The sequence below is a fragment of the Tursiops truncatus genome, chromosome 17, assembly GCF_011762595.2.
Source record: "Tursiops truncatus isolate mTurTru1 chromosome 17, mTurTru1.mat.Y, whole genome shotgun sequence".
Lineage (NCBI taxonomy): Eukaryota > Metazoa > Chordata > Mammalia > Artiodactyla > Delphinidae > Tursiops > Tursiops truncatus.
The window spans coordinates 44064326-44208504 of NC_047050.1; the positions used below are offsets into that span (position 1 = coordinate 44064326).

Genomic DNA, 144179 nt, shown 5'->3' on the forward strand with positions numbered 1-144179 from the left:
CAGGTTCATGATCAAGGTGTCGGCAGGGTTGGTTCCTTCCGAGGGCCATGTTCTCCTCCAGCTTCTGGTGGCTTGCTGGCCATCTTCTGCATTCCTCTCACTTCATCGTCACATGGCATTCTCCCTATGTATGTCTGTGTCCAAATTCCCTCTTTTTATGAAGACCCCAGTCATATTGGATTGGGGCCCACCCTATGTCAGTATAACTTCATTCTAACTTAACTTCTGCGAGGACTGTTTCCAAATACAGTCACGTTCTGAGGTACAGGGGGTTCAACGTATGAATTTCTGGTGGTGGGAGGGACAAAACCTAACCCATAAAAAAAGCGTTCCGTGAACTCACATGCTTTCCGTTTCCCATGTGAAGTGTCACCTTAGATTTCCTAAGTTTGCATCTTGTTTTGTCTCTTGGTTTAAGACCATACACTGCAGTGAATTCATTTGAAAAAATCTCATTAGTCCAGACAAACCTGGGGATCTGTCTCTTTTACTGAGATAGCAATCTGCAGCCCGAGATCTGCTTTGGCAACTCCCAGAAGTCTTTGGTGGGGCTTCTAATCTGCTTCTGTGGACACACCTGTGACAGCTGTGCTGGAGGTATGAGTCACATTCTGCCTTCAGAAGGATCCCAAAGAAAGATATTAGCTGGCTGAAAACACCTGGGAAACGCAGCCACCTGGGGGATGAGGAGCCTTCCAGCTTTGGAAGCACAAAATATTTATGCCAGACAATGGGATGTGAAAGAATATGGGGAAAGCCTGATGTCATTGGAGTCCAGGGAGAGGTGTTTAGTTAATTATTTATTCATACATTCTTTCAGCATGTTCTTAGTAAGCACCCAACGTGAGCCAGGCACTGAGACACTTAAAATCTAGTGGGGAAGGGCTTCCCTAGTGGCACAGTTGTTAAGAATCCACCTGCTAATGCAGGGGACGTGGGTTCGAGCCCTGGTCTGGGAAGATCCCACATGCCGCAGAGCAATTAAGCCCGTGCGCCGCAACTACTGAGCCTGCGCTCTAGAGCCCACGAGCCACAACTACTGAAGCCCAAATGCCTAGAGCCTGTGCTCTGCAACAGGAGAAGCCACCGCAATGAGAAGCCCGCGCACCACAACAAAGAGCAGCCCTCGCTCGCTGCAACTAGAGAAAGCCCGCGGGCAGCAACAAGGATCCAATGCAGCCCAAAATAATAAATAAAATTTTAAAATAAAATATAGTGGGGAAGAACAGTAAACACACAAATAATTTCTGGTTGTGATAAATGGTATGAAGGAAAGCGTGTGTAATAATAAGGATATCAACTTTTAAAGGTGGTCAAGGCGCCCTCTCTGATGAGGTAACAATTAAACTGAGACCTGAAGGATTCAGGCCAGGGTGCTCTAGGTGGCAGGAACAGCTTGTGCAAAGGCCCTGAGCTGGTGATGAACTCGGTGTGTTTAAGGAACCCAGAAGAAGCAGATGTGCAGTGGTGGAGGCGAGAGATGAGGCTGGAGAGCAGGATGTGGGTCAGATCACACAGGGCTCTGTGGGCCGGGATGGGGAGGCCAGATTTCACACAGATACTATGCAAAGCCACTGAGGAGTTCTAAGCAAGAGAGTGACCCGATTTGATTGTTTGTTTAAAAAAAAAAAATCATTCTCTTTGCCCATCAGATTGGCAAAGAATAAAGTTTGAAAACATGGTGTTGGCAAAGGTGTGGGAAACAGACAGGCTCTCACAGGGCTGGAGGAGTTATAAATTGGTATAAACCCTAAGAGGAGTGATTTGGCAATATTTATCAGAATCAAAAACGCACAATTTTTACCCAGGGGCTTTATTTCCATGAATTTATTCTACACATGTATATTTCAAAATCGATGTATGCTAGGTTATTCATTGCAGCATTGTGTATGATTGTAAAAGACTGGAAGAGTCTGCATATCAGTAAGTGACTACATCCAATGATCTCGACAAATAAGGGCTTGGATGAGTAAACGTTGGTCATCCACACACTACACTGTTGGGCAGCGGCGGGCGTGTCCTGACATGGCTCAGCCTCCAAGGTGTATATGCAACCAATGATTAAAAGCAAGTTTCAGGGCCGTGTGTATAGTGTACACACATGTTATCTGTGCAAGAGAAGGATGTGTGTCTGTGAGTTTGGGTCCTCCAGGAAGCAGACACCAGAATGGAATTAGAAGCGCAGAAGATTTGTTGGGGGAAACAATGTTTAGAGGATAAAGGGGAAACAGAGCAAGAGTGAGGTGGGAAGAGCTTTCAGATCCCAGTGTCGGTCTGACGCAAGTGAAAAAATAAGGGGAAGGAAGGAGATGTAGCTCTGAGGAGTCACAGCCACAGAGCAAAGACCAAGTTACAGGAGGCTTGTGTCAGGCGGGAGCGCTGCCGGCTCCATCACTGACTGGGCCTGAGCACTGTGGGGCACCCCCAGGGGCAGCATCCCGAGGCTGTGGACTAACGACACCCTCACAGTCGTACTCCCTGGAAGATAGCTTTGAGCCGTACACCTCCATGGCTGCCACGGATGTTTATGCTTGGAATATTCAAGAAAGAGGGTAAGAAACCGTGCAACACAGGTTACCGCTGGGGAGAAGAAACTGAGGCCCAGGGCATAGGGGTCGGAGGCAGATTTTCCCTACACAGTCTTTCGCATCATTTGAATTTTCTCTCTTTTTTTTTTAACTTTTAATTCAGTGTCATGTAGTGTATTGACAATGTCATGCAACCACCGCCTCTATCTAGTTCCAGAATGTTTCATCACCCGGAAGGGAAACCCTTTACCTGTTCATCAGTTGCTCCCTCTTCCTCCTTCCCCCTCTATCCTCACTGCTCCCCCCCCCCCCCCAGCCCCTGACAACCACCAGTCTGCTTCCCATCTCTGCAGATTTACCTATTCTGGATATCTCATGTAAATGGAATCACACAATACAGGACCCTTGATGTCTGGCTTCTTTCATTTAGTAAAATGTCTTTGAGGTCCGTTGTACCACGTGTCACTGCTTGACTCCTTTCTACAGCTGAATAATATTCCGTCATATGTATATGCCACAATTTTGTTTATCCAGCACCTGTTGATGGCCACGGGTTGTTTCCACCTTTTGGCTATTGTGATTAGTGTTGCTATAAACATGCATGTACATGTATTTGCTTGAGTTGAATTTTTAGTTCTTTTAGGTACATACCTAGGAGTAGAATTGCTGGGTCTTATGATAATTTCATGGTTCACTTTTTGAGGAAATGCTGAATCATTTTCACAGTGGCTGCACCATTTTACATCCCCATTAACAGCGCACAAGTGGTCCAATTTTTCTACGTCCTCGCCAACACTTGTTATTTTCCTTTTTTTTTTTTTATAGTACCCTCCTACCGGGTGGGAGGTGGTATCTCATTGTCATTTTGATTTGTATTTCCCTAATGTTTAGTGACAATGAGTATGTTTTCATGTGCTTATTGATCATTTGTTTATCCTCTTTGGAGAAATGTTGATTCAAGTTCTTTGCCCAGTTTTTAAAAAGGTTGTTTGTCTTTTTGTTGTTAGATGTCTTTATACAATTTGGATACTATATCCATATCACCATTTGAATTTTGATCCATATAAATACGGAGACCTCTCGAAAGAGACATAAAATTAAAACTGTAAAGAAAGAAAACGATCTTTGGTTGGTATATGGGTGACAGGTGAGCATGGGGGTGAGTGGAAGCAGCGGGAACAGTTCAGAAGCTGCCTTGGTGCTGGGCTAGAAATGCTGGTTCGGATGATGGCAGGGCGCAGAGATGGGGAGAGGTGGGCAAATGTGAGATAAGAGAGCTGGACCGGATATAGGGGTGTGAAGACAGAAACGAGGAATGAGGGACCCCTAACCAGGTTTCTTGCTCGAATTCCTGGACGGGAGTGCTATTTACCTGGAGGAGAGGCAGCCTTGGGATAGGGTGTAGGATCTAGCTTTGGACAACGTCAAGCCTGCAGTGCCCAAGAGTCATCTGAATTGAGATGTTGCACAGGAGACACGACTGTGAGTCTGGAGTTTAGACTTCCTGCTCCATCCTTTACCCCTGAAATACTGCCAGCATTTGTAAAGACGACTGGCCATTTTCAGATGACAAGAAGAGGCGAGAGCATTCCCAGGAGGGGAGGAGTGGGTGCCAAGGCGTGACAGATAGTACTGGATGGAGATGCCACAGAGGGTTTAAGCCTAAGAACGGCATGACGTGGTTTGCTTTGTAGAGAGTTCTCTCTGGTGGTAACAGTAAAGACGGATCAGAGAGAGCCAGCTAGGAAGTTCTTGCTGGAATGAAGGAGCCGAACGCACTTGGGGTCAACGGGGATGGAGAAGAGGGTACTGCCCGAATGTGGATGGGACATGGGGTGGGGAGGGGTGGACGGGCCTAGAATTGCTCTCCACTTTCTGGCTCGACAGATTGCATGGGGCGGTGGGGAGGCAAGGGGGGCCTTCCCTAAAAACAAGGAGGGCGGCAAATCCTTAATTGACTTCAGCTTGACTCTGTCCCCAGGCCCAGAGTGGTAAGAAAGCTTCCTCGCAGCCTGTCTCTCACCATGTCCCACAGCAGCCCTGAGCGAGGAAAGGTGGGGCTCTTATTCTATCACCACCAACTTGGACTCTTTCTCTTCTTGGCTCCCACATCAGCTCCGTCACCGATGCCTCAAAATCCTGCCTTCAAACTACCTTGCTTCTGTCCTCACCTTTCCATTCTTACCAGGGCCTAAAATGGTGGGAGATGGCCAGGGCCTCTCGGGGCTTCTGGGGGCCTGTCGCTGGCTTACAGGAGACATCTTGCTGAAACAGAGGCTGCTGTGCCTGAGACAACCTCCTCCAAAATGCACGGCAAGTCGATAGCCACGGGGAGGAGTGTGATGACAGGCCCTCTGCTCCCGCTCACAGATAACGCTGGCTAAATCCGAGGGCAGAATCCAGTGGAGATTCTTGTGAAGTTCTGGAACTGGGGAAGACCTCTGATGGGCGGCTGACCACTGTTCATGCAGCTGCCACCCCGAGAGCGCCTGGCGACGGCACACAGGCTGCCTCAGGCTGCAAGGCCTCGGCTCTGGAGGGCCCGCCTCGCCCCGCGGGTCACAGAGCCCAGCTGTGCCTCAGCGCCTCATTCTGCAGTTAGGGACGGAGGGGACCAACACCAAGCTGGCCAGGTGCCTCGTGTCAGGTGTCCAGCTAGGAGAAGGGACGCGCACGGAGTGTGTGTGTGTGCTGGGTGTGTGTGTGCTGTGTGTGTGTGTGTGAGTGTGGTGTGCGTGTGTGTGTGGTGTGCGTGTGGGTGTGTGTGGTGGGTGTGTGTATGTTGTGTGTGTGTGGTGTGTGTGTGTATGGTGTGTGTGTGTGTGGTGTGTGTGTGGGGGTGTGTGTGTGGTGTGTGAAGTGTGTGTGGTCTGTGTGGTGTGTGTGTGTGGTGTGTGCGGTGTGTGTGGGGTGTGTGTCTGTGTGTTGTATGTGTGTATGTGAGTGTGTATGTGTGAGTGGATCAGAACAGGATGGCAGGAAGGCTCCTGCCAAGGTCTCTGGATGGCAGGAAAGGTGCCGAGCAGAGGACGTCAAGGGAAGGGGGAGGCGGTCTTGGGCTTTTCTGGCTCAGATGTACTGCTTCTCCTCTGAACTGGTCACGTTTGGAAGCTGGACCGGTGGCCTGAACTGTTTCTGAGAGCTTCCGAGAATCCCAGCGTGGTGGTCCGGAAGGTGACGGGGAGAAGGGAGTAGGTTTGCCTTCTCACCTGCCTGACTCATGATTGTAACTTGTCAGCACGCTGACAGGCTTTTTGTTTTTCAAATGAAGCTTTTGTTGGATGTTTGAGTGAAGAGCACGACACACTCACAGGATCAAAACCCTACCGTGGGGGAGAGAATCAGCCTTAATTGTATCTTCCTGAAAACCAGAGATTATAATTTCAAGCACAACAGCTAAATAGACTTCTCTTTTTAGACTGATCGAATGCATTTTATGTGCGTGTGTGTGTCTGCGTGTGTGTCTGCGTGTGTGTGAGGTAGGGCAGGGATCTACTTCTGCTTTGCCCTCTGGGGCGGGGTGTGCTCCTGGGTAGGGAGGAGCTGAGCAGTGTGGTCTCAGGATCTTCCACCCTCCGCTGGTGCCAGTCTCCATATTCACCTCTGACCCCCGCCCCCCGGAGTGTCCAGCACTGTGCAGGGCACATCCTGGGCCCTCAGGAGATGCTGGTGAAGGGGTAGCTCAGAAAAGGGCTGGATGAGTGAGGAATGTGTCCATATCTGGGGCCACAGCAAGTTTTGGGGGCAGCTGTGTGACTCTGGCCTGTCACCACTGAGCTTTCTGACCACTGGGCTATATCCACCAGGGTCACCTACAAGACCTGTTGACCTTAGACTCCGCGGGCTTGAAGCTCACGTCCTTGGACCTCACTAAGTGCAGCCAGGGTCATTCCCCTCGCTTCTTTGAGATTGAGCCCCTGCCTCTCTGACACCCTCTCAACTTCCTCGACTACAATTCTTGGTGATTTCAGCATCCACAGAGTTGGGGGGTCTTTTTGGCTGCACTGCACCAGGGAAGTCCCCCCCTTGGCTCTTTTAATAGAGCTTCTGGAACTTTGATGAGAGTTCTTAAAGAGCTAAAAAATTGGATTTTTTCTTCGAAGCAAAATAAAAATTCAGCAAAGATCATATTTCTTCATTTGGTCCTAACAAACTCCTTTTTAGGGCCGCATCACATGGCTTGCGGGATCTTAGTTCACCAATCAGGGATCAAACCCATGCCCCCTGCAGTGGAAGCACGGAGTCTTAACCACCGGACCGCCAGGGAAGTAACAGTGTTGGTTCTGTTAACATCCTGTCCTTTTGTTCCTTCCTCGCTCTCCTGCACGAATGCTAGAACTTCCCATTATTAAGAACTGCCTGGAAAGCCTCTGTCGCCTCTTCTTCAACCATGTGCTACCTTCTCAGCCCTGCTCATTACTTCCAGAACCCCAATTCCCACCACGCCTCAACCGATCAGGACGTCAAATCACCGATCCTACCACTTTTGATGGGTCCCTCGCTGCCCTCATCTTCTCTATTTCCTCCTTATCCAGCTGAAATTCCACTGCCACTCATGATAAAAGCTCCCGTGTACACATAATAGCATCCACAATCCCTCACACACATCGACTCCCCTACCCTTCTCTTGCTTTGTGGTCCTCACAAAACTGCAGCCCTGGTGGAATTCAACCTTTCGTCAACTCCGCCCCTGTCCCACCTCCCACCTCAGCTGTCCATCCTCACAGTTGGACACGGACGAGGAGACAGATGATAAGCAGGCGGATCGGTGTTATTTTAAATCTAAGTGAGCCCTCAGTGCTTCCTGAACCCAACCGTGTTCCCTGGTCCCTCCATTCTCCCCCGCTCCTGGATGACGGCTTTTCACTTCTGTCCTCCAAGCTCCAACGTCTCCATCCTCACTCCCAGGAGGTGACACTGCTTCTGATTTCACTCAGGAAATAGTGAAATTGGAAGAGAATTTTAGGAGGCTCCTGTAATCATATCTTTATTCATTTACTAGAGCTGCCATAGCAAAATATCACAGACTGGGTGGCTTAACAGACATGTATTTGCTCACACTTCTGGAGTCCAAGATCAGGGCGTCGGCGGGGTTGGTTTCTCCTGGGGCCTCCCTCCTTGTCTTGCAGGTGGCCGCCTTCTCCCTGCATCCTCACACGGCCTTTCCTCTGTGTGCGCCCATCCTGGGAGTCCCTTCCTCTTCTTAGAAGGACACCAGTCCTGTTGCGCTCGGGCCACTCATATGAGGCAGAGCCACGCCTCCGCAGCAGCTCCAGCTCCGCCCAGGAAGCCTGAGCCCCTCAGTGAAGGCTTCAGGGGCAGAGCAAACCCCCTCACCCCCTGCACTAGTGCTTTATTTTACTTTTAAACAGCTCTGATTTTTCAGTCACTTCCTAAATGCCAGCAAAACACAAAGAAACAATGAGATTCCAGGAAGGTCCAATTTTTTTGATCAAACGTTTCCTTCGTGTCTGGTGATGGAAGTCCTGTGGTTGCCCCTTCTACCCTCGGATGCCTCCGAGACAGGCCTGGGAGGTGGCCAGTGTGTTCTCCCTGTCTCTCCACTATGCTTCAGCCTTCCTGCCTGTCAGATGCCCATGGCTTCCGTTCCGCGGTCCTGTCCAGGAAGGCCACACCCGGCCCAAAGGGGAGAAGAGCGCTGGGGCAACACAAAAGTTTATTGATAACCACATTAGGTACGAAAGTCCGACTGAGCCCAGTGACTCAGCGCTCTTAAATTGGGGAGGGCAGTGAGTTTGGAGAGGAAAACAGTGTCCTTGGATTCTTTTACATTTTTCTAAATTTCTCCTACTTTTCCACTTCATTCTGGTGTTTGGAGAGAGAGAGTTAGGGAGAGATGATTTTATTTCATAAAGATTTTATCTCCCATAATCTTAATGATGGAGGGAGTCTCAGTGTTTGTTTATTTGTTTCTGAGACCGATAAACTTGCCCTGCTCCTGACTCAAGTCACCTTGAGGCCCCCGCCCAGAAGACTAATGATCAATTAAAATGTGGAGAAGCTGCCCAAGCGACTGGCATGTGTGAAAATCAAGGGGACATCAGTTGGAAAAGGTCATTTTCTCTTGGGCCTGAGGCTGTTTCTCTTCCTTCAGGCAGCCTCAGAGAATCAATCAATTCTGCTTTTCTGAAGAGAAACAGATTCCAGATTTTTCTTATTAACTCATTCCTCATTACAATGAAGGCGTTTCTCTTCACCCAGAAAATCTTCCCAGCTGCAGCCTCAGTGTCAATATAAATTTGTTCTATACAGTTTTGTCTCCCAGGGTTAGCCTTTCTTGGTTAAATTTTTATTATTTTTCCTTTGTTTTTTCCTACTTTTATTATCATGCTTCTTTTTATTTCTTTTTTTTTTTTTTGTGATACGCAGGCCTCTCATTGTTGTGGCCTCTCCCGTTGCGGAGCACAGGCCCCGGATGCGCAGGCTCAGCGGCCATGGCTCACGGGCCCAGCCGCTCCGCGGCATGCGGGATCCTCCCCGACCGGGGCACGAACCCGTGTCCCCTGCATCGGCAGGCGGACTCTCAACAACTGTGCCACCAGGGAATCCCTATCATGATTCTTTCCTCTTCTTCTTCTCCTCCTCCTCACCCTTCTTCTTCTTCTTCTTCTCATTATTATTACTATTATTATTCCCTCTTTTGTCCCCCTCTCTTTTCTAATCTCTGATTTCATAGTCATAGCTCCAAATGCATGGTGGATATTAAATAAACGTTTCCTATTAATAAACGTTATGTCACTTGATCTGCAGTGACAGCTCATATTTACTGAGCCTTTACCATATGCGAGCTCTGATGCAAGCTCCTACAATGCATTATCCTGCCGAACTCTGAGAGTTACCTCTCTGTAGGAGAGCTGGGACTTAGGATGAGGCAAGCAGGACACCTAGGGCACAAGCTTTAAGGGGGTGCTCACTCTCAGAGTCCCACAAGTGCAGCATCAACACCTGAGAATCTCTCAGTGCTCCCAGCCCTGGTCATTACTATAATCTCCATCTTCATTTTAACATCTAAGGAAATGAGGCTCACAGAGGGTAGGTCAACTGCCCAACACAACAGAGCTAAAGAATGAACAGAATTTGAACACAGGTCTAGCTAGCTCCAGAGCCCAAGCTCTTAAGAATTGTAATGAATACGTACCCAGGACACCATCCTTAAATAGGAAGAGGAAGCCAAGCATCTTCAGACATTTGAGAAAAGCTTCTAACACAATCACCAGAGATCTAACTAAGCAAAGAGACAAAGAAATGCAGAAAGTCCTAAAGCTGACATAATGCAGGAAGCAGAAGAAAACGTCAGCCAAACTGAAGTTTATATCCTTGAAGAATTAGGAGACTTTGCTTCCATGACATAAGAACAGGATAAAAAAGAAACATTCAGAGAATAAGAAAACACTTGTAGAAAGTAAGAAGTTCAGAGAATCCCCTGGTAGTCTAGTGGTTAGGACTTTACACGTCTGAGGGCGTGAGGGTGCAGGTTCAATCATCCCTGGTTGGGGAACTAAGATCCTGCAAGCCATGCAATGCAGCCAAAAACAAAAAAAAAAAAAAAAAAGAAAAAAAAAGAAGAGATTAAGAAGCTCATAAGAGAAATGAATCTCTCAATAGAAGAGTTGAACAGTAAGGTTGAAGAAGTCTCCCAGGAAATAGAATAAGGCAAAAAGATGATGAACAGGAGAGAAAAGATAAAAGAGAATCAATCCAAGAAGTCCAATAACAAACTTACAGGAGTTCCAGGAAGAAAGGAGAGCAAAAAAATGGAGAGGAGGAAATTACTGAAGAACTGATGGAAGAAAATTTGGACCAAGTGCTGGGAACATTAAATAAAAAATAGATAAGTTATTGTAAAATTTGAGAACACCAAGAATAAAGAGATTATCATAAAAACTTCTAGAGGAAAATAGAAAAGATCAGAAATTCAGATTTCTCACTGCCACCATTGGAAACGAGAAGAGAGTGGAGCAGTACTTTCAAAATTCTGAAGGAGAACAACTTCCAAATGGCCAGTTGAATGTGAGGATAAACCGAATACGTTTTTCAGACAGGCAAAATCTCAACAGATTAACTTTCTCAGCAAACTACTAAAGGATGTGCTTCAGCGAAACAAGAGAATAAACCAACAAAAGGTGACCCAGGAAATATCTAGTCTAACACAGGAGAGAGGTGAAGGGAAGTCCCAGGGCAACATGGTACAGTAGGTCTAGAGAGTTCTCCATTCAGAGTGGAGCTGCGGGATGGTGGGCACTGGACCTCTGCATTCATGCCGTAACAGGGATAAATGATCTGAGTTTACACTTCATGTGTTTGTCCATGTTGAGAAGAGTCTAACGAGAAGTTGGAGGAATTAGTGAGAGGCACTTAAAAATCCGAGCAAATGTAACATGGTGATTAACTCCAGGAAAAGCAAAACACTGTACGTGAGGGGAAATGTAATTATAGCAAACTCTGAATCTTAGCTGTGAGCAATATTTAACAATATTTACCGGGACACAGCAACATAAATTCTGAGTGTTCATTAATCCAAAAGAGGTGAAATACCATACCGAAGAATGTGCTCATGTGTATAAAATGCAAAAAATGAATTTTCCTCTGCCATAGTAGGAAGTTAATACATGTCTATAATGGGAAAAAATTGAGAAATATATTATTTTAAACTATGGAGGAAAATACCAGAAAAATGTCTAAACGAGTTGAAAGTGCGCTTACCCAGAGCTCCCTCACCCTCTCCCTCACTCAGAGCTCCCTCACACCCTCCCTTAAAAAAAAGAAAAGAAAAAGAAAGAGTGGAAAGTGCTTTCCTCTGAAAAGTAGGACTCACAGGGAATCCCTGCTTTTTATTATAAGCATTGTAGTACCTTTCGATATTTAAATAAGGTATATTTGTTACCCTGAAAAAATTAATAGTAAAAGGTAATTTCATTACCAGCTATTTACTTGCCTTTCTTTTTCCTTCTAAAACTAGAAGCTAGAGTGGGAAAATGTCACTTCTCTGGGCCTTTTTGCCCTTTGAACAGAATACACTGTCTTGGTCCTTCCTCTTCTGTGTTATTACAGAACAGAGCAGCAGTTTTAATCACTCCAAACAGCACATAATCCTCAACCCGATATTTGACTTTGAAATTAATTTTGCCATTATATTTGACTACACTTAGGTCATAAAGTACATTGCGAAAAGCCAGTTCATGAACCATTTAAAAGCTGGCTACCTTTCCCACCTGCCTCCCCTCCAGGGTAAAGGTTACTGTTTCTCTGAGGGAAGGTATCAATGAGGGCTAATTTTGCCCTCATTCATGTTCCCACACCTTGCCTAGAACTGGCCGTCGAATTCAGAGGTTCAAACCCTCCAATGGCCTTTGGGTCAGTAACTCAGTAACGTTTATGAAGCATCCCAGGAAGCTCAACACCATCTTAGCCCTCTGTGGGGAGAGAAAATACCAGAACCAGTCCCTGACTTGAAGGAACTTAAAATGCAGTTGAGAGAGAGGGCCATGTACGAAAAACCATCACGAGCAAAGCAGAATTAAGAGAGCACCAGTGCGATGCAAGAAGATGTGAGGCTTGCATCCTGAGTAGGGGAGACCAGAGAAGGTGGGAGTGGCCAGATCGGGCTCCAGGGAGGAGGTGGGACTCCGCCTGTGTGCTCAGAGTCACGTCCTGCTTCCAAACTATCCTCCTGGACCCCTTGACCTGGCCCTTCTCCCTCCTCAAAGTTAATCACGCGTTCCTCCGGGCTGACGCTGTGTTTTGTATGCGCTCTGGTGCTGCAGCCACCATGGGGCACGACCGTTGGTGACTGTGTGCGTTTATCCCACGAAACCATGAGGCTACCAGCTCCTGGGCTGTGTATTCTGGCCGCCCCAGTGCCCAACTCAGCCCAGGACCTCGAAGATGTGAGCCGAATGAGTGAGTATTGTTTCATGCGAGGAGGAAAGTGACGACTGGCAGTGGGTCTCCCCGGGCCCCACGGGCCCCCGTTTCCCACCCTGATAGGTTTGCATCTGCCTGTGGAAAAGCTGGCAGGAGAGCCAGTCAGAAAGGCAGACAGGACAGGGAACGGGAGTTCTCCCGCATCATCTGGCGGGAGGGCTGAGCTCTGGCTGTGTTTGGTACGTGGAGGACTCCCACAGAATCCACACACCACCCTCCCAGGCCCTGGGGCTTCCTCCTTTCCACTCCATGTAGCCCCCAGGAGACTGAACTGTCCCCTCCTGATTTCTCAAGAACACAGAGCGAACCAGAGTTACTCAGGTGGCCTTGTGGGGAGAGCAGGTGGCCGACGTCCATCAACCTCCCCAGATCTGCAGACCTGGGGCCACCTGAGCCCATGTTGTGAGTCACATATGACAGCGAGAAGGGACAAAAGTGAGTGGGGCAGGTGGGGCCTGGGACTCCCCACCACCCTGGAGCTGCCGCCAAGCAGAGCCACTCTCTGCCCACGGGCTTGGCAAAGCCGGCGCCAGTCTCGCCTTACACGCCTGTGTGTCCTCTGTCGCGTTATTTAACTTCAGCCTCTTTGCTTGTCAAAGGCCCTGATACCACCTCCCTCATGGGGCGTCCACAGGCCAGGCTGAGATCAAGCAGGAACCCGGCCCGCACGGGGCCTGGTACCCTCACCGCCCTCGATGGTTCAAGGCTCTCAGCTTGCTGGGACTGCTTCCCACCCCCTCACTGTAGAACCAGCTCTTGCCTGTGGGAGATGCAGAGCACAGCGGCGGCCCGAAAAATGATGGGAGTGCTAACCATGACTTGCATTTTCTATAATTCTGGTTTTCTCTTGACCCAATTAAAAAAAAAAGGAGGCTTTTTGCTCCTTTTCCTCTTGGGCCCAGGGGTTGTGCTAGTTAGCCTGGCTGTGGGCAGATTGTGTCAGTCAGAGGGCGCGTGGGAGGGACCCTCGGAGCAGTCTCCAGGGGCAGTGCTAAACCAAGGTCAGGGCGAGCAAGTCAGCCTCCCTGGCCTCTGCTCAGCAGCCCTGTGGGGCAGGGGGCTGGGGCAGGAGGGGCGGGGAGCACACTCGAGTGGACAGTTCCTTGCCCCCCATGCAGCTTCCAGGGCCCTTCCTGACCAACCCTGGCCAGGGAACAACCTGAGACGCTTTTGGAAAGTATTCATGCCCAACTCCCACCCCCTTCCCATTGGTCTAGGATGGGACCTCATCATGTCATCCAGCGGTCCCCAACCTCTTTCGGCACCAGGGACCGGTTTCATGGAAGACAGTTTTTCCACGGGCCGGGGAAGGGCGGGGTTGGGGGGGGATGGTTTGGGGTTGATTCAAGCGCATTACATTTATTGTGCACTTTATTTCTCTTATTATTATATCAGCTCCACCTCAGATCATCAGGCATTAGATCCCAGAGGTTGGAGACCCCTGACGCCATCGGTATTGTTAAAAAGCTCCCCTACTGATAACAAAGTGCAGCGGAGGTTGAGACACTCCCGGCCTCCTGTGACTTGGCTGCTGAGTTAACCCTTTCTTTCTTTTTCTTTTTTTTTTTCTGCGGCACGTGGGCCACAGGCTCCGGACACACAGGATCAGCGGCCATGGCTCACGGGCCCAGCCGCTCCGCGGCTTGTGGGATCTTCCCGGACCGGGGCACGAACCCGCGTCCCCTGCATCGGCAGACGGACTCTCAACTACCGCGCCACCAGGGAAGCCCGTTAACCCTTTCTTGTAAAGTCATCCTTGGAGCTCGTGCTCAGGAGTCAGGTCGCCTCAGTTTGCATCCTGGCTTTGCCACTGCTGGCTGCGTGCGACCTTGGGCAGGTCAGCCAGCAGTCCTGAACTTCGGTTTCTTCATCTCTGCAGTGGAGAAGATAACAACAGTCCTTTCTCACAGTGTGTAGTGAGCATTAATGAGATCCAGCCTATAAAGTGGTTAGCACAAGAATTGACATGTCATTACTGTTAATTACTATTAATACTAATTATTATCATCACTTGGAGAAAATGCTCTTATTTTCTACCTAATCTTGCAAGTGCAGAAAGCCTTTGGATTATTCCAGGCACTCATCTAATGGATTCTGCAAATTACCATGTGGACGGGGACACCCTAGGCCATTTCTTTTCTCCCTACTCTACTTGTAAGTCCCAGGGAAATCTTCCCAGACTGTTAGTCTCCAATGGCAACAGAAATATACTTCTGTAATACATAAGTGTTTCCAAAGCATTTTTTCAGGCATCATTTCATAAACACTAGCCCGTGCCCTGTGAACATTTCACAGCTCCTTCCCACCTTGAGTGACAGACTGAGCCAGGTCTCTGGGCACAGCAGGCATGCACAAGCCACAAAGGTGGGCAGCTGGGGCGCCAGCTCTGGCCTTGAGAAACCTAATCTCAGACATGTGTGCGCATGCTGCCTAGTCGCTCTTGCTGACGCCTAGCAGTGCAGCAATTGGGCTTAAAAAAAGCAACTCTCGTTTCCTCTTTGGGGAAGGGTGCTGCGCCCCGGCTGCCGCCTGCCCTTCCCCCAGCCCCAGCAGGCGATAACGGGGACAGGGGTGCACGGAGGACCAGGTGCAGGCTCACAGGAGCAGGGAAACCATGGAGTCACTGAGCGGTTGGGGAAGCCCAGACCTCACCCCTCTTCTTCTACTGCTTCTCCTCTTCCCAGGGGCCGTGTCCCGTGACGTCTCTACCAGGTGAGCAGACCCTGCGGCTCCCTGCTGGGACTGCTCCAGGCGAGGTCAGAGTTCACTTCCGGAGGAAGGAAGGGGTCCCTCGAAGAACTGAAACGAGGCCATGTGGACGGCATGAGTGAGCTGAAGGGGCCAGGGAGCTGAGTGGGGTGCCCGTGGGAGCTTTCAGGCTGGGCTCAAGGACTGTCTCTACCCTCAGACAATGGGAGGCCACTGAGGGCGCTGGCAGTGGGGTACCATGACCAGAGTTATATTGTGTGCTGGCTTCAGTTCTACTCATAACCCCTTTATTCTTTCCAAGAAAAGCTCCACCAAACACAGCAAGCAACGTAGGCCAGCACTACTTACCCTGTGGCAGGCCATGTGCTGAGTACTCTACCTGAGTCAGCTGCCTCCTCTATGGGGTCCCACCCCATGTCCAGAGGATGCCAGGGCCCTTTTTGTCCCTGGCCCATTCCAGATCTCTTTCTGCAATGCAGTGAAGGGTTATTTTTTATTTTAATTATAATTTTTTTATTGAAGCATAGTTGATTTACAAAATTTCAGGTATATAGCAGTGATTCAGTTACACACACACACACACACACACACATATATCCTTTTTTTTTTTAATGTTATTTTCTTCTTGACCTCTGGAAGCAAGTGGGTTTATTTTCATTTTTAATTTTATTTATTTATTTATTTTTGGCTGCACTGGGTCTTTGTTGCTGCTTTTCTCTAGTTGCGGCGAGCTGGGGCTACTCTTCTTGAGGTGCGGTGGCTTCTCTGGTTGTGGAGCATGGGCTCTAGGCACATGGGCTTCACTAGTTGTGGCTCGCGGGCTCTAGAGCGCAGGTTCAGTAGTTGTGGCGCATGGGCTTAGTTGCTCCGCGGCATGTGGGATCTTCCCGGACCAGGGCTTGAACCCGTGTCCCCTGCGTTGGCAGGCGGATTCTTAACCACTGCGCCACCAGGGAAGTCCCACACACACATATTATTTTTCAGATTCTTTTCCATTGAATATAGTTCCCTGTGCTCCATAGTAGGTCCTTGTGGTGTGAGGGGTTCTTTTTAGCTCCCAAGGTGATGTCACATCTTACGTCTGAGAATATCAAGTGTTCTCAGAACCAGAAGGACACCCAACATTCACCTGGTATGCACTCTCACTAGCTCCTTGAACTCACCCCTCTAGAAGCCACTTCTGGGAGTCAGGATGGCAACAGAAAACATCCCTCTGGGTTGTGTGCTTAGATGTGGTGGCCACAGAGGTTTCCTAATCCTTCCCACCCCAAGTGAGCTACCCCCCAAATGGCAGACCTCCCTCCCCTTGTGGGGCCTGTGGCTGCCTGGACAGCTGACCTCAAGGGCGAGGGTGTCTACAAACAGGGGGCCTAGAGGGCCTGAGCCAGAGATGTACAAACTCGTTAATTAGTCAAATCACCGAGTTCATTCATTCATAAAGTCCAGAAGCACCTACTTCTGAGCACAGGTAGGAATGAGGAAAGGGCTGGTGAACGGTGTTCCCTAGCTACCACCATTGGTTGAGAAACTAGTAAACACCTGGCACTTGATAGACATGGTCCTTGTCCTACTGACAACCTATTTCACAGATGAGGAAACTGAGGCCCAGAGGGGTTATCAAATCTTGGTCACATGCCTCTTAAGTGGCTGAGCTAGGGTTTGAACCTGGAGCTGCACAGCTCAGTGACAACATCGTCCCTTCCATAGGTGCAGAGTGGCCTGGGCCTCTCTGGTGAGCAGGACCCTGAAAAGAGGCATCGTTTCTATTGTTCATACCAGTCTGGTCTTACAGTCCAGCAGCTCAGCTCCAACTGGTTTTAGCCAGTTTAGCCAGCAGCCGATTGCTGAGCCAGCACTGGGGGGTGATGTAATGGGCGCTCAGAAGCATTCCCTTTTCTGTTTACACCCAAGTACAAACTGCACTAAGAACCTCCAAGTCCTAACGAGGCAAGTAAGACAAGCCTTGCTAGTGCCAAGTTACAGGCTATCCTGGGCCGTAAATTGTATGCAGTCATAAAAATCACTTAAATGATTTTTGACTTTCAAAACAGGATCCTGAAATGGATCCTGTAAAGTAGTGAGCTGCATGTCATTTGAGAGTATCCAGTAGATGCTGGATGTTGCCAGAGCTGTGGTAGAGGTGCTTCCTGGACATACTGGACATCCAGGTAGGGCAGACTAGATGGCATCTATAGTCTAAACAAAACTAATGTAGGAAACAGTGTGTGTGCCGCTGGGCACTTGTGTGTGCGTGTGCATGCATGCATGTGTGTTTTGGGTTGGGGGAAGGAAGGGGGAGCTGGGTATCCAGGAGGGCCTCCGGATGTCCCTCCCTATTATTTAACTGTTAATTTGTTATCTATTGGAGGTCTTACGCTAAAAACTGAAAAATCACTGCTAGAGGGGAATGGTGAGTTAATGAGGAATTTTGAGCAGAAAAGTGAGGCAGTAAGATTTGCATTTTAGAAATATCACTCTGCTTGCAAGGTGGAGAATGGGACTGGAGGGAAGCAAGAGTGGCATTTTGGAGGTAAAATTAGAGAGACCTGGTGGTTCTTGCAAGACGCGAGATAGAAAAGGAGGCATCTTGCACAATTGGTTGGTTCGGGTCTGGAAGGATGGTGGTGGGGCCGCTGAGGCGGAGCACACAAGCCAGAGCAGTTTCTAAGGAAGATGGATGAGCTGAGTACTGGGCATGTGGGTGTGACCACTCTGTGGGACATTCCAAGGATAGGTGGTAAGTTGGCAACTGTGTTTTCAAGTCCTCAATGGAGAGCTCAGGGCTTTAGGTATCAGCTTGGATTTTCAGTATTGAAATACCTTTATAAAGTTAATGAATGGATGAAGTAACCAGGGGGAAAGTATAGCTAGAAAAGGGAAAAGGGTGCAAGAATAAGGCCTGAGAAACCCTTAACGTTAAGGGGGTGGCAGAGAAACTAGAACCAACCAAAGAAATAACAAAGTGGTTGTGCGTTAGTGGGCAATGGGGTTTAAGTCTGAAGCTCAAGGAAAGCACTAGGTTCAGATGTGTGAGTCATCGGCATCTAGGATGTCAGTGAAATGATGGGAGATGATGGGAGTGAGAAGAACTGTGAGCCTTGGAACACCAACTTGTTGTTGACGGGGAGGGGGAAGAGGAGAAGGCCTGGAAAAAGATGATAAAGGAGGGCTTCCCTGGTGGCGCAGTGGTTGAGAGTCCGCCTGCCAATTCAGGGGGCGTGGGTTCGTGCCCCGGTCCAGGAAGATCCTGCATGCTGTGGGGCGGCTGGGCCCGTGAGCCATGGCCGCTGAGCCTGCGCATCTGGAGCCTGTGCTCCGCAATGGGAGAGGCCACAGCAGTGAGAGGCCCGCGTACCGCAAAAAAAAAAAAAAAAAAAAAAGAAGATGATAAAGGATCATCCAGAGAACAGGGACAGAGTAGAGTCTTAGAAGCTGGATCAGTCAGGATACTGCTGGCTACAAGTAATAGAATAGCTGACTAAAATTGACTTAGGTAATAAGAACATTAGTTCTCTCACAAGAGGTCCAGAAGTAGGCAATTCCAGGGTTGGTTCAGTGGCTCAATAAGTCAGGCTTCTCCTTGGCTTTTCCTCATGTTTGCAAGATGGCTGCAGCTGCTTCAACATCAATTTTCTTTTTTCTTTTAACCAATAATGTGGCTTTTTCTTTGTGTCCCTCCTTCCCCTTTCTCAGAAAGTAAATCTTTCCTAGAAGCTCTCGCAGGTAGACTCTCCCTCAGATGCCATTACCTAGCCCCAGCTGCAAGGAAGATGGTCACTTGAATAACTAGTATTTCAGTCACCGTAGAAACAGATCTAACTACAGGAAGAAGGCGGGAGAAAGGCTGGCAATCAGGAGGGCGACTAACAGGGCTTTCCTCCGGAGCCAGAATAGGTTCCAGAAGTAGAGAGTGGTAAATATTCCACTAGAGCAGTGTGACTCAGTGCCATGAACACAAATGATTTTACAATACAGGGTAGAGTGAGTGTTAACTAAAGCAGTAGATTGGGAAAGGAGTAGACACTGAATTACAAGTGAATAGAGGAGTGAATTCAATTATTTTGGATATCCTGGGATAAGAAAATAGAATAAATAAGGTAAACCAGTGGTTCTCAGCATGGGGAGATTTTTGTCCTCCAGGGAACATCTGGCAAGGTCTGGTGACATTTTTCGTTGTCACAACTGGGGTTGTCAACAACGATCACGACTCGGGGTGGGGAGGTGTGCATCGTAACTCTCACTACTGGCTTCTAGTGTCCTTTACCATCTTTCCAAACTGAAAGGAATGCATCTCTAGTGGGTAGATGCCAGAGACGCTGCTAAACACCCTACAGCTCTGTAATGGACTGAATGTTTGTGTTCCCCAGAAATTCATATGTTAAAGCCCTAACCCCAAATGTGACAGTATTCTGGTGGCAGGGGGGATGGGGCTTTGGGAAGTTGTTAGTGTTAGATGATGTTATGAGGGTGGGGCTCTGGTCTGACGAGATTAGTGCCCTTATAAGAAAAGTCGTCAGAGAGCTTGCTGCTCCTCTCTCCTCACACTCAGAGGAAAGGCCAGGCGAGGGCATGAAGAAGAGGTGGCTGTCTGCATGCCAGGAGCAGAATCCTCACTAGAAACTCAACTGCCAGACTTTGACCTTGGTCTTGCAGCCTCCAGAACTGTGAGAAATAAATTTCTGTCTAAACAACCCAGTCCATAGTATTTTGTGATGGCAGCCCAAGAAAATTGAGGTAAACACACAGGATGGCCCCCACGATAAAGAATTATCTGGCCCCAAATGGCAATAGTGCTGAGGTCGACAAACCCTGGTGTGAACTATCCTTTTAAGAATTCAGGTCAAATGGGGAAGTGGCATGAAAATGCCGTGGCAAAGAAGAAGGGAGAGACAACGGCATGTTGCTGGGCTGGGGGCGCCAGTGCAGAGGAGAGGCCAGAAATTCTGAAGAGAAGGTTGATCACTGATGCAGAAGGAGCCTGGAGGGCCAGGAGGGAGAGAGGTCAAAAGGGAGAGGAGGGGGCCTCCTGCAGCCTTAAGACTGAAGAGGAGAAAACAAAAAGGGGTGGAGGCAGGTGTGCTTCCGGGCTTGGGGCTGGCCTAAAGGCTCTTCCTGCTCAGGACCATGATTGCCAGGAGCCACAGGAGGCAAGGAGTGTGGGAGGGGATGACGGGGTGGGGGGTGGGGGAGGGCCCTTCTGGAAGTGTTGCTGAGGGGAACGAAGGGAGGCCAGGCCAGGCGTGGGAAAAGCCTTGTGGAGCAGGGGAGGGCCTGCCTGAGGCCAGGCTCTGTGGTGGCCACAGTCCTCAGCATATGACTCTCCAAGCTGCCAGCACCCAGGGCCAGCCCGGGGAAGGTGCAGTGAGGGACTCACGGGCGGGGCAGAGGCTGAGTGCACAAAATGAAAAGGATCTCGGAAAGGGATGGGAAAATGGTTCCGGGGATCAGCCCTGTGGCCTAGGCCCCAGGCAAGTCATTTAAACTCTCAAGACCTCAGTTTCCTCACCTGTAAAATGGGGTTAATGGTGCCATTTTTCTCTGTTGCTTCATGGGGTGGTTGTGAGGTTCAAGAGAGTTTAGGAGAGAGGCTCTGTCAACTAGGACTCCTTCCCTGAACGCTAGTTATTATCACTAGTCCTTGGTGGAGTGGATGGTGACCAGGACTTTCATGGTCATCTTTGCTAAGTATCTCGTACCTTCCCTCTACTCCTGGGTGTACAGAACTGAGGATTCCTGTCCTGGTGTGACAGATGGACAAACAGAATTATCCCAGGACACACAGCGAGCCCTCAGACCTTCCCTCTGTCTCTGGTGTCAGGTCATGGCCGCATAAGGAACGCCCCTGCTGCCCCCCACGCCCACCCCCACCCCAGCGCCCAGGCCTCTCTTCATCCCGTGTCTCCGGTGTGTCGTGCACAACCCTTTGATGAGCACTTGGATGGGAGAGGGTATCGTCATTGCCACCTGCTGCATCGTTTAATTAGAGTTTAATGAGAGCCATGGGGAACCACGGAATGGGGAGAGAGAGAAAAGTTAGAACAAAGGGATAGGAAGTGAGAAGCAGCTGGAGACCCAAGATGGCCAAGAGTTGGAAGCAGACAAACATAGGATACAGGGAAGGGCGGGGGTTCCAGGGGCTGCGTCCTCCTGGTTTCGCCGCGTGCGCTCTTGCCCTTTCAGACTGGATGGAGTCCAGGTGACAGGAAGCTGGGGCCAGGCCGGGACAGAGGTGGGAGGAGGGAGGGCTGGGGACAGTCAGAAAGACCCTGGGCGGCAGGACGGCAGGGCTGGATAGAGGGGTGGGGGTGGGGGTCCCTGGGACACCAGAAATAGGGTCGCCAGATCGGTAACCCATTTCAGACGGAACAGCGGGCTAGTCATCGTCACTGACTCATGTTTTGGCTATAATTTGTGTGATAACAGCAATAACGTCTTCCATTTGCAGAGCACCTACTCAGTGCCAGACACACTACCAACAGTAGCTTGTTTAACCATTAGCCACGAGGTCGCTCTCAGTATCCCCGAGGACAGATGAGGACACTGGGCCCCCAGAGGCCACGTGACGCCCCAGGCCACACGGCAGTACGAGGCATAGCCGCTCGGACCCAGCTCGGAGGCTTCAGAGCCCGAGTCCCAGCCGCTGCTCCACCACAGATCACGGCGGCAGCAGCGATCTCCGCAGAAAGCCCCAGCTCCCCGTTCCTCCCTCCTCGCACACTGGGATGACTTCTTCCCAGGCCATAGGCCTCACCTAGCCATCCCCGCGGCCACGGCACACGGCCAGTCACTGCCATCACTCCAATTCCTGAGGGGCTTTGCGGACTCGAGCTCAAAGGGACGCATTTCAAGAGCAGGTTCACAGGCCCTGAAACTTAAAAGAGGAAATAAGTTTGAACAGGGGGTTTTCGTGTCTGTCTCTCTACAAGCCATCAACTGACCGCTTCATCCATCCATCCAGCCATCATTTATTCGTCAAGAGTCGCTATAGAATAACGGTCAACAGCATGGACTCGGGAGTCCGTTCAGCCATGCCTGGTTGAATCCTCACTCCCCATTCCTGACCTTCATGGACCTCATCTGTCTGTGTGTCAGTTTCTCTACCTGAGAAATGGGAATAGCACCTCCTCGGGTAGAGGCGAGGGTTAGTGGGTTAACTCAGAACAGTGCTTGGCCCTGGTGAATGCTAACCTGGGCCAGGAGATACCAAGTCCAGTGGGACGCAGATCCTGCCCTTGACACGCTCACAGCCCGGGGAGGGCATCAGTGCGGATCTGTCCACCCCACCTGCTGGCCAGCAAAGGGCAGGATACGGCCAGATGCCCTAGGGCCTCTCCTCAGCCTCTCCAAGGGCCTTTCATCCAGAGGCAGGTGCTGCAGCCTTGGGCAGGGGCCCGGAGGGGCAGAAGGCTGCTTTTGAGCTGGGCCCACACCAGCCTTGCCGCTGGGAATTGGCTCCAACCTCCAGGTGTGCGGGCCTGTTTGAGGCCGTGCCCCAGTGTGCTCTGTGCTTACTTCCTTCTTCCCTGAGTGCAGACTGGGGAGGGAGGAGAGGCTTTTAGAATGCCAGGGCTGGCTCTAACAAGAGTCCATCTCCCTAGGGCGGCTGGTTGATGAAGAAAGAGTCCCAGTGCTCAGAATGCTGACCCCAGACACCTTACAGCAGAAGGTAGAGCCCAATAAGGGAAGTCACAGCCAAAAGTAGGGCACTGGCCTGGGCTTTGTCACCTGCTAAAGACATCCACTGCCCCCAGTGCTTTGTGATCCGGATCCTGGCGGCTTCTCCAACAAGTCGGCAGCCTCTGATCTCTTGCTTTTGCTGGAGCTCAGGCAGAACAAGGCTGGAGTCTCATTTGTCTGTCTGAGATGGAGGCTTTCAGAGCCAGGCAGCTTGGAGAAATGAGGTGACAAAAAAGAAGCCGGCCAGCAATTAGGTAATGCCAGCCTGCCTGCCGGGCAGCCCCGCACGGAGCCTGCCCCCAGAGTCCACCAGGAGCCCAGGCGAGAGCGGACACGTGGATTCCGGGGCTGGAGGCATACAGCCATGCATTAGAAGAATGGCCAGGACGTGTGAGGGCCGGAGGGGCCCTGGGAAGTGGCCAGTGGCCTAGCATCTCTGAGCCCCACCTGTGTAATGGGGTGGAGAATGCTTCTCTCACTGGGAGGCAGGGCCCAACCTAATCCTCCTGTGATCACAGGTGCCGGGACAGGTGGTCTGTAACTACAGGTTCCTTCCTTCTCTAGTGGGACTTCAGGACAGAGCTTCACGCAGAGGAACCAGAGCTGGGCGAGCAGTCCCTGGGCACGGAGCTTGGTTGTAAGGACGCTCTAGGGCACCCCTGCAGCTGGCCCTGGGTGGGAGCTGAGGCGCTGTGCTCTGAGCCACACAGGGCCCCGTTTGCAGGCTGCCAGGCCCTCCAGAGATGGCAAAGGCTTCTCCCACACAACTGCCTCTTCTTCACCTTGGTTCCCTCTCAGCTTCTCCATCGTGGACAAACAAAATTCTTTGCTTATTCATTTCTCTGAGTTTTCTCCCAGGCTAGTCCTTCTTTAAAAAAAAAATCTTTACCCAAAGCCTCGTTCTTCCTTTCTGCAAAATTCACTGCAACACTTCCCCTTTGGGTGAGCCTTGGAAGCCAAACAAGGCCCAGGATCTCTTCTCTAAATATCTGAATCTTTCTCTCTTTAACCAGGTACTTATTTTGGTGTTTGTTTTTTTTTTTTTTTTAAGTATATGTGGGCCTGCGTTTCTATGTGGGGAGAGGGAAAAGTCCAGAAGTTCTTCGCTCCTGGCTTCACTATTTACTAGCTGTGTGACTGTAGGCAAGTCACTTAACCTATCTGAACCTCAATTCCCTCATCAAATAATAGTTTCTACAAGTGTTTCCCTCACATATTGTCTCATCAGCTCTTCAGAATAGCCTCATAACAAAGGAATTATAAGAAAGTCCTACTTGACAAATGAAGAAACAAAGGCTTTGAGAAGTTAAGTTCCCTTAACTGTGTCTCTGGGACACAAAGCTAGTGACAGAACCTTGACTCTGAACTTCCCATTCTTTCTATGGGATCGGAGAAGATAAGGATCTCTTTCTGGTTTACTTCTCAAAGTTGTCACGGAAGTCAAAGGACACCGTCCATTCGTTCATCTAATAGACATTTGCTGGGTGCCATGGCGTGCCAGCCTTGGTCTCATGGAGTGAAGGGCTCCATAAGCGGTAAGGAGCTGGGCAGATGCCAGCGAGGATGGGGCACCACCCCCCCAGGGGAGCCTGCCGAGCCGTCTCGCAGAGGAGCCCACCCCTAGCGTGGCGCCTGGCACAGGGCTCCCCTTAGCCCTTGACGAACAATTCCCTTCCCTCTCCAGCCCAGGCTGTCTCGCACCTCAGCCTCACAACACCCTGTTTGGGAGGTCCCACGAGCCCCACTTCACAGATGCAGGCAATGTGGATCCCAGGGGTGGTGGAGCTCAGGCCTGGCTGCATGTGGAATCTACAGAAGCCAATGCCCAGGCCGAATTCCAGGCAATGAAATGAGGAACTCAGGGCTGGGGCCCGGGGGTCCGTGTTTTTTCCAAAGCTGTGGAGCCATTCCAAGTGCAGCGAGGAAGAGACCGATGGTCTCGGTGGTTGGGTGCCTGCAGTGGGTGCTGATGGACCGGGAGCTGATTAGTTTCTGTTTATTTACATCTCCTCCAGAGGAAGTGAAACCCAGGTCAGTTCTCCCTCTTAATGGCAGCACTGCCCCGGAGGCTGGAGGGACCTTGGAAATGGGCAGGGAAAGGCTTGGAGAGGCGACGGGCGTTGGAAACTGGCAGGTGCATCTCCATGCTTGGCCTAAGTCTGGGCCTGGAGAATTAAACGAAGGGCAACAGTCTGCTCTGGGCACATGCAGCCTCCCAGCTTGCTGGGTGCAGCTGCTTCCTTCATAGGCTGGGAGCAGTTGTCACCCTCTGTCCTTGGAGGGAGGTTTGAGAAGCAAGGCTGCCAGGAGGCGGCCAGAGCAACAGCTTCCCTGGGTGTCCGGGGGCCAGGAGCAGTGTTACTCTGGGATGGAGCTGGCTCGGTGCCCGGAGCATGGTAGGCACTCAGTCAGTCCCTGCCTTGAAATGGTATCCTTTGTGCGTTTCTTCCCTTTTCACTGCACCCCGTGTGCCAGCTCTTTGTGCAAGACTTCTCCCCATGTCTGTTAGAGGCATCCTTGCTGCCTCAGGAAGTTCAGGGTTTTTATTTGAGAAGCATCTTAGTGAGCTTGGGCTGCCGTAACAAAATACCACAGACCACCGTGCAGCTTAAACAACAGGAATCTATTTTCTTGCAGTTCTGCAGGCTTGAAGCTCAAGACCAAGGTGCCAGCAGGGCTCGTGTCTGTTGAGAGTCTTTCCTGGCTTGCAGAGGGTGCTTTCTCACTGTGTCCTCACATGGCAGAGAGAGAGAGTAAGTAAGCTCTCTGGTCTCTTCTTATAAGGACGCTAATTCATGACAGGGGGACCTTATAACCTCATCTAAACCTGACTACCTTTCAAAGGCCCCATCTCCATACCATCATGTTGAGGGGACACAGTTCAGTCCATAGCATTCCATCTCTGTCGCCCCCCAGATTCATGCCCTTCTCACATGCAAAATATATTCATTCCATCCTAAATCCCAACAGTCTTAACTCTAACCAACATCAGCTCCAAAGTCCAAAGTGTCATCTCAGTATCATCTAAATCAGATATTGGCGAGACCTGAGATACAAGTGATCCTGAGGCAAATTCCTCTCCAGCTGCAAACCTGTGAAACTAGTTTCATGCATCCGGAATACGATGGTGGGACAGGCATAGGATAGGCATTCTCATTCCAAAAGGGAGAAACAGGAAAGAAGGAAGGGGTGATGGGTCCCGAGCAAGTGCAAAACCTAGCAAAGCAAATTCCATTAGATCTTAAGGCTCAAGAGTAATCCCCTTTGGTTCAACGCTCTGCCTTTCCAGACTCCCTGGGACAGTGGTTCTGCCTCTGCAGCTCTGTCAAGTGGAAGTAGGGGTCTTTCTCAAGGCTTTCTGGCCTGTTAAACCCCAGGTGGTGGCCTGATAATCTCCGAATTGCCTTCAAGGTCTTTCTTCCCTTTCCTTGAATAACAGTGTAAGTTTGTAACCAAAAAGCTCTGTGGTCTGGTTTTGTGGAACCCAAGAAGTCTGACCATCTACTCTCCTGTCTCGCTTTCTTGGTCCCCTTTAGTTCAAACCAGCAGCATCTCTGCTAGTATAATCCCATCTCCTGACTCCTCCTGCCACTAAGGATGGAGATGAGGACACCTTGGTACCCAGCCTCCCTGAGCTTCGGTTTCCTCATTTGTAAAGTGGGGATTACACAAACTAACACTTGCAAATCTCTTCTTACGATATCTGACGGTAGTAAGTGTAAAATAAATATTTACAACTACATTTTTCAGATGAAGAAACTGAGGCACAAAGAGGTAAGAACTTGCCCAAGGTCACCGGCCAGTAAGCGGAAAAGCTGAGATTTAAGCCAAGGCCATCTGTCTTCAGAGTTATGAGACCTCACTTCAAACAAATTGTCGAAAATATAATATGCACTCATGTTTTTCATTAGGAGCAGTTAACAGGATAATATGACATTGGCCAAGCAAGGGGACAAATTTGCTCTTAAACCTAATTTCCAGTGAATTTCTTCTCTATCCTCTTTTGATAGACTGGCATCCTTTAAAGTAGAGATTATATAAAAATCCATTCGAGTTGACATTAGTCATAACAGACTGTTCTGGGGGCTCAAGCTCGTTAGTGCTGGATAGGCTTAAGCTACAGTGCATACAACCCAGATCCACATACCATGCTGGAATGGCATTCTGAGAAAATCAGGTAGTGTGGAAATGCCATCTGATGCTGCTTGTTTCAGGATGTACTCAATACCACCAAAGTAGAAAGCCTTTAGAAGCGTCCTAAGGATGGCTGCGATTCAAGTTTGGCCTGTGCTCATAAATTAAACACAGGCATGGGGACCTGGTGACCCTGGCTTGGTTCCCGCTTCCTTTTTTTTTTTTTTTGGAAAGGTCATGGAAACTGCTCCATCTCCAGTCGACACTATTGGCTCCCACTTCTGCCAGCTTCTAGTTGTGCCCCCTTGCAAACTCAACTTACGATCATTCAGCAGCGCTCATTTGTGGTTAATACATCTATGTTCAGGGGAATGTCCTCAAAATCAGTGACACCCAAAGGGAGGTCTGCCAAGCATCTGCCGAGAAAACATCAGGGCCCTTGTTAAAATGCAGATACCAGGGCTTTACCCGGTTCTGTTGAATTTCATGCTCTAGGAACAAGGCGAGGGAATGTGCATTTCTGACAAATCCTCCAGGTAACCCCAAGCCCGCCCTCTCAGCCTGGCATACCTCAGGCAGGTGTGGGGACATGGGGCAGCTCTAGAGGAACCTTCCTGGACCATGTCACTGCAAGTCCGTCGCGGAGCTTTGCCTCAAGCCTCAAAATCATGATCCCTTTGGAGGTGGCATGGGGGTGGCGGACGGACGGTGGTTCCTGCTCAGGGCTGTGCGAGTGCTGGGGTGACCTCAGTTATGGGTTACGAGTAGTGAGCTTTGTAGAACAGAAGCCACCGCTCCCTGGCTTTTGTCTCTTTGGCTTCCTCAAGAGACACGCCAGGTTCAGGAAAGGGACGCACTCTTCCGCCTGGGGCCATGTGGCCACGCACCCAGCAGTCGGCCGTGACTCAGCTCCTGCAGCTCGCGCCCAGGCCTGGGGCGGGGCCGGACGATCAACAAAGAAGCGTCCCAACGCACCCTCCCGGGGCCGCCCTCACCTGCCCTGCCGGCCGGCCCCGCCCCTCCCGGAGGCGGCCCTGGGGATGGTTGATGCGGGGCAGACGGGGCCCGGGGCGGAGGTGCGGCTCTAGGGCCGCCCCCGCCCTCTGAGTCACCCCTCCCCGCCCGAGCCGAGCCCGGCGCCTCCCCGCCCCCCTCCCTCTGCGCCTGCGCGCTGCGCTAGTTCGCCCGGCGGGGCTCCTGGCGCCGGCGGGACCCGAAGACTCACCCGCGCTTCCCTCTCGGCACCCGGACCAACGGGGTTCCTTCCTGAGAACAAGCCTGCTACCCCGCGTCCCTCCGCAGCCGGTGTCTGTCCAACCGCGCGCACCAGCGGGCAGGAAACCCCGACGGTCACTGTCCTGTCACTGGGTCTTCCGCGGCCTCCCTGTCGCTGTTCCCACCCCCCTTGCCATGCCTGGAAAAGCATGGCAAGTCGCTAGTGGCACCGACACTCCACAGCCGTCAGCTTTCCCCTTTCTCCTGCCAGCGGTTCTCAAAGGTTGCTGCCCACTGAATCACCTGGGGAGCTTTTAAAAAACTGACCAATTAAATCAGAACCACGGTGAAGTAAGTCAGAAAGAGAAAATCAAATATCGTATATTAACGCATGGATGTGGAACCTAGAAAAACGGTACAGATGAACCGGTTTGCGGGGCAGAAATAGAGACACAGATGTAGAGAACAAACGTATGGACACCAAGGGGGGAAAGTGGGGCTGGTGGTGATGAATTGGGAGATTGGGATTGACATATACCCTAATATGTATAAAATGGATAACTAATAAGAACCTGCTGTATAAAAAAAATAAAATTCAAAAAAAAGAAAACGCATACACACAAAATCAGAACCACGGTTGTTGGACTCGGGCATCAGCGTTTTGCTAAGCTCCTCAGGTGATTCCAGGGTTCAGCCTGGGCTGCGAACCACGGACAAGTGGTGGGCTTCCCAAAATTTCATAGGCATTGAAATCACCTGGAATCTTGTTAAAATGCAGATTCCCTCTCAGTAGGTCTGGGGAGGGGCCTGAGAGACTGCATTTATAATAAGCTCGCAGGTGATGCTGAGTCCGCTGGTCTGAGGGCCACATCTGGAGCTGCATGACATTAAATGCTCCTCATTCCTTTACCTTTTCTCTTGTGTAGTGACAGAGGAGATATGGGCTTTGGAGCAGACGAACGGGGGTTTGAATCCCACCTCTGCCACTTCCTAGCTTGGTGAAACTGGACTCTGGTTCTTGTGCGTAAAATGGGGGCTTGATACTTTACCTTGCAGGTTTCTGGTGAGGATGATGTGAGATGATGTATGGAAGGCACCTGGCATTCAGTGAGTGTTCAGTGAAGACCAGCTGTATTAGGGTGGCTTAGCTCTCCAGTGGCCCTCATGGCTAATTCAGCCAAGGAATAACAGAAGCAGAGAAGGAGTCTTCCAGGTTCCCTCTTCCCTGCTCTCCTCCCTTCTAGGAGGACTGGGTTGGACGCCAAAACACACCACTGCAGGGGGCAGGGGGCAGAAAGGAAGGGGGTAGGGGCCGGGTTGTGGGAGCTGGAGGGATGCGAGGTGGCAAGGAGGGTCCGCATGAGAGCCTTGAGGAGGGTAGTGGGACCATTCATGCTGGTGGTGGACTCCACCCTTGATCTGGCTCTCCTGAGACTTTGGCCAGAATGTGTCTCATTTGATGGCCCAGTGAAGGGGTTGGAAGTCAGAGCCTCTGCGTTAAAGCTCACTGCCTTGCTTGAGGCCAGTGGTGGGGATGACGACGTGCAGTGAGACTGTGCACGTAGTGAGATATATGAATGCTCCGTTAGGATCTGCCCGAATGCAAGGCACATTTAGGATCTTCTTAATGCCCAAGATTGTAAGACTGCACTTTCTTTTAAGCCATAGGTTCCAATGTTCCTCCAATGGGTAGCTCAGTGGGCAGGATTTTTAAAACAAGCTTTCTTCTATACAGAGCCCATAGGCTCTGATAGCAAGGGACCTGCAGCTGAGCCGTGGAGCTCTGGTGCTCGGGCTGCCCCCTCTGGGCTCCTGCAGTCTGCTCTGAACACCGCTGGCCCCGTGTTCCTGCACTGTTGTATAATCATTGTTTTGTGTCCTTCTCCTCCCCTGGACAGTCAGCTTTGTGAAGGCAAGGACTGTGTCCTAGTCTACCTTGAGTTCCCATCACCCAGCAAAATGCCTGACACCTAATGGGTGCTTACTAGGCACTCACTGTCAACACAAGAATAACTGAGCGGCAGGTACTCACGTCTTTGTTTCATCTTGGGCCTCAGCTTTTTCATGCGTAAAATGGGGTTCGAGCTAAATTTGATCTCTTAGGCTCCCCCTGGCTCTAACGGTTGAGGAGTTTGCATTGTTCTTCACGGGGTTGTAATCCACTTTATTTTTCCTTCCCAGGTACACATTCCTACGCTTGACCTTGACTTTGTGTTTGATCCTTCCTCAGCCCATTTGTATGACGGGCTTTACAAACGCCCTGCTAGTTAAGGCCTGAAATGCCTTTCTTTTCTCACCAGCTTCTTCATGCCTAGGCCATCTATCTGGTTTTTGTTAGAGGCACATTGGGCTGATCATTTTAGGCGAATGGAGCTAGTTTTCTCTTCCATGCTCACCTTGACAGCTTCTGCAACATCCTTGGGCACATCTCTTCTGGGTCCCCGGTGGAGCCAACACCCCCTGTCCTCTTTCCTTTGCCCAGGGTTTGCTCTTGCCAGAGAGAATGTGCAGACTGCCCAGACCAAGGGAGGTGCCGTCTCCTCCTCCTAGCGTGTGATGCAGGCACTGGGCCCAACTGGTCACACAGCCCCCCAAAATGTCATCACCCACAGGAATAAATGTGTGACAGCCCCAACTCCTCTAAAATACCTCTCACAGTTACCTGTTAGGGGTTAAAGAGTCCAAATAGAATAGTTTCAGGGGGGTAGGGGTGGTCTTTTCCTTTCCAGGAAAGCTGCCACAGTAGGATTTTCTGTAATATTGGCCTAACCCTTGGATATCTGCCACTAACAAGTCACCATGTGTGGTGCTGTCTGTAAAGATGGCCACGCACTGGCTGCCCCTGTTGGAACACGTGCTGCTCCTCTCATCAAAAGGTATGGTCGGGGGCTTCCCTGGTGGCGCAGTGGTTGAGCGTCCGCCTGCCGATGCAGGGGACGCGGGTTCGTGCCCCGGTCCGGGAGGATCCCGCGTGCCGCGAAGCGGCTGGGCCCACGGGCCATGGGCGCTGGGCCTGCGCATCCGGAGCCTGTGCTCCGCGGCGGGAGGGGCCGCAGCAGTGAGGGGCCCGCGTACACCAAAAAAAAAAAAAAAAAAAAAAAAAAGGTATGGTCTGTTCCTCTCTCTCCCCCCCTTTTTTTAAATTTGTTTAAGTTTTAATTTTGAAATAAATTCAGATGTACAAAAGAGGCAAAAATATTACAAAGAATTTCCATATATCCTTTATCCAGTTTCTTCAAAGTTTATACAACCAATTATCAACACTTGGAAATTAAATTAATACAATACTAATGTTCCCCTCCCCTTGAATCAGGGGCCTTAAGACTGGCTTGGACCAATAGAAGGAGACAGAGGGGGCGCTGTTCCAGTACTGGGCTGAGGTCGTTTGTTTTCTTGCCATCCTGAGCCACAATGTCAAGTCCAGGCTGTCCTGCTGGTCAGAAAGCCAGCTGCCAACCTCGAGGCCCCAACTGTGTGAGAGAGGCCCTACTCCCACCAGCCTGGCCGACACCACATGGAACAGTCCCGAGACAGCACTGCTGAGCTCTGCCCAGAGTCCTGGCCCACAGAATCAGGAGCAAGAAAATGCTTTTGTGGGTTAAGCCACTACGTTTTAGGCTGGTTTGTTACACAGCAATAGGTAGCTGAAGCACCATACTCTCTGGATTCTAATTTCTTCCTTTGAAAAATGATGGATCTGTCTTCCATCTTTGAAGACAAGCTAATGCTGCCATGACTGGTGTCAGAGCCTCTCACCATAAATAAGCCTTCTGATATCTGGGCCCCATTCAAGGGTTTGAAATCAAGAAAAATACCTTTGAATCCTAGAGACTACCGTACTAATGCAACTGAAATTCATCAAGGAAAACAAAAGAACACACCATCTCAAAGCATTGATCTTGGACTGGGAGTCCCTGGCTTTGAATTCCAGTTCTGCCGCTTCCTAGCCATCTGATCTTGGACAAATTTCTTTCTCCAAGTCTCAGTCTTCTCATCTGTGAAGTGGGGATAATGATATTACCTACATATAGGATCATAGTGAGGATTAAATAAAATAATGTCCATACATTGCTTAGCGTGGTACCTGGCTATTGAAAGTATTCAATAAACGTTAGCTGTTCTCTTTATTGGCTCAGATAATATTTTTTGCTTTTACACCTATCTATAGAGGGACTACACGTTAACCAAAACACGATAACCTTGCCCCAGCCAAGAAGAAAATGAATTATACATTAACAGGGGCACTCATGACATTGGTGTATACTAGCTCTGCAGGTTCAGAGAAAACGTGTTAAGATTTCTTCTGTGTAAAGAAATACAGACTGTATGGGGGGGGCAGAGAGAAGATGCTGGATAGTGATTTGCTTTTGTTTCTAGGAAGATATTGCTCACTGAGTTTATGATTAGAGAGGAAGGTTGGATGGAAAGGATTTAAAAAATTAATTCGTGGCTTTGTCGAAATAAAGCACAAGAAAGCGGCGCGTTGGTTAGCACATTTTTAGAGAAAAAGAACAGTGGAACAAGAGAAATTAAAACCTAACCTTCTACCATCTGCCACAGCTGATTCTGTAGCTCTAACAAGAATCTCATTAGCATCTTCTAAGAGGCTGGTTGTGTCACCAGCACAACAGTGATGGGGAGAGGGACGCCCACACCCACACAGCACACACTCTCACACAACCTGAGCCTGCTCTGGTAGCGAGGTGGCCAGACGGCACTTGGTCCTCTCTCCCAATTCCCTCCTTTGCACACAGGAATTCCATAAGCCTGCGAAAGCTCCGGTTCAGCAAGGAGAGAGTTACCCTTTAAAAAAGATCTGCTCCAGGCAGCAAGCACAGGGAGGAGGAGTGATTGGCCTAGCGAAGACAAGAATAACACCGCACACCCACATTTGCTTCTCGTTCTGGGCCTCCTGGGTCTCCAATCGCCTGGCTACATTTTCAAGTGCTGCATTTTCTGGAGCTGTTTCAACCTGGGCCTGCCCGATTTGAGGTGCCGGGAAAATGTCCTCCCCTCCCCAGCTCCTCAAGTCACCTTCCCATCTCACTTCCCAAAAGAAGGCAAGACAATAGAAGCCTGTTCTTGAAGGGCTTTCACCTACTTAGCTGCTGTGAAAAGAATTTAGAGCTTTGAGATGAAAAATGTCACAGGAGGAAAGGAGGCCAAGTCCAGGAGATGATTCCCAAGGAAGTTTTAAGGAATTTGAGGGGGGCGGGGCTTTTCAGCATCTTTCTAATTCTTTTCTGGAGAAGTGTGTGTGTCTGGAGCCGGGGTGTATATATACGTACATATACATCCCTACACATACACACACACACGCACACACACACACACACACACACACACACACACACGCATATGAATAAAGCAAATATCACCTAGTGATTTACTCTCTTTGTGAAGATTGGAATCTATGAGATTCCAGAAATCCACTAAAACTTTCAGGAACTCCTGATTCAACCAGACCCTTTTACTGGGGCCAGAATTAGAGAAACTCAAGACCAAAGGGTCACTTTGATCCATTCCAGTGTGATTTCAATTCAGAGTCACTTGACTCCTTTGCCCCAGTCTCCTTGTCTAGAGACGTCCCAGGTCCCCAAGCAAAGCACTGCCCAATTTAGTGTCCCCTTGTCTCCAAACATTCTGACCTCATGAGCTTGGGGCTCCTTTCTTTTAGGGGGTCCCCAAGGATTTCAGAGCCCACGTGGGCAGATTGGTCCATCTATATGGAGGGTGATGAAATAAAAATAGACTACATAAGCTCTGGTGGTCAGTCATGAAAATGCCGTGAGCTCTTGGGCTGGAACTCTTAACCTGCTAGGTTCATCATTCATGAAACTGAATGATAACACTGAATTGCTTTCAGGAGAATCTCAGCTAAGGCTGTGAAAATTTGCACTACTTAAGTCAAACTTACCATGAACCAGTTAATCCTGTAAGGCTGTGAGGGACCCCAACCCCGACTAGCCTGAGCAAACAGAGGGGATGTATTGACATCTGTGACTGAGCAGAGCAGGAGGGGAGGGCTCAGGCAGAACAAAGCCACCAGAGCTCTCGTATTTACCTACTGAGCTCTCTCCTTTGGCTTTATTCTCCCCATGGCTGATGGGTAAAGGGAGGTATGGATACTAACAGTTCCTTTCTTATGGCATCACAGATTAGCAACCCCCGTGGAAAGAAAGGGTCTTCTCCCAATATCTGTAAAAGCGAAGGGAAATTTCTGATTGGTGCAGCTCAGATCATGCATCCACTCTTTGGGCAAACACTAAGGACACGGGCATGGGTCTGTGAATGGCACGGGGTGGGGATAGGGGCAGTGACTCCAAAGAACGGAGGGGATGCCATTACCAAAACAGGGGACGAGGGACCCTGTGTGCCCCATGTTCATATGTTACCTTCAACAATTACTAGACCTTTCCCTTTTCTTGCCTTCAGATTCAGTTTTCATAGCCTAGGAGCTAACTGAAGGGATTCTGCGTCATGGTCTGATGTGTGTTTTCCAACACTATCAACCAATTCTCCAGTTCTCAGCGGACACTGACTGGTGTCCTACAATTCACCTCAACTCTGGAGATCGCATCAGATCGCACAGGTTAAGGGCTCAGTCCCACAAGACCAGCCCCCACTTCAGACGCCAATTATAAATGCAGGTTGTCACCTGTGCTCCTGACCAAATGGCTGTAAGTCAGAGGTTCCCACAACCCCGTCCTTGGATTTGAGTAATTTGGGAGAGCAGCTCACAGAACTCAGAGAAACATTTACTAATGCTTCAAAGTTTATTATAAAGGATACAGATAAACAGCCAGATGAAGAGGTATATAGGGTGAGGTCTGGAAGGGTCTGGAGCACAGGGGCTTCTGACCCCATGGAAGTGGGGTGCGCCATCCTCCCAGCACTTGGATGTATCCACCAACCCAGAAGCTCATCAAAAATATTGTTCAGGAGTTTTTATAGAGCCTGATCTGCAGCCACCACCTCCACTTCTCCCCAGAGGTCAGTGGGTGGGGCTGAATTCCAGCCTTCTAACCTCTTGGTCTTTCTGGTGGCCAGCCCCATCCTGAGGCTACATAGGGTCCCACTCTAAGTCCCCTCATCTGCATGAACTCTGTTGTACTCCAAAGGGGCTCCTTATGATAACAAAAGACACTGCTGTGGCTCAGGAAATTCCAAGGGTTTTAAGATCTTTGTACCAGGAACTGGGGACAAGGACCAAATATATGTCTTATGATACCATGCACGGTTAAACAGTAAATGCCCACAAGAGCAGAATAGAAGGCATTAGGCAGGGCTCCTGTGTACGCTTCCGGGGTTAAAGCCATCCCGGGCTGGCTTTGCTCCTAGTCTGGCCCTCTGCCTGCAGTCCTGTTCTTACCCAGTTACTGACCTGATCCCAAAGTGCCAAGTCCACCTACCAGAGGGGGACATTTGGGGTTCCTCCACACCCTGGGACTGGTTATCGGAACAAGTGTCAAAGAGCTCCTTCCTGAGACAGACTTAGCCTCTTCGGAGCCAGGGTGACTCACAGCTAACACCACAGTACGCCAAGCACTGTTCCAAGCGCTTTAATTATATTCATCTGGTTCATACACACACTGCCCTATGCAGGGTGTTTAACTGTTGTAGTCCCTACTTTATCGTGGAGGAAATTGAGGCACCAGGGAGCTAAGTCACTCACCTGAGGTCATGTGGCATCTAAGCGGCAGAGCTGAGAAGTCTTAAGGCATTCATGTGAAGCGGGAAGGAGGCAGACCCTGAAGTAAGACTGACTGTCCTACCGTGTGACCTCGGGCAATTTGCTCGGCTCAGCTTCTCTGAGCCTCACTCTCGTCATCTGTACAACGGCACATGGAAATTCTCAGTCTATTCCAAGACTCCTTCTAGGTCATCCCATCCAGTCTGGGAGCTTTAAAAGTCGTCTACCTGCCGGGGATTCTCAAGGTCAGATCTTCGGGCTGGCTCTCTCCCTAGAACTCCTGCCTCTTGAACATTCGCACTTGAAGGTTCCTTTGCATCTCAAACATAGCAAAATGGAACGTGCTTTTCCTCACCCAATTCCTTCCTCGCCCCCGTCCTCCTGACCTCAGGGCATGGTACCCTCCACCCACCCAGCTGCTAAGGCTAAGGCCCTGGAATCTGAATTGCATTCTTCATGCTGCTCACCCCGTAACCAATCTTCCACTAAGTCCTATTGGCTCAAGCTCCAGCATATCTCCTGAATGCTGGTCATGTTCACTGTTTCCACGGCCACAACTGTAGTCCCAACCCAGAGACTCCAGCCCAGATCACTACCTGGCCTTCTAATGAGTCTCCCTTACTGCATCCTTGCTCCATCCCCGTAAATCAGATCATTTTCACATCTCTGCTTAAACCCCTTCTGTGTTTTCCCACTGCTCCAGGATAAAATCCAAGCTCCTTTCTATGGTCTACACACGATCCTACTTAACCTGCCTCTGGTTCCTCCTCCAAATCCTCCCACCTGCTCTTTCTTTCTTGTTCTGTGACAGCAGGCTGGTCGTCTCTTTTGTCCCCTGCTGGATCCCCAGAATCTAGAATAGCAGAAGCTCAGTCTATATTTCCCTGTTGAATGGATGAATGAATGACTGTGTGTCGGCCTCACAGACCCCGTCTCTCCCCAAACCCACCACGCTTTTTCCTGCCCCAGGGCAGCTGCACTTGCTGTCCCTTTGCTTCTCACACTCTTCCCCATGCCCTGCGTGGCCATGTCCTCCCCAGCTTTCACATGGTGACTCAGATTCAGCTTCTCAAAGACACCTCCCGGGGAACTTCCCTGGTGGCGCAGTGGTTAAGAATCCGCCTACCAATGCAGGGGACACGTGTTCGAGCCCTGGTCCGGGAAGATCCCACATGCCGTGGAGCAACTAAGCCCGTGCACCACAACTACTGAGCCCAGGTGCCACAACTACCGGAGCCCACGCACCTAGAGCCCGTGCTCCGCAACAAGAGAAGCCACTGCCATGAGAAGCCCGCGTGCAGCAATGAAGAGTAGCCCCAGCTCGCCGCAACTAGAGAAAGCCCACGTGCAGCAACGAAGACCCAATGCAGCCAAAAATAAATAAATTAATTAATTAAAAAAATAAAAACATCCTAATTAAACTCACACGCTGTACACTTGAATTCTGTGTTACCTCCCTCCTTAATTTCTGGGCCTGAATATAAACCTGGAATGTTGCAGGGTTTGTTGCTGTATTTTTTCCTCCTTCTGAATTGTCCTTTTTTTCCTCTCTAGTTTTCATGTATTGCTTCGATAATCCTGGTGGCCAAATTCCATCTTGGCTCCTTAACTTGTTCACCAAGGTGAGATCCCAGGAGGCAGGAGGGGAAGTAAAAAAAATTTTTTTAAATAAAATAAATAAATAAATTCACATGCTGCTAAAAAGAAAAGACACCTCCCAGGAGCTCTGCGCAAAGCAACACCCTCCTCCACAGAGCTCTATCCCATTACACACTCTATTCTACATAGCCTGTGTCAGCATCTGAAATGATCTTCTCTGTTTATTTAGCTTTTATTGCCTGTCCCACCCACGAGAATGTGTCTCAACGACAGGGACCTTGTCTGTCTATTCACTGCTCTATCCCAGCACCTAGATCAGTGCTTAGCACGTAGTAGGTGCTCAACTGCAAACTGACTGATGAACACTTAAGGTTGTTGTGATGATTAAACATATATTAAAACAACCATGTTGAAAAACTGGCCATTTCTAATAAAGCTAAGGATACACTTACAGGGATCAGTGCTTCGACCGCGCAGTATATACACCAGAGAAATGAGCACATACATCCAGAAAATGCCTTGTACAAGAATGTTCACAGCAGCCTGATTCACAATAGTGAGAACTGGAAGTAACCTGAATGTCCATCAATAAGGGAACTGACAAATTGTGGTCACACAAGGGAATAAGAAGGGCTTAACATCCTTCATCTAGGATGAATCTCCTAGACGAAGCGCTGACCAAAAGAAGCCACACACAAAAAGGACACACTGTGTGATTCTATTTATATGAAATTCAAGAATAGAGGAAACTATTCCTGGCTGTGCCTGGTGACCCGTTTCCAGCACCGCTCACGGGCCAGAGTGACGCAGGCAGCTTTTTTTGGGAGGAGGAAGTGAGACAAACTCAGTAAGAAGGGGGAAGGATTTGCATTCAAGAAGGTGGAGGGTCATTGCGGATCCTGTGGGTGGAAAGAATGCTGACAGTAATTTTGGAAAGCTATGTGCAAGGCCGCCCTGGCCAACAAAGGTTTGTGGAACAGCTGGAAAAACACAGAACTTTCAAAGAACACCAAAGAGGATGCTGCGGCTTCACGCAGGAATCAGATCTCAAAATGTAAAGCACACGATGAGGGTGACCTCGGCAGTGACCGTTGCTGCGGCAGGTGGCTTCCTGCTCGGCGTGGGGGAGGGACGAGGGGGGCTGACAAAGGTTGGGTTGGGTGGCGGTAGATCCTTTTCCTGGCCCTTGTCTCCGGGGCTGCACGAGAGAAGGTATTCCTCCATCTAGTGGTGGAGCAAAGCCCCTTTGGGGGCCCTTTTCACTTCAACTGAAACTATGCAAAGTGTGAGCAAAACAGGAAGAGGCCTGCAAGGCATCTACTTAACAACCGAGAGATGGAGACTTCCTTTGTAATAAACCCCCCAGAGGCAGCACACACAATGACAAGGGCCCTCTGTCCATCCCTCCCCCAGCATCCACCTTGCAGCCGTTTCCCCCCATCATTCATCTGTCATGTTGCCGCAATGGCTTCGGCGGGTTGGGAAACTCTGAGATCAAAATTAGCTTCTCAGTGTGTCACCAGAAACTTGTGAAACCTAAAGTAAGCTGAATTCAGAAAACATGCCGTGACAGAGCCCCAGAAATAAACCCCAGAGAATGAGATCCTTGGGGGTGCAGATACGCAGGGGAGCAGCTCTTTGATTATGCTGCTTCTTCTGTTAATTACACACAGGTATTTACTGTGGTTTGCCTCCTCAAACACACTTTGCTCCAGCTGGCTTAAAAATTCTTTACTTTCTGGAAGGTTGGGAATGTGTTTTATTGTTCTTGATAGTGTCCAGTTTAAAAAAGGGAATCTGGTGAGTGCTATTCACCACATGTGGCTGAGCATACGCTAGGATTTTAATACCATGTGTAATTCCAATCATCTTTTGGTTAAAAAAAAAAAAAATGCATTCCTAAAAGAGCTCCTCCAACCTGAAGATAAGCAAGTAAAGGAGATGAGAGGGACTTCCCTGGTGGCACAGGGGTTAAGAATCTGCCTGCCAATGCAGAGGACACGGGTTCGAGCCCTGGTCCGGGAAGCTCCCACATGCCACGGAGCAACGAAGCCTGTGTGCCGCAACTACTGAGCCTGCGCTCTAGAGCCCGCGAGCCACAACTACTGAGCCCACGTGCCAGAACTACTGAAGCCCGCGCACCTAGAGCCCGTGCTCCTCAACAAGAGAAGCCACCGCAATGAGAAGCCCGTGCACCGCAAATGAAGAGTGGCCCCCACTCACCACAACTAGAGAAAGCCCGCGTGCAGCAACAAAGACCCAACGCAGCTAAAAATCATAAATACATAAATAAATTTATAAAAAAAGAAAAAGAAAAGGAGATGAAAGTTCAAAATTTCAAGGAAATGGAAACTTGGGTTTCAGTTTGAATTGAAATACTGTGTAGTCAGTAGCAAGAGGGACAGTATTGTTAGAAAATGATCCCAGAGTGAAATCAAAAGGGAAACTTACGAGATCAGTCATCTGTGGGTGTGACAAGGAATCAGTGAATAAGCGGCTCCAGGGAATGAAGAACTGCAAATCCATTCAGGCAGCCGGGAGACAGACCAAGGGACAGACCGGGCATCGTCCCAGCCAAGCAATAATCTCCTCGCTTGCAGTGGTTTAAAGACTTCGAGACAAGACCCCATCAAGCCTAAATCTTATTGGTTACGAAAAAATGGCTGAAGCAAATCACGCTGACCATAAATTACACCAAGAAAAAAAAAGAAAAAAGATGAAGTGTAACTAGTCTTATTTAATTAGATGATGTGTACAGACTTTTCCTGCTCAGTCCTTTTAGATCTTTGAGGCACTTGCTCTGTCTCCAGGCCAAGTGTTTCTGGTAAGTTGTCAATCAAGATTCCTGACCACAGGGGTGGGTTTGTACCCCAGCCCTTAGCAACAGTGATCGGAATAAAAAGGATAAGCAGACCCAAGCAGGACAGATCCATTGCTATGTGGATGCGGGGAGAAAGAACTTTGTTATTTAAAATTTTTTTTTTTCTGTTGAGATTGTTATGGGAGGACAGACATGGAAGCCATGGAATGGATTTCTATAGAATGAAACAAACAGAGAACAGCAAAGACCAGAGGCCGATGAACTGAGATCTAGGCAGGAGTTCTCAGCTGGGGCTGCACGTTGGACTTGCCTGGGGAGCCTTAAAGACTGGAATTTTTATTTGATTGGTCAGGGACGCAGCCTGGGCCTCGGGACTCTGAAAAGCCCTGTGGATGATTCTTACAGGCGGTCAAGGATAGGAACTCTTTGTCTAGAAGGACCGCATCCGATCCCCAAGGCCTTGATCCCGGCAGCTCTTTCCGATCTCGTAACCCACCTCGGTGCCCTCAGCCGCCAGTGACGTTCCTTGTCTTGCTTAATTTAGTTTGAATGGCATTTCTGTTATTTGCGGTCAAAAGAAATCTAACCAAAAAGCTGAAAGAGACTCTGTAATGCTAGCTACCACCGATTCAGCACGAGTGATGGGCTAGGCACTGTTCCAAGTGCTTTCCTTATACTAACTCATTTAGCTTAATCATTACAACATCCCTGGATGATGTTGTTGTGGGAACTTTTATTGTTCCCATTTTACAGATGAGGAAATGAGATGTCGAAAGATGAAGGGACTTGCCAATATTTACACAGCTTGTAAAAGCAAAGCTGGAACGGGAACCTAGACACTTCCTTAACCACCCCCTCTCAAGGTAGAACCAAGAAAGGCCATTTCTCTGCAGGAAGCTCCAGAAGGGGGTCTCCAGTGAGAACATGAGTGCTTTTATCAGGAAGAAACTTTTGTCTGTAAAACAGAAAACCCCAACCCCAGCGGCTTGTGCAATTATTTAACCCATCGACAGGAAAGGAAGGGGGGCAGTTCTGGGGTTGGCTCATTCAGTGGCTCATTTTAAGTCAGCGGGTACCCCACTTCTTCCCACCGTTCTCCTCTGCCTGCGCCCCGCACTGGCCTCTTCCTTGGGCTGGCTCTCTGGATGACAGCGAGATGAGAGCGGTCCCCAGGCCTCATATCGTCATAGAACAACCACAGGCAGAGAAAGGTACCATTTACGTACCTTGTGTTTCTTATTATCGGGTAGAAACACCTTGAGCCAAAGGCCGTCAGTAGCATTCCCCTGGTGTTTCATCACAGGACGGGGTATGGGAGCACCGGGGTTCACCTGGATCTGTCCTTCTCAACTGGGACATTGGACAAATGTGGAGAAGGGCGTTGTTTATTGTTTCAATGATTCAAGGCTATTCGTGACCTTGAATTAGTAGCTAGAGATGTAAAGACAGGAGATGGTTAACGACCCACAATGCATGGAACATCCATTCTTGTGACCTTCATGAATTTTGAACATTCACGAAGGTAAAGAAACTGTTCAAAATATTGGAGTTAAACCTAACTCTTTTTATCTGTAAAACCAACGCATTTTTTAAATGCACTGTATTTTCCAGGCAAGCAATTACTGCACACATCAAGGGAACACTGAGCTTTGTTTTGTTTAGAACTTTTCCAAGAGTTTGTTCCCCATTTTGGAAAATCACATTAGCAATGTCAGCACCACTCATGGAGTCTGCCTCTCCACTACAACAGACCTGTATGGGCCTGCACTGCTAGCTGCCACATTCACAGGGATTCTGGGTATCCAGCACCTACAACATTGTTATTCATTTCTTCTAGGGTAGTCCTGCTGAGCATTTGCACAGTTGACAGACTCGCTCTTTTACTGTAAATTATTTTCCTTTTAATTCTACTTTGTGCTTTAGTCAGTTCAGGCAGTTGGCTTATCAACAAGAGAAATTTATTTCTCACAATTCTAGAGGCCGGAAATCCAAGGTCAGGGTGCCAGAATGATCAGATTCTTACGAGGGTGGATGGCCATTTTCTCTTTGTATCTTCGCTTGGTGTAGAGGGAAAGAGAGCTCCCTGGCAGTCTCTGTTATAAGGACACTAATCCTATCCATGAGGGCTCCACCCTTAGGACCTAAGCAACTCCCAAAGGCTTCCACCTCCTAACACTTTGGAGGTTAGAATTTCAACATACGAATTTTGGGGGGATACAAACATTCAGTCAATAACACTTTGTAATATGATTATTGAATTTTTAAAAAAGATGTGTACATATTACATTATCTATAAAATCCATTTCAGTGTAATAAAGGTGAAGTTATAAAAATACTCGTTATAAAAAGAGGGTGCTGGCTCCAACAGGATGAGAGCCACTGTTTGCGTGCTTGAGACAGGCATCCCTGTCATCAAAGTGGCCAGGATGGAGCTCAGCAAGTACCTCTTACAGGCGTGATACTATTTTCTTTATGCTTTTCTGTACACAAATGGGCTTATGTTACTTTTAAAATTAGGGAAAATGTTATTAAAGTAAGTTATTAGAAAGAGTTTTTGAATAAATGTCCATGAAGGAAATCAAAATGTAAAAAGGAAATACCAGCTAATTAAAACATCTGCAAGAACAGTAGACTTTGGACCCTGAGGAGGCCTTAGGAGCTGTGGTTAGAAAATCAACAGCAGATGGTTCTAGGGGAGTTGATTCTGAGCTGTTATTGTCAAAGAAATCTTAGGAGAAGAACCTTTGCTGTTAGTTAGGCTGGTAAGGTTTCACTCATTCACTTTCTACAAAGAAAAGCCCAAATAAACCATTTGAAGATATCAAGGCAGAACTGCTGTAACCATGCAGACGTATGGCTTGATTTCATATGCTTTGGGGTCAAATGTAGCTAGCTGGTGCTTCCATCACGACAATGTCCCCCACCTTAAACCAAGGAATTAACTTTCTTTGTGCTCCCAAAGGGCAGACTGTTGGTTGTAATTTTCCATATGGAGCCGGGGTGGGGGGGCAGAAATGTAGGGCCCTCTGCTCAAACCACGAAGAGTATCAACTGTCAGGACAGAAACAGTGCTCCAGAAATTTGATCGTTCAGTCTTACATATTAAGAAACTATCACTAATTTGAGGGGCGAGGGTAAGGGTAAACTTGACCCCATTTAAGATTGATCAAAATCTGGTTCTATTCTCCAGTATTTGGGTTCCCAGTAAAAGTCTACTCTGATTTGCCAATCCCTCATGTCTACAGGTATAATAAAAGAGAAGTCACAGATTAGTTTTGATTAATTTCCATCATGAGGGTCAGGTCTTGGTTTTCAGGGAGAGACTAGGGGAGGAATGACATGGGTGGCGAACATCCACAGATTGCACAGACACCCAATTTAACCAGCAATTCCAAAGCCTCCTCCACTGAATTTTTTTTTTTTCATTAGAGGTGCCAAGTAGCAAGGCTCAGCCCACCTTTTAGGGCTGGATCTAACAACATGTTAACTCATCAGAAGGCAGGCAGGTGGGTGCAAGAGGAACAATGAGAAGTTGGGGGTTGCTGGCCTTTCTGAAATTGCAGATTGGCCACTCTTGCCTACTCTGTTGGTTTCACTGAGCAGAAACACCACATCAGCACTGTTGGTTTACATTGGGGGCTGCCAGGCAGAATTTTTAGAAAGACCAGTTCACTCTTTGGTCACCACTAAAAAGCAGCTCACAGATAGAGGACGCCCCTGCGTAAAACGGGTTTGCAGTGACTGTAGGCAGAAAGATGTGGTGGGGCAGAAGCTGAGCTCCTGGAGCAGAGGCCCTTCTCATTTGCCTCAAGTTCCAGTTTGAGCTTCTGATATGACTCAGACTCAACCCAACTTGCAACTGCCACCTATTTAGACTTCCTCACACCCAGCCCTTCCCGAAGGCCTTCATATGGCCTCCCATCTGCCTGCCATCAAGGCTGCGCCTGACCTAACCCAAGTCAGACCTCACTTCTCACTACTCTCTAAACCACACACGTCAACATCTGCCCAGGTTTACCCACTGGTTTTGGCATTTATCTGACTTCCCACCATCTTGCCTTTCCTCTGGTCATTCCTTAAACTCCCTTCTCTTGCTGAAAATGTAGCTATCTTTTCAAGGTCCAGCTCTTCCATGAAAGCTTCCCTGTTTCCCCAAACTCAAAGTGATCATTCTCTCCTATGACAGCGCTTTGTCTGTCTTTCATGATTCTTACCGCATTATGCTTTTCATTATATCACAGTAGCTTATGTACCCTATGACTTTAATGTTCTCCAAAATGTGGGTCAGGAACCACCAGTGAGTTTTGAAACCACTTCAGTGAGTCATGACTTGAATTTTAGAGAATGAAATAGAGTCAAACAGAAGATTTTAGAGTGCATCACATGTAAACATATTTCTCACTTTGGTTTATGGTCAAAAAGCTTGAAAATCACTGCCTTACTTAGTAATGTTTTCAGCTTCTAGGTACAGAAAGCCTCCATCCAAACAGTTTAAATAACAAAGGATTTATTATTTTCTATAATGAGAAGTCTGGAGGTAGGGGCAGCTCTAGGTTAGTTAATCAGTAACTTATCAACATCAAGGACGCAGATTTTTGTCATCTCTGTAATCTTTCCAGCTACCTATCCTCATGTTTGCAAGATGGCTGCAGGGGTTCCTTGTATCACAACAACATCCAACGGCAGAAAAAAAGGAGCTTATTCTTCGGATCTCTTTTTATCAGAAATTTTTTTTTCCCAGAACTCCCCCAAGCCCCCAGTAGATCTCCTTCCATTTCTCTTCAAAATAAATTGAAATAAAATGAATGATACGCTTAGCCAAGTGTGGCAAGGAAAACCAAAATTAGCTTACATGAGGATAAGAGCACCTTCCCTGAGTATTTGTCTGATCAGAAATATGGGGAAGACTAATGAATCTGAGGTAGGCAAGCAAAAGTATTTGCCAGCCCCGCACAAGGTACCTCGGACAGGGGTAGGACTAGGGTCCCTTTCTCTTCATATTCTCTGCAAGGCTTACCATGTAGTAAGTCTAGATAGTCACCTCATTTTCCAGTGATAAATTAAATCAATCACTTTGCCTCAAAGTATAAATATTCATGGGCTACATAGATCAAATATCTAATTTGAGATACTGGAGGCATTCTGCAGACATGATTTGCCAATATATAACTCACCAGAGGCTAGGATTTTTTGTCTTAATTTTTCTATTGAAATTTTAAGCATGAGGGCTAGACTAGCAGCGTTGTACATTGTAATACCATTTAAATAATAAAACACAAATTTGTCACCGTGCAGATGGCAACTGAAAATTCCACAGATGGAATTGTGGCTCTCCAGAGGAGACAGTAAACTTGTGACGGTGGGTGTAGAGAGACGGCTGTATTGGGGTGGAGAGACATTACATCATCCCAGATATGGGTTTTCTTTGGGAACCTGGCAGGATTACTGCTGAATCACTCAGCTAGGCAAATTATTGGCATGTTAGTTGTACGAAGGTCCCTGTAATTAAGCCCTTGTTCCACCACTCTCCTTGGCATCTTTCTGCTTATGTTGCCATTTAAGGCCAGACTTGAAAATAAGAATACATAAAATAATCCTATCTGCAAGAGTCAGTGGCTTAAAGTATGGAGTCAGTGCTATTTCTCCTCTCTTGCATGCACACGTATGTGTGTACGCAAATACACACATCAGAGAAACCACAGGTTCAGAGGACTTTGAACTGCAGAAAGGCTTTTGTCTCTGAGATGGTTAGAATCTTTCTCTTTGTTCCTGTTATAAATGCAAGATCTTCCCATCTGACCAGTAGATAAGACTAGCCTTGTTAAGTGTCTTGCAACTCCTTCAAAAGTACACCTGAAACTAACATGATATTGTAAATCAACTCTACTTCAATTAAAGAAAAAAAAAGAAAGAAAAGAAAAAAAGAAGAAGAAAACACAGGGGCCTTTTGTTCTGGAGTAACATGGCAAACTTTTTCTCACCTGCTGGACCACAGGATGCTGAGGGTGTATCTGGTTGGTCTGGGGGCAGTAGACTTGGGTTCTACTCTTGCTTCCGCTACTAACTTGTTACCTGGTTGTAAGGCCGTGTTGGATTCTGGGTGCTCTCCCTGCTCTGCCAGAGCTTGCTTGAAGTTCCATGTTCAGTTTCAGGGGCCTTGTTTTAAGAAGGTTCTTGGCTGGCAAACTCAGTGGTGTGCTTGCAGCTATAACATGAGACGTCCAGAAACTATGGAGAAACTCTGAAGATATGACAATAGAAATAAGTACCATTGCACAGGGCTTCTACATACATTATTTGATTTGTTCCCTCCATCAACCTTATAAGGTATTTACACTCATTTTAAAGAGATTCTAGAGATCGTAGGTCAGAGAGATTAAGGTTGGTGCCCCAGGCACATTCTTTTCTTTCTTCTTTTTTGGCCACACTGCGCAGCTTGTGGGATCTTAAGTTTCCCAACCAGGGATCGAACCCGCGCCCCCTGCAGTGGAAACGTGGAGTCCTAACCACTAGAACACCAGGAATTCCCTCCCAGGCACATTCTTAACCGTGTTGTTTAACAGATGGCTTAGAACTTGGAAAGGAAGTGGCAATTACAGAGGACCACTGGACTGCACCCTCATTTCCTTTGGATAGCATTACCCCATAATAAGAGCTAAGATGTATTGAGTGCTTTCCCCTGCACTATGCTAAGTGTTTCAATGCATTTAAGCTTCACAAAAAATCATGAAGTGGGTGCTATGATTATTTCAATTTACAGATGAGGGAACTAAGCCTTAGAGAAAGAAGCAATTTTTTTCTGGTTGTGGCTATCCCCTGTTTTTCCTCCTTTAAAAGACTCATTCTTCAGGACTCAGCTCAAAGGTTCCCAGTGAGGCTTTCCCTGTCCCCTCTCCATCATCTACGGTTGCCCACTGCCAACCTCACGTCCTCCGTCACACGCCCCCTGTTCATTTCATTCACAGGACATATTAGAATCTGTAGATAGCTTGTTTACTTACTGATGTGCTTCTTTATTTTGTCTCTACTATTCAGATATAAACTTGTGAGGGTAGGGACTCTGTCCTCCTGATTGTCCAATACTAGTGTCTAGTAGGGTGTCTGGAATATATTAAGTACTCAGTAAAAATTTGACTGAATGAATGAGTACATGCATAAATGAATGAGTATAGTCAATCAATGGGATTTGGACATGAGTTTGTGTAATGACAGAGACAAAGCTTTAGCCCCTCTGCTCATGCATTTACTCACTCATCCTTTCAACAAGCATTTATTAAGTTTATCAACAAGTGCCAGGCACTGAGGTAGGTGACAAGAATCAAAAGAGTAAGATAGAGTCTCTGTCCTTGAAAAATCTCACCTATGAGGGGTGGAGGTAGTAGCTTGGAGAAGTGATTAAGTGGGGTTTATAAAAAAGCACAAATAAAAGTATGATGCGATATGGTTTAGAATAAAGTACAAAATGACACAGCAGGAAAGAAAGGGACCTCAGTGCCCCTGCTGGACTCGGAAGACTTCTGCAGAGAAGGTGACTTTGAACCTGACCTTGAAAGAGGACTCTGAACTGTGGAGGAGAACTCATGGTACATCTGGGGACAGCGTGGAGCCTGTCTCCTGTCCTGCACCATTGAGTCACATTTTGATAACAGTGCCCAGTTGTTTGAAGGGCTACTGACCAACTGACCTTTCAGTGGAAATGTCACGGAGGGGAATCCTGCCAGGGGTAGGGGTGGGAGGGCACCAGGAGGTAGGTCTGAGTGGCCTCTCGGTGTCCTCCAACCCTAAGAGTGACATGACAGGGAGCACTGTTTCTCAGAGGAAAGTACCAAAAGACAGTACAGCATGGAAACAGCCATATTCCTGCCCTAAATATAGAGAATTTCCTAACGAGAGAGCTGACTATAACTCAAGTGTATATATTGGCTTGTAGTTTTCAAAACATCTTCTCAAACATGATCTCATTTGATCCTCCAATAGCCTGCTAGATATTCTGAGGCTCAGCGAGAACATTTATTATTCATTTATTTGGTCAACATTTACAGAGGGCCAAGCCCCATCCAGACCCGGGCAGTGCAAGGGGGAAGAGTACAGCCTCTGGCCCCAAAGCACTTAAGTGCAAAGATGCAACGAGGGCACAGTGTAAAGTGCCGTGACTCCACTCAGCATGTAGGAAAGAGACTTAGCCCCGGGGACGCATGAGCAGAGGGCTGAAGTGGTGAGTGACAGTGTGGGATCCTGAGTCAGGCAGTCTTGGGTTCAGATCCTTGCTCTGCGCCCCCTTGCTCTGCCACCTTGGGTAATTAAATGAGATCGTTAAAAATAAAGGAAATGAAATAACACATGTGTACTAGTTAGGCTGTAGGCTGGCTGCTAAAACAAAGATTTAAAAAGACAGTCACTTATCCAAGATGGAAAGTGAATTGTCTTCTCTTTCACGTACACATTCAGCCAGGCTCTGTTCTAGGAAGTCATTCCGTCTCAGGCTCTTTCCACCTAGGCGCTCTGCCAGGTCTAGGGGTTTGACCTCATCTACCTGGTCCAAAATGGCTCCTTATCACGATGCATGCTGTGTTCAGGTGCAGCTTGACACAGGACCTTAAATGGTATCACCAGGACCCCATCCTCCCTCAGCGTGGCTTCCTTCTCCTCTGGACATTGGCTGCAGTCTCACATAAGCTCTCCCATCATGGTTGCAGGAGGATTTGGGCAGCTTCCAACTTCATGTGCTCTTAACGTTCTGTCCAGTGTCTCCTTTCTAAGAGTCGAATCGGTAACCTACACTAATCCCAGTGGTCAAGTGGATGAGAGGAGTTGATTAGCTAAGACTAATTAGGGCTCCCTCACAACGGCATCGCTTAGAGTGGGGGAAGGATGAGTCCCTACATAAAACTCTCCATACTGTTTTACCAGGAGAAGGATGAATGTATGCCAGACGGTTAAAAAGAAAAAAAAAAAAAATCCCTCGGGATGCCTTTCTAGTTGCTAAACGGGATGCTGCCTGATTCATGAGTCGTTGAATGAAGGCAATTGAGCTTCAAATTTACTTGGTTGAGAAAAGAAAAAACCTCTATTCCTTCTTTCCATTAATTATATGCACTTCTAGAGTACTATAATCCACAGCAGTGGTCTTTAAACTTCACCCCAAAAGCCCCAATCTTGATTATGCACCCAACTAGTACATTTATTTCTTTGTAAGTATACATATGTGCTATTCTACTACTAACATATTACTATGGTAGAAACTGCTAGTGGCATCCCATGTCCATCCTTCCCCGCTTCCTTAGTGTAGCATTTCCTAATGGGCGCATGACATCCTACAATTTCCCAGGACGCTTTGCAGCTAGATGTGGTCACATGACTAAATTCTAGCCAGTGAATTGTCAGAAGTGTAAGGTGCAATTTCCAGGAAGTGTCCTCAATGGGAGGAACATGCAGTTCTTCCCTTCTTTCTCCTTCCTGCTGCCTCGAATGTGAACAGGATGGCTTGACCGTGAGCAACAGCCTTGGACAACGGAGTGGAAGCCACATGTTGAGGATGTGGAAGAACCAGAAAGGACACTTTACCAGTTCTGGGCGCCCCACCGCCAGACTCCATTTGCATGAGAGAGAAATAAACTTCTCTCTTGTTTAAGCCTTTGTTGTTCTCTTCTCTTCTTTTTCTTCTTTCTTTTTTTTTTTGTTTTATAAATTTATTTATTTATTTTTGGCTGTGTTGGGTCTTTGTTGCTGCGCGCAGGTTTTCTCTAGTTGCGGTGAGCGTTGTAGTGCATGGGCTTCTCATTGCGGTGGCTTCTCTTGTTGCAGAGCGCGTGCTCCAGGCGTGCGGCCTTCAGTAGTTGTGGCTCACAGGCTCTAGAGCGCAGGCTCAGTAGTTGTGGCGCACGGGCTTAGCTGCTCCGCAGCATGTGGGATCTTCCCGGACCAGGGCTCGAATCCGTGTCCCCTGCATTGGCAGGCGGATTCTCAACCACTCTGCCACCAGGGAAGCCCCTTCTCTTCTTTCTTAATCTCAGTCAAATCTGATCCTACGTGATAAAATTTTATACGTTATAATACATGTACCAAAATACATATAACAAGAAGAGATAACTCTAAATGGAAGTTCTAATATTTCTTGTACCCCACCGGCTGGAGGTTCACATACCCCTGGGGTGCATACCTTCCCCCCTTCATTTTAGAGCCCTCTGGTCTCCTTGGCCCTGGCCCTGTGGCACCCCGTGGGGTTAGTTGCATTTGTGAGGCCGTTTGCCTCCTGTCTCTGAATGCGCTTTGCTCTTTGAGGCAGTGACCCTGAAGTGAGGCCTCTGGATCGCCTAGCCCAGCTGCGGCAGAGTCCCTCCCTGGCCCTGCCTTTGCTGCCTGCTGACTCTGTGTCTGTTTCTATCATCCAGATTTTGCTTTTGCAATGGGGAAAGCAGACCAGAAAATGTGACGGAATCGATAAGATGAGATATGATCTGAACCCAAAGAAGTAGGCAATCCATAATTGTCAGGGGAAAAGACCTGCCTCTCTAGCCTTGCTGTTGCAGCCCAGAACTTGAGCTAATTGGCCTGGTTCTGTAGGGAAGGAGAGGGGGAAGGGAAGAGGCAAAGAGCTTTGTCATTCTAGAGCTTTCTCCGAGGCCACGGTTTTCTCTTCCCAGGAAGGCGACAACCGTGGGCCCACACCCACCCCACCACATCAGACATGGTCAGAGTGGACCCAATTCTAAGACATCGAGGCTGGGCCGGGGGAAGCTGACCCTGCCTGGTCTCTTTAGGGTCTGGGTGAGTCCATTCTCCCTCTCTTCACCCCCTTGAGGCATCAGTGCCCTGATGGTTCCACAGCTTCTAAATTCCCTGACTCATGCCATCCTCGGATTTTAAAAGAGCTTATTCAAGTGGTGTAGGCAGCGTGCTCCACCCTCCACTCAGCTCAGGAGTTCAGTACAGCACTCGTGTGTGTGTGTGTGTGTGCGCACATACACACACACACACACACACACACACACACACGCCCGCGCATGTGGGACAGAGGGACCAGGGAAGGAAGGGGCTGGAGTGGGGGAGAGGGGCTCCTGAAACCAGAAGGAGAAGTTCTTGAGGGAAACTTGTGCTGCTCTCATTATGAAAGCAATGAATTGGTGCCCCAAAGAGCGGCTGGCCCTTACCCCCTAAGTGGGCAGGTCAGAACGGGAAAGTGCTGCGTAGGTTTGCTCAGGAAAAGCAAACATGCTGGGGAGGAAAGCATCTTCTCTCTTCATCACAGTCTGAGCCGGCTGTTCTCCTACACTTCTAGGGAGTGAGGCTATCATGTGATTTGCTGGTAACCATGGCAACGAACCTTGTTCCGCGAAGTGGCGAAGTGTACGGAGAGAAATCCCACAGAAAGAGATCTGTCTCTTTCTGGATGTTGTCCTGTACCCAAGGGCAGCTCGACTCCAGCACAGTTTGTTCTCTGTCACTGCTGCGGCAATTGTTTGAGGATATGACAGTGATTTGCTCTCTTCTGAGCTGGAGACCTTGGGTTTTTTTGGTTCTCCTCCTGATTCTTGCATCCCCTACTTTGGAACAGTCTCTGAAGACGAAAGACAAAAATAGCTCTCTCCGAAAGAGAGGATGCTAACGCATGCTGTGCTTTCAGAGATGGGCTTCTCTTTGTAAAGTGTGCACCTCCAGTAAGTGAAGCCTGGGGGCAAGCTCTGCTTTCTTCCCTGGCCACAGAGAAAGCACTAGTGAAGCTGAGGGAGTGAACGCACTGCTCTCTGCCAGCAGAGGCCGGAGGAGTGGTCTGTACTGAGGAAGCCTAAACAGCAGTGAGTGGGGTGCCGCCAACCTGACCGTGGGCACTCACCACTCCCCTGCCCGCAGGCTTACCGGGAGGAAGTGGCTCTGATATTCTCTGTTGCAAACGAAGGACAAAATTATAATTTGGGGAAATGCACATTGTTAAATGATGCAGCCAAAAGACGGCTGCAGAGTGATGGGCACACACAAGGTGCCCCCTCTGAGCTGCAGCTTCCATCTGCCTTTAGGAGACCACATAGTGGGCGTTGCCTTTTCAGTGGGATGTCATCACGTTTATTGCCTCGGTGACCTTGAACGAGCCACTGAGACTCTTTGGCTGTCAGCTTCTCCATCTTTAAAAGAGGCAGAGTAATATTTCTGTAGCCTTTCTCACTGGGTTTTTGTAACAATCCCATTTGATAATCTAAGGGAAAGGAGTTTAAAACTATAAATCTCTATGTGGTACCATTATCCTTCTTCTCAGTTACAGAAATATCCATTCTTAAAGGATTCTGAAAGTTGGAATGAGTAAGGAATTAGGTCAAAAAACTATCATAGTGCAAAGCCATAGCTGTTACCAAGATAGTGTTTTTAGCTAATGTTTAATGAATGCAAGGCAAATCGCACACTGCCTGTAACCCTAACATCCCCGCTGGTATGACAGTTTCCATTTTACGGATGAGGCCCAGATTCACATAGCTGGTGAGAGAGTTGAGATTCACGTCCTGGCCAGTCTGATTCCCAAGTCTAGGGTCTTAACTGCTGCTGGGGCCTTGTGCTGGGGGAAATTCACTGCAACATTTCCACACTGCTGGAGTTAAGTCAGCAGGTGGTTTCCTGTCAGTTCACAGAGCAGCATGGGGGTGTGTATGCGTTTATAAAGAGGGGGCTGTCTTCCTTCCCGATCTGGGCGGTACCCATTCATCCCATGCAGACATGATCGTCTCTTGGTTCCTCATGGAAAACTCCAGTAGCTAAAAGCTGGACTGCCTGGGTTCCCCCTCCTGGTACTGTCGAACCGTCAGGCCTTGCCCTGTTTGCTCTTCCAGAGTCATTCTTGACTTTTCTCACCCTGCTCATGGCCTGAAGGCCCACCCCTCTGGACCACGTGGTTGCGGTTGCGTTTGGCCACTGGGGAGCGAGCCCTGGCAGGAGAAGAGTGAGACCAGGGAGTTTGTTCTTCCAGCTCCCTCCCTCCTGGGTGGCTGCCGCTGGCGGCTCCTCTCATCCCTTCAGGAGGGATAAGGACTCCAGCTGTCACCAGCCCCAGGGACTACACTATTCCTTGCAGGGTTCCTTAAACCCTGCTCAAACTTTTATAAAATCCCTTTATTAAACATTCCTCAGTTCCCCAGCTTGGGTGAGCTGATCTGTCCCCTTCTGGGCCCCTGCCTGACACAGTAAAACAATTTCTCCCTCCTAGGACTATTATGGGAATGAAAGGAGCCTGTGAGTGTAAGTGAGAGAGCTGTGTGCTCCGTAGGGGCCAGCAGGTGAAAGTGGGATGAGTGCCTCCCCCAGTGCCTCTGCGGGCATCATCCTCTCCAGGGGAGAGAGTGGCCGGCAACCTCGCCGACTGCCCGGCAGCCTGGCTTGTCCAGGAGCCCAGCCTCCATTCTTCCTCAGGCGTTGGCTGGTTTGCAGTAGGAAAACAGTGCACACTGAATAAATAGAAGTCGATGATTTATACGATGTGAAAAAGGAAACAAGAACATTAAGCTCATTGAAGGTGAAAATGAAAAATCAAATAAGTGCATACAGCAGTTATTCATTTATCCTAAAAATATTTATTGAGCACCTGCCATATGCAAAAGATGGAGCAATGAATAATACAGACCTGGCCCCATTTTCTCACAGAGCTTGCGCTCCAGTAGGGGAGACATACAGCTAAATAAAGGATACTGAGAAATCTTTTCCCATTTAATTAAAATTGTGGGGAATTCCCTGGTGGTCCAATGGTTAGGGCCCCGTGCTTCCACTTCAGGGGGCACGGGTTCGATCCCTGGTTGGGGAACTAAGATCCTGCATGCTGCACGGCACAGCCAAAAAAAAAAAAAAAAAAAATGTGTTGCAGAAGTTGGAATGGTGGTGAGGGAAGTGACTGTCAGTTCAGTACTTACTATGTGCCAGGTACTGGGTAAGGCATTTCATTTGTATCGTCTCATTTAATTCCACAACACAGGGTAGAGTCATCCTTTTTCTGCGATGAGGAAGCTGAAACCCAGAGAGTTTATCTGATTTACAAGGTCAAGGACCATTCAAAAAACATTTATAGAGCACCTGCCTTGCTCTGTCCCTGCTTTTCAAGAATTTACATGTGGTAGGAGAGATAGGTATGCAAACAGATATTTATCAAACGCTTGGTTATGTGTGGTGATAGTGATGTGTTCAGGGCATAAAGGGAGCGCTGGGGGGGTCGGGGGGATTCTTAGCCTCACGTGAGATGTCGGGAAAGACTTAGGGAAGGGAAGGTCTCAACTGAGTTCTAGAGTTGATAATAGCCAAGTTGGAGGTAAGAGAGAGCAGGGGTCTCTTGGACAGAAGGGGTTCCATAAACAAAAACAGGCTGCAGAGCAGGGAGTGTGGACGGGGAGCTGTAGGCAAGGGCAAGGCTCTGGCGGAATCTTATTTTATAGCAAGAAACGTGGACTGAAAATCCTATACCTTACCTTCCAGGTAAAGAGTTCAAACAGAGGAGTAACATGGTCAGTTTTGGGTTTTAGATACATCACTCTGGCTGTTATGTGGAGGACAAATTTGAGGTGGACACGAATGGGAGCAGAGAGAGAGACTTCAAGAAGCTTAATTGTCATCAAGGCAAGAGATACTAAGACCCCAAAGGAGGTCAGAGGTCCAAGTGGTGGAGAGGAGGCAACTGTTTGGAGAACTACTTTAAAAGGTAGTGTCAGGGACTTCCCTGGTGGTGCAGTGGTTAAAAATACACCCGCCAATGAAGGGGACATGGGTTCGATCCCTGGTCTGGGAAGATCCCACATGCTGTGGAGCAACTAAGCCCGTGCGCCACAACTACTGAGCCTATGCTCTAGAGCCTGAAGGCCACAACTACTGAGCCCATGTGCCACAACTACTGAGCCTGTGCTCTAGAGCCCACAAGCCACAACTACTGAGCCCATGCGCCACAACTACTGAAGCCCGTGTGCCTAGAGCCCGTGCTCCGCAACAAGAGAAGTCACAGCAATGAGAAGCCCGCGCACCACAACGAAGAGTAGCCCCCGCTCGCCGCAACTAGAGAAAGCCCACGTGCAGCAAAAAGACCCAACGCAGCCAAAAGTAAATAAATAAATAAATGTATTTAAAAAAATTAAAAAGATAACAGGGTTCCACAACTTCTAAGCCACCATCCCACACAAATCAGGTGCTGGGTAAGCATTGTATGGAAATTTAAAAAATAATAATAATAAAGGTAGTGTCAGAATGTAATGATTGGACTGGCTTTGTGATGAGAGGGAGAGAGAGAGAAACTTCTTCCCAGTCTAGGTGGTAGATGGCTGGATGTCAGGGTTACCAATTGAAATGGAGAATGTGAAGAAAAAACAGATTTGGGAGGCAGAGGCATGATGGCTATTGTCTGGACCCGTTGCACCTCTTGTCCCATGTTATTGCTATAACAGACCCAAGAAGTAGAGCCATGACCTAAGCTGGCCGTGTCAAGTTCACTCCTGGAAACTTGAATCTATGCAGTGACCTGGTTCTCGCCTCCAAACACTGGGTTGTTCAGTGATTGCTTTGACTCTAGGAACTACCTTGCAATCCTTCCGACTAGTCTCTTCTACGCATAGGCTAGTCAGCCTCAGTCCCTGTTGCTTACAACCAAAGAGCACTAATGAGAGATGAATTCAGCTCTGGACATGGTGGGTTTCAGGCCCATGTGACAGCCGCCACGGGAAGACCAGCACCTCCAGGAAATACGAATCAGAGGGGAAAGGTCTGGGCTGGAGTTATCCACCTACGAATCGTGGTTGAAACTAAGAATGAATCAGACCACTGAGAGAGGGGTGTGTGTGAGAATATGGGTGGGCAGAGGGCGACACCCAGGACAACAAGAAGTAAAGGCCGGGAGAGGAAGAAACAGGAACTTAAATGTTCAGAGAGAGCCCAGAAGAACCAGGAGAGCGTGATTTCATAGAGACCAAAGGAATAAGAGTTTAAAGAATGAATAATTGAAGGTTTCACATATAGGCAAGGGGCCAAAGTAAACAAGGGGCTGAACTTTGACTTGACAAGTAGCTTGTTGATGATCCAGGGGGTAGCATGGAGGGAGGAGTAGGACGGAAGCCAGACTGTGTGAGGATGCAAAGCGTATGGGACGTTAGGGAGAAGAGGTAGTGCTCTGGAGAGTTTTACATGAGAGACTAGATCGGAGAAACTAGATAGTGATGGGGAGGGGGCAAGGTCAAGGGAGGGGTGTTTTTAGGAGCTCCCATCAGGATTAGCTGGCTCAAAGCCCGGGCTCCTGGGACTTCCCTGGTGGTCCAGTGGTTAAGGCTCCATGCTCCTAATGCAGGCAGCCCGGGGTTCGATCCCTGGTCCGGGAAATAGAGCCCACATGCCACAATTAAAAGAGCCCACATGCCTCAGCTAAGACCCGGCGCAGCCAAATAAATAAATAAATATTAAAAAAAAAAAAAAGCCTGTGCTCCTTCCATTCAAAATCTGCCTTCCTGTGCCTGGAGAGAAGGGGGGTTTGACTGGTGAAAAGAGCCCCGGCACAAAGAGTATTCTTTTCAGGTTGGTGGTTTTGTCTGCTGTCAGATGCCCCTTTGGGGCTTCATATCTGAGTGTGGGAGGGGCTGAGGAGCATTTGGAAAGCTGACAAAAGGACAAAAGCAGGTGGATTTCCTGCGCCCATTTCCGGCCTGACTTGGTTCCATATAGGCCCCAAACCAAAACAATAAGAAAAAGACGGAAAACTTGATTTGCTCTTTTATATTCAAATTTATAAGTCCCTCTGCCCCTCCCCCCCAACACCAAATTCAGGGGGAAAAAAACAAAACAAATAAACAAAACAAAACCTCAAACCATTCCTGGGAAATGAATTCGTATTAGAAGGACAGTAACTGCCCTGTGTTGTTCGGGGAGTTTGTTCCTTCAAGGAAGACGTGGCTTGGCAGGTCCACTGTGCTAACGCTTCCGATAGACTTTTACTTTAGATATTTCTTGGCAAAGGATGGATGAAATAGAGTTGAGCCAATGACAAGAGTTTTAAAAAATCATTTTAAAATTCCTTGATATTATAAAACTTCTATATGCTCGTTGGAGGAAGTTTGGAAGGTACACAAAGACCTAAAATAAGCTGAAGTCCCACCCCCAGGAGGACCATCTTGGAATACTTCTTTCTAGTCTTTGTATCTAGGGGCAGGGCCAATTTTTGAGAGCTGTTTTTATGGCCGATCCACTAATGTCAGTTGCAAGGCCATTTCCGGAGCGACTGTACGCCAGGATCCTACCCACGGTGTGTGAGGGGAAGGGAAAAGGATGATAGGTGCAGGGAAAGAATGGTCTAGTGCTAACATCTATGGCAGAAAATAGCAACAAGACAAAGGCTGAGTATGCCCCAGAGATAGATCTGGAACCCAGATCTCCTGACTGCAGTGTCAGAACCCTTTGCACCAGACAGATGGCTCTCATGTTCCAGGTATGCCTTGCTTTAAGAAACCTGACGTCTGGGGTATCACTTGTATTTCAGTTGCTGTGGCAGGTTGGATTCTTATTCTCTAGTCTCTCCTCCTCCCATCGCGTGACCTTGTGGTGCCTCCTGGTACAGCTGGCCTACTTCCCTGCCCCATTGTCGTTGGACTTGGCCACGTGACTTGCTTGGGCTAACAGAAACATTAGTGTGGGTGATGGGAGCAGGGGCTTTAAATATGCTTTCTTTTTTTTTTTTTGAAGAATTCTTTTTTTTAACGTGGACCATTTCTTAAATGTCTTTATTGAATTTGTTACAATATTGCTTCTGTTTAATGTTTTGGTTTTTTAGCTGCAAGGCATGTGGAATCTTAGCTCCCCAACCAAGCATTGAACCCACACTCCCTACACTGGAAGGCGAAGTCCTAACCACTGGACCACCAGGGAAGTCCCTAAATATGCTTTCATGGCTTGGCTTGGTCTCCAGCACTTCTGCCATCTGCCACAAGATGAATTTGCCTATCTAGCCTCTGGTCCCTGAATGAGGAGACACTTGGAATAGACCTGAACACAACTGGCAGCTTCAGCTGAACCTATCTGGTTCCAGCCATCACAGCCAATCTGCACACCCATAAGCAATAAATAAATGCTTATTGTTGTAATGCACTGAGATTATGGGGCCGTTTGTTACACAGCACTTGAGTAGCAGACACCTGACTACTATAATAGCTCAGATGTGCAACTTTAGTCATCTCTGACATTTGCATTTCCTTTATCCTCATAGCTATTCTTTGTCAAGCACTTGTAAGCTCCTTTGAACCATCTTCCAGATGATTCCCACTCCACTGTCCTCCCCCTTCATCACTTTATACTTGACTTCCTGCAAAGGCTTCTCTTTTTTCAGAGCTGAAGCAGCCCAGCAACTCAGAGCTAAACTTTGTGCGGTTTTAATAACCAGGCTTAGCCTAGGGTTCTGGTACAATTCTTTCCCCTGCTTTCCATAGGTCTTATCTTTTATCTTTATGGGATGGTCCTAGGGATTGTGGGTCATTTTAGTTTAATTCTCCTCAAGTCATTTTTTTAGAAGTAACAAATATAAAGTTCTCTTCACATTAAGGTCAAATTTCTCTCCTTGATTTTCCAAGCCCTGCTATAATTTGGCCTCACTTCATCCATTATTTAAAACAAAATAATAATCATACTTATCCAGCACATTGAATTGCTTACTATGTGCCAGACATCACTTTGTCTTTCACATTGTACAGGTTAAGATTAGGTTCAACCATGTAATAAAGGCCCCAAATCACAAAGGCTTACATAAGATAGTCGTTTCTCTCTCTCTTGTGTATAAGCACAGAAGTAGGTAGCCAGGGGCTGCTATAGTAGATTTGCTCGTGAAGTCTTCAGGGACAAAGGCTTCTTCCGGCTCACAGCTCCACCATCCTTACGGTGTTACCCTTATCCTCAGGTCTCAAAGGGCAGCTAGGATGCCAGATATCACATCCACATTCCAGGCAGCAGGCTGGAAGAAGGGACAAAGAAGACAAAGGGAGCAAAGAGTACATGCTAGCTGGCCTTTCCAGGTAGAAGCCAAGTAGCATCTGCTTATATCTCACCGGCCATAGTTACATGGCCAGGCACAGCTACAAGGGAGGCTAGAAAGTACAGTTTTTATTCTGGGAGGCTATACGCCCAGCTAAACATTGGAAGCCGTTACTATGGAAAAAGAGGAAAAAGGGTATTGTGGGGTAACTAGCAGCCTCTGTCTCAGATATATTCACTCATTCAATCCTCAGGACAATCTTATGAGATAGATACTATTCTTATGTTCACTTTACAGATGGGGCAACTGAAGCATACAGAGGATAACTACCTTGGCCAAGGTCACACAGCTAGGATGAACTCAGGCAACCTGCCTCTGGAAGCTGTGTTCTTCACCCCCAAGCTACCCAATTTCCGTGGGAATGAGCCTGCCCACCTGACTCAGGTAATCCCTCAGCTGAGGTCTCCTCTGTCCCATCCACTGCCCCTCAGGACCCAGGTTCAGGCCTTGCCCTGTCCTCCTGTAAATTCTCCCTCGTGGCTTCACTGTCCTGGCTCACAATGCCCAAGAGGGAGAGACACAGTTTTTGCAGCATCAGAGTACCTACTCCATCTAAGGAGTTCGATGTAGTGATTAAGAGCTTGGGCTCTGGAGTCCAGCAGAGTGAAGTTTGAATCCTGTGTGACCTTGCACAAGTCACTTGACCTCTCTGTGCTCAGTTTCCGCTTCTATAAAGTGGGAGATATGAGGGAACCTGCCTCATAGGACCATTATGAGGGGCCAATGCTTAGTACAGGGAAGCTTCTGTGATTCTGCCAACATTATAGACGCTCCCACATTCCAAACAGAAGTGCTTTAGACACACAGAGGAGGGGGGACATTTACTGGAGGCCTTTCCATTTATGCCTCCCTCTCTTCTATCAGGGATCTGCAGAGGCTGCTTGAGAATGTTCATCTGTGGCTCTGATCCTTTAGACATGGCCCTGAATGACCAGGAGGAGTTACAAGTTACGAATTCCTTGATTTGCAATACAAACTGGCCACCAGTGGAATCTGCTTAGTGGGGAAAATGCTAGTATTTAACAGATGTGAAGAAATACCGTTCTTGGACAGAACACAAAGCAACAACGGTATCCACCAAAGAGAATGACTTTTATTATTACACAAAACATTTCCTATCGGAGCACATATAAATCCAGAGAACAGCTGCATTTTCAAAACAAACAGATTAGATATCTTTGATGAATTGAGTGGGGTGGGGACTGGGAGACAGGGGAAAACGAAGCACATGATTTTTTTTTTTCTTTTTTTTTTTTTGCGGTACGGGGGCCTCTCACTGTTGTGGCCTCTCCCGCCGCGGAGCACAGGCTCCGGACGTGCAGGCTCAGCGGTCACGGCAAAACGGGCCCAGCCGCTCCGCGGCATGTGGGATCTTCCCGGACCGGGGCACGAACCCGCGTCCCCTGCATCGGCAGGCGGACTCTCAACCACTGCGCCACCAGGGAAGCCCTAAGTACATTATTTTAAAATTTGGTAATGCTTTTACTGAATTTAAACAGAAATGAAAATTAGGACAGAGTGAGAAAAAAACACTTGTTCGTGAACAAAATGCCTTCTCAGGAGCAGAGCTTACTGTGATGCTCATTGTTTTATGCAGGAAGAACTCGGTTCTATCAGTATTTCCTGGGCTTGGGAAGAGGCAGCAACACCCATGCCTGGCACGGCAAAGGCTTCCTGGAGCCCACTTTTCTGAATCCCTAAGGTGGCTAAGCTAATGTGCTCCCCAGATCTGCCCTTCCCCTCCCCAGCAGCCTTCAGCCAAGCTCTGTTTATTCTCTCTTACATCTGTTCCTTCCAACCCATTCTCACTGCTCCCACCCTTATTTTCGCACATCGGGGCTAGTGTTGTAGTTTCCAGACAGTTTATGGGAACCTTTCCTCTCCATCCCACTATAATCACACAGCTAGAGTCTTAAAGGCTGACCTTTTGCCCATCGTCCCTCTGACTGTATTCTTCTGACCATTTTCAGAGGTGGAGAAGTCTCTCAAGACAGCCCATTCCTCCTTTAAGAGTTCTAGTTTTTTCTTCTAAATTCAAATCTATGCTTCTGATAAGTTCCACGCAGCTGAGACAGAATTAATCCATTGACTTCCTCTTTTACAGTTTTTCTTCTCACATGGAATTCTTTTTCTCCTGTAGCTGATTGTTAATTGTCTTCCCAATATCTATTTTCTCCTTCAAAAGTAATAGTTTTAGCTGGGCACGAGGCTACCAGGGAAGGACTACATTTCGACTTCCTTTAGGCTGGGTGTGGTCACGTGACTAAGTGCAGGCCAGTGTGATATGAATAGAAGCCATATAAGCAACTTCCTGTTATGTCCTCAAAGTGACTGAGTGGTACATCTTGGTCTCTATCACCTTTCTGGCTGGGAATGGTGAGGACGGGGGCAGTCACCTTGAACCCGCTAGTGGAAGCCTCATACTGAGGACAGTGCAACTCGGTTGGACCACCTGCCACCTCAAGCCCTGAGAGAGAAATGAACTGTCACTGCGGTAAAGCCTCTGTATTCTGGACTCTCTTTGTTACAGCAGCTTAGCCTGTACCTTAATCTCCTCATGTCCATTTAAGACAGTCCTACTCTGTAAGGCTTCACTCAACCAGAAATGTACCTCTCCATCCTCTGACTCCTTTTGACCTACCTCTCGTGTTGGGCCTCATACTTTACCTTGTACATGAGTCTTATTTGCTCCCTGAAGTTCAAACGGGACAAGGGGCCAAATCCTAATCAACGCTTTATATTACACAAAGCCCAGTATGCTGCCTTACACTTGAATGGTTGTCAACAAACGAATCAAACGAATGCAGAGATTACACTTCAATGTCTATGTACGCAATGAATTATAACAAAATATAGTCATATGTGCTTAAATAACCATATCCAAAGACTGCAAGATAAGATGTCACTGTCAAGGGACTTCCTTGGTGGTCCAATGGTAAAGAATCCGCCTTCCAATGCAGCGGATGTGGGTTTGATCCCTGGTCAGGGAACTAAGGTCCCACATGCCACGGAGCAACTAAGCCCACACGCCACAACTACTGAACCCACGCTCCCTGGAGCCTGCGCATCACAACTAGAGAGGGAAAACCCGCACGCCACAACTAGAGAGGAGCCCAAGCGCCACAACGAAGAGACCTCACGCTGTAACGAAAGATCCCGCATGCCGCAACAAAGATCCCGTGTGCCACAACTAAGACCAAATGCAGCCCAAAAGTAAGGAAAATAAATAATCATTTTATTTTATTTTTTTAAATGCCACTGTCAAGCTAGAGAGTGAGATGCCAAGCTGGCAAGCTACTGGTCTTTCTCCTGTTCAACATTTGTATCAACAACTGCAGTGAAACAGTCAGCATACCCATCACACCTGTGGGTAACACAATGGGACGCCACTAAACTAGATAAGAGAACCAAGAATCAGAAAGATCTGTACAGACAAGAACAAGGGATGAAGATTAAACTCTAACAGGTGAAGCTTCTGAATATCAAGAATATGATGTGACGGCCAAAAAATGTTAGTGCAATTCTGGGCTGAACAAATTTGGTCAACAACTACTTATTGAGTGCCTCCTAAGCACGAGTGTTGTGTGGGAGACGAGGATGAGGAAGGGGTGACCCATTTGCGAGGCGCTTACAAAGACATGGCACATGTCCCACCCACAGTGCCAGGTAGAAAGAAAGCATTTGGTGCTGCAGGAGCAAAGAGGTGGGAGCTTGGCACAAGTACGATGAAAAGGGAGTAGCTGAGTTTAGCTTGAGTGTGGGCTCGTGAAGAGCACGGAGCGCTAAGGGAGGAGAGTTGGATACCAATCTGCAGTGTTTCCTCAGTGCCAGGCTAAGGAGATTGGGATTTATGTGAAAGGAGGGGGCAACTGAAGGATTTTGCAGAAAAAAAAAAAAAAGATCAGTATTTTAGGAAGATTTCTTTGGAAGCAGTCTGTTCAGCAGATTGGAGTGAGGAGACACATAGAAGATTAGAAATGGAGGCATCTCTTTAGAGACTGTCTTGTTCAACATCTTTATTTTATAAGTGGAGAAACGGAGGCCGAAGATATAAGTCATGTACCTAAAGCCAAAGAGCTGGCAGACGCACAGCAGAACCAGAATCCAGAACTGGGGGCTTCTTGGTCCTGGGGGAGACAAACCAACAGCAATTAGACCTTGCATAGCAATTGAAGTTTAAGAAAGCATTTCTGGAGAGACTTGAGGCAAGAAAAGCAGTTAAGGGACTATTTCCACAGTCAAGGAAAAATATGAGTAGTAGAAGTAAGAAGAGAGTAAGCTGTGGGAGAAATTGCGTGGATGCTGGGGGTTGGGAGAGAAGGAGAGGCAAAGCGACTGCGTTTTTAGGGCTGGGACACACAAAGGACAGCAGTGGGACTCATGGACACTGGAAACATAAGGATGAGGAACAAGTTGGAGGAGTCCCGTTTTGGGTGGGTCCCATCTTAATAAAACTGGAATGTGTCAAAGGAATATGTCCAGAAGATGGTAACTAGAAAGCAAATCACAGGAAGGTGTGACAGAACTGCTTAGTCTGGAGAAACCTAAATTGATCGCTAGAAGCAGAGTTGAGAAGATTTCTGGAGAGATATGGTAGCTGGCTTCACATCTTAACATTTTACAGAACATTCGTGAAACTGCCTCCTAATTAGCATGGCACCAGCGGAGGGTGCTGCAGGGCACGGGCCAAATGATCGGGGTAAATAATCTCCTCTCTGTGAAGCATTGTAGCAGGAGCAAAGGCTTTGCAGTCACACAGACCTGGGTTCTAGGCTCAGCTGTGAGCTGTGTGACTTTGGGCAAGTTGCTGAGCCTCTCTGTGCCTTAGTTTCCCCAGATCCAAAATAAAGAGGCTAGATTGGAAGACTCGAAAGATCCAGTGTAGATATAAAATTCCTTGGTACCAAAAATGTGGCTTATGTGCATAAAATAAACAAATGGAAATTTTAAGGTTATCTTATTTGGATTTTGCTCCTGAACTTGTACTAATATTGGTGATGAGTACGAACAGCCAGCTTGCTTCTGTTGCACTCCACGATGGCATGTAATGATGGAAAAGAGCTGACATGTTCACAAAAGCACTTTTCTCTGTGGGTAGGAGTGGGAAAGAGTCCCATTTAGCTGATATCACTAATTTTTAAAGAAAACCATATGAGCTAAAGAGAACTGAAGATGAATGTGGGAGCTATGAGTCAACCACTGAATTTCAACTGCATTAATTTTACATTATAAATGACACAGTTTTAAAGTTTCTTAGATTTTATAAAACTTGTGATTTTTCTTTAAAAAACCTCATCCAGATACATGCCAGTACATGTTAAAAAAAATACTGAACATTTATCCCCATCCTAAAGCATCTTTAAAACAATGACTATGCTCTTAGCTATTTTCAATACAAAATCCATTCTCTAGCAGCCTTATAAACTGATAACAATACTTTTTGTGAAAACTAGCTTCTTCTTATAAAAAACAGTCTGTTATCCTTGTGTGATTTTTTTTTTCCTTTTCAAATTGTTTTGTAAGAGATAATGTTGCTTAAAAACATCCAGCATTTCCATTAGCAAGGAAATATTCAGAAGGCTTCTGGATAAGCAATACTTACATATAGTTCCTTTAATCTTAGATATCTAAGTTTCAACGGCAGAAATGAGAGATTGCTTTCCTTTACTGTGGTAGAATCAAAGTAGCATTACAAATGTTCAGGTAGAGAACTAAAATGTAAGACCTAGAGATTATATAAGAGAGATCCGTGTTTGCCATCCACGCCTCAAAGCAAAACAAGACCCAGAGGCAGAAAAGCATTTCAAAGACTGACTTAGAGGACTAGGGAAAATACTTCTATCAAATCAAATTTTAGGACAATCTTGAACTGTGGCAAGAAGAAAAGAACACTGTTAAAAATAAATATTCCTTCTCTTTTAACCACAGACAGTTCTGCAACATCTTACATTAGCAACACAGACAGACTGGACCCAGTTTTAGTTCATTCGCAGTCACTTAACTGCTCCCAGCCTCGGTTTTTTTCATCACCAAAATGGGGGTGATGTTATTGCTATTTATTTACTGCCAGGGTGAGCGTGAGGCTGAAACGAGACCATGCATGTGAAACGCTCTGTAAACCATACAGCACTTCACTTCACACCAGGGCTGTTCTGGTGTGGGTGGAACCCGCCTGCTCACGGCCATGCTAACGGCCTGGAAAGAACTAGGAACTGTTGTCTAGTAACACACGCTGCTGGTATCAAAACTGCAATGGGCATTCAGTCAGAAATAGCATTATTAAGGGGAAAAACTCTGCTCTGCCCGTCGTGACAGCGACAGGGTGCTGCTTCTTGGCGTAGACCTGCCACTCAAGCTAAGTTCCATGCAGGTAGAAAGATTCACCATGTGGACCGAAAGGACAGAATTGTCTCCGGCTTTGGGTTTTTTTTTTTTTTCTTTTTTTGTAACAGAAAGCAGAATTCTCTTTGTTTAAAAAAGAATGTGGGGGAAGGAGAGTGTATGTGTGTTGTTCAAAGGCTTGAGAAAATGGTTTAAGCAGCTGGAGGAATAAAGGAAGGAGCACTGAGGAAAGGATGTGCAAAGTCTAAAGGTGGAAGCGACCAGGAATGGATTGCATTTTGGTGACAAGTGAGGCAGGTAATGGTGAGAAGGCAGGATGCTCGCATATTGAAGAGGCGCCCTTGGAAAACAGGCTTTTCCTTTTAATTAGCTTTGCTGCTGGAAGAATCTCCTCCTTCCAGTTCCTGACCATTCTCCCAGCCCAGAATCTTGTTTGCCGTCCTCACGTATCCTAAGGGTGCTGTGGGCCGGCTCTGATTGGGGGCGGGTCAGTAACTGCACGGCCACTTCACACACTGGGCCCAGAGTCCCAGGAGGAAGAGCTCCTGCGACAGGGAGTGTTCCCCCTCTAAAGGAAAACCAGGGGGAGCACAGCCTTTTTGATGGTGACTTAGACACTTTTTAAGCCAGATGTCGTTCTTCGGATGAGGTAATGATTCCTCCCTCCCTGGCCCGCCCACTCCCCCTCTGAAATGTTCTATTTTCCAGGAATATGCTGGAGAGACTACTTGTTGTTCCCCAAAGTCTGTTCCCTTCCTCCCTCTTAAGAGAATCTGCTTTTACTGGTTGCCCAAAATAAAGACAACATTTCCCAGCTTTTCCTGTGGTTGGTTAAGTGCTGGGAGCATCTTCTGGGGAGGCAGCATGCTCTGCCTCTCTCTCCTGCCTGGGCCGAGGATGTGGACATCTCGACCATGCCGATGAGGGCCATCCCCTAGGAATGATGAAGCAGTAAGACAAGGGGAGCTTCGGTCTCTGACATCATGGAGCCACTGTGTAAGTCCTAGATGGCCAACCTTCAGCCTATTAGTAAGAGAGCAATAAACCTCGATATTGTTTAAGCCACTGACACTGCAGGTCTCTGTTAGAGGCAGCTGAACCAATAGTCTAACAAATGCACCTTCTTGACTCAGTTTTACCTTCTCTACATCTGGGGTAAAGACATTTTTGAAGGACCCAGCAGCTCTTCAATAAATCTAGTTTTCTCCAAAACTATTCCAGCAAATTCATGTGATTGGGAAATTAGTCTACTAAGTAGGGATAAAAACGGGGTTTTTCACAGGAGATTGTTTGGGAGAGCGAGCGTATCCAAAATATAGTCCTCGGCTACATCTGCAGAATGCTATTAGAGCCTGTCTGCTCAATTACGAGCTGGTGAGCCTGCGCAGAGACAGAGAATGTGGACGCACACGCATGACAGCAGGCTGGGCCCTGGACACCTATAGGGGAACAGAAATCAGCTCGGCTGTGCTAAAATGGTTCTCCACAATATCTGGATAAGAACTGAGCACCAGTGAGTCACCAAAGTTAAAGATGAAAAACAACAGCTGAGGCTGGACTAAGAGACCAAGGAGCCAAAGCCAAGTCTGTTATATATTATTTTACAGTGTTACAGGGAAAGGGAGAGGTTTTGGAAAGGAGCAATGTGGAAGAATCTGCGTTGGGCTAAGCGCCCCCAGATATGTGTGTGTATATATGTGTATATGCGTATACATACAGTACTCCAGGGTTAGAGGATAACATCACTTTGGACAATATTCTTTACGTAAAAATTCATTTCCATAATAAAGAATTTAACAACTATAGCTTTCAAAGAATCTTAGAAGTAGAAAGAAGACCCCTTGGGATATGGTTGTTCAAGCAGCTGTAAATTCACACAAACTGCATAATAACTCAGTCTTCATTCCACCACCATAGAGTGAGGATATTCTGAGTAATCTTGTCAGATGTAGGGATAACCTCCATCACCAGCACGCCCCCCTAATTTACCCCAATAGGAATGGTCTACCCTTCCTTACTGATTCCTTTTTTAATAAAGTTTCATAAATTGTCTTTTTAATTAAGCATTCTACATTTTTTTCAAGGAAGACAGATTGAAACTCATTGGCTTGTATCGTCCATGAGTCACCTTTCGGACAACCGGGTTGCTGTGTTCTTGGGTCCTGTCTTTGGGTCACTCATTTCTCACGAGCGGTGAGAGCTTACGGCTACTCAGTTATATCTGCAAATCTTTTCAGTGCCCTGAAAGCAAGTTTTTAGGACCTAGAGACCAATATATTTTGTACAGCCACTTATATGGAGTGTTGTTCTCTTTTAACCATGTTTGTTTCATCCTTTCTAATTCTGAGAGCACTATTTTTGATGGAGAAGAAATGGAGAGGAGTTATCTGTTGATTTGAAAAGAAACAGGTATCATGTTAGAATAGAGCCTTTAAAAAAGTGTTACATTTTTCTAACATTTAAGCAGCAGTGGTTCTCCACCCTGGCTGCACATCAGAACTGCTTAGAAAGCTTAAAACAAAAAAAAAAAAAAACGAGAAAAACCCCACAAAACACAAAAATACCATGCCTGGGGCCCCACTCCAGATATTCTGACTTAACTGGTCTGAGGTGTGGCCTGGGTATCTGTATTTTTCTAATGTGCAGGATTGCAAGAATCACTGCAAATCTAACCATTAGAAAGTATAACTTTTTTTTTTAAAGGCCTTATTCTATAGGTAATCTAGAGGGCCCATAAGTTAGGTTGCAGCCATGCTTTGGCAGATAAAAAGGCACTTTCAGGCTGTAAGCCCACACACTCATGAGGGCCCTGGGCAACGAGGTGCTGGCAGGCTTGACTCAGCCCAGTGGTTCTGAAATTCTCTCTGGATAGAACCTTCTGAGGACCATGTTTGAAATGCAGATTCCTGGAGCTCCCTCCACGCTTAGGTGTTCTGAATTGGTTGGGGAGAGAAGGAAGGTAAGGGCGACCAGGAATCTGCATTGGTAACACAAGGGCCAAGCAATTCTGATGTTGCCATCTCACAGGCTTAGACAGCGGCACGTGGCCTCGTAACACACATGAACTACACATATTGAGCACAGTTTAGGGTATTCAAAGTAGAGCTTTTCAGTGTCAGGTGTGAGCCTGACCGACCAGGGCTGGCTTAGAGTTCAGGTCTGCCCCTTGACCCGTAGACCCAACAGGAATAAAGCCTGATTCTGGACCAGAGAAACACACTGACCAAGCCATGTTTTCTGGGTGGTGCCCATCATTTCTGGGGTCTGTCTTTACCTATCCCTCCCCAACACAGGGTTCTGCTATTTCTTCTCACTCTCCTCCTCCCTTAACCTTTGCACACAATTTCTAAGTATTGACTAGCCCTGGTTGGAAAGCCTCAGCCTCACTGGCTTAGGCCTTCCTGCCGGTTCCCACCGTCCACTAGAGAGCTCCATCACGCTCAGGGTCTGCGAGGCACCTGAGCCACCTCCTCCTCAGGTCAATCATGTGCTCGTGTGACAGAAGGGCCTTCTTTAGGACTCCATCTCTTTTGCACCATAGTCCCTTTTTCGTTTCTGGCCATGAAATCCTACCTATAGTTTTCTAAACTCTGTAATCTACACCTCATGAAAGGCGAGCCTTCTAGACCGCAGAGCTGGACTCTGCCCTGTCTCGGAGCGATATCTCTGCTTATCCAGGCCCTCCCTGGCTAGAAGCTGGGCACAGCTTGTGCTCTTTTTTGTTTGAGTTTTCACACTTTTCCACTTTGGTCTCAATACCTTTCTACGCATCGCTGTGATCTTGGCAATGAGGCATTTTTCCTTCTTGGTGAGAAGTATATCTAGATGCTTGACCCTCACCTTTCCTTCATCTTCTCAAAGACGAAACCGACATGTCAAAAATCTAACAAATGCACTCTTTTGGCAGAGTGAACATTCTAGTAAGGGTTCAAAGAGCTGAAATACATTCTTATTTTTTACCACATCTTGCCCCTCTTTGGATTCGGGATGCGGAAGCCATGGCCTACAGACGCTGGTAATGGCCTGCGGTCCCTAAGTTTTACGGAGCCCCCATGGTGAGATCACTTCTGATACTCTCTCCCTTCACCTCCACCCAGATACTCTCCATCACACTTCTTCATGCAGGGTTCCGGCTTTCTGTGTACTTTTATCATTTTTGGACATTTACTGCCCCTCTGCCACCCCTTATTTCAGGGCTTCCATATTCCAGTCTGAGCCCTCTGTTTCAGGGTTATCTGGGAAATACTGATTTCTTCCAGGCGTTAACATCTCAAGTTCCCTTTGCTTAATACTCACAACCTCCTTCAATCGCTCACTGTCACACGTTCTCTGATGAACGAATAGCCAAGGGCTATAGTTTCACCTGAGTGGCTTTCCCACCTTCGCGAATTCCAGCTCAAGTCTTGGTGAAGTTACTGCAACTCTGACAAGCACATCTTCCCTGACCTTCACAGGGTGAGTTGTGGCCCCTGCCATGACAGTTGTTCCCTAGGTCATCCGCCTGCCAAAGGCAATCAGGAGTTTCGGAAACCCTTACAAAGGAATTGACAAGAGATGGCTTGGGCTCGTGACTGACCGTGTTGCTGACACGCGGTGGTGCTTTCTGCCCCACGGCCAGGAAGCCCTCGATGGCGGGTCACGGTGCAGCTGGATCTCAGAGCCAGACCTCATTACTTGTCCAGGGTCAGTCTTAACGTTCGTAAGTCCCCAGTGCTGACCTTTGTCCTGCCTGTAGCTGCTGCTCGCATTTGCTGAGGTGGGAGAAGGCCTCTTGCCCCTCCTGTTACAGTGCCTTTATTCGAGTCCTCGGAGGCAGCCTTACTTACCAGTCAGCATTCTTAGAGGAGCCTCGGATTCACCACCTCACAGCTGGTCAGACGCCTCAAGGACACCACTCAGACCCAACGTCCAAGGGCTCTTGGACACTGGTTTCCTGCTGACGGGGACCTGCCTCCCAGTCCCTCAGGGCCCGGCCACCCTGACGGTCCTGAGCAGCGGCAGCCCTGCTGACCCGGGCACTGCCCACCCAGTAGTAGCTGGGGGCGGCTTGCGTTCTCTTTTTGTTTGAGAATCTAATCCCAGCGAAGTGGAGTGAAGAGTATGAGTTGCAATGTTCTTTTCACAACTTCTACCTAAATGAGAATTTAAGACTCCCCAGACCCCACGTCCTCCTCCTCTCTGTCCCCTGTCACAACAAAACTCTTGAATCGGGAGGTCTAAACAGGCTGTTTCTACTTTCTCATCTCCCATTAATCTGCCTTCTGTCCTCACGACACACTTGAAGATGATCGTGTTAAGATCACCAGTGTGCCCTGGTGTTGCCAGGACGTTTCTCGTTCCGTCTCGCTGGCCCTGGTCTCTGCGGCACTGGACAGCAAGTGTTCCCTCCCTGAAGGAACCCCCTCTCTGTGCTGCTTGACCCCATCCCCAATGCCGGTTCTTCTCTCCTTTCCTGCCTCCTAGCCGCCCTCTACCTAACTTCTGGATGTTGGGTTCCTCAGGGCTTGGGCCTACTACCTCTTCTCTTTTCTAAGTGATTTCACCCAGTCCTACAGCTTTCAATACCTTCCACAGGTTGACAGTTCTGGAATTTATACCTGCAGCCCCCAGAATATGTCCACCGAGCATATGTCCACCGAGACATACTTGCTTCAAGTACAATGTACTGGACATTACCGCTTGGCTAACACACATCCCAAACATGTCCAAAGGTGAGTTACTAATTTTCTTGGCAAACTCCTCCCAAATCTGTTCCTTCTCTCAGATTCTCCACCATCTCAGTATATGGCATCACCCTCCACTCAGCTTTGATTCCCCCTTTTCTTTCGTCCACAGAGAAGCCATCAGTAGGCCCAGGTGGTTCTACCTCTAAAATACGTTCTACATCAGCCCACTTCTCTATTGCCCCCACTCAGGTCCAAGTCTCCAACGTCTTTTGCTTGAGTTAGTTATACTCTCCTAATCTGTCTCCACTACCACACTCATCGCCTTCCAAGTGACTGTCCACATGGCAGGAAGAATGCTCTTGACAAGATGTAAGTCACAGCATGTCACTCTCCTGCTCTGAACATCTTCAGTTCTTCCCATTGCATTTAAAATAAAGCCCCAAAGCCTCACCACAGCCACCAAAGCCTTGTCTCCTGCTCACCTCTAAACCTCAGCCCATGCCACTCTATCCCTGGAGTGTTTGCTTCTCTCCAGCATATATAAGCCCTCTTCCCATTCTTAGAATAGGCTAAGTTCTTTCCTGCCTCCGGCCCTCTGTACTTGCTATTTCCTCAGCCTGCAAAGCCCAGGTTACCTGGCCTCCAGAGAGGGACCTGATGACCACCCTATGTGGAGGAACATACACCTGTGATACTCTCATGGCACCGGGCTACCTGTCTGCCCAGCAGACTACAAGCTGCCTGAAGGCAGGGACCCTTCTATCATGCTCCGGGTTGCAGCCCCAGTGCCTGATACATAGATGATCAAAACTTAACAGTGATCTAGATATGGGTCCTTTCACCTAGGATTCTTAAGGGCCTATCTTCATATGCCACAGTTCCCCAAAAAAGGTATGCAGTTTAGGGTCTGCAGCACCCCTGAAAGTGTACTGCTAAAATCTCCTTCAAGACAACCAACCAGCTGTGGGAAGTCTAGTTGACTGATAGCCCCTGTGGTTGCCTGTTTGGACCTACTACTGTCTTCATGCTAGGCTATGCTCTCCACCCCCTCCCCAGGCTGCCCGCAGCTACTGACAGCTGAGCGAGGGGAGAGTGCTGGCCCATCCCTGCCCCACACGGGGTTTCTCTCCTGGGCAGCTTCTGAGGGCACCCCATGGGTCTGGCAGAAGCTTGCTCAGAACTGCACTGCAATCTGAGGGTTTTGCTACCCCATTCTTCCCTTCTTCTCGCCTTTCTCCCTTCACAGGTTTGAGAACTGCACCATGGTCCAGAGGCTTTTATAGGCTATTCCCGCTCTCCCCCTTTTATCCTTCACAGGCTCTCCCCCTAATCTGTTAAAAATTCCAATCCTGTTTTGACATCGGCTTCCCAGGGGCCCCTTCAGAACCTTGAAAGATTTGAGACTATAAACCAGGGTCCAGAACAACAAAGTCTCCTATTTGACACTATGTATAAAACCATCTGTTCACTTCCCACACCCCTTTTCCAGGCATGACCTTCAACTAAGAGAGATTACAAAATACCACCTATGCCCTGGAGCCCTGGTTTACCCCCCAGGGCTCCAGATCACTATAGGTAGTGATCCAGTCCAGATTTCATTTCACATTTGTTCCCACAGGAGAATGGGTAACCACTTGCAGACCTGATCAATTCTGGCACAACTCAGGTCCATGCTCCAGAAAGGCAGCTTAAATTCATGCTCAGGCATCTATAAATCCCTCAGTCACCAACTCCTGCCCCTTGTTTTGGTACTAGTGACATAATGTTTGCAGCAGCTAGTGACTAGAAAGCTTCAGTAATTTTGTAGAGGATAAAACCTGCTCTCTTCAGGAAAGAGAACCATATGCGATTTTATAACGTGTATGTATATATATATATGTGGCATTTCTTTGCCTTCTCTGATTGAAAATCAGTATTTATTTAGTCCTGCTCCGTGTAAACTCCATGAATACCAAAACTGTGTATCTGCTTCATTGCTGTACCCCATAAAGGCACTCAGTAATTATTTGTTGAGTAAACTGTCCTATAGGTTATTTCACATGATCTCATTTAAGCCTCAAAACAACATTGGGACGTAGGTATTACGTTCATTTTACTAAAACTCAGAAGGATCAAGTGACTTTCCCAACGTTCCCTGGCACTCTCCAACAATTCAGACACCAAACATTCAAACAGCTTATATGGGGTCAGATAATTAGGTTGCTTATTGTGTTTGGCTTACATTTATTGAATACTCTGCTCCAAGCACTTAATAATACTTTTATCACATTTAAGAGGTAATTAACTTTTTATCATCCTTATTTTATGGCTACGTTGAATGACTTGCCTAAGGTCACATAGGTAAGGGGCAGGGTTGAAACTCAAACACAGGCGAGTTCAGAGCCCATGTTCCAAATTCTCACACCACACTGCTTCATTCCAAATGACAAGAAACAATCACTGCCCCCCAGACTTTAAAAGAACAGATAGCTACATCTTTGGGAGACTAACAAAAGGTCTGGTAGGAGCAGTAAACCACAGGGCAGAATTACATTTTACCTTTCCCTAAAAGAAAAGTAAGTGGATCTCAGTGTTAAAACAGTAGCTTGGGGAGATCAGGTTTGACAGCGATCTTGTCATTGGCAGTATTCTGTTGACACTGACACTACATGACTTAAGGTACCCACGTCAAGATCTAATGATAAAAGGACAAAACAAAACGGGCAATGTCCTCTCAGGCTGCAGTGGAAAAAAAAATTGTGTATATGAAAAAAAGAGAAGGTACAACAGTACAGAAGAGTTCAGAGAGCTAAGCAACCATGTGATGTTCTGCCTGAGGTTTGGTGTTCCCAGCAGTTTGGCATTTGACCATTTTAATCATACATCACATTCCTATACTCAGTACTAAGAAAAAATTTGCCAAATGTAGGTTTTTGGATTATCCACTGCTGTGCCGTTCAGCCATCCTTGAAAAAGACAGGGATGAACATTCAAAATATGGTATTTAACAACTAGCAGGGCATGGGCTAATCAGACCAGATCCTGGACCAGTGCTGGTATGTGGCCCAACAAGCCCCTTCTGTGCCAGGTGTCACCCCTCTAACTGCTGCATCATGAGGAGGCTGGTGGGGGGCTGAGGGACAGGATGGCTGAAGCAGTAGGCATCACTTGGGGTAGTCAGGCCAGTGGTTATTCCTAACTAGACAGAAGTATTTTAATATGGTAACTGGCAGGGCCATACAGGTTGGTATGGCTAAAAATCAGCTCTGGACACAGGTTAATTGGGCACCAACTAGTTTCAACCCTTTAAGTGGAAATGTTTGACACTGGACTTTTTCCTTATTTTATTATAATTATTTTAATAAAGAACCAGCTTAGAATATGAGAGAGCCAAACCTCTATGTTTGGACTTAAAGGTCACTTCATTGTCTTGATGCATTAAAAGTATTTTCTTCGAAATGCATTTTTCCTTTTAATCTGTCTTCTCCCAGGAATCTGATGGTAGTCACAACAGCCCACAACAAATAGATTTATTCTCTTAGGCTTGTAGTTAGACTTTCAAGAACCAAGCCAAAAAATACTAGTAAACTTCACTTTCTATGGTCATGTTGACACTCTTTATGGAAATGGCATTGAAAGTTGAGCTGTGACATCAAGCTGCAGGCCTCCCTCACACTGGGAGCTTTTGCATATACCAGCAGTCTGTGGCATTTTGTTAAAGTGGCAGGCTTTCTTATTAGAGCCTAACACAAGCCAATTAAAATCTGGTTTTATATAGAGTTGGTGAGCTTTGTAGTTAGAGCTTGCAAGGTGTTTTAAATCACAGTGACCCAGTTTAGTTCAGGAGCAGTCTTTGTCAATAGGTTGACCACTGGTCATAGGACTTTCTAGCTGTAGACAATGCAAACGATCATTAAAAAATAGTGGCATTTTGAATTTGAAATATCAAAACACAAACTAATCAACCCACCAGTCAACAAAACCAAAACAAAAGGAAAACCACTTGCAAGGTATAAATGAAAAAATAAGGGATTTTACTTATTTTATATCTGTACGTATTGGTTGAATTGTTTATCATGAAGAACTAAAAATGACCCTCAACAAGACTAATAAAAAACAAGATAACTTTGAAGAAAAGTTCCAAAGCATTTAAGAGCTAAGGTATTTCCCACTGCTTTTCCTTCAAAATATCACAATCTTCAAATATTTGGAACACTCACATGTATACAGACTGGATGTCCCGGTCCAGCAATGCATTTGCACAAGTGCCTCTTCCAGGGAGTGCTACCTTGTGGACAGCTAACAAGAAACACATTTTTGTGTTTTAATTTCTACCAAGTACAGGAACAGAGCTCAATGCTCATTACCCAATAAAGCAGGTGGTTATCCTCATTTTAGAGAGGAGGACTGTGAGATTCAGGGATATGACTTGAGTTTACTATTCAAAGTCACTTAGATTCTAAATGGCAGTGATGGATTTGAACCCAGGTTTACCTATAGGCTGAGAAAGAAGCCAATGCTATTTCCTCTACATCACTGACTCGAAAATATTTTCTTCCTGCTACAAGACACAGGCCATTTGACATTTGCATGTCTGACATACAGACAGGCATATCTAGGGCCATACATATGATTCCTAACTTGGTGGCTTTAATTGGGTTCTTTCTTTCCCTCTGGAGAGAGCATGCTGAAATGCAACTAAGTGGTATTCTTGTGAGGGACAGTCTTGAATCCATCCTAATTCACAGTCTACAAACGTTGGTACGTAAAACAGTCATGAGTTAACATCCAGCTTTTCACGGCTGTAAACCACACACTAGCACACTGCACACCACCCACCCCTCAAAGGGCTTTACACCTGAACAAAAGCACTTCAACTTTTAAAAACTCCTCACAGAGCTACCAAGAGCTTCCAAATGGCTCCTCCACCACTTCCCCAGGCAAACGTTCTGGACACACAGCCTTGTAACCAATGACAGCCAGTGTGTATATTTTTAACTCAGAAATTCCACTTGTAGGAATTTTTTCAAGGAAATAGCCACTGTTACATTTGTCAATTTAAAATAGTAAAATGGATCTCAGGGGTTAAACTGTGGCCAGAGAGGATATCACAAGGTTCGTATCTCCTTGTTCAACCAACAGCGAATGAGTAACTCGAGGTATGCTCTATTTTCACGCTACCAATGAAGGCTGGTACATTTTATACATCCCTGAGGTTGGAAACATCCAAGAGCATGGGTTCAGAGGCTATATTTAAATATGGCCTATTTAGTCATTTCTAAATATTTTATGTCAACATTTTAATTATAAATTAAGCCTAAAATTATAAATTAGGCCTAAAAAATGAATGCCCTCACAGTTCCTTTTAAACTGTCAGCACTTCTTCCTGTCAACTACAAATAGGTTTCTCCGGCCATCAGTGTTTTAGGTCGCTTGGAAAAAGGCCTTGGTGGCATGGATAGACGTCTGCCATGTGACACTGCCTTGCTTTTCCAGTCAGTGGTCTACACCTGCTCCTTCCTTGCCACTCAGCTTCCATCCCTTCTAGTTTCCTGAAACCACACTCCCTTGACCTCAGGGGAACATCTGGAGGATGAACCCTGCTGTTAAGAGTGTGTTTAATCCAGGCTGGCACAAAGCAGCACTCACTGAATGAATGGTAGTTCACAGCCCTGACTACCCAGCTTTTTTTTTGCTCACTCTTCGCTTCTGCGGGCCTGTATATCCTGGTAACCCTCCTACCCCTTCAACTGCTCTTTCAGTTACGGTTCCTAGCTCCTTCTCTACCCATCCTCTAAAAGTGAGGGCTTTCCAAAGTTTTATACTCAGCTGCTTGTTCTTTTGACTATATACTGCCTTACAGATATCATCTATTTCTAGGTTTCAAAGATCACCCTATGCATATTAATGCAAATCTCTCTTCAGTCCTGACTTCTCTTAGGTCCCAGCATCATGTTCAAAACTACGTGTGCTAAATACTCAAAAAAAGTTGCCACCCGCCCCTTACCAGTCTACTTTTCAAGGGCATGCATCTTACATTCTTCACATGCTTTGCAAAACATTTTATACACAGCATGGACCCTTCTTACATTTCATATCCTTTTATTAATTTACATAGATCTATGCACCTGTAAGTTGCTAGAAACTCTTCAGCTTAAAAACAAAAGGGAAACCAAGATCCCAAGTTCTATGCTAAAGAGCAATGGTTTCCAAAGTGAGGTATGTATGTTTCAGGTGCTAATGCAAGATCATCTACTGGTATGTGGAAAGAAAATATTAGAATTTTTTTTCATATTATCCTATTTTAATGTCTTTTTGTGAAGGCTTTATAATTACAACAAAAGTACACGCATATGATTTATAAATACATTAGTAGTGTATAGAATTTTTTTTACTGACAGAATTTGCTATTTAAGTATGGAGTCCACTGACATCAAGAATGGTCTTGACACACTATATTTATATTATTACAATACCACTTGCCAGGTGATAAAAAGAAGCACCTCTAAACTAAGTTTGACATCTAAGGGCCTATTAAAATACTGACCGTAAATACACCCTGCTGTCAGATGCACATCTCAAATCCAAATGTGATGAAGGCGTCCTGTCTCCGATCCTCACTCAATATTCCCATTTAAAATTTATAAGCAACTGAGAAAGATGAGGACAAATAAAGATGAAGCAGTTTATATGTTACAATAATAAGAGCAGTTCTTCCCACTACTTTTTCTATTTTCCTTTTGATAAAACTTGATTGAAATACAGAACAATCCAAGCGCCCCCAGCACTGTGAATTACTTGATATCACAGGATTGCGGAGTAAGAAGAGATCTCGGAGCCTGTCTACTTTACCTCCTGCCAAGTACTAGGAAATCCAGATGCACTGTCCCAGACATGATCAGCAACACCTTTGCTAAGAACTTTGGGGAACAGATGCTCGTTCCACTAGGTAAGCCATTCTGCTACTGGATAGATCCAGGCATTGTAATGATTCTTCTTACAATGAAGTCATCTCTACTCATGGCTTCAGATCTGCCCCCTAGGACAGCAAAACACTGCAAGGGAGATGCCTGGAAAGCTGCTAACACGGGCTACCGTCTATTCACCATCCTCGACCTCCTCCTCCTTTGAATGGAACCTAGCTAAGCAATGTTTCACTTAAAAACAACAAAGACACCCAAAATCAAACACCAGTTGCAAATGAGAACTGGCAATCAATGAATGAAGATGGCTTTGTGTAATTAATGTGTTCTAAACCAAGGTTGCATTCCCACCTTCTAAGGCAGAGAAATCATGCTTGACCCATAAAGAGCCTGCAATAAACTAACACATTGGCTCTCATGTGAAAAAATGCCAAGACGGATTCCTGTCCATATTTTGGACTTGCAAATGCAATTTCTAAAATTCCTAACTAGATTTACATTTCTCCCACCTAAACTGTTTCTTGTTGGTTTTACTTATGTTTCAGCCCAAAATCTTTCTGAATTGTAATTCTCTTTTAGCTTCCCTCCATACTTTGTGTCCCCCATAAACTGATCACATGCGCATGCACGTACGCGCGCGCACACACACACACACACACACACACAATTTAAACTGGACAGGACAGAGCTTTATGGAACTTGACATGTTGACAAATAACTATTAAACACATCAAAACAGAAGTTCAAAATTAAAGTCCACTCAAATGTACTATTGCCTATATGAAATCTTGCTATCACGATTACAATAAATGACTCTGCCTTGCTGAAATTAAGATATATTATCAAGCTGTCTCTTGATTTCTTCAAGTGTACTTTTAAATGCATCTCATAAAAGGACAAATATTTTGCAAACTATAAAGTATTCTACATGTACAGCATTGCCTGTAACAAGTACTCTTTATGGCTTAAGTTATCTAAAAAAGTAAATCCAAAAAAGTTTTTTAAAATAATAACCCACAGGGCTTCCCTGGTGGTGCAGTGGTTGAGAGTCCGCCTGCCGATGCAGGGGACACGGGTTCGTGCCCCGGTCCGGGAAGATCCCACATGCCGCGGAGCGGCTGGGCCCGTGAGCCATGGCCGCTGAGCCTGCACGTCCGGAGCCTGTGCTCTGCAACAGGAGAGGCCACAACAGTGAGAGGCCTGCATACCGCAAAAAAAATTAAAAAATAACCCACAAAAGCAATGAGAATGGTTTCTTGCAATTTAGGGAAAGCTCCATTTGAAAACAGTTGCATGCTCTGCCATAAACATTCAAGTAGGTACAAATAAGCCAATTCCTCTTCTTAAGGATCCTAGAAGAATGGTACAAATAATGCTGAAAAAAGACTACTCCAAGTGGCTATGAGAGTTAGAATTGGACAGTGTCAGGAAAAGTTAGAGACAGGCCTCAAAGGAACAGAAGAGAAGAAAGGTGGCACTCTAATTAAGAGGCAGAAAAATTGTGTGGAGGCAAGAAAGGGGTAGTGAGAGTTACTCAGGAACAGCAAGCAATTCACTGTAGCAGGAGCATGGGATCAAATACGGCAGTGGAAGAGGCTGGCTGCTAAGCACGCGCTGGGGCCAGATGTGGAGGACTCAGTCACAGCCAAGGCTTGTGTGTGCACCTGGTGGGCAAGGGAGACACCTAACAGCTTCGGAGGGAAGGGGTCTGACTGGAACTACACATGAATTTAGTCCAAGTGAGGAAAAGGGAGGTTCACAGTAAAAAGATAAATATGTATTTACCTAGAGATTAAGAGCACATTTACAATCCTGCACATCCTTTAATATTCTCTTTTGTGCTTTCTGAAAATCAAGACACAAATTACCTATCTCTGGCCTTCTGGGTATCTTCTCATCTGTATCACTTTCCTAGAATGACAGTAGTTCAGATTCAACAATGTCAAGTTCTACAAATTCTTATAGCTTTCTGAGTTGTAATTAATCAAGGCCAAGTGAAAACTCAATGAGACCATGTGTCCCTTTGGTATTTCATCATATTGGGTTTGTTTCATTTTTACAGTGAGACTTTTACAAAATACATGGCATATAAATAGGACTTGCTAAGGCAGCGCTACCCAACACCCATGCCTTGTTATTGCTGTTTAACTCAGGAACTTTGCCCTTCTAAAATTTAGTCTCCTGACACTATTTTTAACAGTTTGCAGTCATGTTTCACGTTTATTGTGTACTCCTCTTTCCCACATTTAGTACATTTTTAAAAATGCTGACCTTCAAGAAAAAAAAATCAGCATTTGAGTTGAGTACTGAAGAAGGGATGGTATTACATCCACATGAAGAGACTGGGCTTAGATGGAGAGAAGAGAAAGCATTTCAGTTAGAAAAAGCACAAGCAGAAACAGGCAAAAAATAAGAAGGGTATGTGTGAGACACATTATGTACTGAATACTACATTTCCGTAGAAGGGGAGGGGAAAGGAAGAGAGTGGGAGGAAAGCTAACAGTTACTGAGCACCAATGACTCGGCAGGTACTCATACTTAGGATGTCATTTACTCCTTAAGTCAGAACAATTCTTTGAGGTAAGTATTAGTTTCTGCATTTTATAAAGGGACTGAAGATACCGTAGCTCAGAAAGGTGAAATAACCTGTCCGAGTTCACTCAACTAGGGAAAAGAAGAGCTAAATGTGAACCTAGATGTTGACCTTTTTCTTATGGGTCATTTAACTACAGCTTTAAATAATCTCCTATTTAGGAAGGAACTCTGTTCCTATCAGAAATACTCCTGGCTATTCAAAGCAAGGCTTAAATACAGTCTATTTTGCTACTATGAAAATCCATATATGGAATTATGAAACAACAGAACTTAAATGAAGATGAGAAATCTAGAGAGATCTAGAAACACAAAAGGCAATTTTGTTACTGTAACTTGAACCAACTTAACATACTAAAAATTACTGACCTATTTCTTCATTAACAGGCAGGTATCAATAAATCAAAAACAACTTTCATCAGCCCTGAATAGAAAATGTGCATTAAATGCAAACTGTGGTTTTATACTTTATCTGTTAAGATGTCCAGCAAATAATGTAGACAGATCCTATAATTTTTGTACTTTGTGTAAAATAAGTTATGGGTTTCACAACCCTAGCTATCTATTGTCCCCTGGCAAGTTCCAGTTCTTCTTAGTTTACTGTGGATAGTAGACTGAATATAGTTAGAGGACCCCAACAAATAAACTGGCAATGGACAATTCACAAAAATAGGAACTATAAACGGTTAACAAATTAAGATGCTCAGGCTCCACTAGAAATTAAGGAAATACGCCATGCTTAAGCTACCAAATTCATGGAAAAGCGCTAGTATTCAAATGAAGGTGATGCAAAAACATTCAAGGTCAAGTGTAACCTGCTCCCCTATACTATCCAGCCTTCAACTCAGGTTCTCTCATCTTCTATTTTAATAAACTACTACACGTTCTTCAGAATCTCATCCCCTATCTCCTTGCAAGAACTTTAAAGTTTATGATGCTTAATTCTAAACAGAAATAAAGCCTTCTGTATAAATTTGAGAAAACCTAAATGATCAACAACAGAGGAATTGTTAAACAACACAAAAACCTATAGCAAATCTATGCAATGGATCATTATACCGCCACAAAAATTCACTTACACGAAGTTTATAACATGAAAAAAACACTCCACTTGTTATAATGTGAAACGGCAAAGTACAAAAACATAATGTGCAAAAAATGACATGAAAGTATGCATTAACTTAAAAAATATATTTGCATGTATGCATATGCACATGTGTGTGTATGTGAGAGAGAGAGAGAATATTCACCAAAAAGTTTCTGTCATGGTGAATTTTTAAAATTCAACTTTAATATATTCTCTAGAATTCAATACATAATAAAAATGTATCACTTTTATGATGAAGTAGACAACAAATATCACAAAGAAACATACTGTGTGTAGCCTGGGACCATTTAGAGCAGAGGCAAACAGCCCTAAACACAGCTCTTTGGGTCCTAGAAGTACCACTGCACTACAGCAGAGCAAACTTCTACCTGTAAATCTGCATTCTTAATGATCTTGAATGATCCAAAGTTAAATTATGGACAAGGAAAGTGCAAGAGGTTGTAAAAAAGATCTCTATCAAAACAGTACCGACAGCATATCTCACTGTTAAATATTAATCCTCCTAATAACCTAATAACATGTCACTCCCCTGTCCCCAAACCCTGAAAGTATCCCCACAGTGTTGTCAGTAATATGAACTATTCACTGCAGGGTATGCACATCGCACAATCCAGTCCCATTCTAATGCTGCTCCCCGCTCTCACCCCATGGGCTCAAAGGCTCTCATTCACAAGCCTTATGCTCTGGTTGGCCTACTCACTTTCTCTCAAAGAAACTTTATGTACTTGCCTGAGCTTTTGCTCACTCAGCCACCCTCACTTTTCTTCCCCTATTCACTCCTCCTCCCCCCCAGTGACTCCCCATCCTTCCAGGCACAGACCAAACTCTCCAACCCACACATCATCTCCTTCCTGTATATTCCTGTAGAAGTTATTGCCTATAAGACACACAAAGCACCTAACCCTATAGCCTAAAATTACGTAAATATGTTATCTCCTAAAATGCATTTTAATTTCTAAAGATTAGGGACCTTTGTTATATATTTTATAATAATAAATTGCTTTTATATAATGCTTTAGTTTATAAAGCAACTTCACATATATTACTCTCAACAAATATGCTGGTAACTTAGATTGCCTGAAGAAAACAGAAACAAAAAAAATTTTTTTAATGACAAAAGATTTTTTAAAAAGAGAACACTTCAATAATCATGGGCAGAAAAGTACTCACTCAGAGTCCACCACCTAAAGATCTGGGAGAATGATACTTTTCTTCCCCACAACCCACAGATATATTTAGCTAATGGTGGGAAAAAGTTCAACATTCATAATTAAAAACAACAAAACAAAACAAAACAACCCTCATACCGTGTCCAGATCTTGGTTTCTAAATACCATTCTTCAATAAAAAAAAAACCACTCTCCAATCGGGTCTCTCTGGAGAAATAGTTCATTCCAGAGCTGGGGCAGGGGACATAAAAGATCAGCCAGGAGCTTCTTGCAGTAATAAGGAAATGCTCAAAAAGGGATGGGGCATGTCAAAGGGACGTGTGAGCCAATCTGAAAGAGCGCCCAATGGCCAAAGCCAGAATAAACTGAACAACAAAATAAATAAGAGTATTGGACTTCCCTGGTGGCGCAGTGGTTAAGAATCCACCTGCCAATGCAGGGGACACGGGTTCAAGCTCTGGTCTGGGGAGATCCCACACGCCGCGGAGCAACTAAGCCTGTGCGCCACAACTACTGAGCCCGCATGCCACAACTACTGAAGCCTGCGTGGCTACAGCCCGTGCTCCGCAACAAGAGAAGCAATAAGAAGCCTATGTATCGCAACAAAGAGTAGCCCCCGCTCACGGCAACTAGAGAAAGCCTGCGTGCAGCAACGAAGACCCAATGTAGCCAAAAATAAATTAAAAGATAAAATTTTAAATAAAAAAATAAATAAGAGTATTGGATTATGAGTCCATATGGGTATAAATAAGTGACTGAATAAATAAATGCAGAGAAGAAACAAATCTTCCTTATGGAAGAATTCTAAATTATCCCCTCCAGCAGGTGGAGCTAAATCCCTACGCCCCTTGAGTAAGCGCTAGACCTACTTTGAAAAGATAGCATATGGAAAGAAAAAAATAGTAACTTTCCATTGGAGAAACCTGATAGACAGCACCTTAACCAAGTGACAGAGGCTAACATCACTAGTGATGTCATGTGGGGATCATCCATCCCCAAGATGGTAAGAAAGGCACTTCACCTTTGTGGTCTTCTTTCCAAAAACCTGTTACCCCAATGTAACCGTAAGAAAAACATCAGACAAGTCCAAATTGAAAGACATTCTACAACATACTTCCATGCATCTCAAAACTGTGAAGGTCGTAAAGAATAAAGTGAAGACTGAGAAACACAGACCACAAGAGACCAAGAAGAAACGATAACTAAATACAATATGATGTTCTGGACTGGATCTTGGAACACAAAGGATATTATAGATAAACTGGAGTTGATGGTAACATACCAAGGATGGTTCCTTAGTTTTGACAAACAAAATAATGTAAGATTATAACATTAGGGTAAACTGAAATTGGGTGAGGGGATACAAGAACTCCCTTGTACTATCTTTACAACTTCTCTGTATGCCTGTAAGAGTTTATAAGACAGAAAATTTCAGAGATCCAGGTCAAATAATATGTAGAAGCATCCTGTATCAAATCAAAAGATTTGCCCTAAGTTTTCAATACTGTTAGCCTAGCGGATGTCTAACTTGCAGCCAATGCTGCACACTTCCCTTTCTTCCTCAGTAAAAGTGTTCTATACTAACAGGCAGTACCTCTAATCCCAAATGGCATTTCCCCTAAGTCCTTTGGATGAAAGGATGATCAGGAGACAAAAGTCTGAACAACATGGTACAAACAACATAAAGTTTATATGAATGTCTGTAAATAAAGGCATTTCATAGTTTTAAAATCTAGTTAATTTTACCAGATGCTTAAGTCTTGGTAGGATATATTTTTTAAAAATTAAATAAAATAGATTCAAGGCCTTTAAAAGACAAACCTTGCCAGTACACTATATTCCCATTTAATGAGTAAGGATTTCTGGGTATCATAGTTTTCTTTAAAAAACCTACATTTATAAAAGCACTTCAGGGGCTTCCCTGGTGGCGCAGTGGTTGAGAATCTGCCTGCTAATGCAGGGGACACGGGTTCGAGCCCTGGTCTGGGAGGAGCCCACATGCCGCGGAGCAACTGGGCCCGTGAGCCACAACTACTGAGCCTGCGCGGTCTGGAGCCTGTGCTCCGCAACAAGAGAGGCCGTGATAGTGAGAGGCCCGCGCACCGCGATGAAGAGCGGCCCCCGCTTGCCACAACTAGAGAAAGCCCTCGCACAGAAACAAAGACCCAACACAGCAAAAATAAATTAATTAATTAACAAAAGGTGTTGTTATAAAAAAAAAAAGCACTTCAGGGATTTCCCTGGCGGTCCAGTGGTTAGCACTCAGTGCTTTCACTGCAGTGGGCCTGGGTTCAATCCCTGGTCAGGGAACTAAGATCCCGCAAACCGTGCGGTGTGGCCAAAAAAATGACTTCAGCTGTTCTACACAGGTGACCTTATAAACTGATGACACGTGTGATAAAAAGAGGCAATATTAAGATTTATGAGATACCTTATAAATAACATTACTTTGATATTAAATATCAATTAATATTAAATCAATATTTACGCCAAAGTGGTCTTTGGCAAACCAGGATGTATGGGTATGGTCACCTTAGCTATAGACCTCATTATGAGAAACACTGTTACACCGTTATAGAGGAAATATTATGATGGCCTATTTTCTAATTAAAATTTTAATAAAATAGAATCCAAAATGCAAGTCCCATTCTGAATTTTACAAGGCAGAAGGTAGTGATAAAGTGAGGTACTTATGTCTACAAAACCCTAAGCCATTAGTATTAATATCATGTAAAGGAACAATGATGCTCATAAATTAAAAAATGATTAGAAAGGAATATGATTTTTAACATAATTACTTCACAATATAGATATGCCCATATGGATAGAAATAAATGACTGAAGTCTGTTTGTATATGTGCAGATTTTAAATTTGCAGCCATATTACGCACAGAAAAGCTGGAGCTAAAGAATGGCTGTTCAAAAACAAAAACAAACAAAAAAACTCCAAAAATATGGTAACTTAGTAAACAGCTTAGCCAAAGAACATTTAAAATAGAAGATATTTAATTTTCAGTTTCATATGGTAATCCACAATTAATAAAGACAGGTTGTACTTTCATTAATAAAACATCTATTTTCTCAGCCAAGCAGACAGATGTTTTATTAAATCTTCACATTGGGAGCACTTAAGGTTTTTCTGAAACTTTAACAGATAAAATTAAGCTAGCCTGAAAGATCTCAGAATGTAAAGTCACAGTAAACACAACCCCCTAGTGTTGATCTTCATTGCAATACACTCTAAAAAGTATATTATCTGTGACCAAAACTAAACCAGACCAAAAACTACCCCCAAAACGAAAATTCTAGCACAAATGAATGAATGCCGATTCATAGGCTTAAATGTATGTCAGTTATAGTTTGGACTGTGATCGATCACTGTATTATAGAAAAAGGCCTCTACATTAACCACATTTTAAAACAGGTACAGTATATTCCACATATTTAAAAAATGAAAAACAAAGATTTGGGGGGGTAAAATAGTAATGTTGGTAAAGCCTATCTTATTCATGCTACATACATCCCAGTATGATATGATTAATTAGCTCTACAGTATCTTAATATAAAACCAAAAGTGTTATCTCAAATCTGAGTCAATGTCTTTAAGGACTTATCCATCCATTCAATTCAATTAACTGATCTAAGCATTTTTTGTTTTAGTATTATTTTTATATTAGTAGCTAATTACTTCCCCCTTCCAACAGCTTACACTTATTTATATAGCAAGGTTCTAAGCAACGTTTTTCCTTTTATTCTTAAGAAGTATTCTATAGACCTCAAACAGATAAGACTAAAGGGAAAACCTTGAGAAATGAAAGAAATCTCTTGCCACCCTTAGAACTACCAAGTTCTACACTCAAGAGACAATTCTAAATTGAAAAATGAAAAAAAAAAATGGGAAAAGGCAATATAAAAATTTCCTAAAATGTAGAAGAAATTAGACTAATTTAGTTTTCTTTAATATCTTCTTTAATAAGACATTACAGCACACAACTGAGCCCCCAGTGTGTCAGTTAAACATGGGGATGTAGATGCATACGAAGGAGAATGGAAACAAGTTTAATCTTAACCCCGTTCCTTTTGGCAACTAATGGCAATACAGAATACAAAAGGAGCAATTCTGTGTATTTTATCAAGTCTTTGAAGACACCATAACAGTTTTATAATGAACTTTGCTGTGATCTGTTAAAGAATCTTCAAATTAATGAGGATGTTTAAAAATTGTAATCTTCCCCTTACACCGATTTAAGCCGAACACAAAAAATGGGGACTGCACTAATAATTCTCGCATGAAAGAATTAATGTCTTATGCTACATCAATGCAGCCATCTCCCTATCACTGAGATCTAAAGTTAAATATGCTGTCCTCAGCTGCTTATAAAAAAAGGGTTAAATATAAGAACATAAAGCTTTTATTCTGAATTAGTCAATAAAACAAATAAAACAAAAATTAATCCAAAACTTGTAAAAGGTTTTTAAATGATTTGTTACTAACATAAACATACATATGCTCAAAGCACTTTTAAAAACTTTTAAATTGTAATTTAACCAGAACTTCTGTTAATAACCACTATAAGCAATTAGGCCAACTCTAATGTTCTGGTAACCAACATATTGGGAATTAACAAATAATAAATCTGAAACTGAGGAAATCAAATACATGAAAAAAATGACTATTTTTAAAGTAAGAGTATAATAGGAGTTACTAAGGAACTATCACCACTGAAGCTTTTCCTTGGAAATATCTTATTTTAAACTTACAGTGAAGACAAACAAGGCGGGCAGAATATGTACAGTTACAAAACAAATGCAGTGATGAGTTACAGCAGAAAGAGGGAATGCACTTTGTAATCCGCAGGATCAGATTTGCGGCTCTAAGCAATTACCAGTAAATATTTGAGTGTTCTTCCTATTCTATCAACTTTAAAATTTAAACTGAGTTACAGCGGTTTCACTTGTATTAATAGTTGGCAAAAGCAAATTAGAAGAAACCCAAATTAGTCTGTTTTAACTGGGTAGCATTTACCTCATTCATCGGAACCAACCCACTTCCCCATCCTTAGAGCCAAAAAAATGTGGATATTGGCCTATTTTAATATTTTTCTAGTTCAGACGGAAGTCATACTGTACACAGCCTTTGATTTTAGGAACCAGAACAAAGTAAAAATCAACTACTCACTTAAAAAGGAAAGGAAGGAGAAGGTTCTGGGAATTAACCCAGTCACAAGCCATTCCAATCTTTCTGTTAATGCAAAATCCATTCATAAATTGGCCAAATTGTTATTAACTTCCAAAAACTCCTTTGAAAATTATATTTCAATTTCAAATGAAAGAACTTGAACCATTTTCAAAGAGTCAAGTATAATTTATAAAAGATAGATCTTTACCAGTTCACATATGTTCCATCATATTTTGTATTGAACAGTAGGCTAATTACTTCATTGTGGCATATACTTCAGAACCTAATTTTTCAGATGGGCTGACTGACAATCCAACCACTTTAAGGAATTTATCAGTTATCTACAAGCTAGACCTGGCTGGCAGGTATAGCCAGGTCACAGAGCAAGTTTAAATATTCCAACCTCAATCACAAGAAACAATCAGAGGGGAAAATGACACATGATTGCAATATACTAAGGCAGCAGGTAAGTCATTCTTCACCTAGGCCAGCAGCTGCCAATAAAATCGTGTGCACAGATTTCATGAATGAGTCTGCTCTAGTTTAACTATGAACATGCCCCTGAACTTAGAAAGGGAGATAAGAATTGCGCTTGCAATTCTAGCTGATGAATTCATTAGATTTTTATAAGGCAAATAATGTAGAAAGTTAGAACAGAATTTCTAGAACCATTTATCCTGTGATGTTGTAAAATCAAAGTACTACTTTATTAAATGAGTTATTTTATACAATATGAACATCAATATAATTACAATTGTAAAAAAATTTTTTATAACAAGGATGGACTGATTTTCAGATTTCCAAATCAGAGTCAACTGTACATTTACACAGAATTGTCTTTGCATGAAGCCCAAAAGGGAACAGCATAAAAATGAATGTTTCTGTAGCCCCTTTATTTTTGCTGATCAACAGTTTGTTAGAAAAGCAGCTGCAGGTTTGTTACCTAAGGTCTGAGACAGGAGAAGAGTCAAAGGTGTCACGAATTCACCTACAAAACATAAGCAAGATTTTCGGTGAACGTAAGCATTACACAAATGTGATTTATATGCATTTCAAATGTCTTTAAAAAAAAGCACAGGATGAATTGGGAGATTGGAATTGACATATATACACTAACATGTACAAAACAGATAACTAATAAGAACCTGCTGTATAAAAAAATAAATAAAATTCAAAAAAAAAAAAAGCACAACATGCCTAAGCTACGAAGTTAGTCTGATAGATCTGTCAGCTAAATTTTTATAAACAGATCTTTGATGATTTACTTTAAAAATAATACTCATGCATATACCATCACCACCATTTAGAAAAAAAAATCCAACCACACAAAGTATAAACTGATTATTTTCAAGCAACTACCTGGTTTATACAGTGAATGCCTACATTTTGCCTTACATTTTAATGTACTCAGAAGCTCTACTAAGCATTCTAAGTAAAATACCTGCAAAAAAGCACTCATAAACTTTGGTCTGCATCCTTTCTGGGAGCAAGACCCTCAAATACCTTTATAATAGTTATTTTCTTTAAACTGAAAACTTTCTTCCGTTCTTGGACCAGAGTGGGCCAGCATCACCTCATGCCATTTTTGCCTACAGTGGTTAAAAACGTGGATGTTTCAAAGGCACTGAAAGGATATGGTCTGGGAAAATGGACTTTTAACAATTGTAAAGTTAAACATTAACTTCAGTAATGAAGTCTCAGCTAGAAGACAGAAATCAATTTTACAATTACAGAAGATAATTCTGCTCTCGTATACAGCCCTGCCATTAACGAACGAAAAGAAGAAAAGGTCAATTACCTGTAAACAACTTTATGCCTGAACATCAGCTAATTCTGGAGGAAGTGGAGTCTTAGGATGCTTGCTCTCAAAGTGCTGCTTGAAGGTCTTAGGGTCTGGCATTTGTGTCTAATTTAAAAAATTGTGCAAAAAAGAAGAGTTAGACCTGATTCATGAAATAAAAATGTGCTAACTTTTAAAGTCCTGAGACTACTCACGGTTGACAACTATTGCAAAACACTTTTAAATTCCTATAACTTAATGGCTGGCATATGAAAAAGGACCCTGTAACAAAGAAATTCCTAGCATATTCCCACATTTCACATATAAAGGGTCACACAGAATGAAGTATTCTTATCTGATTAACAGTAAACAATAGGTAACATTTACCAAACACATTATGTTAAGCATGTTACCAAAATTTTCATAGAACCTTCCAGTGATTTTTTTTTTTTTTTTTTTTTGTGGTACACGGGCCTCTCACCGTTGTGGCCTCTCCCGTTGCAGAGCACAGGCTCTGGACGCGCAGGCTCAGCGGCCATGGCTCATGGGCCCAGCCGCTCCACGGCATGTGGGATCTTCCTGGACCGGGGCACAAACCCGTGTCCCCTGAATTGGCAGGCGGACTCTCAACCACTGCGCCACCAGGGAAGCCCCCTTCCAGTAATCTTAAATCAGGTCCTACTATCCTCATTTTATGTGCTAAGGAAACTAAAACCTAGAGATTAATTTGTCCAATACCTATGGTTAACCTAGTACTAGGTACTTCAGATCTCAAATACTACACGATACTGACTTACCTAGGCAAGGACCTTCAATTATTCTTTAGCACATTACATTAGACAAAACATGAAATAAACATTTTTTGTTGTTTTGAGTTTTTAAGTATATGAGCTACTCTAATACTTTTAGGTCAAGGTATTTCTTCATTAGTAATTTAGCGAAATTTACTTTTACCTTGCCTCTTTCCAAACAGAATCTGAAGCTGCTCAATTTTATTATTTTGAGTATATCAAAGCTCACTATGAACAGGTTATTTAACGTAATAGATTTCCTCTCTTAGATTAATGAGAACTTTTATGTAGTTAGGAACTTCTATTTCATCAGTAATGACTTCAATAAATGATAAACTTTAGTCCAGGAATCAAGTCTTATCAAGATCCCTTCCCATCCCTACTACCAATTCTACCTAGGCATAGGGCTTTGGGGGGAACAAAAAAAGTTTCTTGTAACTGGATCAACCTCACTATGCACTTTTCCTTTGGCACTTTTATTCACTAACTTCAAGGGTAGTGAGCTTGAACAAACAGGCAAAAAAGAGACCCTGGCTTGGAATTTAAGAAAAACTTCTTTAAGGCAGTGTGGTATAGCGGTCTAAAAGGTGGGCTCTGGAGCTGGACCTCCTGGGTTTAGATCCTAGCTTTTCTGCATACTAGCTGGGTGACCCTGCACAAGTTATTCAGTCCCCATGACTCAATTTACTCTCCCGTAAAATGAGAATAAAAGTACTTTATGCCATAGGGTTGTTATGTGAATTAATGGGCTCATGCATGTAAAACACTTCGATCAGTGTCTGGCACCTGGTCAGCACTCAATAGCAGCTGTTATGATTATTCTTCAAATCTAATAAAACACATTAATTCTAGTAAAAGCTCTCAATGTGAATATACTCTATTTAGTTTTGCAGACATCATAACTATGAATGTAGCGAAGAAAAAAAAAACCAATTAATATAACCAGAGGTATATTACATAGCTCTAAATTAAGAATGTAAATCTGACCTTTTTTAAAGTTCAAAGTGTTGCCCTTAAGAAGACATCTTTATTCTCCATGAGGAAACGGAGTTTGCTTTGTTCACTCCTTTTCACTAACACCAAGAGAACTGTGCCTGGCCAAAGGAGCTATCCAAAACATGTAATTGTTGGGACTCCTCTGGCGGTCCAATGGTTAGGACTCCACACTTCCACTGCAGGGGGCACAGGTCCAATCCCTGGTCAGGGAACTAAGACCCTGCATGCTGCACGGCGTGAACAACAACAACAAAAAGCATATATATGTGTGTGTGTATATATGTATATATACGTATATATATAAAATTGTTGAACAGATAAATGAAGACGGGTTCCTAACACAACCAGTTCTCAAATCTCCTATTTCAAGTAAAGCACTTATCTCGCCATGTTTGCAAAATTTTAACCTATACAAACCAATCTCTAATGAAAGAACTGTCCACGAGAAAGCTGTCTTTCAATTTCCCTTACCCTACAGACAGTGCAGGTATATATTAAGGCAGCTTTGGCAGCAGCCTTTTGGTCATGTCCTTGTTTCTTCTTTTGTCCAGCTTGCTTTTTGGCATTTTTCTGCTGAGACTGAATCTTCTGCTGTCCACGAGCCATATCTAAAAACAGAAGTTGAGGCATTAAAGTGAAATCTAAGTATGATAACACTCTCAGAGTTACGAACTCTCATATACAATGCTACTAGAGGATAAATTGATATAACCACTGTAGAAAACTAGTCGTCTACTCTATAATCTCACAATTCCACTCTTGGTATATATTCAACAGAAGTGCAGGTACACTGTTTCTAAAACTGGAAACAATCCAAATGCCTACTACTAGTAAGATGGATACATAACTTGTAGCAGATTTCTACAATGGAATACTATGCAGCACTCAGAGAGAAGAAACTATTGTTAAACAACATAGTTATATCTCAGCATTAAGGAAAGAAGCCAGATACAAAGAACATATTGTTGTATAAAGTTCAAAACAGGCAAAACTAATCCATGAAGTAACGCTGGGAAGAAAGGGCATGAGGGGGATTTTTGGGGTACTGATAATGTTCTGTGTCTTGATCTAGGTAATGGTTATACAGGTTGATTCACTTGTAAATATTCACTGAGCTATACACCTAAGAATTGTACACTTTCTTATATGTAATCTTCAAAAGTTTACCAGAAACAGTTTAGCCCCTTCCTCAATCATTTGTCTGATCATTTTGCAAAGGTACTCTCCCCTTCCACTATTCACTGTGTGACCTGAGATTCTTACAACTTTAAGAGAAATAAAAGCTGTCATCTAATGTCTCTAAAGGAGCTCATATGAGCAATGGAAACCGTTCTCTTAAATACTCAGGTTTCATGAAACTACTGTGCTATTCCTTCTTAAAAAAAAAAAAATGGTATTCATAGGATTGCTGGACAAATTATTAAATAAGATTAAGGGTACCTTTACAAAAATGAAAGATACCACTTTTTACTACTGATTATCTGAAATGAACATGGGTTAAAAATTAAGGGAAAAGAACTACTTTTATTTTTTCATTAAAATTAAAGACTCCTTTAAGACAACACAAGTTAAATCTGTTCATAAAAGGTCTATAATGAGTCTCAGCTGCTTTTTAAATACTTTAAAATAGGATCTAAGGAGAATTCCTATGGATAGTTTTGACTAGCACTGCAATTAAATTTTAAACTTTTAAGTCATTGCAGGACATGAACACACAAAGGATCTATAACTTCACCAGAAAACAGTGCTAGCTTTTTCTGACTGGAACCTTAACTAGTTAACAGGTATGAGGTCAAAGCATTTCATTAAAACCCCTGAGCTTCTCCCAAAAAGAAAAAGGGAAACTGAAAAAATAAACACATCAATTGGACGAGTTCCCACTAGCATTAAACACTGAACCAGAAGTCAAAATATAAAGAAGGATCAATCCTTTTCTAGGAAGCTGGCTGAATATTTTAACAAATTACAAAAATGTTTAGTATGCTAGCCTAATATAAGAACCCCATTCTCACCAAATAAAGGTAAATATTACCAGACGTCTTAGCCCTTGAAGACTATCATTTGTTATTTTTTAAAAACCAAATTCTTATTAATTCCAAGCTGAAATGATTTTTTTTCAAGTCTATTTATGGCACGCTTACAAACCAATTCCATGGAAACAGATTTGGATACTTTTGTATTATTTGGATGATAGGTATTCAATCTTTATGCATCCTAATGTTTATAGCATTCTTAATGTCTCAATGCCTTAGTATCAATACCTTATGTTAGAATACTTCAGTTCTCTCATAGATCTGAACTCTTCCACACGATGTATGCTATGCTACGTATGTTAATACACTGTGTGGGTAACCTCTTAATTGTTTTACATTGGAAAAAAACCTTATAAAATGGTAAGCTACTAATTCTAGATGTTTCTTTGATATCTAGAAGTTATTAGCTATTTTGATAACATTTTCATGCAGTGATCTGTAGAAAGCAATGCCATTAGATACACATTATTTTTAACTTTTTCAGTTACCATTTCTCCTCAAATATAACATTAACAATACATTTAACCCATTTTCATTGTCATCTAACAAAAGTAACAAAAAGCCATAGAAGTTTTAATAAATAGAAGACTGTGGTTGCTTGTTCTTATTTTTAAAACAGAAAACACCAGGTAAGGGAAACTGAATCAGTCTAAACGCCTGAGGTAGGCCCCTAAGTTCTAGCAACACGCTGCACTGATTTCCTTTCTGAAAGCAGAAATGCAAACGACCAAACCACCTGCTTTTGGACAGCTCGACTTAGGACTTACTCTCAAGCCAGCTGAGTTTTCTACAAGATCTAAGCGTAACCAAGCATAACTTCTCCTTGACTAAATGCAACAAACGGAGGAGCAAGAAGTCCTTTATAAGTACCTAAAAGCTGGCTTTTAATATAACTCTTATTTTGTATGGTCTTCTGAGGGGGCTCCAAAGAGGGAAGCAGTAGAGGGAATAAGGAGTTCTTCCAAAATGAGGAGCTCTTACAGGAGGCAACAAGTAAGCACTGTCCCAAAGATCCTCTTAAAACCAAAACAAACGAGTAAGAGAGAAATAGATTTTGGATCCAAGAAGTAGGATCATTCTCCACAAGCATCTAAAACGAAGAGGCCCAAGCAGTGACCAACATCCTGACCCTAGCCTTTTAAATACATCCCTTTTGCAGAGGAGAGAGGATGAAAGCACCAGCAGTGAGGTCTATTTCACCCAGCACTTCGGTGAGCCCAGCTGCAGCCCAGCGCGCCTTCCTTCCCAAACCGGCCTCTCCCGCCTGGGAGAGCTCCCTCCTCTCTTCTGCCACCCAGAGCCACACAACCCCTACCTACCCGCCACTCCTCACGGACCCCGGCCCGAGACGCGCCTCCTGGAGGCCTCGGCTGCCCGAAACCCGGCCCCTTCGGCCACAGGGAGCCCCAGCCTCGAGAAACCGACCAGCTGCTGTCGCCGGCGGGTTACCGCTCCGCCGCCGCGGCCGGCCTGCGACCCGGCCACCTGCAGGGCCTGGCAGACGCCCGAGCTTCCCGTCCTTCCGCGGCCCGCGCCGGGACCGGACGGGCTCGGCCGCCCCCAGGGAGGCGGGGCAGGCCGGCGGCCCCTCGCGACCCGCGATGACCCCCCACGGTCCCCGCCGACCCCGCCGGCAGGGCCCCCACCCGGCTCCCAGGAGTCCTGCGGCGTCAGCACCGCCCCACAGCCGCTCACCCGGGCCGGGACAGTCTTGCGTCGGAGAAACCGCGCAGCGCGAGAGGGCCGGGGGAGGTGGCCGGAGGGAGAGGAAGGGGAGCGCAGCGCGCCCAGTACCGCTTCGGCCTCCTCCACCCGCCAAGGAGGGGAAAGGGGAGAGCCGGGAGCACAACAGCCCGCGCCTCGCACCCGCCGCCGCGCGCGCCCGCCGCCGCCTCAGCCTAGGGGGAGGCCACTACACCTCGTGCTCGCGCACGCCGCACAGCTCTCCCAGTCGCCCCAGCGTAGCCTGCTCAGCGCAGCCCCCGCCCACCGACCTTCCTGCCGCGGCCTCCCTCCGCCCCCACCCGCTCGCGCGCCTGCGCCTCTTCCGGTCGCGCGGGCCAATGGCAGCGCGCCCCTATTACATAAGCGAGAGGGGGCGGGGCCTGGCGGGGACGGTGGCCCCTCAGAGACTGGAACAGCAGGGGACGTCGCGCTCTGTCCCGGCGCACCGCCTCCCCGTTCTCTTGCGTGCTCCATCTGGGCGGCTTCAGCCGGCCCTAGGAGCCGCGTGATCTCGGTCCTGGCGGGTGACGGCTCGCAGTGTGATTCACAAGTCGCTTGCTCACTCACTGGGGCGGCGGCCAGGCTTCGACCCCTGCGTCCCCTCTCACGAGCTTCCAGTCTCGGCGGCGTCCTCCTGTGCCCCGGCCTGGGGAGGATCCCGGAGAGGGGCGCCAGCGCCGCGGCGGTGTGGGTCCCCGACCCCGGAGCCCGCCACCCCGGCACACCGCCGCTTCCGCCCCCAGTGCGGCCGGCGGGCCGGGAGGCCCTGAACTGGGACGCGCGGCCTTTGTTCTCTCACCACCTACCTTTTACCTCGTTCCCATGGAAACCTCAGTTATTTGACCATTCTGGGGGTTTTAGTGAGTTCAAGATTCACGCCTGACTGTCTCACTGAAAATTGCCGGCTAGGCCCCCCTGACCGTTTCAGGCTGACTACTCAACAATATACTGAGTTGTTAATACTTAGGGAAATGGTTAAGTTGTGGGTTTTTTGGTCTTGATTTATAGGCCACGACAGCTAATTTCCAATATCAGAATCAAGAGTGATGGCGATTGTAACGATTATTAAATGTTTATCTGGAAAGGGCAGCATGTTTAGACGTTGGCTTTTTCTTAACCTTCCCTCCCCCGCCCCCCAGCACACATTGGTTTGTAATTAGAACTACAGATAAAACAACAAAGGAGGGTCTTGCATGTGACTGTCCCACCTTGACCCATAGCCTCCGCTCTCCCAAATTTGCCCGTCAGTGCCCCAGAAAATGTTAGTTGAACGTTAAGTACATCGCAAGTTTTCTGGACTGGTGTATGTGTATCGCCAAATTGTTTAAAATAGCCAGGAAGGGGTTAACTGCTTATTGCATTTGGGTGGCACACGACAACGATCTGGTTGTTCAGTCCTTCCTTTTCAACCTCATTTCAGTTCCTCTCGCCTTCACTTTTCACGCCCTCCCTTCCGTATTGCAGTTTTAAGTTACATGTTCAAATTTTATTAATATCTCTCCAGTATTCAATTGTAAGCTCATTTTCACCACTATATACCCAGTGCTTAGCAGCGTATGAAACATGGTAGGAATTGAAAAGAAAGCAGGAATTGAAACATGGCAGGGATTGAAAAGAAAGCAGGACTTATAGTGACATTTCATGAAACCATAGCTTAATTATTAGTAGTCACCATAACCATAATAACTATATTAACCTGGCTAATAGGAGGTGGATGTGGTACTTGGAAAACCTAAAGACAGGAAATCTGTGTTTGTCTAGCCATGAATGAGATTGGACAACAGAAAAGGGTAGGGAAATCTGATTGGCAAAGATAAGTCTTTTTAACTAGAAAGGTGATTTCTGTTGTGAAATAGGGTTAATATGTCACTTGTTACCAAGGCCTAGATGAAATATTCATTCATACCAAGGCCTAGATGAAATATTCATTAAAACCAGTGTTTCTTAAATTTTTGAGTTATACCACTTTCAAGAAATTGGTAAATGCTATGGACTTTGCCCCTAAAAATTTCATGTACATATAAACTTATCCCCATTGGTAAAATTTCTGAACCTTGGTACTAATCACATTTTGGGCTGGATAATTCTTTGTTATGGGGGCTGTCCTAGGGACTGTAAGATGTTTAGCAACATCCCTGTCCTTCTACCCTCTTGAGGTCAGTAGCACTTCATCTCCAGTTGTGACAACTGAAAATGTCTCCAGACATTGCCCAATGTCCTCTTGGGTCAAAATCTCCCCTGGTAGAGAACCACAATAGAGGATATGGTATTATGGTAACTTTATATGATGGTTAGGGCATTTAAAATACAAAGGGAAAAAAATGAAAGAAGGAATGAATAAGATTCAACACCTGTGAAGTGACAAACAGTAAATGAAAGGCAGATGAATTCGCATAACTACCAGCTGGTGTCCTACTTATGTTATAGAAATGTGACAGCGAATGGGATATGAACTCCTTGGAAAAATTTTTATACATAGTTATGTTTTTAATCGTGAATGCTACAGTACTTCTACTGACTGTTTTTCCTCTTCTGCCTGAGACAGTTACTCTAGGTTAATATGCAGTAAGCCTGTGCCTATTTTCTATTCCAATCACAATCAGATTATAATACTGCTTCGAAGACCTGAAAGACTTATTTATTTATTTGTATTCATGTCAGATTTTCAGGGGTGAAAGAGCTGGTGGTTAGTCAATATATTCTTTCTCAGATAAACATAGATTTATCTGTGGCATGTAGGTTAATATCTAAATGTAGTGAAGTGCTGGGAATTCCCTGGTGGTCCAGTGTTTAGGTGCTTTCACTGCCGAGGGCCCAGCCTGGGTTCAGTCCTTGGTCGGGGCGCTAAGATTCCACAAGCCACGCAGTGTGGAAAAAAAAAAAAAAAGTAGTGCAGTGCTCAGCTCAAGGGTTCATTGGAGAACAAAGGAGGCAAAGGAGGCGATTTCCTGCCCCTATAGGTCCTTGCATCTAGTGACAAATAATAACAACAGCAATAATGACAATGATAGACTCAAAACAGAAATGTTACCTTTGCTGGCTCTTCTTCCTCTGCTCAACTTCTACTTGTTGAGATTTCTCAGGGCTGCGAGGTGGATTCTCTTGTCTTCTCTACCCGCTTAGCCCAAAGGGAAAAGTTGTGGCTTTAAATAATGAACTTCATATGACCCCATATTTCTATCGCCAGTTCAGACCTCTCTTCTGATTCCAAATTAATATACCCAAATGCTTATTTTTCATTTCCACTTCAACGTTTCACAGACATTTCACATTTGGTGCTATATGGTATTGAATCTAAGAAGCTATTGATTGTAAGTCACATTTATGTCCACCAAGATAAAAAAATTGCTTCCAGTTGAAGGCATTATACTAAAATACTCTTGATTGTAAGACATCACAATTTCAGAGATGTTAAAGTAGGTTTAAAAATAATGTGATGTATTAGAATAGCATCAAGAAGAACAAAATACTTAGAAGTAAACTTACCAAAAGAAGTGCAAAACCTACATTCCGAACACTAAAAAACATTGTTGAAAGATATTAAAGAAGACATAAATAAATGGAAAGGCATTCCGTGTTCACGGATCAAAAAACTTATTATAAAGGTGGCAATAGTCCCCCAAATGCTCTGCAGATTCAACACACTTCCCTATCAAAATCTCAACTGATGTCTTTGCATAAATCACCAAGGTTATTCTGAAGTTCATCTGGAAGTTCTAAGGACCCCAGATGTGGTATAGTAAGAAATGTATTTGGTCTTTGTTCCTGTCCCATTCCTAAAAAGTTTCTAAAACCCCCAGAATGTTTGAATGATAGGAGTGTTTTTTGTAATTTATAAGAAGCTCCTTTTGAGCATACCTGAATTTATGCTAATAAGGTGATTTAGGTTGGGGGCCATAGATGGCCTCAGGATGGGGCTGGTCACCAGAAAAACCCAGTTATTAAATGATTAGAACTTTCAGCCCCACACACTGACCTCAGGGAAGGTAAAGGGGAGAGGGCTGGAGATCAAGCTCTATGAAATCTCTTGAACAAGATTTGATGATTCTTCCGGTTGGTGAATGGGGCCTTCACATGCTGGGAGGGTAGCACATCCCAGTTCCATGGGGACAGAGGTTCCTGTGTCTAGAGCCCTTCTAGACCTCACCCTCTGTCCTATATAACATCTTTTATAATAACAGTTTAAACATAAGTAAATGTTTCTTTGAATTCTGTGAGCTGCTCTAGCAAATTAAATCAAAGCTACAGTGTAGACTGTGGGAACCTCTGATTTATAGCCCATCAGTCAGAAGTGCAGGTAACAACCTGGACATGCAATAGGCATCTGAAGTGGAAGTGAGGGCAGTCTTGTAAGACTAAAACCTTGTAAGACTAAATCCTTAACCTGTGGGATAGGGTGCTATCTGTAGGTAGATAGTGGCAGAGTTGAGTTACATTGTAGGACACCTACCTGGTGTTGCAAAATTTCTTGATGTTTGGACAGCCTACATATCTGGTATCAGCAGTGAAGTAGTGTAGTGAAGTAGGTATTGAGAGTAGAGGAGACACACACAGGAGTGTTCTTCCTCACACCAGAAGAGCCAAAACAATGTTGAAAAGAGGAACAAAGTTGGAGGGCTTACACTTTCCAATTTCAAAACTTGCTACAAAGCTACAGTAATCAAGACTGTGGTACAGGCATAAGAATACACATATAGATCAATGGGATAGAATTGAAAATCCGGAAGTAAATCTTCACATTGATTTCAAAATAGGGGCCAAGAAAATTCAATGAAGAAAGGACAGTCCTTTCAATAAACGGTGCTGGGACCACTGGATATTCAAATGCCTATAATGAAATTGGACCCCTACCTTGCACCATATACAAAAATTAATCAAAAATGGATCACAAACCTAACTGTATATGCTAAAACTATAAAATTCTTAGAAGAAAATATAGGAGTAAACCTGCATGATCTTGGGTTAAGCAAAACCTTCTTAGATATGACACTTAAAGCATTGATGACAAAAGACATAACCCAGTTAAAAAATGGGCAACAGATCTGATTAGATATTTCTGCAAAGAAGATATACAAATGGCCAATATGTACAAGAAAAGATGCTCTCCATCATTAGCCAAAAGCAAAATCAAAGCATTGAGAGTGTACTTTACACCTACTAAAATGGCTATGATTGAGAATTCCCTGGTGGTCCAGGGTGGCCTCAGCCTGCAGCGGCTTGAGGCAGGATCTCAGTTCCCCAGCCAGAGATTGACGTCAGGCTGTGGCAGTGAGAGTGCTGAATCCTAGCCACTAGACCATGAGGGCCAGTGGCCAGTGACAAGGGCCCTGGCCCATCAGCTTTGTAGAAATGAATTTCCACAAAGAGACAGAAAGTACTGAAACAAGTAAAGTGTTTATTAGGACCTAAAAGAGTACGTGTGAACAGGCACACGTGGGCAGACTCAGAGAAAGGGTCACGCCCTCGTGGTAGTTTGAATCACTTATATGGGACATTTCTTCCAGATTTCCTCTGGCCGATCATCTTGCTTTGCCTGGTTCTGAGTCCGTATTTGGTTTATCTCAGGGTCCTCCCCTGTGTGCGCACGCATCTCTTAGCCAAGGTGGATTCTAGTGAAGAGGCTTATGGGTAGGTTGACATCACTTACTATGGGGTGGTGCCGCCTCCCTTTTAGGCCCCCAAGAAGCCTTTCTGCACGTATGTAGTTGGGAAGGTCTCCTTGACTTCGAGAATTAGGAATATGTGGTCTCTATCTTTTATCTGGACAGGCTCAACTCCTCTTTGCTTTTGCCATTATCTCTATCTTGGAGTATCTGTCCACAGGGGACAGACTCCAGCTGCTCAGCTTGGGGCCCATCTATCTCCTGCCTCAGTTAGGACTCGGTGCTTTTACTGCCGTGGGCCTGGGTTCGATCCCTGGTCGGGGAACTAAAATTCTGCAAGCCGCACGGTGCGGCCAAAATCAATAAATTCATAAAATAAAATAAAATGGCTATGATAAAAAAGCAGATAATAAGTGGTGAACAGAATATGGAGAAAGCAGAACCCTCACACACTGTTGGTGGCAGTGTAAAATAGCGAGTCCTTTGGAAAACATTCTGGCAGCTCCTCAAAAAGTCAAACACAGAGTGACCATATGATGCAGCAATTCCAATAGTAGGTCTATATCCAAGAGAAATGAGACATACATCTACACTGAAACTTGTACATGAATGTTCAAAGCAGCATTTTGGCTATTCATAATAGATGCCACATAGAAATAACTCAAATGTTCAGCAGCTGACATATTGATGAATAAAATATAGTATATCCGTAAAAGAGTATTATTCAGCCATAAAAAAGAATGGAGTTCTAACACCTGCTACAAAATGGATGAATCTCGAAAACATTATGCTACGTGAAAGAAACCAGTCACAAAAGATTAGATATTGAGTGATTGGATTTATATGAAATGCCCAGAGTAGGTAAGTCTATAGAAACAAAGTAGATTAGTGGTTGCCTAGGGCTGGGAGAATTGCGGGGGGGGGGGGGGGGAAATGGAAGTGACTGGTAATAGGTATGAATAAGTAGGGATTATCTTTTGGGGATGATGAAAATGTCTTAAAATTGATTGTGGTGATGATTGTACAACTCTGTGAATATACTGAAAACCATTGAATTGTACACTTTGAGTGGTTTGTATGTGAATTATAGCTCAGTAAACTGTTATATATTGAAAAAACCACTTGCTTTAGAATAATAAAGAGCATAATGTCCAATATTCTCTCCATTGCCATGCCCAAATCTCCTTTTCATCAATCTATCCTATCTTAGTAAAGGCACTGCTATCCACTGGGATAATCATTTCAAAAGCCTCATTGTTAGTCCTGGTACTTATCAGTCCCTGAGCCGGCACTTCCAATCTATTGCCAAGTCATGTTGATTCAACTCTAAAATATACATTGACTCTGTCCACTCTTCACCACCTCCACTGCCATTATTCTAATCCAAATCACCATCTTTCATCTGTTTTGTCTGGGGCATGAACTTACCAGGAAGTGGAGAACTTCTCCCGCTCCGCCCTCCCACCCCACAGGGTGACAAAGGCATTTGGAGATAGGGAAGAGAATGACAGATCGTCACTGCAGCTATGACTTGTTTTTTCTGGAACAGTTAGCCATAGAACATGCCCTACTGAAGCTGGGTCCCCAGTATAATCTTCCCATATAAAATTGAATTCATTATTGCTCAAAGCCTCCTAATGATAATAATAACAGCTATAATTTGGGCCCATGCTGTGTTACTCTAATCCTCACGTCGGACCTTCACAATACATCTCATTGTCCCAATTTACTGATGAAGAAACTAAGACTCCAAGATATTAATTTTCTTATCATCACACAGAAGGAGAACTAGTAAGTAAAAGAGCTAGGATTGAGAATCCAAATCTATCTGATTCCAAACCTGACCTTCCTTCCCCCACACCACACAGCCTCAGGAATGAATTCCAGTGCGGAGAGTTCCTCTTCCTTTTGGCTGAGAACCGCTGATGCCAGACTTACAATGGCTAACGTGGGCACCATTGTTCTTTCTATTGTCATGACCATGCTCTGCTACTCATCTGGGTTGCACAGAGAAATTGCTTATCATTTCTGGCTCTTGTTTCTTAATCTGAAAAAGAGTGAGGGACTTGGAGCAGGTGTCTTTCATGATAACAATTTGGATTTTTAAAATATGATTGTAACTTTAATTATGATGTATGAAAAAATTTATATTTTATACACTTCTTATTCCCAAAGTAGATTTGGAGTACCTAAATACCCAAGTGTTAGTTTTATTTAGCTGACATTTTAACTTTTTTTCTTTCTTATAGTTTCAAAAAGTCAACAGGGAACATGAATTTGGTTAACATTAAAGACAACTATCTTTAGTGCCTCGGAATTTAAAGTACAAATAAGAGAAGGATGTCCTTAATAAACAAATGATGTGTCATTTGGGACAAATGTAATATGATGTGTGGGTTCGTCCAACACAGTCATCAGGATACTTCATCATACTTGGCATAGTTAAAATTTCCAAGGTACATGTGTGTTCGTGTCAACCTTACTTAGTGTGTAATTTCACCACTGATTGGCCTCAGTAGGGCTTGTGCTTTCAGCTGTCTTTCTATCAGTGGGGTTGGAACCTTCTCTTCCCTGACCCATCTTTTGATTTATGGCTTACTTGTGTCAGATGTTTGGCTCACTAGAAACTGTGATCATAATAGTGCATGATTATCTGACCCTCCAGGGGCCTAGTCCCATTAGCCTTAGAATCCAGTCAGCTATCTTTACTTATCACTCCGTTCAGGAGATGTGAATTTTATGCATCAGCTGGGCAAATGATGCTACCTCATTATGCCTTAGTTACTACATTTTTTCACAGGAATCATATTCTGTGATACTTAATGGAAACCAATATTTTGCCTGATGGTATATGTTCACTGCAAGTAGTTGAATGGCTTATAAAATCATCCAATTAACTGGAGGGAAAGACAGTGTACAATGTTAAAAGCAGTTTTATGGACTAAAACCTAATTAAAACTAAGTTGAAAATTGGCTTTTTTTTTTTTTTAAAAAAAGAATGTTTTAAATTGGGGGGAAAAAGATACGGGGAAAAGAAAGAGAAAGAAATTGAGAGAAATAGGAAGATAATTTTTTATTTTGGGGGATCAAAAGTTTTTGAGGAAATCTGCATATTCTAAGCCCTGACTTTTCTTGCTGTTCAATAAAATTTGCTATAACATGATGATTCTGAGTTCTTTAACTGTGAGACAAACTGTCTTTTGCTGTTATATTATTATTGTAATTAGAGTGTATTTTTCAGCTGACACAGCATTTCTTTTTTCATAACATAAAGGCTAAGCCTGAATTGTGACCAAGAAGTGGCAGAGTTAAAACTACAGATCATAAACACGTATTGAAATGTGACTGACGGTAGCAGGTCCAAAATATTGGAAATGCAGCTGAATAAGCATTTGAAGCAGGGTGTGATTCTAAATAACACCAATATATCTGGTTCCTGCCTAGTTAGGAAAGGGATGAGTAGACTTGCTAGACGAGTTGAGCAGAGACTAACTCGAAGCCCTGAAATTGTGAGAATGTTCTCACGTTCTGTTCCCATAGGATAGCATTTGTCAGGTTAAAAAAAAGAAAAAATTGCCATGCAATGTACTTTCAACTAAACATAAAACAGACTTTAGGATTTTAATGTTAAAGTGGAGTTTTGGATTATCAGTGCAGTTAGTTTCTGAGAGCAGTTGGTTGATGTTTTTCATCTTATAGCTCAATACTCCACAGGCCATGTCACTGACTCTTTTATGCCAAAAATCTCTTGAGCATCCCAGTATCATGATTCATCTGCAGAATTACTAACAGGGAGTCATTTTCCATCATCCAAAAAGATGATTGGTCTATTTGCTAAACAGAATTCTGGCTCCATAAATTTGATTTTTACTTTCTTATTCATCCTCTTCTTCCTTCCAAAAAAAAAAGAATTTAGGCAACTGTTGACATTTTCTTAATGCATCATTGCTTCACTGCCATTTTTTTGCTTTTTAATAAATCTATTTATTTATTTATTTATTTATTGGCTGCATTGGGTCTTCGTTGCTGTGCACTGGCTTTTCTCTGGTTGCAGCTAGTGGGGGCTACTCTTCGCTGTGCTGCGCCGGCTCTCATTGAGGGTGGCTTCTCTTTGTTGCGGAGCAAGGGCTCTAGGCGTGTCGGCTCCAGCAGCTATGGCATGCGGGCTCAGTAGTTGTGGCTCGCAGGTTTAGTTGCTCCACGGCATGTGGACCAGGGCTCGAACCCATGTCCCCTGAATTGGCAGGCGGATTCTTAACCACTGCGCCACCAGGGATGTCCTCACTGCCATCTTAAAGCATGTGTCAGAGGAGGGAAATGTACAGGGATTGTCTTAAATCAGGGTGCAGACCAATTAGGAATCCCTCTGGAAAATGACTGGAGACAAATCAGGGCCTGCTTCAATGCAATAATCATGAGCTCCATCTTATGTATAAAATGGATGTTGACTTCTATGAATAACTCAAATTGTCTAGTCTACGTATTAGCCTCTTTGCAATTATATGTAGGGAATATTTTTTCTTTTTCTCTTTACATAGCTACTTTGAAATCTTCAGCACAGCAGGTTAAGCATTTGAGAGGAGGAGTACTTAAAGATCTGTTAACAGCGGTAAAAAATTTAGAAGCTCCGTGGCTTCTGAGTTCTGGCGTAAGAGAGGAGGCTGAAAGCACTGTGAGATGAAGGAGAGTGATGGATGCGCTTGGTTCATCATGTGAGCGGTGAGAAAGGATAACTGCATAGTCATTCTCTCACACATAAATAAAAGATAACCTCTAAGAGAGAGAGAAATTGTGCAAATGAGCATGGCAAATTAGAATAATCACCATTTTTTTAAAAAGCAAATATCCTCAGGCATATTTGCTTCAGGTTTAGATTGTACCTTTAATTCTGTGTCCTGTATAGTGAATTTCATGCTAAAAGCCTGCAAATCTTTTCTATTAACAGAAGTAATAAGATATTTTCCACTACTCACTTAAATTAGAAATGTGCAAGTTTTCTGTGATTCCATTTCTCTGCCCCCTGGTGGATTATACTTAAAACTGCAGTAGTAATGTCCTGGGTATGAGCATGTCAGCTGATGATTATGTTTTATGATTTATCTCATTTGAATTTTTCCAAATGATTGACACTGTTAATAAACACTTTTAAAGCCCATCATAGGTTAGTAATAAAAATCCCAGGGATACATAGGTCCCTTTTAAGACTCTTTTTTTTTTTTTTTTTTTTTTTTTTTTTTTTTTTTTTTTGCGGTACATGGGCCTCTCACTGTTGTGGCCTCTCCCGTTGCGGAGCACAGGCTCCGGACGCGCAGGCTCAGCGGCCATGGCTCACGGGCCCAGCCGCTCCGCGGCATGTGGGATCTTCCTGGACCGGGGCACGAACCCATGTCCCCTGCATCAGCAGGCGGACTCTCAACCACTGCGCCACCAGGGAAGCCCTAAGACTCTTTTTAAAGAATTTTTATTATTAGATTATTTTTTACTTAGGCCCATTTCTAAGCAGAAATAGAGTGGTCATAACTTTGGGCAAGAGCCTTGGTTAAGGTTTCTGATTTCTTTCGGAATTTTTAAAAGGCAAAAAAAAAAAAAAAACTTTCAAGCATCCAGGAAAGCTGAAAGACTTTTACAGTACATCACTGTATACTCCCACAGAGATTCTACCATTCACATTTTACTTTACTTGTCACATATCATGCATATACCTAACCTTCTGTCCATCCTTATTTTTATTTATTTTTTTAGTTTTAGTTTTTGTTTTTGTTTTGCGGGCCTCTCACTGTTGTGGCCTCTCCCGTTGCGGAGCACAGGCTCCGGAAGCGCAGGCTCAGCGGCCATGGCTCACGGGCCCAGCCGCTCCGCGGCATGTGGGATCTTCCCCGACCGGGGCACGAACCCGTGTCCCCTACATCGGCAGGCGGACTCTCAACCACTGCGCCACCAGGGAAGCCCCATCCTTATTTTTAAATGAATTTTAAATTAAGTTGTAGACATCAGTACACTTCCCCCTAAATGCACCTCACTAGTGAATGTTTGCTCGCTTATCATATAGACCCTATGATTTATGACTGATTCTTCCTTTGGTCACTAGGAAGCTTAGAAATTGTGACCTACCGACTTTGCAATAATTTCTGGTATATTATATTTTTGTGTATGTTACCCATGACTTCATTTTACAGTGCCATCCATGATTTTCTCTAAATCTCTTCTTTTAAAAAACACCTATTTTGTTTTTGTTTTTGTTTTTGTGGTACGCGGGCCTCTCACTGTTGTGGCCTCTCCTGTTGCGGAGCACAGGCTCCGGACACGCAGGCTCAGCGGCCATGGCTCACGGGCCCATCCGCTCCGCGACATGTGGGATCTTCCCGGACTGGGGCACGAACCCGTGTCCCCTGTATCGGCAGGCGGACTCTCCACCACTGCGCCACCAGGGAAGCCCAACACCTATTTTGATCCTTCTGTATTTTGTAAACTTCCTCAAATAAATTCTGGACTAAGGTTAAAATAAAATTAGACTGGTTTGGTATACTGTTTAAAGCATTGATTATTCAAAGAGGATGTTGCTAGTAATTTCCATGTATATCTTTATAAGAAATTGGAAACGTTGGTAACAGAGGTGAATCACAAGAACAGATTAAATACCATTCTTTTGTAATTAGGGTTATTAGAGTTGCTAGGCATTTAATAGTAGCAGCATTATTCACAATAGCTAAAAGGTGGAAACAACCTAAGTGCACATGACAGATGAATGGATAAACAAACTGTGGCATATACATATGATGGAATATTATTTGGCCATAAAAATGAAATTCTGATACATGCTACAACATGGATGAACCTTGAAAACATGCGAAGTGAAAGAAGCCAGACACAAAAACACAAGTATTGTATGATACTTCTTTGAAGTATTTAGAATAGGCAAATTCATAGAAATAGAAAGTAGAAGTTATCAGGGCTGGGGGAGGGAAATGGGGAGTTATTGCTTAATGTTCATAGGGTTTCTGTTTGGAGTGATGAAAGAGTTTTGGGAATTGATAGTGGTCATGGTTACACAACATTGTAAACGTACTTAATGCCCCTGAATTTTACACTTAAAAGTGATTAAAATGGTGAACCTCATTTTATATCTATCTTACCACAATAAAAACTTTTTTAAAAAGCAGGTTAAATATCATTCTTTTTGCAATTAGGACAATTAGAGTTGCTAGTCTTTCAATGGGTTGTTTGTAGTTGCCATGCAGTTTTTCCACAAGGCGTCCTAGATACCACAGAGTTGATCATCATAAATAAGGTAATGTTTTATTAAAGGAACCATTTTATAATTGAAAATTACATTTCAGGGTACATGACCAAGGAAGCAGTATTAAGTAAATTGCAGAGATGACCAGAAATATGCCATAAAAGCCAGGACACTACAATAATTGTTGCAACTTGGGGCTGTAGTATGTGTTCCCACACAAAGAGGACAGTAGGGAAAGGCAGCTTAATGGTGACCTTGGGTATGTTCAGAAAAATGGTCTGCCCCAGGGGTCAGAGCAGTGCGCAGGTAATCTGGAAAGGGAGCCATGACAGACAGACAGGCAGACAGTTCTACCTGTGTTACATTACCTCTAGCCATGACAGGTAAAGGCAGACAGGAAGTAGACACCTGGAAGGCTTACATATGAGGGGCAATGTCCCACCCACTGCGAGAAGCACAGAGTAGGACTCCAATTCCAGGACAGAGCTAAGGATTTACTCAGTTTCACATATCAAGAACACGGAAATAGAGTGCCTGGGAAAGCTATCAAAAGCCTTGATAATAATTATGTACTTCAATATAAAAACTTATTGATAAGGAATTTATTCCACAGAAGTAATTATTTAGCATAAAGATGTAACTATTAGTACAAAGATTCTTATAACAACAATGCTTAAAATAATAAAAAAATTATGATTAACTTAAATGCTCAACAATAAGGATATCCATCCAGCAAAATAACTAGAGCCATTAAAAATGCTGTTGTGGAAGCATTCGCAGGGGCATGTAAGTAAAAATGCTTCCATTTTTATATATACTACAACTATTCCTTGGTTAGATATGCAAGTACTCCACCGAACAAATCAAAGGAGATTACACTGCCAACATTTTATATCTGAAGCTATCTACGTTACTCAGAACTTCTTCTGGTTGCAGAGTAAGCTCATGGATAAGAGGGGTCTTTCTTTCACTCATTTCATCTAACGATATTAAAGTATTTTACTACCTTTGTATATTTTACAGAAAGAACACTTTTATAAAGTTTTGTGTAAATGCAGAGGCAAAAGACTGTATTAAAAAGTTTGCTTCTATTATTGCAGAGGGGAGAGGGGCCCTGCTCAGTAATAAATCCACTTTCATTCATTCAGTCATTCGTCAAACACCTGCCATGTGCCCAGCATTGGTTAACACCAAACAGAACTCTTGGTTACAGGCTGCTTACATTCTAAGGGAGAGGGTGGGACAGACCACCAATAAGTAACCATACAGTATTGTAGTAGTGATAGATGATATTAAAAAATTGAACAGGAGAGAGGGAGGCTGTTTAGGCAGAGTGTTCAGGAATGTACTCTCTCTGAGAAGCAGATATATAACCAGCCATATACGTCATTGCCAGGAGGAAGTATCCCACACTTGACACTTCTATTAAATAATAAACCATGTCACTTCATACAATCTATACTTATTTGCTCTGTGTTAAAGTATGACACGATGCAGGTGGTGTGTTATTGAGAAAAAATTTTCAATAAATGTCATTCTTGACTCTTTGGTCGTCTGCAATTAGATCACTTCAAAGTGATCTTTGGTGAACTTCACCAAAAAGCCGTAAAAGGTCTTCCCTGGTGGTGCAGTGGTTGAGAGTCCCCCTGCCAATGCAGGGGACACGGGTTCGTGCCCCGTTCCGGGAGGATCCCACGTGCTGCGAAGCGGCTGGGCCCGTGAGCCGTGGCCGCTGAGCCTGCGCGTCCGGAGCCTGTGCTCCGCAACGGGAGAGGCCGCGGCAGTGAGAGGCCCGCGTACCGCCAAAAAAAAAAAAAAAAAAAAAAAAAAGCCGTAAAAGATTTTGCCAGGTGATTAATTCGGACTTTACAAAGTGAGCTTCAAAATTCTGCCCAGAAAATTTCTAGGACACGGCTCTAAGTGGACTCCTTCCCAGAGCTGCCGGCTCAGGGTACACATGCCCGACTTTGGCTGGGGAGATGGGCAGGGTGTCCCGGGCACCCAGCCAGTGCCACAATAGCTCCTCCCCTTCCTCACCCATCCCCCATCAGACCCTACATGAGGCCAGATTTGTGCCAGCCGATCTGTTAGAAACGACAGAGGTTTTTTTTGTTTGTTTTTGTTTTTTATCTTTTTTTGCGGTACACGGGCCTCTCACTGCTGCGACCTCTCCCGTTGCGGAGCACAGGCTCCGGACGTGCAGGCTCAGTGGCCACGGCTCACGGGCCCAGCCGCTCCGCGACATGTGGGATCTTCCCGGACCGGGGCACGAACCCGTGTCCCCTGCATCGGCAGGCGGACTGTCAACCACTGCGCCACCAGGGAAGCCCCACCCATTACATTTTTAACAGGAAAATTTCGAACATACACTGAAGTAGAGAGAATAACGTAATGAACCCCTAAACCCAGCACCCAGCTTCCATAATTTTCAACTCATGGTCAATCGTGTTCTCTGTACCTCTTCTGCTTTACCAACCCCCCCTCCTCCACTCCTTGAGTTATTTTGAAGCACATCTCAGGTACTGTTTCATTTGTAAATATCCTTTTATTTATTCTGTATTACTTCTTCTCTAGCTCCTGGTACAGTATCTGCTCATGGTAGGTGCTCAGTAACTAAGTAGACTTGTTGGGTGAACCAATAAACAATTGAGTGGATGAAAGAAAGGCAGGCAGGTGACGGAGTTTGGACTCAGTTCTGTGGGCACTGAGAAGGTCGTACAGGGTGTTGAATTGGGGAGTGACACAGAGCGGTCACTGTACTGAAAGTGGAGGAAGAATTGGAGGTGGACACTGCCACCACAGAGGGATTTCTAGGAGGCTGCTATACAAAGCCTGGCAACCAGATTACAGTTATGTGTGGGAGACGGTAAGAAGCTGGAAGAAGGGAGGGGAAGGGCAGAAAAAAACCCCAAACACCTAGAGAGAGAGAGGAGAGGAAGGAACGTAGACCGGGAGACAGAAAAAAGGAAAGAAGTGAGTCAGAACAAGATGAAGGAAAGGTATAAAAGGGGAGGATGCTAAGAAGTGCTAGGGCAAAGGGGTGCAGAGGGCATGGGGGACGGGGGCAAGAGGCTCTTACAGAGATTCTCACTGTGCCAGGCCAGGCCAATGCCAGCTGGAGGGGCTCGTTTCCTGCCAGCTCTCTTTGCCCCTGTGGGTGAAGTACCAGCAACACTCAAGGTGAGAAGTCTGGTGTCAGTATTTGATCCAAGAAGCAGGGGTGGTGGGGAGGGGCGGAGGACGGGCAGAAGTGCAGCACAGTACTTCTCAGGCTCACGTGGGTCTCCAAGGAGCATCCGGACCATACGGGGGAGGTGAAATCCAGGCAGGAAAAGAGCTGGCAGGGGGCAGGCTGAGGGGAGAGCCTCCAGCCAGCTTCGCAGAGGTTCAGGGTCAGGTCCTCTCCCTGAGGGAGCTGGAATGGGAACAGAGCATCGGGACTCTGGGCAGATGACCAATGTCCATAGCACATCCAAGTGCTGTTTCATAGAATGTCAGCAGTTCGAGGATCTCACAGACACTGGCGGCAGGGGAGGGGGCAGCCACCCTGTCCCCAAGTGCACAAGGGTATGGGAGCCACTTGCTGTGTGTAGGTCCCACTGCCAGACCTTCAGCTCAGGGCATCGGAAAAGCAGATCTTGAAGTGAACAGCCTTGAAAACCCAAAGCTTGGCAGGCAGGGGACCACTATTTGAAATATTCCTATTTTCTAAACTGGCAAGATTTAATAAGGTTTCCTAACCGTTGTGAATATTCATTTGTTTTAGGGTTCGACAAACATGGGTGCTGCCTCCGCTCTCTGAGCCAGACGGTGCTGCGAAGGACTTCCCTCAATTCAGCTGGCCTCTTAGCCCACCCCTTCCTCCTTGCCTTGTAGGTGACAGTCATTGGTCTGTGTTTGTTTATTGCGGGGAGCAATCCCCACCAGCTCCTAAGCATGCATGGGTGGAATTTGTTCCTGGTCTTCATTTTCTTTTTTTTTCTTTTGTGGTACGCAGGCCTCTCACTGTTGTGGCCTCTCCCGTTGCGGAGCACAGGCTCCAGACGCGCAGGCTCAGCAGCCATGGCTCACGGGCCCAGCCGCTCCGCGGCATGTGGGATCTTCCTGGACCGGGGCACGAACCCGTGTCCCCTACATCGGCAGGCGGACTCTCAACCACTGCACCACCAGGGAAGCCTTGGTCTTCATTTTCTTTCTGGACTGGCAAGAGGCTGCCACCTAGAAGTGCATTTGCAGATTCCACCTTCCCCTGGATGGAGGCTGACCTTGGACGGGGGTTAGCAGGCCCTGAACTGTGCTCCCTAACGTAGCCTTCATTGGCAGGAAAGGTGGCCTTTGGTTCACTCTCTGCCACTTCTCCAGTCCAGAACTTGGGGACTTGCTGTTCTTAGGCCTGGGAAGACCTGGAGAATGCTACATGTAAGCAAGCCTTGGCTTCCGGCAGAAGAGGAAGACGTCCTGACTCCCTCAGGGACTTTGGGACTCCCTCAGGACTGGTGGTGAGATCCCCTGACACTGGCTTTTTGCCTTATTGGTGATATACATGCACAAGTTTCTCCCAAACTCTGTAGGGAGACATGTGGATCAAAAGAGAAACTAACAGGAACAGTAAACAAAAGAGGCCCTCAGCAAGGGACTGGTGGATGTCATTCGTATTCCCTTGGTACAAACCACATATATCTAATAGACAACGGAACAGCACACTTAGATTTTCTCACTCAAGCATGCTGGTCACTCTCTACTGTGCTCTTCGTTCCTGTGAGAAAGATGGTCTGTGACACTGTAGATGCTGCGAACTTCAGGGCCCCCTTTGACATTTTTCCTACTTCTCCCCCTGTCTCTCCAGATGGGGCTGGATCAGATCGAATGTGAACCTCTGCCCTCTAGTCTGAATGTCTGTGCTTTGAGCTGGTGCCCCTAATGGTACAATACAGTAATAGCTCATCATGCATTTGCAGAGAATGGTTCTAGATAAGGACGTTTTCTCTGAAACATGACAATTTAATTCCTGAAATTCATGGTTTGTAGCCATTTTAGAAAGAAAGCTTTCAACAGTACGTACTCATTACTCTGCCTTAGTTAACAGAATGAGTGGGGTATAATTTGAAGTTCTGTTAATTTAGGATTGTTGTTGATATCCTATTCGGCCTGTGGAGGAACATGGTCTGTCTTTTCCCTGAATTCCACCAGATTGTCTCCACCGGTCAAAGAAGCAGCCATCTTTGTCTCTGCTTCTGTTTCAGTAGTTTAAGATTAGTGGTTTAATAGTTCAATAGTTAAGTTTAAGACTTTGGCACCAGTCTCCCTTTAGTAGGCTCTCTAAACCTACAGCTACTCATAGAATGAGAATTTTTAGAGCTAGAAGGAAATGGGAGCCTTTAGTCTTTGATTGTCACCAAGGGTGGAACTGCAGGTTGCCAAGGAAACCAGAGAATGCAGTGTTGTTTGTAACATGAAGTCAAAATTGTTCTCTGTGCATCTGAAGGAATAAAGTATCAAGACTTTGTCACAGGGACTTCCCTGGTGGCGCAGAGGTTAAGAATCCGCCTGCCAGAGCAGGGGACACGGGTTTGAGCCCTGGTCTGGGAAGATCCCACATGCTGCAGAGCAACTAAGCCCTCATGCTGCACAGCTGCTGAGTCCTCGCGCCTAGAACTCGTGCTCTGCAACAAGAGAAGCCACCACAATAAGAAGCCCGTGCACTGCAGCGAAGAGTAGCCCCTGCTCGCGGCAACCAGAGAAAAAGCCTGTGTGAAGCAACGAAGACCCAATGCAGCCAAAAATAAATAAAATAGAATTTTTTTTAAAAAGAGTGTAGATAGCAGGTTTCTCTTTGTACATGGGTTTGGGAGGACATGCAGGGGAAATACAATCATCCCTGGCTTAACAAACATTCAGATCACAACTATTCTGAAAGATATTTACAGAATTGCCCCAACTGTGAAGATCAGGTGGTAGATGCAGGACATTAGTTCTCTTGGGCCAGGTTCGTCCACTAACCAGCTATGTTCCCTTAAGCAGGTCATAACTTTTCTGCAACTTCCATTTTTTAAAGTATCTAAAATGAGAATATTTTCAAGGTGTGTTTTAACTGTGACAGCTATAGCGAGATGTGCTTTGATTTGCTCTGTCTCCTTTCCCAGGGTGGTATACTTGCTTGTTTTTTCAGTCAATACATTTGTGTATTGCCAGGAAGACAGCTGTGTCAGTCAGTCTCACAGATTTCTCAGCCAAGTTTATTAGAATCCTTGTGGCTCTGTCAGTGCACTGCTTTCCTGGTAGGGATTGAACTTAGCGCATTGTGTGATGGTTACTTTCTATTTCCTTAATTTCTCTTTCTGATACTTCGTTGTTAAGTGTATAGAAATGCAACAGGTTTCCGTATATTAATTTTGTATCCTGCAACTTTACCGAATTCCTTGATGAGCTCTAGTAGAAAAAGCAACTAGTTTCACTTAATGTCCTTGATGAAGTAAAAAAAATTTAATTCTATGAAAATTTGATCCTTGAGTACACATCTTTTTGATCTCTGTATAAAAAAATTTTAAAGTATTCATAAATCCCTTCTCTGCATATTAAAGTATGATGGTCATCTCGAGGGAAAGCACTTGTGTGATTGGGCTGTGAGTTATTTCAGTTCCTCTTTTACTTGAGAGAATGATTGATAAACTATGGTTACTTATACTTGAGTATTTGGGAGACGCTATCTGGAACCTGGACAAAGTGAGCCACTTCAGGGTAAACAATGGGCAGTATTTGTTGTCAGTGATAAGGTCAAGTTGTTGAGCAAAATTGAATTTTGGAAAATTTGCATGTGCACAGCTTCCCAATATTTACTGATAATTTCCCAATGTAAAGACTTTTCTAAGATCAGTGGTGGTATTAGTTAATTGGATTATTTTGATATGTTATAATGAAATGTGTCAATATTTGGAAGACCTGCCTAACGCAGGGGACTAATATTTTTCAAATGACCAAAGACTTCACAAAATTATGCATGGGCTAAAGGTCCATTCAAGCTGCAAGATACAGACCGATGGGTATTAATACCGTTTGACAGAATATAAAAAGTTATTGATGTGGTTTCAGACCCACATTATAACTAACCTTCAGGAAACTAATCTTGAGTTTGAGTATACTATCAAAGAAGAATATCAACAATTATATGAAAAGGTTATTAAGATACTTCTCCCTTTTGTAACTATGTATCTGTATAAGACCAATTTTCCCCCATATACTTCAACCAAAACAACGTTGAATATTCCTCAGTTTTAGCTTTTTACTACAACAAATCTTAATAAATATAACCCACATAAACAGCGTAGAGGAATCCTGAGACCAAAAGTTTTGAGAACCGCTGGTCTAAGCCATAATGGTATCATTGAATCAGTAATTTTACTGCTCCTGGAGCCTGCCCTAGCTCTGTTATCTTGCCCTGAATGATATTAACTTTCTTCCGTGTTTAAGTCAGAGTCAGTGAAGGTTTATTATGGCTTACAGCCTAAAGCATTCTAAACTATACAGCACGGTACAAGGTTCAAATCAATAGACTATTTTTCTCTGGTGAAATTGTATCTGAAATATTTTCAGCTGTTTTTACTTTCTATGTTCTTCAAAGTCATTTCGTCATTTTTTTTGTATCATAAGCAGCATACTTATTTAATTCCAAGTAATTTAATTCTTGTTGTCTACCTTCTGCAAAATACAATGAGCTTAACACCACGCTTAATTCCTTCTGGCCAGATCCTGCTTCGCTCAGCTTGTCCAAGATGTTATGGCTAATGTTATTATCATTCTATTTGCACTCTCAAATTCTTCCAATTCCTGAGCTTGTTTTGAGTAAGGCAATAAATATCTCATGAACCTTAGCTTAGAACCCAGTGGGGGCTAGAAAGATATTTGCTGCTATTTACGTGGAATTGGTGCATAGCGGTGAGCTCTGGGCTTCAAGGAGCTCTTCTTGCTGTTACGTTCTCTGACCGTGTCTCCTTATTGATTTCCCTGTCTAACCCTTCAGTTTCCTGTGAATCCAGTGTGGCCACCCAAGTTTTTTTGCATGTTCAGCATCCATATTGCTGCATTCTGATTTTCCTTTGAGGAACCAACTCTTAACTAAGTACATGCAGTTTTCTGGGGACTATTATTCAAGGTACTCTGTCCATCCCCTGCCAAAGTGAAGGTGACTGGCCCAAGCTAAGCCATCAGGCTCTCTCTCCCCTTGGAAACTGAATCTTGGTTGAAAAGAGGAAAGGATAGAAAACTGCTGAAGTTGACACTGAGAGAGATTTTTCCCTTTGTCCTTGCTACCTGAATTCTCAGAGTTGCCCTAATTCCTGTCCCTTCTGAGGGCTGAATGTTCAAGTTTTCCGTAGATTTGTGAACCACCTGTATTTTTAATAAATTATTTTTTGCTTGAGGGAGCTAGTGTCTGAATCTGTTGCTTTTGACCAAGAACTTGGACAGAGATGTGGAAAGCTGCTCTGAGCCACCTCCTAATTGGCTGGAGCTCTGATGCTCTCCCTGTCTTGTTGGGACTCTTGTGACTCTAACCCATAGATTAGGAACTTATGAATAACATTGTGGAGGGACAATGGATGGAATTAATTAACCTGACTTCCAGCTGTTTAAACATCCAGGATCCATCCATCAGATCACATCACTGTGCATAAGGATCACCTTTCTGGGCCAAGCCTTCTCCCTCAGTGTCCATTCAGACAGTGTATAAGTAATATCCTGGATGCCTCCTTGAGTACTAAGTACAGCCTGGTCCCAATTCCTTTCCCTCCCCACCAGTCCTGTGCTTATGAGTCCCACCATTTTTCAGACCCAAGACTTCAGTACACTTATAGTAGAGAAAGGACATATACCTGTTTTATATACATCTTCATAACGCATTGGAAAGAACATGGGACCCAACATAAGAACACCTGAATTCAAATCTCAACTTTACTACTTGCTATGTAGCTTTGAGCAAATCATTTAATTTCTCTTGAGTCTCAATTTTCTCATTTGTGAAATGGGGGTTGTAATTTTTCCTGTTTTACTTAACCTTTCAAAGAGGTTGTAAGGATCAAATTAGATGATGGATGTGACAGCAGCTAATTGTATCAGACTGAGTTTATTTTTTTAATTTTTAAAAAAAAATTTTTATTTTATATTGGAGTCTAGTTGATTAACAATGATGTGTTAGTTACAGGTGGACAGCAAAGTGATTCAATTATACCCATACAAGTATCCATTCTGAGTTTCTAAAGAATCAGATTTGTCTTTTACCTGCATTCCAAGTACATGGAACAACACCTGGTTCACAGCAAACCCTCACAACATGTTGGTTGAATTCATCCACTTTGGGTGGGAGTTGTTCCAAAGCTCAACTAGAATTGGGACTAAACTGGTGATGGGAAAAAGAAGCAGATCTGGGAGCATGTGGCTTCATTATTCTGTCGTCTTATTGGTTAGCTCCTCTTTCAGGGTCCTTTACACTGGACTGAGTTTCTGTAACACTGAAAACCTGGGTTTTTTTGCTTCCCCCAGTTGCCGTTGAAATCGGAACTGCCTGAAAGAACAGCTGAGCAATTCATCAGGCTCTTGTGGCTTAGAAGGAGCTGCTAGGATGAGATTTCTAATGACACACAGGCTCCAGTGGGGATGTTACAATTTCACGGTCACACATTATGGGCATTGTTCAAAGCCTGCGTGAAAGATTTTGCTAAGCCCAGCTGCCTTGGGCTTTGCATCAACCATTTGGGCAAAGTGCCAGCCTCTCTGCCACATTCTTTCCAGACCAAAAAGATTGTTGAGTAGCCCTCACAGATTTTTCTTGGGTGAAACAACCCAGCAGATATAGGTATATGTACCCTTGGATTGAGGCAAAGGCCCATGGGATTTTTGTTGTTAATTAAAATTTTATTTTTATTGAGGTAAAATGTATATACAATAATACTCAGAGATCTTAAGTGTACAATTGGATGAATTCTTTCAACTGTATATACCTAACTAACCCCCCAAATAAGGTGTAGAACATTTCTGTCGCCCCAGAAAGTTGTCTTCTGTCCCCTTTAATCTCTGCCCCACCCAGTAGGCAGCAGTTTTTGCTTTTTCTAGAATTTCATATAAATGGAATCATGCAGGGTGTCCTTTTTTGATCTACCTTTTCCGTGTGTCTGTCTTGTTTTTGAGATTTACCCTTGCTGTTGCATATATCCATAGCTCATTAGTTTTTAATTGCTGACTGATATTTCACTATATAAACATACCACAATTTGTTTATCCATAATGTTTTGAGATTTATTCTGGTTTTTGTGCGTATCAAATTTTTGTTATTTTTTATTGCTGAGTAATATTCCATTATGCAAATGCACCATAATTTGTGTATCTCTTCTCTTGTCGAAGGACATTTGAGTTGTTTCTAGTTTTTGGCTATTATGAATAAAGCTGCTATAAAGATTTCTGTAAAAGTCTTTTTGAGGAAGTATCTTTTACCTAGGAGTGCAATTGCTGGGTCACACAGTAAGTGTCTGTTTAACTTCAGAAGAAAGTGTCAGACCTTTTCACATCATGGTAGTACAATTTTATATTCCTACCAACAATGTATGAAGTTACAGTTGTTCCACATCCTCACTTATACTTGTCTTTCATTTTAATCATTTTAGTGGAAGTAACATGGTTGGTATCTCATTGGATCAGTGGGATCTTAATGGAATTTTCTATATTTGCTACACACAATTCTAAGCTGGACAGATGAGAGCAATAGGAGGACCCTGGCAGTAGTCAAGGGTTCTGGTACTTTACACTCACCTTCTCCCTACCCTTCACCAAGTTCCACAAATTTTTTCCTTCATAGTCTCCCACAGATTTGGCCCTTTTCCATTTTCAGAGTTATTACTATACTTAGTGCTCTAATGGTTTCTATTTTGTAGTTAAATCCCTGAATCTAAGACAAACTCCAGCTCCTGTTCCAGGAGGGAGGGGGTCCTTGAGGGGAAATGATAACAAAAAAGGTGCTTCCCTCTCACCTCCACCTCATCTCAGCCTTTTGGCCTCCTTCAGGGTTATAATTTCACTGGAATATGCAAGACAGAGCAGACACCATGGCTGTTCTATCATGTGGAACAGAAAGTTCTTTGGGTATTGAAGCTGATTCCCAGGAATTAGAGAACTTAATCCAGTTATCATCAGAGCTTCACCAAGAAAATACAGTCAAGGATGACTTCAAGGTTTTGAGTCTAAAAGGCTCTCTCTATAGACCCTTAGACTTTCATCTTTATAAAACCCTTCGTTTCTGGGAGCTCTCCAGGGTACTGGACTCCTTCCTGAAAACATCTCTAATACAGAAGACTAACATTCCATGTCTGCATCTAACTAATGGTTCTCTGTGTTTTGAACATTGTTCTCCTTATTCCAGCTTTTAATTCTAATGCAAGTTCTGCATGCCTATGACTATCTTTAAGATATCGCCTCTACTTTTCCATCTCCCAGCCACTATGTTAGGCCAAGCTACCTACAGTGGTCTTCCAAGTTAGCTCTACTCAAACTTTAATGTGCAAGTGAATCACTTGGGATACTGTTAGAATGCAGATTCTGATTCCAGGTTTGGGGAGGGGCCAATATTCTGCCTTCCCAACAAACTCCTAAGTCAATTTGTGCTGCTGGTCTGTGGGCCACAATGAGTAGCAAGGCTCTAGTTTTCTCACTTCCACCCTTGCCTCTCAACACTAGAGTTATCATTTTGAAAACGTAAAACCTTTCAGCGACTTCTAGTTATGCTTAGAATGAAATCTAGACTACTTATTGTGGCCAGAAAAATGCTGCTGTGTGGACTGACATCTGTTTACCTTCCTTGCCACATTAGGCTCACCCTTCCCCTCCTTCTCTACACTTCAGTCACACTGGACTTTGACTGCACTTACAGAGGACCACATTCACCCCAACCCCCGGGATTTGTGCATGCCATTTCCTCTCCTTGGGACCCCCTCTTCTTGTAAGACTCCCTCTTTCTAATACCACAAGCTCTACCAAACTGGTCTTGGTTAACACAGTCTTTTATCAGTTACAAATAGATAACTTGTTTTTCTCTCTGGTACTCCAATCACTGATTATTGTGTCCTGAACAATCACCCATAGCTTTCTAACTGTATCTCTAGGATTTCCTGCTTGTTAACCCATCATTTGTTCCATCATCAGTTAATGAACCTAAAGCACCTGAATATGTTTATATCCTAATGCCCAGAACCTGTTATTCTGGTACCACACATGGCAAAAGGGACATAGATGTGATACAGTTAAGGATCTTGAGATAGGAAGATTTTCCTGGATTATCTAGGATCAGAGTCAAAGAATGGTGATGACAGAAGCAAAGGTGAGAAAGAGATTCGAGGCTGTTTTGAAAAGGGAGGAGAAACGGTCATGAGCTAAGGAATGCAGATGGCTTTTGAAGCTTGAAAAGGCAAGGAAATGGATTATTCTCTAAAGCTTCCAGAAAGAACACAGTCCTGCTGACCTATTTTAGACTTCTGATCTCCAGAACTGTAAGATAATAAATGTGTGTTGTTTTAAGCCACTACATTTTTGGTGATTTGTTACATCGGCAATAGAAAACTAATGCAGTTAATAACACAGGGAACTTTTCAAAAACCAAGTTCCCAGCCAAGGGGGCAGCTCTGTGAGCAGGTCCTTCTAAAGAGCATCAGACCTACAGGGTTAACTCTTTCCTATACAAGCTGATAGTCAGCCAGTTACAAAACATGTGAGAGTGATCAGCCAAGATCAGCAGAGCTGCCTCCCCCAACCCACTGTGAGTGAGCCAGGCCAAGACAAAAAGCACTTCTCAGCACAACTATTACCATGGGCAATAATAAATGCTTGTTGTTTTAAGCCACTGAGTTTTATGGTGGTTGTTACGCAGCAATAGCTAGCTAAATCACATGGGATTTAAGGCCTTTGAGTAGGAATTCTTGAGCCCAATCCATATATCCCACCTTCTCTCTTGTTTAGAACTGTTTTATTTATACTGGTCTATTTCTTTTTTTATTATTAATTAATTTATTTATTTATGGCTGCGTTGGGTCTTCATTGCTGCACGCGAGCTTTCTCTAGTTGCAGCGAGCAGGGGTTACTCTTTGTTGTGGTGCACGGGCTTCTCATCGCAGTGGCTTCTCTTGTTGCAGAGCCTGGGCTCTAGGCACGCGGGCTTCAGTAGTTGTGGCGTGTGGGCTCAGTAGTTGAGGCTCACGGGCTCTAGGGCACAGGCCCAGTAGTTGTGGGGCATGGGCTTAGTTGCTCCACGGCATGTGGGCTGGAACCCATGTCCCCCGCACTGGCAGGCGGGTTCTTAACAACTGTGCCACCAGGGAAGCCCTATACCGGTCTATGTCATGTCACCCAGGCAATCTTTGTTCCTTCCTATCACTGTACTTTCCTCCATGTCATCGCTGTATCTGGAGTGCTTTTTCCATTCACATCTGTGCCTCCTGTTTCAGAATGTAATTGACAGGCAATTGGCATGTACTTGCTTGAGCATCCAAGCTTCCAAGCCTAGTCAACTTGATGCCATTTGGAATTTGGTTAGGATCATTCAGTGTGTTACTAGTATTAAAAAGGCTTTTAAGGCATTGCCATCTGTCAGCTCTCAAAAGAACAAATACTTTAGAAAACACTTTCAGCTTAGATAAAAAAGTAGAGCTGGTGAGAGGGCTGCCAAAGTTATTTGTTCTTCTGTTACTGAGACAGAGGTTTATTGATTTTTTTGAGCGCTTATGGAACTCTTGTTTCCTACGTCCCGTAGCTGAGCACTCTGGTACTCTCACTGACACTTTATTAGTCATTGCCATATAAGAGTGAAACTAGCTACAGCGTCTTGAAACTAGGCAGTGTTCTAAGGTAAGAGCTGCAAATCTTGTTGCCAATGACAAAATGGCGAGTTGGCAAATGCTCACACTGGATCGTAAAACAGAAACACAACAGCTAATATTTCTGGAGTGCTTACTCTGTGCCAAGCCTTGGGCTCACTTATGGGGGTACAGAGGTGATAACACAGAACAAGTCCTTAACCTTATGGAATTTATAACAGAGAGTAAAAGCAGTAATACTTAAAGTCAGAAGAAAATCTTTCCTAAGGTCAGCAATGAGCTATAAAGGCATTTGAAGGTGAAAAACAAATCTGAGAATAGTGATGTAATCCCACGAATACCCTAATTTCTTTTGTATAATATAACCTATTCATTTCTAAATTTTGTGTCAATATTCCCCTACACAACAAATATGTCTTGAGTGCTAATTATATCAGAGGCACTCTGTCTGACACCAGGAAGACATGGAAAAGACCAATATAATCCCTGCCCTCGTGAGCTGTATATCCCATCCAAACATTAACAGCAATGGGGACAAAATATCTGGGGCCACAAAAGTGTGGTTCATATTGCATTATTTGTATATTTTGCATTATTGAAATTTGTATGTTTTGTTAAATCATCCAACACACTCCTGAAACTTAGTTCTTTTTCTGGCTAAACTCTTTGATAGATATGTAGATTAATCGGATGCTCAGAGTTAGATTATGAATGAACTGCACCAATAAAAGAGCTGGGACTTCCCTGGACGTCCAGTGGTTAAGACTCTGCGCTTCCAATGCAGGGAGCGCTGGTTTGATCCCTGGTTAGGGAACTAGGATCCTGCATGCCATGCGGCATGGCAAAAAAAAAAAAAAATATGAGAGCTAACCCTGGGACTTCTGGTGATGTTTTAAATGGGTTCCCCATGTATCTCACTATTTGGTGAATGTAAAAAGAGTCCTGGACTTGAAATCAAGTGTTCTAGTTTCCATTTTGCCATGAAACACAGCTGTGTGATTTGGGGCAAATCACTTCACCTCTTGTGTCCTATGGAAACAGGAGTTTCAGCTCCTTTCAGCCCCGAAGGCTCGTAACCCTCTGATGTATTTTCCCCATACAGTTGTTATTTGTATTCCTCTGAAAGTTTAAATTCGTTAGAGAGAACCAGTTATCCTGAGATAGAACTGTTAGTCTTATAAGACTAACATCATGTGTTACTATCACTCATTTCAACAGCAAGAGCATGAAATGGCAAAGAGCAGTTGCTCGTGGAAGAAGGCTTCTTTGTATTTGGACAAACGGGATTTGGAGCGCAAGTCACAATCAGTGGGATCGCGGATTGTGAAAGCCTGTTGTAGCAACTGTTTCAAAAAGGACACTTGGCTTCTGTTTCAGGATGTTAGCCCCGGCATGGAGAACAGGAGAGGGATGGGGCCAGGGCATGTGCGGCTTTTGTCCTTCTGCCCACCCACAGACCCAGGGGCTGAAAATAGTGCCTGGATTTGTCCTTTGAATTTTTTTTTTCTGCTGCGGAGCCTGAATGGTTCTGCTTTAACAGCCAGGTAACCTCTGGGGATTCAGACTTTGCAACCCGGTCACAGCAAAAGCCACCAGGGTCAGGTTAGGGAGATTTCTTAACTTGAAGATGTAAAGAAGAGTCAAACAAAATGAAAAATATGATAATATTATTAAAATCCCCTGAACAGATAGTGATGCTTTAAGGATTTCAGGATACTGGTTAGAGGGAGCCCATGCGATTGCCTCTCACTAAGGAATCTTGCCCATAAAATCGCTGACAGCGCCAAATTGACGGCTCACTCCTTAAACCCTGGGTGAAGGATGATGACAAGGGGAAGTAAATATTCATGAGGCTATCCGAGGCATCTGTATTTATGAAGAACCATTAATGTGTTAAATTCAGAAGGCACAGGTAGCAGAGGGCACACTCTCCCACAAGCTGCTACCTGGCTGCAAAGGAATCCCTGCACCTCACTGAACTGCATCCTCCCAGACACTCACTCTCTCCCACCTCACACCCCCGAGGCGGCGTCTTGACTTAGACAGTCAACTTCTTGTTTTTACAAAAAGTGTGTTTTGGTTATCCATGGTTGAAAATATCTTCCATATATCTTCACGGCAAATATCTAATCCCAATGTGGTATCTCCTGTGCCCCAGTGGATTCTGGAGTCTTCTCCGGGTTTCTGTCACTGTTGCTCAGTGGACGCAAGAACATTTTTTTTTTTTTGGCGGCACCGAGGGGCATGCGGGATCTTAGTTCCCCAACCGTGGATCGAACCCACGCCCCCTGCAGTGGAGGCGCAGAGTCTTAATCACTGGACTGCCAAGGAAGTCCCAAGAACTTTTTTTTTTTTTTTTGGCTGCGTTGGGTCTTTGTTGCTACACATGGGCTTTCTTCGGTTGCGTCGAGGGGGGGCTACTCTTCGTTGCGGTGCACGGGCCTCTCATTGCGGTGGCTTCTCTTGTTGCAGAGCACGGGGCGCACAGGCTTCAGTAGTTGTGGCACGTGGGCTCAGTAGTTGTGGCTTGCAGGGTCTAGAGCGCAGGCTCGGTAGTTGTGGCGCACAGGCTTAGTTGCTCCACAGCGTGTGGGATCTTCCCGAACCAGGGATCGAACCCGTGTCCCCTGCATTGGCAGGCAGACTCTTAAGCACTGCGTCACCGGGGAAGTCCTCAAGAACATTTTAATATTAGTCTGAGTAAAACCCACTGTGAAGGTGAGTCTGCTCTGTGCGAAGATGCCTTTTAGACAGGCCAAACACCAGAGTTGTGAGAGCGGGGTACCTAAAGTAAGAGGGACCTCGGTGTGCAGGCCAGCTCAGGTCCCTGCTGGCTGGGTGAAGCCAGGCCAGTTAATTCGTTAACCTAGCAGCCTGCTTTTTCCCATCTCTAGAGTGGAGACTCTAAAGCAATGCTACTTAAGTCACAGGGTTGTCATTAGGATTAAATGAGCAAATGCATATGAAGTTCTTAGCACAGCCTCAGGCATATGGGAGGCACTGATGCACCGCATCAGTTTATCCGTCAGAGGGGGCCCTGGCAGGAGCCAGACAGCACATGCAAACGGGGTCATCTGAACAGGGTTTAGTAAAGGGTCTTCAGGTGCTTACAAAGGTATTGGCAGGGTTTAAGGGTTAAGGACTAGGGACATTGCAGTACAGCGAGGGTCCTGACAGTGTAACCACCAAAGGGGTCGGGCGGGAGTGGCTCACAGAACCCAGAAAGGGGGGCCTGCGTGGGGAGGCCACCCCCATGGCAGCTGTGGCCCTCTTAGAAGAACACAGTTCTTCTAAGAACACAGATCCACGTGATCTGAAGGGAGGGAGCCTCAGACCCTGGGGAATAAATACTCCTCCTCCACTCTCTTCTCTCCCTCCCTCAGTTCCTGCCAGCACCTCCTTTTGGCTGGACCCAACTAGAAATGAACCTATTCTTACCGCCTACGTGGGTCAGCCTCCCATGGCTCAGAGTAGGATAGAGAGACAAAGCAGAAAATACTCAGTAGAATTAGTATTAAAAATCTCATCTGGGGGCTTCCCTGGTGGCGCAGTGGTTGAGAGTCCGCCTGCAGATGCAGGGGACGCGGGTTCGTGCCCCGGTCCGGGAGGATCCCACATGCCGCGGAGCGGCTGGGCCCGTGAGCCATGGCCGCTGAGCCTGCGTGTCCGGAGCCTGTGCTCCGCAACAGGAGAGGCCACAGCAGTGAGAGGCCTGCGTACCGCAAAAAAAAAAAAAAAAAAAAAAAAAAAAAAAAAAAAAAAATCTCATCTGTTCTAACTAGTCAATCTAGGTTAGAGAGACATCTGAACCACTGACTAGCCAACAGAGATCCAGCATGGGAAACAGGAGAGTTCCCTGGTGGTTCACCTCAATAAGTGAATAAGAAACCACTTCTAACTAGTACCTCAGTTGTATGTAAATAGTACTTCTAAACCAAATGAGAGTTTGAAAACAATTTGTTCTCTTTAGTGATGTATGCTTTCTCTTTTATATTGTTTATTCAGCAAACACATAGATAACACAGGGGCAAAATTTTGAGTGATCTTCTGAATTCATCATAATTCCTGATCCAGTTGAACACAATGAATAAAAATTCTGGTACATCTCAAGACTTCCCTGGTGGTCCAGTGGTTAAGACTCCGAGCTCCCAAGGCAGGGGACCTGGGTTCGATCCCTGCTCAGGGAACTAGATCCCGAGTGCTGCAACTAAGACCCAGCACAGCCAAAAAAAAAAAAAAAATTCTGATACATCTCAAAGATCCAGTCAAATGATGCTGGAATATTCAAATATGGAATTTGTATTGGTTTGCTAGGGCTGCCATAACAAGGTATCACAAACTGAGTGAACAGAAATTCATTGTCTCATGGTTGGAGGCTACAGAAGCCTGGGATGAAGATGTCTGCAAGGCCATGCTCCCCCCGAAGGCGTTAGGAAAGGACCTGGGCCGACCTCTCTCCTGGCTTCTGGTAGTTCTTGACTTGTGGCAGCATACTCCAGTCTCCACGTGACGTTCTCCCTAAGCGCTCTGTCTCTATGTCCACATTTTCCCTTTTTATAAGGACATCAGTCATATTGGATTAGGGCCCACCCTAATGACTTCATTTTAGCTTGATCACCTCTGTAGAGACCGCATATCCAAATCAGGTCAAATTCCGAGGTATTGGGGGTTAGGACTCCAACACGTATCTTAATGGGGGAGATATAATTCAACACCTAACAGAATTCTTGGGACCACTGCTTCCTCTTCAGGATACATAATGAGAGCTGGCTGTGGGTTTGGCTCTGTGTCTACTTGCATCGAGCTATATAAGCATCTTCCTATGTGGAATGATAGCCTCTAGCTGCGGGGAGCATCATGAAATGCCAGGTCCCAAATGGGATGACTCTGTGATACTCTTCAAGAAACAAAGAATAAGGGCAAAATTAGTATAAGTCAACCAGCTTAGAGGTAATTGAGGACTGAGCGTGAGAAAACAAAGTACCCAGACAAAGCACTCCACGTTTTCGGTAGCAGCAGGACACAGGGCCCCTCAGGGGCTTACAGAATGCTTATCCCTTCTGGACACTCTTGGAGGCAGTCTTTGCCCAGAGCAGCCTTCAACACCTGCAGCAGAGCTTCTGGGAGTCTGCCACACATCTCAGGCCAAGTCAGACATTACCTGAAACAGCTTAGACTGTTTTAACTCCAAAACAACTTGAATGTGGTTAGCTAGGTACTTCCTAAGCCAACCTCTTGCCCCTATAATCCTTGGTCAAGGGCAAAGACAACCCACTTCGTCTCCCTTTCCCCAGGCTCCCTCTTTTCTCCTTGCCCCCCTCATCCCAGTATCTCCTACCCTTTCTTGTAGGCTTATCCCCTTATTGTTAAACACCCCACTGAATGTTATCGTTTCCTAGGATTCTGTCCTTGGCCCATCTACTTTCTCCCTTTGTACTCTCCAAAGATAACCGTATTCAGTGTCATGGTTTCAACCACAGTCTATCCAGTTTCTGTATTCTCCAAGTCTGTGTCAGACAGAGCCCTGCTAAACAACTTGCCACAGTGAATGTCTTTTGTATCCTCCATTCAACTATGTCTTGTTTGTCACTATATTTCCTGGTCCCTCAGAATGAATTTATTGAATGTCATTCAATAAATATTTGCTAAATTGTGCAAGACATAATGACTCCAGGATATTTATCTTGACAGCCCTCCTGAGCTACAGACGTCTCCTTACGTCTGCCGTCTTGTTGTTTCATAGGTGCCCATGTGTCCAAAACTGAACAACGACCAGTCTGGTTAGCCTCTCTCTGGATGACCCCACCACTGCCCTGATCTCCCTAAGCATCCATTCTTTACTCCTCTCTCCCGCCCTCCCATCTCCAAACAATTACGAGGCCCTTCCAAATAAGTCTTCTAAATACTTCTCAAATCCATTCCCTCTGTCCAGTCCACTCCCCTACTGGAATATAAGCTCCATGTAGGCAGGAATCTTTATCTGATTTGCTCACTGCAGTATCCCCAGTGCCTAGAATAGAGTCTGCCACATAATAGGTGCTCAGAAATGTTTGTTGAATGAATAAATACCACAAACACCCTAGTTCAGAGCACATGCTCTCTGTATCAGTTATCTGTGCTACATAACAAACCTCCCCAAAACTTAGTGGTTTCAAATAACACTAATGTATTCTTTCCGATGGGTGGGCCTTAAGCTGGTCTTGCTTGGGCTCGCTTATATCGTTGTAGTCAGAGAGCTGCTGGGATGGCCACCTGACTAGTGAGCCTCAGCTCTCCACATGGCTTCCCACCCTCCAGCTGGCTACACTGACTTCTCTGCAGTGTGGTGGTCTCAGAGTTCCAAGACAAAGAACATGAAAACTGCGTTGCCTCTTAAGGGACAGACTTGAAAGTCACCTAAGGTCACATCTGCAGCATTCTACTGATAAAATCATGTCACGAGGCTAGGGCAGACTCAAAGGTGTGAAGAAACAGACTCAGCCTCTGGATTGGAGGAGTGGTGATGTCATATCACAAAAGGCTGTGAACACAGGGAGGCGTGGTTCATTGGATGTCATTATGATAACGATCAACAACACCGTATCTCCCAGTTCACAGCCTCTAATTGCCTGGAGTTGCACACACTTCAAATCTGTTTTTCACATAGCTTCCAGGACCATCGTCCTGAAGCACAAATCTGACCCGGCTGTCGTCTTCCTTCATTTTCTTCTAAAAGATAGAAGATACCAAAAAGATATCTTTTGAATAGCAAATGATTAGCTATAATTACAGCTCCATCTACCTTCCACTGACAGTACTTTGGTGCACTGGAGAAGGAAATGTAGAGACACATGCCTCCCCAAGCTGGCTCTGGTGGTAGCCCATGGGGACACTTGAACGCTCCGTGGACGGCACAGAGACACCCCCGCTGAGCATGGCATCGGCAGCTTGTGGTGATCTTACAACTTGGCCACCTCCCCATTTTGACGGTGAACTGAAATCTTACAAAAAAGGAAGTGGCGGAAGAAAAAACTAAATACAGTAGAAGGAAAATTCAGAAACAAATGGCAGGTGGTTTGAAAAATGTGAAACCTGTGGGAAGAGGGGGCGAGAAAGGGAATGAAACCAAGATCTTTTCTCCCTCCTGCTTCAGTTCTCTTCCGGTAACTAAGACACACTCTGAAGCTGCAATTTTAGAGAATGTGCACTTTCTTTATCTTTTTATTATTTTAAAAAATTTCAGTATATGGATTTTAAATGTTTTTGTTGGTTTTGTTTTTGTTTTAAAGACAGTTGATTTTTTTTAAAAGTATTTATTTAGGCTGCCCGGGTCTTAGTTGCGGCATGCAGGATCTTCATTGTGGCATGCGGACTCTTAGTTGTGGCATGCATGTGGGATTTAGTTTCCCGGCCAGGGATCGAACCCGGGCCCCCTGTATTAGGAGCGCAGAGTCTTACCCACTGGACCACCAGGGAAGTCCCTGGATTTTAAATGTTCGAAAGACATGGCAGGAATCTTAAATGTTTTTGCTGACAATCTTCATAGAGCTGAGTTGCCATCATGAGCATCTTGGGGAAATACTTCCTGAGCGCCCACCAAATGCTCCTGTGCAGTGTTTGCCGGTTTTATTTCTGCACAGGCTGCGTTCTCAGAGCATTCAGCAGGAGATGATGGAGAATCCCCAGATGAGATGAAAGCAATAATGGCCTAAGATGTATCTCTGCTTCTCCCATTAGTCCCGTTCATGGTGAGACGCTGTGGGATTAATGGCGGATGGATCTTGGTTACAGGGAAAGGAGAGAGTGGGCAGATGAGGGATTCAGCTCAAAATGCAGCTCCTCCAACCTTCATTCATAGGCCCCAGCACCAGGGGTGGGGTGAGGGGGGCACTTGGAAGTGCTTAACATTCTGAACAGAATGACAGAGCGGAAGGTGTTAGCAGCTTAAGTAAAGAATTAGGTGTGGATTTAGGACAATGAGGAAACCAGAAAAGAGGATGTGCCCTGGGGGCAATCGGAATGGGGCATTTGAGGCCAGGTGTCAAATATTTGAAACATATCTACTTCCCTACTTTAACCGGCAGGATGGTGGGAGCTAGAATGTCCACTTGGTGGCCACCAAGACAGATAACCTTGGGGCTTCAGGAGACTGGGACCTTGGAAGCTGAAGAAGCTGGAAGAAAACGGACATCCAGGCTAGACAGGATGGAACTGGAGTACATACCGGCCAGCTGACTCGGCCTTCACCCCTCCCTGAGACTCGATCCTGAGATAGAGCTTTGGGAATTGGGGGTGCCAGTTCCCACCCATGGGACAAGGTTTCCTAGTGTAACCACGGTCTCTTTCTCTACCGGGCTGGGGACGAGGACTCCCTAGAGCTGTGTCCCAAGGTGCACCCCTGAAGTCCCTCATGCCTCCATTAGCAGGAAGTCCACACTTTCTCTCTCCAGGTCATCTTTCACGATATCCCAGAGCCCCAAGGGGCTTCCCCAGTGCAAAGGATCAGTCTTTTCATTCCAACCTCGTGGGAACCAGAGGTCTGATTGCTCCATCAAAGGGACTTCTTCTCAGCTGTCATTACCGCTGCATGGTGAAATCAGAAGGCATCATCCCTGCAAGGTCTTGCCCACTGTAAAAAAGACCCACATCATCTTCAGCAGCCTTCAGGCTTCATAGAGGAGCGGTTCTTGGGCAGGACTGACCCTCCTCCATCTGCCCTAGAGTTGTAGCTCGTCCTTCTGTGTTTCCATAGCAGTCCTCTTTATTTATTTATTTATTTATTTATTTAATGGCTGCGTTGGGTCTTCGTTGCTGCACGTGGGCTTTGTCTAGTTGCGGCGAGCGGGGGCTACTCTTTGCTGCGGTGCGCGGGCTTCTCATCGCGGTGGCTTCTCTTGTTGCAGAGCACGGGCTCTAGGCGTGCGGGCTTCAGTAGTTGTGACACGTAGGCTCGGTAGTTGTGGTTCGCAGGCTCTAGAGCACGGGCTCAGTAGTCGTGGCACATAGGCATAGTGGCTCCATGGCATGTGAGATCTTCCCGGACCAGGGATCGAACTCGTGTCCCCTTCATTGAAAGATGGATTCTTAACCACTGAGCCACCAGGGAAGTCCTCATAACAGTCTTCTTAACCACACCTCTTTGACAGCGCTTTCCACATAGGCTTGCTATTATTTCTTTGCATATTGCGGTCATTTTGGGGTCTCAGAACTTGAATAGTGCCTGACATAAAGGATGAGTGTTTGTGGAATGAATCAATGAAAGAATGTTACTTTAGGAAATATTTACAATCCCAGCTTATATTCATATAGAGCTGCAAATGGGTCAAGGAGGACTATGAAGAGTACAAGTAGGCTAAAACCTTCCAGTTCCGTAGGGGGCATCAAAAGATATTTAATTTCCTTACATTGATAATTAGAAAAACATATGTTCAAGTATTAAATAAATGGCTTCTTTGGTCCTCTGCAGTTATTGGTTCAGGTGTTTACTATGACCATGATTTTATGTGAGGAACCTGAGACCCAGGTTGGTTGAGTGACTTCCCTAAGGTAGCACAGCTAGTAAGCAGTGCAGAGAGTACTGAGACTCCTCCCCTCCAAGTCTCTTTCCACAAACCACACTGCTTCCCTCTGACCCATCACATAAAATCATTGATCAATGGACGGATTCATTCATTCATTTGCTAAACTACCAGCTTGGATTTGGCACTTTTCTCAGCAATGTAGATAAAAAGATACATAAAGTTCATAATCTGGCAGCACAGAGAGCAGCAATTCCTTCTGCCTGGTGGGTCGAGAAGGCTTTACAGAGAAGTGACATCTGAGCTGGGCCTGCCCCTCCTGATTAACCAATAAATCACCTTTTTGACTTAAGCCATTATGAACAATGATACGGTCAGTTGCAGCTAAGAAGTTCCTTGTGTATGCTGTATGGATGTATCAGAATTTACTGACCAACTTTGTAAGACATTGGGGTTGTTTCTGAAAGTTCAGTATTATTAACAAGATTATGAATTAACTTTTTGCATATCCGTCTTTCTGTGCATGTCCTGCGGGGTCAGAGGTTATATCTTTGATCCCTTTACCTTATTGCCTTCCAGAAAGATTTATCAATTACTCTTCCACCATAAGGTAAAAGAATGCCGGTTTCTCCCCAGCAAGCTGCCTCCTAATTGCAAGGCTCTGTATTAGGATCAAGATAATAGGCATAACATACTTTACAAATAGTTATGAAATTTTTATTCATTATAAAACAGAGCTTTTCTCTTAAGAAGGGAAACTCTCATTTATTGAGTGCTTCCAATGTTCCAGTTACTGCACTAAGAACTATGCGTTACGCTTTTTAAACTTCACAGGCCTTTGAGAAAAGGATAATTATTATCCCCACTTTTACAGATGAGAAAACAGGCTTATAGAAGTGAAGCAATTTATCCAAGGTCAAATGCAAAGCCAGCATTGGAACCCAGGTCAGTCTGATTGCAGACCCTCACTTTTATCACTGCTTATGTGCAAGTATGGAATAGTGGGCGTGTCAGACATACACACAGCTAACAATACTACCTGGCAAAGTTAGATAACAGGCAAGTTAAACAGATGGATAACAAGCTAAGTTTGTGTCCTTTCTAGGATGACTCAACCCCGGCTCTATGACGGCAGTTGAAAGCGAAGAAATAAGCAGGCTGGGAGATAATACTTTCCCAAGATTCCCCTCAATTTTCTTTTCCACCGGTAGACACACCCCTAACTCATCCTGGGCATCCCTCACTAAAGACAAGGCTGGATGGTCCAGAACCTCTTTCATCTCATCCCCAGCAAAATTCCTTAGTTCATATAAAATCTTAAAAGGTTTTAAGGTTCTTAATTTATTCTTAACAGTGGTCAATTAATAAACAGTTGTTAGCCCAGTAAAGATCAGTTTTCCGCTCTCGTCCCCTTGTATTTTTATTAAAATAAAAGAGCTTCACCTCATTATAAAAGTAATTCATTTTTAAAATTATTTATTTATTTGGTTGCACTGGGTCTTAATTGCTGCAGGCGGGCTCCTTAGTTGCGGCTCACTGGCTCCTTAGTTGTAGCATGCGAACTCAGTCGCGGCATGCATGTGAGATCTAGTTCCCTGACCAGGGATCGAACCTGGGCCCCCTGCTTCGGGCGTGCGGAGTCTTATCCACTTCGCCACCAAGGAAGTCCCGAAATTCATTTTTATGCTACCACAAAATGAAAACGTGAGTCAAATATACCAGAGGCAAATACATTTCTCTCTTAGCACCTATTAGGTTGCTTTGCAGACTGTGCACAGACTGGTTTCCAGCCTCCCAGGGGCTCAGGTACCCAAGTCCCAAGCTATGGCTCTCAGTTAACACAAATAAGTCTTATCAGACTGGGGCCTGAGGCCTTGGACACACCTGCCCCACTCCCATGTCAGCTCTGTGGGGCAAAGTGGAGTGAGCTGGCTGGACACTGCCAGGACGACGTGAGACCTTGTAGCTTCCTGGGAAAGGGAGACAGGGACTCTGCCACTTTACTGCATTTATGGCCTTAGACCAGCTTCTGATTTGTTTCCTCATCGGCAAAATGGTGATGAATGTCCTTCTCAGGGCTTTTGTGGGGATTATGTGAGATAATGTATATGAAACTCTTAGCCCCATAAGAAATCTCTTTGCACTCTACCTGGCACACGCAGAGCTCAAAACATAGGCATTCTGAGTGGCTTCACACTGAGAACAAGAAGAGAAAAGATGTCCATTGTGACCGCCATCTTGAAAACTCCAAGAGCTATGCCTCCCCATCCCCTTGGTTCCATATTGCTCTGACCTTTGGGGAGAGGAAAGCAATAATGGAGGAGACCACAGCACCCCTGTTAGCAGTCTCCCTGCCTTCGTCGTAGATTTAACCACTGTGCCCTACCTCAGCTGCATATTTTTAGCTATTACCCCTGTTCCCCTTCTTACTTGGCCTCTTGCACTGTTATTGCATGAAGAACACTTGGAGCTGCAGGATTTAAGATAAAGAATGAAAATGATGAAAAAAAAATGCAAAAAAAAAAACAAAAAAAGAAAATGATGAATTCATATCATTTGCACATAAAAAGCACCTGCTTTCATCAAAGCAGAAGGTAAAAGAACATTTCTAATCTGCTTCAAATTATTTGAAGTCCCATTCTTATAACCATAATAGGCAAAAGATTTGCTTATAGTTCTTTGATCATGTTCTACTCTATTTTAAATCAACATTTCTCAAAGCATGCCCTATGAAATACCTGTTCTGAAGAATATTAGGGGTTAACACAACATTAAAAAGAATCCCTCGCTAGTAAAATATAAGAAAAGGCGGGCTCAACAAAATTTAAACTGTAGGACCTCTCAGAGCTGTGAAATGATACTGCACATGTCTAAGGGGCGTCGTGGCATGCAATATTTTCCAAATTAGAATGCAAGCTCTGTTTGTGAGAAACATGTCATAGGATTCGTGTTCTTCTAAATCCACTTTGGAAAACAGCTATCAACCCAAGGAAGATGAAACCACATTTACTGATGGTTCTATCAAATGAAAAGTGGAAGTAAAGCTGAAAATGACATACATGGGGACAGCCAGAGAATCTGTCCTTCTGTTGCCAGGAGGATCCTTAAGAGAGAGGAGAGGACAGTGGTTATTGATGGACCAGCCAGTCAAATGGGGGCAGCAAGTTCTGGGGACAAAGCAGCACAAACGTAGAGAGCTTTTCTGGTTCTTGTTGTGGAAAGGGAAAATAAAGTGTGCCTAGAGAGAGCCTATGTCATGTCAACACAGCATGGAGGAGGGGGCAGAGAGGTGTGTGTATGTGTGTGGGGTACCTTCCTCTCCTTACCTTTTCGGAAATCCGGTGGAACTGTGCAAAGAAATTAAGCCAGTGTCATAAATTATTAAATAAAGGCCCAATTATGTATTTCTGAAACAGTATACAAACATCACAACATGTTTAACCACATGGAAAACGAAAAAGAAAGCTATGAGTTCTTCACTTTTGCCTTGTTTAGACTTTTCACTGCTGAATCCAAGTAGCTTGTACCTCTCCCCCAAGCCCCTCCACGTTTCGGTCAGGCTATGTACTTAGCCACTGAGATTATCCCCACCTGTGTGTCTCATCCCAATCTCAGATAAGGTATATCATTTTGTTCAGGACCATTTCACTTGCTTCTGGCAACAAACAAAATGAATGTATAAACAAAACCTGGCTTGGACAAAAATAGAATTTATGGGGTCACCTAACTGAAAAGTTTAGACGAGTCTGGTTTCAGGTACAGCTTTGAGAGGACCTCAAACAAGGTGATCAAAGGCCCAGGTACTCTTTCCATCTTTTGGCTCTACTGCCCTGTGTGTTGACTTCATACTCGAGCTCCGTAGCATGGCAAGATGGCTGCAGTTCTTCCTCGCGCTCCTCCAGTCCCAAGTCCGGTAGATAGAGTGGTCTCACACCCAGAAGTCCTTGCAGTGGTGAATCTCATGGGCTCTAATTGGGTCCAGTCCCTGGGCCTAGGGAATGGGATGCTCTGACCGGCTTAGGTCTAGGTTATATGATCCACCATTCCAGCCAGAGCACAGGATGAGCTTGGGGAAGGAGCTGATTTCCCAGGGAAAATCGGTGCTTTATTAAATTACCCACAGAAGGTGCATGGCTGCTGGGGGGCACAAATGAGAGACCTTCACCACGTCAGGCTTGAGAGGTCATTTAGTGCTACAGTCTGAATGTTTGTGTCCCCGCAAAATTCATATGTTGAAATCCTAGCTTCCGAAGATGATGGTATTAGGAGGTGGGGCTTTTGGGAGCTGCTTAAGTCATAAGGGCAGAGCTCTCCTGAATGGGATTAGTGCTTTTATAAGAGTCTTCAGAGAGATCCCTAGCTTCTTCCACCATGTGAGGACACAGTAAGAAGTAGGCAGTCTGCAACCCAAGAGAGGGCTTTCCTTTGCCAAATACAACCATGCTGGCACCATGATCTTGAACTTCCAGCCTCCAGAACTGTGAGAAGTAAATTTCTGTTGCTTATAAACCACCTAGTCCGTAGTATTTTGTTATAGCAGCCCAAATGGACTAAGGCGTTTAGTGTACAGGTGGTCCCAGACTTATGATGGTTTGACTTAGGATTTTTCAACGTTACAATAGTGGCACCTTCTCAGCTCCGGGTCTACATCTCTCTGGCTCCCCTAGTCAGTGTCTAATCCCCAGGTTCTGAGAGAAGAATCTGATTGGTCCAGTTCATCTGATCCTGCTAGGCCAAAGGGGAATTATTTGTTTAGGGTTTTCCTCTCTGTTGACTATAAATGTCCAAAGGAAAGAGACTTGAGGCTCTTGTTCACCACTGTATCCCCAATATTTGTCACAGAGCTTGACATGTGGTTGGTCCTCAAAAGATAATTGCTACATGAATGAATGGCCAGTTTATGGAAGGATTGCCTTCATTTTTCAGGCTATGGGCATAAGTGACAGTGGGCCCAAGAGGGCAACAAGGGCCCTGGACACAGGCAGCGTCCTTTGCAGGGCCAGTAGGCATAAGGCGCAGTGACTGCCGTCTCTAGTGTCTGTAAGATCATTAGAACATCACTGAGTTGCTGGCTTAGACTTGGTGGCTATAAAGCACAGATCTAAATGTTGGGTTGAATTTTAGCAACTATCTTCAGCTTAGGTTTTTCCTATACAAGCATTCCTATCTGCTCCTTGGCTGACCGTCCTCTCCATCCAAAATTTTATGCATTTTTCATTAATGCTTATTTTAATGGCCCATTGCCTCTGTGTCTTTGTGAAGTTCCCTATACCTTCAAAAAGTTATGTCTTAACAATATAATAACAATCATAAATGATAGCGTGGAGACAGATGGTTCACGGCCACGAAGGTCTGGCCCCAGAGGCACTGCCTGGCTTGAGGGCACGTGAGAATGATTCTATACTCCAGGCCCTGAAGGAGAGCAAGGGCTGTTGCCTTTCTACGCCTGAAGAGGGCTTTGGGCTCTGCAGGTCAAATCTGATGGAAACAGAGTAAACAGGATCTCTGGTCAAACTAGTAGTGAGAGTAGAGGCAGGTACTTTCTCATTTTAATACAGTTGTCTCCTTCTATCTGATCTTTAGAATATTCTAAAACCTTCAGCTTTATCTTTCAACCACACTTCTGGGGGTTCATTACAGGATTAGCCAGGCTGATACACATAATGGCTGGTGTGAATTTTGTGGCTGGGACGATGTCCTGGATGCTCTTGTTCTGTGCCAGGGATATTCTGGATCCAGCCTTCATCTCGCGAGGTAGCTCCTGTCTCCCCCTACCCCAGACTCCCCAGCTCACGAGCATCCCTCCCTTTCATCCCACTTCTGCTCATAATCTGTGCCTCCCCAGCCTCCCCTGTCTGCCTTGCACCCTCTAGGAGTGTGTAACAGGGTCCCCCTTAGAAGTTCCCTGGCCATTGGTGACACAGGGTATTGTGCTGTCCCTGTGGCCTTTTCAGAGGAGGCCTTGGAGAGATGGGCATCCCTATCCCTCCATCCCATTTACTTCCTACTGGCAGCACAGCATGTAGATAGATACGCTGGGCTCCCCACACCCACACTGTCCCGTTGCCTTGGCAACAAGATTGAGAAAGTTGGGTTTCCTGGTATCCAAGGTTACACTGTGTTCAGACAACTGCTACCTACTACATGGACATATGGGTCTACGGTTGGTTCGATGAGAGGAAGATTTAACTGTATACAGGTATATACAGGTGACACAGCAAATCTGAGTCTGATCAAGAGATTCCCTTTCATTTGTAAAACTAGAGCTCAGGGTTATAACCAGGAACATTTTGCAGTGTTTCATGTGATCTTCCTCAGTCAACAGAGAGAGCTTTCTCCCTAGGAGTAAGGAAAGTGTGTTCTTAAAGGCAGGGAGGAGAACTGAGGAGAGGGTGGATGGAGAGAGAGGATGAATGTTTTTATTACTTTGTATTCAGTAACGTTAACTTACAAAAGAAGAAGAGATGGCGGCATCTTAGTGCGGTATAGTTCATAGTCCTGGGTGCTGTTTCTGGGGTCCCACAGACCATCTCCCCCAAGATAGCCAAGGTCAAGCTTGTAGTTCAAGGGACACACAGCTCACTCCAGATACTGGCATCTGAGCAGAAGCGGCAGGCCCTCAGCCCACAGTCCTCTGGTGCTTGGCCCTGAGCCGTCCTCCCAGCTCTCTCCCGCAGCCCAGGAGGAGAGCCTGGGCCCCGGCTCCGCTCTGCCTGTGGCCTCTCGGCCCAGCTCAGCTGCACAGCTTTCTCAGCCGGGCACAGGTTCTCAGGCCCTCGGGTCCAGGGCACCTGGCTCCCTGTTCAGTTCACAGCAGAGCAGTTTCACAGGCATCACATATGATCTTGCAAAAATTCAAGGGGGAGGAAGGTATTCTCAGGCTCATTTGGCAAGTGGGCAAACAGGGCAGCCCTCTTGTTAGCTTGGAGCCTCGGCTGGACCTTGCTGCCCCGGGTCCTGAGGCCTGGGATCTCCTCTCTCCGGGAGATCCCATAACCTGGGAATGTGGTCCTGCCAAAGCCATATTTGCCATCCAGTTGCAAAGGAGACTTGGCATATCCCTTCTACCTGGGGTAGAATTTTTCTTTCAGAGAAACTGGAAGAAATTAAAATGATTCCATCAGCTCTAGTAGTATAGTTCTCAACAAATAGTTTATAGCCACAGTGATTATATTTCCAGACTCAAAAAATAAGACATGTGGTCTCACCAAGGATTCTTGCTAATTTCTCTGAATTTGGTTTTATGAAAAAGAAAGCTCATAAAATTGAAATCTCACTGAGCTATGCATTTAAACAATTGCACTCAGTAGAAAAAATAAAATGACTTCGATCAGGATTATCTCAGGAAGTTTGGGACAATGTTGGCTGTATTTATGATGCTATGTGGTATATAACCATACTTAAACTTAGTTTTTAAATTCTCTGAGGGAGATTAAAGTGATTTGTGAACGACTTCTAGGTATCCTTTTGTGAATATTGAAATTGAGTTCAGTAGAAATTGGTTACTTACTAGGCTTCTTCAAAGAAACCTGGCAGAATTAATATTTAAGAGAACTGTAGAATTCTGATTGTTAATTATACCTTTTTAAAAATTCAGATTAGGAAATTAGTAAAGTTGACCATTCAAACTTGAAACACAAATGTGATCTTTGATTTATGTCATGATACATTGTCAAGGCTTTTAAATGAAATTTTATCCTAGTTTTCAGTTTTTTTTTTTGTTTTTTTTTTCTGGTTTCCTCTCAAGGAAGTTTCGGAAGGATTTAATAAACATCTAAGTCAGGTAAGTGTCCGGAATTTCTAAGAATGAGGTTGTAAATTCTTTGGCACCAGAGCTCTCCTTAGAAGGAAGGCTGGTGATGGCAATGGGCCAACAACTTTATTTTATGACAATTAGAAATAGTGAGATTTTATTATTAACCTGATTAAGCTCTGCTCCAGAAACACCGGCAGTCACATATTTCTTATAGGTTTTAAAATTAATAAAAACCTAATTGCAGTATAATTTTATGACATTTCTATATTGCTTATAAAACTATAATTATATAAATATGAAAATAGGCTTCATTATTTGAGTTCTCTCATTTTATGCAGCTCTTGGAAGAATTCATCCTCCAATATAACACTAAACACTTTTAAGCTGCCTATTTTACAACATCAACAAAATTAAGCTTCCTGTTTTTCTTAACCTAGACTATTTTGCAAAAAGCCATTCTTAAGATTTTTTTTTTTTGGCTGTATGCGGGCCTCTCACTGTTGTGGCCTCTCCCGTTGCGGAGCACAGGCTCCAGACGCGCAGGCTCAGCGGCCATGGCTCACGGGCCCAGCCGCTCTGCGGCATGTGGGATCTTCCTGGACCGGGGCACGAACCCGCGTCCCCTGCATCGGCAGGCGGACTCTCAACAACTGCGCCACCAGGGAAGCCCCAAGAAGCCATTCTTAAGCTTTAATAAGTGTTTTACAGCTTTAAAGGGAATGTAAGTAAACAGAGTCACATGATAATTTTTTAAAATAAGTTTTGCGGGACTTCCCTGGTGGTCCAGTGGTTAAGACTCCGTGCTTCCACTGCAGGGGGCACGGGTTCAATCTCTGGTCAGAGAACTGCGATCCCTCATGCTGTGCTGCGTGGCCAATTGAAAAAAAAAAATGAGATTTGCATTCTCTCTGCAGGTGACTATAAAAAAATGTTTTTTAAAAAAACAAAATGAAAACTCAGAAACATAACAAATGTCATGGACGCTAAAGCTCTACAGTGCTTTCCCACCTTTACATACACGTTTGTTCTTGCTTGACCTTTAAAATTGTAAATTACCAACTGCCATGTCCAGTGTCGTTCATGGCCACGTGTCCAGGAACTTAATTTTCTTCCACTTTGGAGATGCCCTGTGTGAAGCTTATTTACATACATATTCAGAACTCCCAAGGTGCACACGGCTACATTTTACAAAGATAGTCGCACCTCCCTTGCATCTGACTGGTGTTACCTGTTCCGAATGTGAACAGGTGAGACACGTGGTCTCTTCCAGGTCTGGGGTGATGAGACTTTAGTAACTACACACCAGAGAGAAAACTGGTACCAAATGTATCCAGGTGGAATCGGATTCTAAAAACAGCCACCAGATTTGCCCAGAGTTGACTCTGATAACACAACCAGCTGCAGTTAAAATGGGTCCCAGACACAGTTTGTGTTACAGAAGTGGCCAGGTTTGGACACTGCAGCAACATCTTCCTTTTTCCCTTTTCTCCTCCTCGCTTTATCTCTTGGGCACACCAAAGGCTCTACACCAGCATCACTGGGCCTCTGTTTGGCTGCCCACCCAGCAAAGTCAGCGGGGCTGCCTATTCTTGTGTTTTCCCTCCATCTGCACAGAAACAACACTCCTCCTAGCCTCTAAATCAAGATTCATGCCGTGGGCAGCAGCTTTTGCTAATAGAACTTGAAGGATGAAAGAGAAAACAGAATTGAGTTGCCTTTTGGGAGGTTAATTGAAATTAATCCTGGATGGAATGAACGGCTTGAATGTCACGGCTCTCCTCTTCCCCGGCCCAGCCCTCTCCTGCCCCACACTCTGTCCCCAAGGCTGTGACACCTGGCTCCCGACACACAGTCCTAATGCCAGCTTCCCTCCAGAGCCTCTGCACAGCACAACATTCTCTCCAGTCCAGCCAGTCATTTGTGAGTTCAACACATTTACTGGTTTTTCCTATGGGCCAGGCATTGCGCGGGGGAAGCAAGGATCCATTCATTCAATCAATCAGTTATCAATCTTTGTTAAAACACTCTTATGTGTTCTAGGCGCCAATTATACAGCAGAAAACCGAACAGCCTTCATGGAGTTTATAATCTACAGGGAAGGTGGTGGAGACAGAGGAACAAATTACACACATAAATGTATACTACGTTAGAGAACTGCCTGAAGAGAAACACAGCTGGAAGAGGGATGGGGCATCGGGAAGGCCGCACTGTAATGACTTAAATGAAGACCTGTGGGAGGGGAGGGAGCATGCCATGTAGACATCTGGGGCAGAGCTGTCTAGACAGAGGAAAAGCCACTCAAAGGCCCTGAGGCAGAAGGTGCTTGGCGAGATCAGAAAGGAGTCAGTAACGTGGCAAGGGCTGCGTTTGTGAGGGGGGCAGTCGTAGGAGATGAGATCAGAGAAATAAAGGGTGGGGGTAGGTCACATAGGTCTTATAAGAACTTTAACTTCACCTCTGAGTGAAATGGGGGCCACTTGGGGGTTCAGGGCAAAGGAGGGACAGATTTGCTGTGGTGACACTCGGCTGGTTGGGGAGGGGGAACAGGGCCCTCCCTGAAGGGCAGAAGCTGGGCCACTGCAGTGACACAAGGGAGAGGTGACGGAGGAGGGGGTGGCGGTGGTGAGAAGCGCCCTAAGTCTGGGTAGATTTTGAAAATAGAGCTCACGGGATTCGCTATGGATCGGATATGGGACGTGGGAAAAAAGAGAGGAGGTATGACTAAGATTTTAGGCCTGAAAGCTGAGAAATAAGACTGAGACACCATACCTGCCCCAGAAGAGCCCACAGTCTAACGAGAGCCTCACGTGCTGGGGGACAGCATGCACAGGACACCAGGGAGGGGTCTGGGTGGGCACAGAGTAGGCACTGAGCTGAGCTGTGAGGGAGGAGCAGGGTTGTGCCAGGCTGGCAAGATGCGGAGTGGAGTCCAAGCTGAAACCCCACAGAAGGGCAGGGAGTTCCGGGATCCCTGGGTCAAGTCCAGCACACTGGGCCAGCAAGCAAGTGGCCTCCCATGACTTTGAAGCCAGTGTGGCTTCAATGTTGCCAGAATGAGCCACAAGTCCTTCCCGCCTCCTCCTCCCCTGGCAGCTTGTCATGGCTGGGAAAGCTAGATTCCCATCTTCACCATGTCCTTTGCAGGTTGCAGGGACCAGATGACACAGTTCTGGCCGATGTCACGTAAGCTTGTATCTGGCTAGGGTTTGCAGTGGAAACGTTCCTTGCTCTCTTAATGAAGGTGACTGCCGTGGCTGCTGGTGAGGAACTCATATTCCTGTATTCTTGTCCTGTGTTCCTCTAACACAGACATGATGTGGAGTTGCAGCAAACAGCCTGCAGCCTTGAGACAGTAAACCCACCTGCAAGGAGGGAAGTGGGAAGCTGGAAAGAGAATGAGACTTGATGAGGGTGAGCTACTGCTCCAGCTCTGATCGCCTACGTCTAGACCGCTCGTATGTAAGATGACGAAAGGTCTTTGCTTGCTTAAGTCTCTGTAAGTCAGATGTTCTTGAAGTGTCCCAAGGATGCCTGAGTCATGGGGTCAGAGCCTTGCAGATCCTGCTGGGCTGCTCAGACTTGTGGGCAGTGGGGAATCGCCGAAGGGATTATAGGGGAATGACGTGATCTGCTTTTTATTTTAGAAAAATCCCTCTGGCAGCAACATGGAGCCGCATTAGAGGTTGGAGGCAGGGAGGCCCAGGAGGAGGCTGCCTCACCCAATCAGCAGAGCTTAAGGTGGGGGCAGCGAGGGGTGCTTCTCGCAGTCCTGTTGGCCTGTCCCCTCCGGCCCTCTGCTCTCCCTTCGTGCAGGGCCTCTCCGCAGGCTCCCACCGCAGCCAACCTCGCAGGAGGCTGTGTCTGCCTTCCCTTTCCCCTCGTGACCCTTCCCGAGTTCTGGCCTCATCCCCCCACAATTGTGACTATGCCCTGCTGAGAGTTCGGAGGGCTGGATTCTAGCCCAGGCCCTGCTTTTATCGTGCTGAGGAGCCTCGGACAGACTACTTTAACCTCTGCAGGCTGGGTTCCTTTACTCTAAGATCAGGGTGTAGAAATAGAGGGTCCCGTGCTGCTCTAACAGTCTCTAATCCGGAGACATCTGGCCCTAACAAGCAGGCAGACGGGTGGCCGCTGGGCTAGGGGGCAGCCCCTGGAGACTGACCATCTCCAGACAGTGTCCTCTCCTCTACATCATGGGGCCTGAAGACCCACCAATAGTCATGTTCTTCCTTTGGGTCCTGAAGACCTTAAGCCTTTCCGTATGCTCCAGCCGATGTGCATATACCCCTGGAGGGGGCTCCCTTTAACCTTCATCTACTAGCTGGAGATGGGGAGGAAAGAGAGGGTCTTGACAAGAATCTATAAAACTTTCCTACTACGAAAGGAAGCCGGGGGCAGGAAGGGGGGAGAGGACCGATTTGAAAGGTCCAGAACCAGACTATCCTTGCTTAGATAGTGGGACTGTCCTCCCACTGCCTATGGCTTAGTCCCACTGTGACTCTCTCTGAACTGTATAGACTAGACAATGTGTAGGCTATTCCCTTGGAAAAACCCCAGCCTAAAACCACGTGGCCCCAAGAAACTTCTGGTCGGTAAAGGAGATATGCCGTAGTTTCCAGG

At 45.2% G+C, this 144179-nt stretch overlaps 1 protein-coding gene and 2 long non-coding RNA genes across 6 annotated transcripts; all 3 read right to left on the minus strand.

Annotated features, from left to right (window-relative positions):
- Window positions 1-13760: 13760 nt before the first annotated feature.
- On the minus strand, window positions 13761-27703 carry LOC109548272 (uncharacterized). 2 transcript variants are annotated; one of them, XR_002174316.3, is made up of 6 exons: window positions 27564-27703; window positions 27316-27409; window positions 22908-23069; window positions 21934-22053; window positions 15126-15650; window positions 13761-14346 (listed from the first exon to the last, which is right to left on the minus strand). It is a non-coding gene; the product is annotated as an uncharacterized lncRNA (long non-coding RNA). The 2 variants fall into 2 exon arrangements; XR_002174315.3 differs by lacking the exon at window positions 22908-23069.
- Window positions 27704-31313: 3610 nt separating this feature from the next.
- Window positions 31314-75537, minus strand: LOC117308741 (uncharacterized). Its single transcript, XR_012327297.1, has 4 exons — window positions 63400-75537; window positions 59051-59255; window positions 54208-54301; window positions 31314-46562 (listed from the first exon to the last, which is right to left on the minus strand). It is a non-coding gene; the product is annotated as an uncharacterized lncRNA (long non-coding RNA).
- Window positions 75538-88977: 13440 nt separating this feature from the next.
- On the minus strand, window positions 88978-95901 carry ZNF706 (zinc finger protein 706). Of its 3 annotated transcripts, none has more exons than XM_019925046.3 (4): window positions 95813-95901; window positions 92333-92469; window positions 90093-90200; window positions 88978-89282 (listed from the first exon to the last, which is right to left on the minus strand). In XM_019925046.3, the coding sequence occupies exons 2-3, from the start codon at window positions 92465-92467 to the stop codon at window positions 90105-90107; spliced, it is 231 nt and encodes a 76-aa protein (XP_019780605.1). In that variant the 5' UTR covers window positions 92468-92469; window positions 95813-95901; the 3' UTR covers window positions 88978-89282; window positions 90093-90104. The 3 variants fall into 3 exon arrangements, with proteins under 3 accessions (XP_019780605.1, XP_004310815.1, XP_019780604.1); XM_004310767.4 differs by lacking the exon at window positions 95813-95901 and adding an exon at window positions 95590-95723; XM_019925045.3 differs by lacking the exon at window positions 95813-95901 and adding an exon at window positions 95214-95353.
- Window positions 95902-144179: the final 48278 nt, after the last annotated feature.

What these genes read in the sequence shown, in the direction of transcription:
- ZNF706 (XM_019925046.3), bottom strand. Translation starts at nt 92,467, where the DNA reads ATGGCTCGTGGACAGCAGAAGATTCAGTCTCAGCAGAAAAATGCCAAA. An exon ending in ATACCTGCACTGTCTGTAGG is followed by an intron (nt 90,201 to 92,332) that starts GTAAGGGAAATT and finishes TTTTTAAATTAG; the next exon opens with ACACAAATGCCAGACCCTAA.